The sequence below is a fragment of the Gavia stellata genome, chromosome 12 (assembly GCF_030936135.1).
Source record: "Gavia stellata isolate bGavSte3 chromosome 12, bGavSte3.hap2, whole genome shotgun sequence".
NCBI classification, from domain to species: domain Eukaryota; kingdom Metazoa; phylum Chordata; class Aves; order Gaviiformes; family Gaviidae; genus Gavia; species Gavia stellata.
Genome location: NC_082605.1, coordinates 13,635,200 through 13,757,095, shown reverse-complemented (window position 1 = coordinate 13,757,095; position 121,896 = coordinate 13,635,200). Strand labels below are relative to the sequence as shown.

General features: G+C 45.1%; 3 protein-coding genes across 5 annotated transcripts; 2 read left to right on the top strand and 1 right to left on the bottom strand.

The window, feature by feature from the left end:
• Positions 1-392: 392 nt before the first annotated feature.
• ZXDC (ZXD family zinc finger C) lies at positions 393-13,922 on the top strand. The gene is made up of 10 exons (XM_009813862.2): positions 393-1,479; positions 2,022-2,174; positions 3,146-3,224; positions 3,340-3,470; positions 4,417-4,587; positions 5,167-5,852; positions 6,589-6,673; positions 8,472-8,644; positions 9,906-10,007; positions 11,726-13,922. The coding sequence occupies exons 1-10, from the start codon at positions 393-395 to the stop codon at positions 11,810-11,812; spliced, it is 2,754 nt and encodes a 917-aa protein (XP_009812164.2). The 3' UTR covers positions 11,813-13,922.
• A 620-nt stretch (positions 13,923-14,542) lies between these two features.
• CFAP100 (cilia and flagella associated protein 100) lies at positions 14,543-27,070 on the bottom strand. The gene is made up of 14 exons (XM_059823369.1): positions 26,998-27,070; positions 26,512-26,598; positions 26,052-26,158; positions 24,473-24,665; positions 23,772-23,839; positions 22,958-23,121; positions 22,252-22,332; positions 21,211-21,633; positions 19,625-19,673; positions 18,897-19,048; positions 17,936-18,071; positions 17,276-17,478; positions 15,632-15,725; positions 14,543-14,653 (listed from the first exon to the last, which is right to left on the bottom strand). The coding sequence occupies exons 1-14, from the start codon at positions 27,068-27,070 to the stop codon at positions 14,543-14,545; spliced, it is 1,941 nt and encodes a 646-aa protein (XP_059679352.1).
• A 23,814-nt stretch (positions 27,071-50,884) lies between these two features.
• On the top strand, positions 50,885-64,657 carry KLF15 (KLF transcription factor 15). Of its 3 annotated transcripts, none has more exons than XM_059823197.1 (3): positions 50,885-51,031; positions 55,369-56,476; positions 62,679-64,657. In XM_059823197.1, the coding sequence occupies exons 2-3, from the start codon at positions 55,434-55,436 to the stop codon at positions 62,845-62,847; spliced, it is 1,212 nt and encodes a 403-aa protein (XP_059679180.1). In that variant the 5' UTR covers positions 50,885-51,031; positions 55,369-55,433; the 3' UTR covers positions 62,848-64,657. The 3 variants fall into 3 exon arrangements, with proteins under 3 accessions (XP_059679180.1, XP_059679181.1, XP_059679182.1); XM_059823198.1 differs by lacking the exon at positions 50,885-51,031 and adding an exon at positions 54,203-54,257; XM_059823199.1 differs by lacking the exon at positions 50,885-51,031 and adding an exon at positions 54,428-54,466.
• The last annotated feature ends 57,239 nt before the right edge of the window (positions 64,658-121,896 follow it).

The following is a 121,896-nucleotide window of genomic DNA, read 5'->3' as shown; positions in this document are numbered from 1 at the left end:
GAGCTTCTTCCTTGCTATTAACAGGAATAGAGAGATACCGGAATAATCCCCCAATACTGAATTCCAACTGTGCCACTTCGGCTGTCGAGTGGAATTAAAGGTAGAAGCTGCTGTGCAGCGGCTCGCTACGGTAGGACAGCCACCAGGGCAGCCTTCCCCGAGGAGAGGGGAGCCCGGCAGGGGCGAGCGGCCCGAGGCGGCCCCTGCCCGCCCGCGGGAGCCCCGCCGCTGTCCTGTCCCCGCTCCGCCCCGTCCGCGACTCCGCGCTCCGGGTTTCCCCGGCGCCTCCCGCGCCTCCCGCTCCGTGGCGCCACGCTCCGCGTTTCCCCGCTGGCCCGCGCCGGCCCCGCCCCGCGGCTCCGGTTTCAGCCGCTGCTACAGGGACCCCCAAGATGGAAACGCAGGGGCTGCCCGCCGCGGAGGCGGCCCGGGCCCGGCCCGGCGCCCAACATGGCGGCCCTGCCGCGCCGCCCGCCGCCCCGCACCGCCCGCCGCCGCCGCCCGACTGGGAGCCGGCGGCCGCCGCCGTCTCCTCCTCCTCCGCCGCCAGCACCGCCGCGTCGGGCCTCTACGTGAGCTTCCCGGTGCTGCTGGTGGAGGAGAAGCCGGAGTCCGGCGCCAGCCCGGCGCCCAGCCCCAGCGCGCTGCCGGCGGGGCCCGCGCCCGACAACGACGGGCTCCTGCTCGTCTTCAACGTGGTGCGCGGCGCGGCCGAGGCCGGCGGCGAAGCGGGGCGCGCCCAGCCCGGCCCGCCGCCCGCCGAGCCGCCGGAGGAGGCCCCCGGTTCGGCGCCGCCGCCGCCGCCTCCTCCCCCGCCGCCGCCGCTGCCCCCCACCAGCGGCGATGGCGGCGGCGGGGCGGAGGACGGCTCCTTCTCGGGGACCATCACCATCAACAACCAGAGCCTGGTGGTGCGCATCGAGAACGGCGTCCTGACGCTGGGGCCCGGCGCCGAGCAGGCCGCGGGCGCCGCGCCGCCGCCGCCCGCCCCGCCGCCGCCACCCGCTGCCGCCAGCCCCGCGGAGCCGCCGGGCGGGCCGCGGCCGCGCTCGCCGCCGGCCTTCCCCTGCCCGGAGCCGCGCTGCGGCGAGGCCTTCCCCCGCAAGCAGCAGCTGCGGCTGCACCGCCTCTCGGCGCACGGCGGCGGCGGCGGCGGGGAGGACGGCCGGGGGGCGGCGGCGGCGCGGCCCTTCGGCTGCCCGGTGCCGGGCTGCGCCTGGTCCTTCGCCACGGCCTACAAGCTGCGGCGGCACCTGCACTCGCACGACAAGCTGCGGCCCTTCGCCTGCGCGGCGCCGGGCTGCGCCAAGCGCTTCACCACCGTCTACAACCTGCGGGCCCACAGCCGCGCCCACGAGCAGGAGGCGGCGCACAAGTGCGAGGCGTGCGGGCAGCGCTTCCCCAGCGCCGCCCGCCTCGCCGCCCACCGCCGCCGCAGCCACCTGGAGCCCGAGCGGCCCTACCGCTGCGACTTCCCCGGTAAGCCGCCGCCGGGCCTCTGGGGCTTGGGTCCCTTCCCTTCCAAAAACAGGTCGCCCGGGTGAGGATGGGATCTCTTCCCGGAGCCTGTGCAGCGGCTCGGCTCGCTTTTCCTCCCCGCTGCCCCTCCTTCCCCTTCGGATCGCTCCCGAAGTCTTGAGGAAGGCCCCCGCTCCAGCCACCTCAGTTATCAAGAGGGGAACTTTGGGAGCTGGAGGATGCTGCGCCTTCGCTGGTCAGCTTATCTGTGGCTTTGTGCTGGTGTGGTGAAACGCCTTAAGTCACAGCACAAGTCTTCAGTGGTATGCCTTAAACCGGACTGTACGTGTTTTGATTGCCCGCTTTATCTAAATAATTGTAATCCCCGGAAGTAATGTAGTTTAGGATTACACCGTGTGGTTTTTCAGTGTGCCAGGGTGTGATATCCTGGAAAAAAGAGGATCGTGAAGGTCCCCCACTAAAAGTTGGGAGGGAGAAGAGAATGCGGTTTTCCTGATTCAGTTTTGTATCAAGCGGTTGCGCTGTTTCCCTTCTCTCCCCAGGCTGTGAAAGAACATTTATCACAGTGAGTGCATTGTTCTCCCATAATCGAGCCCACTTCAGAGAGCAAGAGCAGTTCTCCTGTTCGTTCCCTGGCTGTAACAAGCAGTATGACAAAGCCTGCCGACTGAAAATCCACATGAGGAGTCACACAGGTATTCTTGAGGGCAGCTTGTACCTGGGGAAGTACACAGAAGATAGTATGTGGAGAGTGGACTTTGGTTTGCTAGAAAAACTGAAAGTCATGAAGGGAGAAAGGGTGACATGAGTTATTTGGAGTCAGTGAAAACGTTTGAGTCTTGGCCTTCTGGGGGCTAGTAGTCCGCTGAATGAACTTGCCAAATGCGAAGTAGCTATGGATGTGCAAAGCTGTGGCTTTTGGCACGTGAACTCTGTTCAGAAAAATTATCCCAGCTCTATTCCCAAGTTCATAGATGTTCAAAACATTGTGTAAATTCCTAATCTTGGTCAAAACAGATGGCTGAAAAACTCTCAGAACATGTGAAATCTATGTACCAAGGTTTGGGAGAGCAAGAAGATAAATTTCAACTCAAGCAAGCACTCCTGACTTGCAAGGACCACTGCTAAGTTGAAATCCATCCTTTTAATGTTCTAAAGACAATTATGTGCACTCTCTACTGTTCTCTGTTTTCCTGGTTTCATGGCTTTACAGTGTGGGTTTTGGGTTTTGGTGTTTTTTTTAAAGTGTCACTTTTCTTAAGTGAAAGTTCATAGACGTGATGGAAACTAATTTCACATACCTCACTGTGTTGTAATCAATATATAATCACAGGTCATGAAAACAGAAAAAAACATTTCAGCTGTGTTTCTGTTTTGAATAATGCTGTTGCTGGTTATTGACGCACCTTCAAGATAGCTCAGATTAGTATGAGATGTGTTGATGTGTGCTCCCTGATGCATAGGGAAAGATGCGATGGCCTTGAGTTAAAGAAGACTCAGATTCTACGATGGGGAAGGGGCATCACAGTACTCTGCGGTGAATTGCAGGAGAGGGTGGTTGAGTCTTCATGTTTTAAATTAATTCAATTCAAGCAGCTCTTGAGATTTTCTAGTAGCAGTGTGTATTTCTGTATTAGATTATTAACGTAACCTTTCCTTGCTTAAGGTGAAAGGCCTTTCATCTGCGACTTTGAAGGTTGTGGCTGGTCTTTCACTAGTATGTCCAAGCTGCTGAGACATAAAAGGTAGCCTTTTCTGATTATACTGTCCTAAGTCACTTGCTGTTTGTTTGTTTTTTTTTTCCAGTACTTAAGCAGCAGTAGATTTAATCATGCCAATGGCAATTTCCTTCCCTTGTAGGAAACACGAAGATGACAGGAGATTTATGTGCCCAGTAGAAGGCTGTGGGAAGTCCTTCACAAGAGCAGAACACTTGAAAGGCCACAGTATTACTCACCTTGGTACAAAACCATTTGAGTGTCCAGTAGAAGGTATTGTTCAACTCTTGTATGTATTAACTGGTAATCAGTGTGTATATTGCCTAAAGATTGTGTGCCTTTTCCCCAAATGCAAGCGTATTACAGGATCAGAGCAATTTAGAGTAAGTCTTCTAACAGAGTTTGAAAAGGTAAAACTCAACAAAATACGTGTAACTGAATGAGTGATCATTCTCAAATTTATGGATTGTGGAGAAAACAGTGGCTCATGCTCTAGCTTGATTTTGTTCTTTATGATGAACAGAACTGCTTTATTCTGGAAAATCCTGCTTCTGATACTCAGTTTCTGCAGCTTAGCTTTTTCACTTGATTGGTGAGAAGTGGTGAAAAGTGGTCCAGTCTAACACCTTCAAAGCCATGTTCTGCTGTTGTGACATGTCATCTTGAGTGTTCAGTGGTTGCACTGTGGTAGTCTCTGCTGCTGGGATGGTGGATGGCCATGTGAATGGTATCTGTTTTTGTTGTACGGGAGCCTTGCTGATGCTCCGTGTGTTTCTTAGCACTACCTTCATCACTTCAGTAGCACTCCAGGAGCAAAAGATTTTGGGTCTGATCTGGAATATTCTGCTTCATAAAGTAAAGTAGCTCTACTTGGTGATTGTTTCTCCCTTTAATCGTTTTACCAGCAGTTGTCATGAAGAGTTTACATTTAAGATGACATAGCGGGGAAAGGTTGTGCATTACACTGAATGACTTAAGAGTTTCTTGTTGTCAGAAACAGGTTGTTGAACTATCTTACCCACTGAGATGTCCTTGATGTAAAATGAGGATATTATGTATATTTGGCTCTCTTCTGATTTCTCTGAATGTATGCACAGGGGCTGCAGAATAGCAAATAAGTGTTCTGCAGAGCTACTCTGATTTGTTTTGTTAAGATACTGAATATGAACATCAAATTGAAATTAGATGAAACTTTAAAACCTTATATATCTTCTTGCAGGCTGTTGTGCAAAATTTTCAGCACGAAGTAGTCTGTATATTCACTCCAAAAAACATCTTCAGGATGTAGATTCATTAAAGACTCGTTGCCCTGTATCGAGCTGTAATAAATTGTTCACTTCCAAACACAGTATGAAGACACACATGGTCAAACAGCATAACTTCAGCCCAGGTAAAGTATTTGTTTCAAACTGTAGGAGGGTGCAATGGAAAAACTATGTGTTTTATTAAGGAAAATGTGTATTTACTGATGTTGAAATCCAAGCCCCATTGATAATGAATGGCAGAATCTTCACCGAGACTGGAGTTGGTTTCTCCTCCCTAAAATTTTCAGTGGGACTTGTAACTGAGTGTCAGAAGGTGAGACTGGAGCTTGACCTGTGTGAAACTGTGAGAAATGGCAGCTTTTTTGTATGAAGTAGAGCTTGTCCTCCGTGCCATCTGTAAAATATGAGCAAGGACTAAAAGCATTTCTTTTTGCACTTATTTTTCCACTCCTCTACGACCTAACTTAGTCTGGACTGCCTTAGTGTTATCTTTTGGCAAGTGCTTTTGTAACTGAAATTTCTCAGTAAAGGAGTGAACTTAATTCAGTAAGCTGCTTTTCCTTAAATCTGCTTTCGGGGAAGTTGGAAAGCATTGTAGTAGGATGAGAATCTAGAGTTTTAAGCTTCCTCTTTTGATCATTCATATTTTTCCTCCCCTGTGTCTGATGGGAGGTCTGTCTTTTAACCAAACCATTCTCTTCCAGATCTCCTAACGCAGCTTGAAGCAACCAGCTCCCTCACACCCAGCAGTGAACTCACTAGTTCGGGACAGAGCGATCTCAGCAACATAGACCTTGTATCCCTGTTCTCCAACGTGTCTAGTAGCAATTCTGGAATTGCAACAGACATGGCTCTAGTGAACTCTGGAATTGTCACGATTGATGTTGCTTCAGTGGGCTCAACGCTCGGAGGAAACCTGCCTGTCAGTAACAATTCTTTAAGCCAGGCAGTTGATCCCTTGATACTGGTGGCTAGCAGCGATATGCCGCAGAGCCTGGACAGTTCTCTCTTGCTGGGAACCAGTGCAACAGTTCTACAGCAAAGCACTTTAAATTTGGATGATGTACAGACTGTCAATGCAGAAGCCTTGGGTTCGCTAGCATCTCTGTCAGTGAGGAATTCCAGTCAAGATGTGCATGGTTTGACGTCCAGCAATAATTTAACAATCGACACAGCCACTTTGACTCCTTCTAGTAGCCTCAGTGGTACCAGTGTGCCTGAGTTACTAACACCAACTAAAGCTGAACGGAATTTGCTTCCCAGCACGGATGTTGTTGGTCAACAAGAGGGCAGCAAAGTAGTGACGCAGTTTGTCTTCTCCAACCCTCCAGGGAGCTACAGTGCACAGAAAGAAATGGATCTTGGCACAGTGACTGGCAGCTCATTTTTGGTATGCAGTAACTGTATTCATTTTACCCCTAGATGACTGAGCCGCCCTGACTTTGGGGATATCCATTGCTACTTATACCTTATAGGGAGACCTTTTTCTCAGAGTTTGCAGATCATGCATTTTGGCTTTTTTTGATGAAGGATGTAAAACGTTACGTTGAATAGCGTGTTGTCAGAAGTAGATTCAGTGTGGTGATAAGTTCTCTTAAGCAATACTGGAATTCTGGTGGTGAGAGTAAAGGGAGAACCTTTCAAAATAAGGGATTAAAAAAAAAGCGGTCATCTGTCTGAGGATGAAATGGAATTTACAGGAATACCCAAGACTACATGGTATGTCTTCTGCATTTTGTTCCAGGGAAAGATTTGGGCTGGGAGAGTAACTGAAACATTTTCATCTCAGTCCTCATTCCTGTTTTAAGTACTCTTCCCTTTCTGCTTTACTATGTTACTGCAGACTTAACTGTTTATTTACATTACAAAGTAAATGTTTACCCTCCTAAAATCTGAACACTTATAAACGTGGAGCCAACTTCCTTTTGTGTTGAACTCCAGATATTAAGTACACACAGGGAATTTATTGAAACTCTAATCAGAAGAGCATGGAAGACTAGAATTCAGTGTTTGCAGTGTAAAAGATAACTGCAACAGAGAACTCATTAGTCTGTGTTCATTGTCTTGGTTTGTTCTTGCCTTCAAAAAACTTGACATCTCTTGGCTTTTTTTTTTTTTTTTACTAGGAGAGCAGTGGGTCTGCAAGAACAGACTACAGAGCCATTCAGCTGGCCAAGAAAAGAAAGCAAAAAGGGAATGGGAGCAGCACAGGTGAGAAGCTATTAATTTTGTTAAATATGCTAAATACAATTATTTAGTGGTTTTGGCAGTGAAATGGCAGCAGGTATCTGAGTACATTCTTAAACATCCCATCCGGTTTATTGCTAGTTAAAATAATTATGCATGTGGTGTACCATCTGTTACTTAGGATAATCACATTCTGTGGAATATCAAATTCACAGTAAGTTTACAAAGAAATCTGCACCATATCTTTCATGATTGTTAACAAGACACTATCCCTCCATCTCTTCATCTGCTTTTTGTTTCCTTATTAAAAAAAAATAATTAAGGGTCACTTTGCTTTCTGTTGTTTGCGCTTTTGGTCTTACCTAGTGGGTTCTCTTTTACTTAGTACAGACAATGAAAACATCAGCTGGATTTTGTTTTGCTTCTGCGTTTCACTTAGTAACAGTGTGTATGCAGTGTTAAGGAATTTATTTCCTAGTTATCTAGAAATAATGAAACCTCTCTCTTAGACTGTAGCCTTGTAGAGAGTTCTTGTGCAGGGTGGGGTTTGGGTCATGATTTCAGATGGGTCCTCTTAAACTGTAGTTTGACTCAAAGCTCTCTGATGTGAATTATACACTGTTACTTTGTCAGAGTGGAACATCATATATATATATATATATATACACACACACACACACACATACATATCTATATATATTTAAATAGCATAGTTCTTCCTTGCTGTCTCTTAATACCTTCCACCTCTGAAAATCAAGGTGATAATTTTTAAGGTGAGTTAAGAGACTAGTTCTGAATTGAGCATTGTCATGTTTCCGTATTTGCAAAAGGCATACCTGCATAAGTTCTGTCTGGTGCAGTGAATCATCACACAGAAGGATAACTGCTTTATGAAGCTAGTTCTAAGTGTGCTTGTGTTACCAAACATATGCATGTATCATCAAACATGTCTTTTGGACATTAGTTCAAAAAGATAATTGCACTTAATCTGTATGTCTCCTAAAATGGCCTCAGAAAATTCCTATTTCTGTTCCTACTCAAGACTCCCAATAGTCCACTTTTCACCAGCTGTTGCCTTAATGCTGCTATGTGCTTCTCAAAGTGGTCTAAAGAGTCTTGTATTTCTAATTGGTTTAACTAGGTTGAATAAACACTGTAGAGGGAAGTTCAGTGATTAAAAAGAAGTTATCCAAGCCTTTTTTTTAACTCTAGATTTAAAAAACAAAACAAAATAAAACCCCTGAAACAGCTGACAGGATTGTATCCTTACATTTATTTTGATTAGGTTTTTGGTTTTCAGCTTGTGACACAAGCAGCTGGTTTGTCTTGTTTTAAATTGAAAAATGCTTAAGGTTGTGTTAGTTGTACTTCTGTAGCCTGTTCTACCTAACAGTCCTTGAAATCTTTCTGGAAATAGATGAGCTTCACTATGCTCTTGTTACAGTGTGAAAAAATTATGTACATGACTTCTCAGGAAATGAGTTGCAAAATTAAAAATAGAAATGCAATTCTACTTCCTAATTCCATTCTATAACTCCACAAATACGCTGATACTTCTGTGCTACCACAGGGGTGAGCCCTGAGCTTACCAGTTTGTGATGTGGTGTTAATGGCATTCATGTAAAAAGATGCTCAGTCAGCAGCTGGAGTTCATCAGCTGATGGCTGTCTGGCCTTCTAGCAGTTATCAGATGGTGCTTAATTATATTGCACTGTTCCAGGCATTTGCTGTGTAGTGTAATTGCATAGAAGTGAAAAATACTAGCAGGAAACTTTGGCAAATTGCTTCTGACCGTCTAAATATTAAAATTGCTCTCTTTTAGGGGCATCTGGCTCTGGTCAGAGGAAAAGCAAGGGTGGTAAAGTAAGCCCTACCAACTTGCCATCATCCGGTCCTGGCAGTCGACTGGGTGGCAACATAGTTCTGCCAAACGGAGGGCTGACAATAAGGGACCCTGCCACTGGAGCCCAGTATGTGCAAATTCAGCTTCTTCAGGTAAGAGCTGAGGAGGAGAAACATGCTCATCTTCTCTGTTACCCAAACCGACACATTTATAGAAGAATCTGACTATCTGTGAACTCAGGTACTACTGCCCCTAGATGGGATCTTGAGATCTGCAGTATGTACCATGCCCATTAGGGCATTTGCCCACAAGAAGCACTTTCCTGGGAAGTTTATATGAAACTGGATTTAGAGAGTTCTAGAAATGCCTGAAAACAGAGGTGGTTCAATCATACAACTGCTGGGGGCCCAAACAGATGCATTGTGGAAATGGGTAAGATATTTTTATTTGGTTTAGTACTAATCTTCAGTCCAGCCTGGAACATATGGGCACTGTAACTGTAGGGAACATAGTGTTCAGCTGCTTAGGCTGGATACACTTGATGTGAGAAATGCTGTGGTGGAACTAAGAACTTTAGCAAACTTTTGTTTTGCATGTGAGAGTTGTGATCCTTCAAGGGCTTAGGATTTTCCCAGTTTGGACAGGCAGTTATGAGAGCAGCGAAACAGGTGCTACATTCCTGTCCCAAAATATGGGCTAATTGTTCTTCCAAAAGGAAAGGATTACTAGCATGCATTACCTTAGGGGATGCATGGGAGTACTTTTTTCTCCAGTCTTTGTTGACACCCCCCCAAATTCTTACATTACTCCACCTCTTTCTCATTTACAAGGTAAATGAAACTGACATGGAAAGATTCCTGCAAAATGAAGCTTCAGCCTAAACTGTTATTTTTCTAAGCTGTTGAAATAAAGCTTAAGATTTTATTTTCTGAAAATACCTCGTAAACCATGGGGGCTGATTAGAGAAGCATGGCAGGTAATATGTTTTTGGCCAGGTATAGTATAGTACCCAGAGAGAGAGTAAGTTCTTTCCACTTTGTTCCTGACAACATATGGTATGGAGGAAGCTATGGACAGAGTTCTTCCTCTATTTTTCTGATGGGTGTAAATGTTTAACTTTTATGTTAAGTATCAGCTTCACACAACGTGATGAAACTTTTCGCGTATTTCTGAGTGTTGTTTGTTGGAAGATGAATCGTTCCTTCTGTTTCGGATAATAGGTTGTACACTGAACTAGGTTCAGATTTAAGTGGTAGTTAGCTTTCCACATATCTTTGTGAATCTAGACCTAGACCTAGTACAGTGCAGTAGCTTTATCAGATTTTTATAAGATTGTGAGGCTGAGTGAAATTTGTCATATTGTGCTGAGATGCTTGGGTGTCTTGTAATCGCATCATGTTTCTGCATTCACAGGATGATTCCCCAGGAGAGGGAGATTTGCCCTTTCAGCTGAGTTCTCAGTCTTCCTCATCACATTCTCAGCTTACAGTGGATTTACCTGTTCACATACTTCAGGTACAGCATGTCAGAGTCATTCGGTTTTATTGCCTAGCTTCGCAGAATCACTAAGGTTGGAAAAGACCTGTAAGATCATCAAGTCCAACCATCAACCCAACACCCCCACGCCCGCTAAACCATGTCCCGAAGTGCCACGTCTACACGTTCCTTGAACACCTCCAGTGATGGTGACTCCACCACCTCCCTGGGCAGCCTCCTCCAATGTTTGACCACTCTCTCAGTAAAGAAATTTTTCCCGATATCCAGTCTAAACCTCCCCTCGCGCAACTTGTGGCCGTTTTCTCTTGTCCTGTTGCTAGTCACTTGGGAGAAGAGACCAACACCCACCTCACCGCAACCCCCTTTCAGGTAGTTGTAGAGAGCGATGAGGTCTCCCCTCCTCCTCCTCTTCTCCAGACTGAACAACCTCAGTTCCTTCAGCTGCTCCTCATAAGACTTGTGCTCCAGACCCTTCACCAGCTTCGTTGCCCTTCTCTGGACACGCCCCAGCACCTCAATATCCTTGTAGTGAGAGGCCCAAAATTGAACACAGCATTCGAGGTGTGGCCTCACCAGTGCCGAGTACAGGGGCACGATCACCTCCCTACTCCTGCTGGCCACACTGTTTCTGATACAGGCCAGGATATGCCATTGGCCTTTTTGGCCATGTGGGCACACTGCTGGCTCATATTCAGCCGGCTGTCAGTCAACACCCCCAGGTCCTTTGGAGAGTTTACTGTGAACACTCTGGTGTTCTGCCTAATGAAAATACCTTGTTTTCCACTGGGAGTTCAGTTTCACTTGCAAGAAGCAGTAAGTGGAGAGCTGCACTGCAGGATTTATCTTGTGTATGTTACCAACCTGTGATACGTCACAGGTGGGGTTTTTTCCTTCCTCTGTTGCCAAGTAATGAATAACTAAATGTTACTCATTTATTACTGAAGTGCCCCATCCTTGTTTTCCTGATCCCAATCTGCAGATACTAAGTGGATCAAGAAGGAAGATCAGAATTGGTGTGTAGCAGGCTACAGGAAGGGTGAGAAGGGGGAAATAAAACCTTGAGCCTAGATTTCAGGGCAGTGTCTATATGGGAATGGCAGTTGGATTAAAAAGCCTGCTCGCTTCTACAGTCTTCCATTTCACCACTTGCCCTTGTTAACTACTGAGTGTCAGTGTTGTTTGAATGCAGAAAGCTTCATATAGCTTCTTGCATAAACGTTCTGTTATCTGCTGTTCTGGTAAACTGCATATTAGTGAGTAGGAGCAGCTCAGAACCGAGCAGCAATGAATGAATAGCATGTACATAAACCACATTTGCTACTTGACCATGCAGGACTTCGGTTTTGATAAACTCTGCAATGCAGTTATTTTTACCAAGTGTGCTTCTCCTGGGTAGAAAACAAAGCTTTGGTGTTTGAGACAAGCACCTTAACTGTGATAAACCTAGAAATACAAGAAAAGTACTGGGATCATTGGCCACAGTAGAGAGAGGAAAAGCAAACAGTGATTTTTAAATTTATCTCCATTTGTAATGCTCATCTGAAGCATTCCAAACGAAATCTGGAGCGGCACTGTTTGAGTAGGTCCCCAAAGTAGGAAAGCTTTGGGTTTCCTCTAAACCATTCAAAGCATTTCTCTGGTCTTGGATAAATGTCAAGGTAATCTTACTGATCAGCGTTAAAAGCATCTAGAGGTGAAAGCACTGAACTCTTCATGCTGTCTGTTTGCTTTAACAGGAACCACACAATTCCACTGAAGAAGATGCAGGTTCTGATAACTCTCAGTTCACTGGAAGCACAATAAACTTACAGGATCTGGAATGACCATTATTAAGAAGAGTTACTTGAAAACAAATTGGGCAATCATGTCTTGACAGAGTGAGTTAACTGCATGGGTCTCTTTCCAAGGAAAATATGAAAACTAGGAGTACTGGATTACGGTTGCACTCTTCGCAATTTGCTAAGGACAGTTGCAGCTGAAAGATTTTCTTAAAAAATGTAAATCCCACTTGACGTGCCTGGGTAAGATACCCTGTCTGCCTGGTGGTTGGAGAGACTGAGGCAGACTGCTGTACAGTGTTGTTTCAGGGAGAAGTACTGTATTAAACTTCAAACTGAGGTAATATTTACTGTTTTCACAGGAAAGCAAGTATTCTACAGCTAACAAGTACAAATTTATAATCCTGCCTATGACAGTTAAAACTTTCCTTCCGTTGGTCTCCTGCTGGAGCCAGTGGCATCGAGGAATTAAGAGCTAAAATTTGCAAGTGTTTTCCACGCACAAAAAAATAATTGTTTTGGCCCCTGTGTTTTGGCGGAAAACTGGAATAAAGTGTCACATGTAACAAAATTAATGTCCTATGCCATGAAAATGAGATGATCTAAAATCTTTGTTTTAGAAAGCTAGATTCTAAATGTTAACTTAGCTGTGAATCAGTTTGTAGCTCATGTTGAGTTTCTCCCTTTCCTTGCTCCTGCATCCCAAGTACTTTGCTGAATTCTTCCAGCAAAACTTGAAAAAAAAAAAAAACCTGCAATAGAACTGTACTCACTGTAAGTGATTAGCTAAGAGTCCAACAGTATCTGAGAGAGGTTTGTTCTATCTTTGTGTTCCCTTTTTTGGGAGGAATGTTGACCGTCATATAAATTTAAGCACCTTGATTTTTATCTCATCTATAAACTGCTGCCAAGTTACCTGTAAACTGGCCACTCTCTTTTTATTTTGGGTTGTTTGTTTTTTTTTTTAATTGAACACTGTTAACACTTGTTCTTTATCGATATCCCAGAGTGTCACATGCACGTGGAGCTTCCGGCTGGTTTACAGAATATGCAGTTGTCAGAGTATTTTATGAATTGTTTCCTAGGAAGATTTGCCCCACTGAAAAACTGCAGTTTCTCTTGGGGGGCAGGGGGAGAGGTTGTATGTACTGTACTTATCTGGATTGCAGACACCTAAATAAGTATAGGGTTGTATAGGAAAAAAAAAAACAACAAACCCTTTGGTTACATTTTAAGGTAGTAATTTAAATGTTTCTTATGGTGATGTACTGAATGCCTATAAAATTATGTATAGGAGTTTGATAAAAGGGTGTATGTACTGTTTTTTATTCTCAATGAGGTATGTGTGTATGCACGTATGTGTATTTTTTTTACAAAATAAGATATGTCATGCAGGAGAACGTTGTGATCTTTCTGATCTTGCACATATTTATTTATTTTACAGTTATACTGATGTTGAATTCACACGAGGTCATTCAGAAATGCTTTTACTTCCTGTGCCTTTTGAACTATGTATGTGTCCAGATAAATCCATTTTTTAGGTTGAAGACTTGGGGAGAAAAAAAAGTCTACAAGTTACATTCAAGTTCAGATCCTGATTTGTAGGCAGTATTACATCCTTTGGTTGAACCAGTTTTATTTTTCTATCTTTAGCTTAATTGAACATTGAGGACTCTCTGTTCCTCTCATCTTGAGTTTACAGCTTATGTCCAGGGATTTTTTAACCCTCTTGGGTTGGGTTTCCAAACCAAACTAATTGGTAGATGAGATCTTCTACCTGGTGGCTGTGACTGCAGCATGGAGTCCACTCCTGAGAGGTAGAATGGTTGAGGAGGAATCATGCTGAAAGGACTACTGGGTCTTGCTCTAGTGGTCACCATGCTCACCCTGGAAGCTGAGACACCTCGAGCTCCCAATGCCTGCATTATTATGTTCTCAAGGACCATACCAGTTCTTAATCTATTAAAATGGCCAAGGAACACTCCATCTTTTTATGGGACTTGTAACCAAATCTTTCTACTTCTGAAAATGTACCTCACTCTGCTTTGTAAGTGAATGTAAAGTGCTAACCTCTTGGGGCTGAAAATTGGATCACTTGGCTTGAACTCCATTGCTGGCAATGGATACCTGAAGAACTGCTGGTGCAAAAGGGTTAATAAAGCTTTTTTTTTTTATGGTCAGTTTGTCACTGGGTATTGTTGTTTGTACAGATGCATCTGACATAAATCTAATTGTTAGCAGCTTGATTTCTGCAGAGCTTGTGTTTTTCCTTCACTTGTCTCTTCTCCACAGTACTGAGGCGGAGTCTATGATGAAACCCATCCTTTGGATTAAAGCATAGCCTTCTTTTTTTTATAGTCCTTCGACAGATATGTGATTATAATAAATGTCTGGCAGGTGCCTGGCTTAGTCGTGCCATAACAAAGATTGTTACTCAGGACTGCGATAAATCTCACTAGTCAGCTTCATAGGGATAGTGCTATTCGTGTCAAAAGCTGAATGAGAAAAGCATTGTTGCTAGCAGGAGCCTGAGAAGCAAAATGAGAGAAAATTTTAATTTATTTTCTTAGGCAGAAGATCAATGCGGGGCGGGGGGAATGGTTGCCTGACACAGCAACTTTCCCTGGAATCTTGGGGTAGGAGAAGGTAGGGAATTTCATGGGACCGTGAAGTTCATCAATTGAGCAAATGGCTTAGACTTATAACAGGCTGTAGATCTACGAAAAACCTTCGAGAGCAGTATCAGCCCTCCATGCTGTGGTTAAGGCTGTGCTGTCAAGTGAAATAATAGAGTTGCTCTTCCTTCTCCTTATCCATTTGTTCTTGGCTGTGCTTTTTCTCCTTCCTGGCAGGTGGATTGGAACAGAACACCAGCCTCCTGCCGCTCTGCGGAGGAAGAAGAGGCATGTGCATCAGTGCTGTGTTGGAGTAGCGTGTCTGAACTACGCAGCTAAAGCTGCTTCATGCTGCCAGGCTCTCCTGCTGCGAGGGGCTATGGCCCCTTGCTGTCTGTTTTCTAGGCAGGTTTCAGTGTGGCTGTTAAGTGTTTTTTCTATTAGAAAATGGGTGTCAAGCACCTGAAGGCTGTGCATGTGCTTGTGCTTCAGCTTCTATGATGTACTGTTGCACCTGCAACTGGTTTCTGACTAAAGCCTTATTTGTACTATCTCAAGAGGAAAGGAATTTGGACGTCCAAGGAAATATTTGAGGGAGCCTACAGAACCCTCTTATTTTATTTTGGGTAAAGGGGCAGGGACTCATGGTGCCTGTTCTCAGTCACCCATGCTGTCACCGGCTTGGCGTGTGACTGAGAACTGGGATGTCTTCACTGTTGTGTTGACCTGTTAAACATGCAGCAGGAGCCGTGGTCTGAAGCTCCATGCTGTGCCTCCTGAGGGGCCAAAGCTCAGTTTGGCGTAATGTGGAACGTGCTGAAAAAGGTATGGTTTGATGGTATGGCTGAGCTGACCTAGGGTGTTGCTGCCATTCTCAGGAGTGTCTTGCTGCCGCCCGGTTCCTCCATTGCTGATTTTAATGCTTTTTTTAATACTGCCAAGTTAACAAGTTGAAATGAGCTTACTGAAAAAATTGGCAAGTCATGGAGGGGGCCATGTGGTCAAGACAAGGGTAGGAGAAGGACGATGGAAGGACACTGAGCTGGAATAACAGTATCTGACTTCCCAGCAGTTGCTTAAGTTACATCAGTCCTGTAAATTGGGCTACACCTGAGTATGGGTGCCATCCCCACCCAGCTATGGAGGCCCCTAGTAACATTCTTCCCCTGAATGCCTGACATTCAAGTACCCCCAGCTTCTCTAAAGTGCGCTGTTGAGGCAAGGTGTTCCTGTGGATTACTGCACTTACCTTTTTTTTTGTAGCTGCCTGTGATCTTTCCAGGGCCCTTTGCAATCTTTCCTCCTGCTGCTGCTTCTGATGTCTCAGCTTTTCCTCTCTGAGCCTTTTGAAGGGAGCAAATAAAGGATGGGTTAAATGCGGTGTGCAGCTACACCGAATGTGCTTTTGATGCACAGCTTGTCTAATAGCGTAAGACCACCGGAGCACAGGGGTTTGGGTATAGCTGATGCTGAAGTTTGTTGTTGTGAAGGTGGTAAGAGGGAAACACTTGGTGCAGTTGATGCTGCTCTTTCTGGAGTGAGGGGAGGAAAAAGCATGTCAAGCTTTGCAAATGGAGATGTCTGGTGGTTCTGTTACAGACATGCTCTGTACCACCTTCGGCAGGTGATTTATGCCTCTACAGTTGACCAGGATGCTCACCAGCTTTGTGGGTGAGCGATGCTTATTGTGTCTTAAGTTCTCACCAGTGCAAGTCTGTAACATACAGATGGGAGTAGGAGGGTTTTATATCCATGGAGAGCTGCGCTTTGCCTAAATGGGCGGAGTGGAGGCTGGTAACTGTTAACTGGCTCTGAGTCCCTAGGGAAATGCAGCACTGGAGCAGAAAGGGGCTCAAGCTATTGAATGCTGCAGCAGAGAGAAAATGAATTCTTAACCTTGTGATCTTCAGGAAGTTTTTAAATGCTCTTTGAAGGTTTTTTTGGTTGGTTGGTTTTGCTTTTTACTGGGGGGGTGGGGAAGTGTCAGATTCCTACCTGAATTCTTTTCCTCCATCCTCAGAGTAGAATAAATGTGTGTCTTAATTCTTTGGTAAGTTAAGAGTGCAAAATCACTCACAGAACATAAGGAAGAAGCATCGCACCCTTTCTACTACAACGGTGAAGAAAGATGCAGAGAAAGAGAGTAGGTAGGAGGGAAATGTCACTGTTCTGGCTTTAAATCCTCACCCTATTTTTTTTTCCCCTCTGCTGGATCCAATTCACCTGGGGATGGCCAGATATAGTCAGCTGTCTGGTTGCATCTCTGCTGTTTGTGAGAAGAAATTTCATGTGTGTAACTGAGCAAAGAGGAATGTGTCTCATCTCAGAAGCTAATTTTATTGCATTAATTGGATACTATTTTAATTTAATAATACAAGTTAATGTTAGCAGTTTTGTAGAAGAAACATTTGAAAGCTGGCATTGCTGACAAGTGCCCTTATCTACCTATTGAAGGCTGACAAAATACCAGGGCATGTCAGACTTTGAGTGTGTTAAGTAACTACAGAGGAGCAAGTTTCTATTTAATCTGTTTATTGTTACTGCAAATTGTCTTCTGAAAATGATGATTCTCATAATTTAAGTTGCTCAGGGGATTTGTTCTTTTTTTTTTTTCTTCTTTTTTTCTTCTTCCAAATTTTACCCTTTTCTAATGTAACTTCCAGGTCTTTTCTAACGTAGCTGTGGACTACTGCTTGCTGATCGGGAGATGTGAGTACTATGAATGTGAAACTATTACAGAAGTAAAATGGGATGGATTGGTCACCTCGGCTTTGAAATGGCTGTTACAGTGTCCTGGGTTGATCTGAAAAATTTGGCTCTTTCAGTGGCTTTGCTTTTGGCTGTCAACATTTAAAAATCGAGCCCCCATTTCCAGAAGAGGGTCTTGTCTTACCTTATCCTCCGTTCCTTTTTTTTGGCTTTCTCAGCCTGTTCTATCTTTGCTGGTGGGATTCTCTCCAGGTTGTCCAGTAAATCATTGAGCTGTTTTTCAATGACCATTAGCATCTGCACTGTCTGCAGGTTTGCCTCATTTTCTCCAGTGCACTGGCAATAGACTTCCAGCACCTTCTTGTTCAGGCTCGTTAGCATTTTGTCCTAGTGATGGGAGGAGATATGGTAAGAAGCACGGCTGGGTTTGGCCCAGTAGAACCACAACATCCTTCCAAAAGCAAAGGAAATCAGTACACTTTAATTCCCTGAACAAGACTCAGTTGCTTGTTTACAGGTTTGCTTAGCACCGGTGGCTGGGATAGATGGCTCTGTTGAGCCCTCCTTCTTTTGGTCTCATCTTCCCAGCTTTGCAGCTGCCCGGTTGCCTCTGCGAGTCCTACTCCCACCTCATAGCAGCTGCATGGAACAGACACATTTGCCCCAGTTTGCTGCCTCAGCAGTGCCCCAAACCTGCCCTTGCTATAGCTCCATTGCTGAGAAACAGTGCTGATCCCTCCCCAGTGCAACCTGCTGTCTGCTTTTTTCCCGGGATGGATATGGCTGGTGGAGAGGAACCATTTATGTGTGTGCTAACCGCCCTTGCCTGGATGTCAGGATGTACCTGGTCATCAGCTTGGTATTCTCCAGAGGAAAAGAGGTGAACTTTGAGTTTCAGATCTGCTACTCTCTCTTCTTCCTTGGCGATGGAGGATTTGAGAGTGACTACCTGCTGTTTCAGCTCTGCTAACTTCTTCTCCCTAGGCCAGAAGAGAAAGGCGGTGTTTTGAGAGGGCATCTCCAAAACACATGACTCCTCTGCTGCTTTCCAGCCTGGGACCGTCCCTCCTGCTGCCGGCAGATGGGGGTGACACTTCATCCCGTTTCTGGGGAACTTGCACCCACAGCTCTGAGAGCAGAGGGAACTTGTGATTTTTTTCTGGAAGAAGAGTTACTGTGCTGGTGTGGGGGAGGGTGAAGTAGCATAGCTAAACATTCCAGATTTTTTAGTAAGTCAATGGGAGAAGTAGATTACCTTTAAAAACTTTCACAAGGGGATAAGCTATACTTAAAATGGGAATATGTGTGTCTACCTGCCATTGAAATGCTATATTGCAATTACACTTGGGTTCCCTGTTGGCTTCCTCTAGGAAGGGTTTGCATTGAGTCGGAATAGGTGCTGGTCTGGATCACTGCAGGACATGACTTGTTTCTTCCTTTGATCTTTCTTTATGAGAATTACATGATACTTTTGGCTTATGTCCATTCCAGGATGCTAAATGCGTCAGTTCCCCAGCCTGTGCCTTGAGGACTAAGGAACTAATCCTAAACTCAGGTCCTATTTCTTAAGTGATGTATATGGGACACTCTCCCAGGAGCTCACAAGATGATGAGTTGGATGGGCTGCAGCTGGGCTCTAGGGTATGAGAAAGAGACTCTTTGTTGTGTGCTCTGTGAACAGCATTACGTGTGGTCTGCAGCGTGCAGCCTGATAGCGAGGAGCTAGTGGGGGGAAGAGGAGGTCACTTATGTTTGAAAGCTGGGGCACAGGCACCCCTTCCCACCACTTGCAGGATCACACTTACATGCTTTCATGTGTGGTGATGAAAGTGTGTTGGACCTTGTCCAAACTTTCCTCGATCTCCTGGGAATTCTGGATGAAGGACAAGTTCTCTTCCTCCATCTCCGTGAAAATAGACAGCAGTTGTTGGGGATCAGTAAAATACAACTCCGGCTCCTGGAGTGGAAAACACATGGAATGAGTTTTTGTCCTCCTCTAGCTTCTTTTCCATTGAACTACATGGAGGTTGGTCTGCACCAGCCCTGACTGTTCAAATGCTCTCCCATGTAGAGAGGTCTGTGACTGTCCACGTACGAATGCCTCCCACCTTCCTGCCATGTGCATAGCTTTACGCTGCCTCAGTAGCTCACCCCCCAAACAAGTTGTATTTTGGGGAGTAAAAAGTGGCGCAAACATTTGTGAGTGGGAAAACTTCAATTTCAGGCATAAAAAAATAACTTACTAATTTAAAAATCTCCCATTATATGATGTCGTATCTTGTTGGGGGATGGCAAGCTTTGAGATGATAGTAGGTTTTTGGAAAGTGGAGGAGGAAAGTTAAACTAAGGTATTTATAATATGTGTTGCTAAAACATGAACATTTATGAATGTATAAACATATATTTATAATTAGTGGCTACAGTAACTCCTCGATACCATATTGAATGGTTAAAAGGTGAGAGAAATTGGTAACATCAATAAATGACACAGGACAAACAGAAAGTGTAAATATTTCAACACGAGACTTCTGACCTCATCTTCGTCCGAGCAGGTTTCGCTTTGTGCATCCTCCAATGAACTTCTGAAAAAGCATTTTGTGTATCAGGCTCTTAGAGAAGTGGTAGCTCACAGGAGACCTTGTTAGTGAATTATGAACATACTTCTTGTTTGCCGTAGCTGTTTGCTCCTTAACAGCCCTTTGCACATTCACACGTTTGGCGCCCATGGCTGTGGGCTATTTGGGGGTCAGTAGGAGCCAGGGACCACACAAACATGCATCGTGGGAGCTGTCTGCCCACAAGCAAGCTGCCTTTCGAGCTGCTCCAGGCTTTGCTGGCCAGCAGGGTCGGGGCATGACGCATGAGCCTGAACTGAGGGTGTTGATCCAAACACCTTTAAACTCGATGGGAGGCTTTGGCTCTTGGGCGATGAGAAGGCAGAGGTAAGAGCCTTATTAAAAAGGCTCAGACAGCAGCACAGCAAGTGTAGAGAAAGCCTTGTGCTCCGCGTGGGATGTGGTACTGCTCCTAAACAACATGGTGTAGCCACCATGGGAGTCTGCAGTTTTTACCTGCCCTGAGAGAAGGTTGTTGAGTGCTTCTTCCTCGGCACAGCCTACTACCGTTAACCAACAGTGCAGCCTCTTTCTTCCCTGCTCAGCCCCGGGGACCTGCCAGCACAAGAGGTGCCTGACTGATGTTGGCAGCAGAGCCTGCTCGTTGCCTTCACTTGCGCCTGTCACCCTGTGCCATGGAGGGGTGAAAAACCTCCATTCTCATCATCTTAGTGCCAGCCCCACTTGTGTCTGCATTGCTCCTGCCATGTGGCAGCAGCCCAGTAATTGCAGTGGCTTCACGAGGGGAGGCACACGGCAGCCCTGCTTGGGACAACCTGGCACCTGCAGTGCTCTGAGTGGAGACAGAGGAAATGGCCCTGCAAGCAATGACTTGCTTCAAACTCTATTGGTAGCCAGGTTTTTTGGCCTTAGGAGGCTCACCAGCCACTCACACTTTGCTTTCCCAGGCAATTGCTTTATTTGCCTCAAGAAGCTGGAGCTGGTCATACTTGTCTCATGCTCCCACCTGCCCCTCCTCTTCTCAGGCTGGCCCTGCCTACGTTACAGCAGTGTTACTCTGCTTGCATCCCAGCATATGCTGTCTGAAGGCTCTTGCTGAAAGTAAACAGTCAATGTGATGTGGGTCTACAGTGACCTTGGACCGTCATTAATGGCAAAACAACAGGCAGCTATTTGCATGGCGGCTGTGACCAACAGTGGGAACCAGTATCTCAGCCACAAATGGGCCACAGAGAAGCTTTGCTCCAGGACAAATGCCCAACGTCTATGATTCCTCCTGGGGTTACCTCAAGACCCAAATTCTTTGGGCAAGGCTCTCAGCACAGGATTTGAGGATGGAGCTCTGTTGGAGTAGGTACATAGGTACTGACTTGCACACCCGATGGCTTTCTACTGGTATTTTGATTTGTTCCAGTAAGACCCAGATGTCAGTATGTTCACATACTGAACAAGGTGAGGAGTAGGTTTCTGCTATACTGACTCCCAGTCAGTTCAGTGCTCTCTACAGTACTTAACGCTGTTGTTTGCGTTGTCTTGTACTTACAGTTTTCTTGTTGATAGAGGATTCAGGAAGTTTTTGAGCTGTGGCCTGATCTCATGTAATGTCCTGAAATCCAAACTCTTTGAAGACAGCAGGGAACTTGGCACATCTATATAACTGGTACTATAGGGACTGGCAGCGTTTGTCCTGGCTGTCAGACCCTGTCCTGGAGGCAAGAAGAGATGTACACTTAGAGCATGGGGCTGTCCCAGTGAGGGGTGGGCAGCTCTTCCCTGGCACTCACCCTGCTCTGTGGTGGTGGGAGGTGAGGGACTTTCTTCCTTAGCTTTGGATGCTGTTTTCAAATCCTTTTCCTTTGTGTGCTTTTTTCCATGTTCCTCCTGCCACTCTTTTGGAGATAGTTGATAGAGGAAGTCCCTGTACATCTTGTACTCCTGCAGAGTATTCTTGAATCTGGATATATCACTGGATTGAGAGAAGTGGACAAAGTTTGTTAGCCAGGGAGGAACCCCCTATTTGAACAGGTTCTTTCTAACTCTTGATATTCAGCTTCATCCAGAGAAGGGACAAGAGGGCACATATTTTCATGGACATGCAAAGACAAATGGGAACCTGCCCTACGTGCTCCATGTGGGTTCCTCGTGTGGAAGCTGTCTGGTCACATCGCTGTGGCCAGACCCTTGCTATGGCGCTGAGCTTGCTAATTGGGGAATTTTTACTTGGAAATGAATGGGAAACCTTGCCAGCTCAACTCATAATGGGAATTACAATTTTTTTTTCCTGTCTTTCCCCAGGTCACCATTAAAATGCATTTCTTAGTTTTATTTGGTTTTTAATCTGAGACTAGGCATTTAATTTTGGGTTTGGAATATTTATTCTTTTTAAAAATATCATTAAAAAACTAGTGGAGTTGTTTTAGAAACAAAGCCAGCATCTGGAAAACAAAAGCTGAAACATTTTGACTCTTCAGATTGAACATTTTTAGAAATCTTTTTCTCTGATTCCCTTTTTCCCTGAGGGCTGTGAGGGTATAGTGCTAGAGGGGCTGTTAAAGGCTAGGCAGGAATAGTGTGCAACCATTACCTTTGGAGGTTCTCTATTTGGGAAGTGATTGCCTGGATCTCCGTTATTTTCTTTGTCTTTGCTGCGGTTTCTTTTTCGGCACTAGGGAAGAATGCATAAACATAAGCCATAAAACAATTTAGCAGTAAGCGGGTAGTGAACTGGGGTGCATATAAAACAGAGAAAAAGATGTGGGGGGAGCTCTAGGAATCTTTCTTATAGATGTATCCCAGGTGATGCTTGGGTCCTGCCTGAAGGCCCTGCTTGTCTTGGCAAAGAGAGTATGGGGTCCCAGCGATGCTTCCAGGTTAAGACCTTCCTAATTTGGCTGCTGCTGAGTGTCGATTGCTGCTCTGCCCTTGTGATATCTGTAATGGGCCAAAGTGCTCAACTTGCTTCACTTAAGGGACTATTCCTGCTACGAGGGGTTGGGCAGAAGGATCCCCCTCTCGTAAGGGTGTTGTGAGCAGAATGGAAGTGGTGGGGTCAACAGCAGGTTCCTTGCTGCAGCCAAATCAAGGCTTTTGCAATGAGGGGACTCCCCAGCTATTGTTCTCCTTCCTCTCTTTCACTGAATGTGTGGGGAGAAAGTGCCACCAGGACTGTAACTCTGGGGAAACTCTGCCATAGAGCATTTGTTAGCCAAAACCCTGCAGGGAGGTCAAATAAAAGACCTCCTGTGTCCAGCGCAGAAGAGCACACAGGTGGTTCCCTCAACTGCCATTACATTTTCAGAGCTTGAACAGAGTTTTTATGGTTCTCCTTCAGAAACTCATCAAACATGGCAGCATCCTTCTCCAGGTAGTATTCAGCCTTTTCCAGTTTTCTTTCCTCGTTCTTTGCTACATTCTCCATCCTTTGAATCTCATCTCGCTTTACTGCCATGGCATACTGAAATGAACCCAAAAGGCAACACAGTCACATCAGTTGGTTGATTTTAAAGGTATGTTGGTTTAGCTTTGTTCTTGGTTACCTTATTACCTTATAGTTGTTGGCGAAGAGGGTAAGGATTTCAAACCAAGGTATGTGTCTTAGTGCAAACTAGGTACATAGAGGCCAGGAGATTTTTCAGAAGTAACATAGCAAATAAGCGGTGAAGTTAAAGACAGAATCCAGAAGTCCCAGCGCTACATTAACAAAGGTTGATTTAGTTGTGTTACAGCACAATAGCAGAGGTGAATAATGGGGATATTCCAGCACAGCTCCCTTATTTTGAGTTCAGAATGGCTCCCAGCTATAATTTATGTATAGGACAGCAGGAACCAAAAGGTCAGTATGTCTGTGCATCTCACAAATGAAATAGTTGCATGGCTGCTACTGGATAGTGCGAATGACCTATGTTCCTTTCTTTCTTGGTTGGGGATTGCTGGGCTATAGACTGTGAGTGTCTTTAACACAGGACTTGGACAATCAGTTCATGAGGTCTGATGTGTGCCTCCGTGGTATGATGTCTAGGGAATGGATGTCAGGGGAAAAAGCCCAAAACAAAGTAACACGGGGAAGAATAATGAACAGAAAGTAACATTCTTAAAGACAAGTACCTCAAGTAAAAATATCTCTCTTCTGTCATTTATATAGTCACGGAAAGTCTCCTTTTCTAATGGGTGATCTGAAATGAGGATATAAAGTTCGTCAGACTAGAGGGGGAAATATGGCCAAGGCAAAACACAGTGAATATGGAGGCTGCCGTGAACATGGATGTGGTTGGCATTGGAGCCAGCAATACTGATTATTTTATTACAGTTTTGATCTTTTTTAGGATCAGTTTCATATAGGCTTTTGTGGAGTAAAACCAGGTAGAACAGAGTGGAGAATCTGGTCCTTACAAAGGTTGATGTCCTCTAGACAATAACGACATGTTATGTCAGACATTTCATGTCAGAGACAGAAAATTTAGGCCCACATCCACTAAAATCCAACTTTAGGTCAGCTTAGTAGAAATGTCTGCATGACACAAGGTCCTGCAAACTCTCAGCTGACTCCCAGCTACTGCAGAGGCCGTAGGGGATGGTGGAATCCAGGCTACTGCAGTGGGGTGATACATGCTCCATATGTAAATGCATGAGATGGAGATGGCCCAGCTGCACAGAGGCTGGCAAGGTGCAGCACATAACTATTGTGTCTGCAAGAGTTCACCAAAGTCAGCTAGAGCTAACTGCTACTCCCATCCTCTCTTTGATTTTTACTTTAGGCCGTTACCCAGCTGAGCAGCACCACTACAAAGATAGTAACTGTTCCCTACCTTTTTTAATGGCGATCTTCCATGAAAGACTCTCCTGAAGACTTTTCAGTCTCTCTTCATTTGTTGCCTGTTTTCTGCCCTCCTCTTCTTCCTCCTTTTGCAGAGCCTTCCTGAACCCTTTTTGCTTTGCTTTTATTTTAGTGGAGTAAGTCATTTTCTCATGGATTTTCATGGTCTTCATCCTTTCTTGTTCCTATGAGGAGAAGTCAGTTATGTGGACAGTTTGATTATGTGCTTTGTTTGCTGTGGTTAGTCACAGTTTAGAAATTTGCAGGCTACTGATATCCTGCTGATACATGTTTGCCTGGTTTATCTGACTAATCCCAATGATATTCTCTCCTGAGGCAACTGAAACACTTCATTTCTTAGCATTTGTTCTCTGTAGTTTGTTGATTTGTATTCTGCATCTAGCCACTAGCTATGCCAGTTTGTACCTATTCAGCCTCCTCATTTTTCCTTCCTGGATTATTCCTGGGAGAGAATGGAAATTTTCAGAGATTCATCCTTCAAGTCCCCTAGTAAAGGGGAACAACAGGACAGCCCACACTCAATACCGACTCAGTCCAGCTTTCACAAAGGCATGTAAACCTCCAAGTTCAGATTGAAAGGATCTATTCAAACGCACTCCAGAGCTTTCTGGAGGGTAAAAGGTTGTTTGTGCTCAGTGCTTTCACATGGGCTGAAGTGTAATTCATTGCTCTTGCACAGTTGGGGCATGGGTTAGGCTGAGGACATCACTCAGCAGAGATCCTTAGTGCACTTCTTCCTAAGTCCTTCCCCATACTTACATAATGACCTTCAGCCCAAGCTAAAACCAGACTATCAGTCATCAGTGTGAGGTGAGACAGCTTGCTTAAGGTTGTTTGGAACCCTCCCTTTGTGATTAAGAAACAAAGACCGCTTTCTTCCACACTACCGCCTGGTTTCTGCAACCACACGCAACAATCAGACATCTTGGATGCAACAATCCCTCCATGACTTCCCATCCCCTTTGGATTGCATGCCCTAAGAGAAGTCCACTGCAGAAAGAAGGAAGAAAGGGACATTCCTGAGACCCAGCTCTCTGGTCTGGTGGGCTGTAATTCCTTATCTTATGGACAGAAAGCTAAGGCATGAAACCCATGTCATCCCTTCTTCCTAGGCATTCATTTCGTTGGCAGTTCAGAAGAAGGTCACATCAAATATTGGAATACAGCTTTCCAAGCAGAAAACCAAGCCTGTTGAAGAGGAAAGCAAGAGATCTTGCACTAAAGCTTTATGCAGAAATGAATGCTAACAGCACTGGCAGGTATCTTTTCCAGGAACATCAGTGAGTGGTAGATCTACCTTGAAGTAAGTAAACAAAGTGACAATATCCAGATTTTGCACTAGCAACCAGCAAGCCTGTGCTCAGGTCTGCTCTTGGTAAAGTCAATCTCTCATTATGGACTGCAGTGGACTTAAACCTCATCTGGGGGAATCTCAGCTGAATTTGGCAGCTATTATTTCTGTCATGCACTAAATTCTGGTATTATATTGGTTGGTTGCCTGCCCTCGTGAACTGCTTGTGTATACATTGGCCTAAAGCATATATACATACCGCCTTAGCCTTTTTTCTTTCCTTGTCCCTTATTGAGAAAATATCGATATCTGGAGGAATTGTAAATGGATTTTTCATTGGGTTTTCTTCATCCTCTTCTGGGATTTCTGCAAAAAATGGATGAGGATGTAGAAGACGCAGGGCAGAATATCAGGACACAGTGCAAAGGGACTCTGCTGCTTCACCCCTGAAGCTGTGCTCACAGCTGCAGATGTCTAATGATGCTGAATCAAGAGTGGGGAGCTGGATAATGCTTATAAGCAGCCAGTGATATAACTGAGACCTCTGTATGGTTTATGTCACTTGACCATATCTGCTGATCAACTCAAGATTTCAGCCTGGGATTTTTGTAAGTCTGGAGCTATTTTACCTGTCTCATCTGGTCATGGGCAGAGGATTTCTGAATACAGGCCTCTCTTTGACCTGACAACGAAAAGCTGCCAGAGCATCGTGACTTTACCTGACGGCACAAACTGGGTTTCCATTCCAGGTTTGGAAGAGAGACTTTTAGATGTTGACTCTGTATGTGGAGTTGGCATCTTCGACCCTGGCCCAAGGAAAACCATAAACAGATGAATCAACTGGGACCTGCCAATAACTGACACAGTAGGTTTTACAGCAGTGATGGGCCTAGGGGCTTTCTGGACCTTAACCACTGAGCCTTTTGTGTCCGTAGGAATTAACAAAAAGCTTCAGTAAACTGGAAAATATTTGTGTTCTGACCCCAAAAAGGGGATGTTCATTCCTGGCTTATGCAAAAGCTGTGTAAAACACAGTCCTCCTTACAGACACACTGATGGGAAAGCAAAGACAAAACAATTTAGACATAACAAGCAACTCAAGTCCCTCGCCTCTTGTTCCACCCACATCTCCAGTTCTGATCCACACCCATACTTTTTCATCCTCCCATCGCTGGTTTACAAGCAACATTTTTACTCCCTAAAGCTCTTACCAGTAATTGCTTCACCACTGTGGGTTTCTTGCGATAAGGTTGAATGATTGTTGGACAGCACAGACATGCTGTAGGGAACTCTGTCGTGTTTAATTTTAGGCTGGCAAACTGTTGAAGGTTAGGTTTCTGTTTCTCTGAATCGTCTCTTTTTGTAGTATTTGCTATGGGTCCTAGGGGAAAAGGCATGATTGTAATGATCTCACTTACAAAGAACAGATAAACCTTTGTTAAAGTCATCCTCTAATCAACGAAGGCAGCAAGCCGGGTCCCAGTGAGGTATTAGTTCCATTGATGCAATTCTGCTGCTGGGATCATTCCTGATCTGCACTGGTATAAGACACAGCAGAAAATATCCTCTTCCACTTGCACTAATTTTAAAGCTATTTTAGAGCATCATTTTTTGCTCTGAACAGCCTCCAGTTTTTATGTATTTTGAGCTAAACTCATCTGGCCTAATTTCCATGTACGTCCTTGGCGCTTTGTGTTTCCTATTGGTTGTGTTTCTGCAGCTGCCCAATTAGTATCTTATTCTTTGGAGGTGTCAGACTTTCACTGTTGATGAGACACAGAGGCTGAAGTAGAATTTAGGCTGTTTGAATACATCCCAGATGTTTTCCCTCTCCTTTTCAGCTCTTGAAGTACCTTTTCCAAAAGCCTCCTTGACTGGTTGCTTAGATTTCATGTCTCTCTGAACTTTGCATAACTTAATGGGATATTTTTCTCTAGGGGTCCCTCATCTACGTGGAACAACATAACCCCTGGCCTGATGAGTTTTGGAGAAAACCCCATCAGGGCAGGGGTAGGAAGGCAGTCAAACGCCTGCAGCGTTCAGTTGAATACACTTTGTGAAATATGCAGAGCAGTAGCAGCATGGATGTTTAGTCCTCTTAGTGCACACTTTGACTTCTGTAATCTAAAACCCTTCTCATAAAAACCTTCTCGTTCATGTGGTTGATTTAAATTCCTGCTAGGGAATGGGACTGAAAAGCAGGACTAGACAGAGGATACTGGCATATGGAAAATAATTGTCAGTGAAACTCTTGGATAAAAAGTGCTTCAGAATATAATTTTAGCAAAGTATAGGAATTTGTTTCTAAGATTAAATTATAAATCTTCATTTTATCAAGGTATTTATGGTTTGAGGTTGTTGGGGTTTTTTTAACAGATCGTTTGCACATCACTTTGGAAATAATGCCAAAAGCTACGAAAGTGTTAGTTGTGCTAATTATAATTATTAAGCTCAAGAATGCAAACAAATTGCTTTGTTGCTAGAATCATTTGGCATATATTTCACTGCCTCTGACATTTTTATGTTTCAGTAGCTACGTATTAATCGCCAGTAGTATGTCAATCTATAGATAAGGCATTCATAGTTTTAATTTACTGAAACATTTATTCAGTGCTTTTCCCCAGCATCAAGCTGCTGCACAGAAAAAAATATGCCAAAGTAAACATGCAAACAGTTCTAAAAAATAATACAATAAAATCCATCCGCCATGTTCCCAGAGCACTGGATGAGCATATGTTTTATACAGTCAAATGGTTGAAATGATACCATCGCTCGCAGACAAGGCTCATTATGCTTGCTGGGAAACCCCTCCAAGTTTTGAGCTACAGAGCAACTCTCCCAGGGACGGATGTGTCCCATTTCCCAATAGATACGCCCCACTCACCCACGGAAAAGGAGATGGTTAGTGCGTGTGATTTCCTGGTGACACACGCCAGCACCTCCACTTGTCTGAGTGAGACCCTGTATTTGATGTCGAAAACAGAAAAGAAATTGCTGTGATTGCCCTCACCCCTTTATTTTTTGGTTTCTCACCCAAAGGAGAGCTCCTCCAGGCTCCTCTCCGCCGGTGGGGCCACGGTCAGATGACGAGGACGTGGCCGCGGTGCAGCTCGGCTCTCTGGGCTTTCCTCTCTTGTTTGCCCTGCCATGGAAACCTGCGCTCCCGTTGCCAGGCGGCACCCAACCCGCCGGCACGGGAGGGATGCATCGCTGCCTTCTGGCATTAGGCCTGGGTCCCCTGCGCCGGGACAAGTGCCCCTACCCCGATGGAGCGGGGCTGAGCCAGGTGGGTCCCCCCAAGCCCGTCCGCCATGGGAGGCTTCGCAAAATCGCTCGCCTGCCTGCCTGCAGTGTAGGCACATCAGTAGGTCTCCCGAGCAGGCAGCTCGCTGAAGTTCAAACCAGCCGTCGGCATGGAAAAGGAAGAAAACATCTGTGGTGTAGGAGGTCTCCCTGGCTTGCTGGGTTCTTTATTCGATATTTCAGTCCCCATGGCCTGGGAATCAGGTATTTAACCCCATTTCTGCAAGCAAAGCAGTGGGTTGAGGAAATGGGAGCTGTGGAAATGACTGTGATTTATCATTTCATAGCCTCTGCCTTGGTCTTTCTGTTTGTAAAGTCTGAACAGTCACAGTTTGGAGACTATGTGTGGTATGGGTGAATGAACTGTCATTTACTGGAGGTTGCCCAAGTCAATAGTGCTATAGAAACCGAAATACCACCTTCCAAAATATCATATAATTCTAAAGATGATTTGATAAAATATCAGTTGAAAAAAGTAATAGATTTTAGTGGAGGAAAAGACCCTTAAATCCCCATATTTATTCTTTCCTGTTTCTGAGAAGACCAAATCAGTTCCAAACAGATCGTGTTCTTCTCTAGACTATTTAGACTCTCTGTTAATACAGTTTCAGCTTTCTGAAACAGCAGTTTCTTTCATTTACCGATAGGTTTCCAAACAGCTTTCTCCATCTGAATGACTAACGCAATAAATAGCATGATTTTCTGTAAGTGCAAGCTCCCATTTGATGGTTATAGTCCTTTTTTGTAATTGCTGATTATTAAGAGACTGGATTCAGGCAACAGAAGGAAAATGTTCATACAGAAATAAATTTCTTTTTATTCTGCACATGAATGCTTTGATTTTTAGCAGTGATGCAGAAAACCATAGTGCTATCTTTAGTATGTTTTGGGAAATTTCCCAAATGTATTGGGGAGTACACATGAAAAATGAGACTATAGAATAACTTCCATTACCAAAAAAATAATTCAGTCATAAATGGTACTTAAGATGCATTTTCTAAAGGCATAATATCAAATAGTCTTTGTTCAGAAATACCAGTTTATTACAGAGTTATGAATTTGCCGCAGTGATAACATCACAGAAACAGATAACAGAAAACTAAGACATTTGAACAGCTGTGGCTCTGTCTGGCATAATCTCTGTATCAATGAATGATACATTTATAGATCCGTTGCTCTGTTCTGTGCTCTCCTAGCTAAACACTTATTTCCCCAAACTGGAACAGAGATTATTTAAAAGCAGAGATGTATTTTGTGATTTCTTGGAAATGTGCAACCTCTTCATAGCTTTGGTTCATTGTTTGTGTCCCATACATGCCATAAGCCACTTAGGCTTTGCATTTCCTTGAGGGCAAAGAAGTTTTTAAGGCCAGGACATCTGGGGTCTATTCTTAGCCACCATTAACTTGGTTAATGAATGGAATAAATAGCATGTGCAACATCATGGGAAAACGTGCCTGGTGGCATAGGCTGTGCAGCTGACCAGTGCTGCAGCTCGTTAGGGATTTCTGGGTTGTGTAATGTTGCTTCAGGGCACCATGGTTTTGGGGCTTATTAAATGTCCAGACAGTGCTTCCTCGGTGCACAGCTGAGAAAGACAGGCAGTTTGCATGGTAAGAACGGCCGGTTGCTGCTTAAGTTTCCAACAGGATGTCTGCAGATTTGGGGCTTGTGGGGGGTGGTTTTGTTAGGACATGGGATTGGGATTTCAGGATATCATTATTTCTTTGTTCCTTCATTTCTTTCTTGAGGGGGTTACTTGTCTTCTCCAATCCTTGGTCACCCAGTTTGTGATGTGAGAGTGTTACTTGTCTTCTCCATTCAGTCACCCCCTTTGTGACGTGGGGATGCCGATCCCTACCACAGAGGGGCTGCAAGGGTTAATTAGTGTTGGCAAAACATTTTGAAATGGCTGATTGAGAAACGCTGCCAGAGATGAAAGCTGAATAAGTATCTAGATAAATAAATATTCCTTTGTAGTCTTATCATTACGGGAAACTCCCTGTGTACTCAGGATGCTGCACAGGTCACTGAGCTGTCATCTCTCCATTGCCTGGAGTCTTCTTGAGGGGACTAATTTATTAAGTATTTCACTTTTCACTTTACTTTCTGCGACGTGAGCCACAGTATTTACCACACAAAGAGAAAAGCCTGGCAGTAACCAGCAAACACTGAGGAAATGCCAAATGCATTGGCATTTTTTTTTTTCTCTCTGGGACTGTTGTTCCCGTGTTTCCCTGTGAATTGTGTGGCTGCAGAACCCAGAGCACCCCAGGAGGGAGAAGGGAAGATTGGAGCCTATTCCCAGGGTTAGACACAAGGAAGGAGGAGGGATCCTCAAGCTAGTGTCTGCAAGACGCTGCCTACAGGAGCTCTGCTGAAGGCAGTGCAGCCAGCTCTCTGCTTCAGTATGTCTCTGGTGAGCTGTCAGGAGAAGTTTTTCTGCTGGTGGGTCTCCTTGGGACACTGTTCTCCTGCCTTTCTCCTGCCTGGGGGGAAGCAGCTTCAAGATGGTTATGGAGATCCCATGGGGAATATATGGCTGCTCACACACTTCTTGCAAGGTCTGTGCACGCTGCTGAGCTCCGTAGAGAGACTGAAAGGAGGAGAAACAGTGGCCATGTGGCCCTCCTCCATTTGTACTTTATTCGCAGCACAAGTCCCTGCATCAGGACCACAGCTCAATGAAAGATGCCAAAAGCAACAGTACGGGAGACCATATCCATCCCATCTAATCCCAGCATGTCTCTCTTCCCCTGCAGATCTCCCTTCCCAGCACCAGACCGTCATGAAGGCCAGGATGGATGGCCACATGCATTGACTGCTGCATATGCACAGGAAATCCAGGGCCTCTCAACAGCAACAGGGATGTCTCCTTAGGTTATAGGGCACAAAGAAGTGATGATCTGACAGAAAGAGGGTTACTATGGCTTGGGGTGGAGCCATCCCAAAAAGGGGCGAGCAGCTAGCGCAGAAGGTAAGCAGGAGACCTCCTGCGAACAGCAAAGCTGTGATCCCCAAGTGCCATGGCCCCATGGGGTCTAACCACTGGCACTGCTGTTTACCCCTGCTCCCTCCTGCTTACTTCCAGGAAAGATTTTACCTCAATGCAAAACTTTCCAGCTGCAGAAATGTCTCCTGTAACCTTTGCATGGCCAGAGCCAGCCACGAGATGGCAGCAGTCCTGTACTGCCGGGGCTGGGGACATGGCTCAGTCCCCACATTCCCCACTCTTCCCTCTCCATGCCCTTTTTACCTTATAGGTGAGGTCTCCAGGCCTGCGAGCGCCAAGAAACCCTGGCCCATCCTCTGGGTTGAAGGAGAAGTGTCCCCAGAGAGGGGGTCTGCAAGAAGACCTGTGAGCTCAACTCTTTTATCTTTGCAAACAGGCTGATGGATCCGGACCCGCTCAGGTCTGTGTGTCCTACCACTGATCCTCAGCCCCCAGTGTGTTCCTGGACTGTCTCATCCAAAATGAATTCGTGGTATTCTTTCAACTGATCTGATTTCAATCTAGTGGATGAAAGCTGCTAAAATCTCTGATGGGCCACGGGGAAATGGTAAGACGGACCCTGTCATCTGTCCTTTCACTGCAGGTCCACGTGAGTGCTGTGTAATGACTTGGACAAAAAGCAGCAAGTGCTCAGTGATTCGTATTTCACACTCGTTCTTGCTGAGAATGCAGACTCCTTCCTGCTGAGAAGAAGATAAAATGTTCTGCAATCTTCATCTTGGAATCCTTGCCAGATCCGAGCCAGTTTGTTTTGCAATGCAAAGCTTATTCTAGTGCAAGCTGTGGTGGCAAGGAGTCTTTCTTGTAGTGACTGTCAGCAGTGCTCTCCTCAAACAACTCCACATAGATAAGCTTTGTGCTTTGCTCTAGCTCCTGAGCTAACACAGCCAACACCATGAAGAGTTGGTGGACTCAGGCTCCCTGACTTCTGGATCTGTCAATGTGGGGACCGCTTGTTGATCGGTCGAGTAGAGGTGGTATAGCAAAGCCTGATGCAAATGCAGCGGAAGATGTCAGAATCACAGAATTTGGGAGGGACCTCTGGAGGTCTCTAGTCCAATCTCCTGCTCAAAGCAGGGCTAACTTCAAAGTCATATCAGGCTGCTCAAGACCTTGCCCAGCTGTTTTGAAAACCTCTCAGGATGGAGATTCCACAAACTCTCCAGATGATGGAGGGTGAGATCTGGGAGGCTGAGCTTGGGCACAGTAGGGTGGCCCCACTGGTTTGCTCTGGTAAGGATATAAATAAATGATACGGTTGCAATTTCAAGGCTGGTTCTGAATAAGCATTTAGACCTGATCCCAAACTGAAAAGTGTAACTAGTTCCAGACTTCCCTCAGAGCTCAGTGCTTTTGGGACCTAGGAGTTTGCATTTGGCCCATTGTAAAGAGAGACACAAAGCTGCAGCCAAGGAGACTTTCCTAACCAAGGCTATAAATCCAGGCTATTTGCAGGGACAAATGACCCAGGAATCTGAGGTTGCAACTTCATGATTTTGCATTAAGCTCTTAAGGCACAGTTCCAGCATTTTTCCTGGCCCTTGCTTTGTGGCAAAACTACAGCTGCTGTGACTGCATGGGAACTGATCCAGCTGAAAAATACCCTGCCTGAGGAAAAGATCCTTTTTATTATGATCACTGTAACGGCTTGAGGAAGAGGGACACATGGGCTGCGGGAAGCTAGAATTGTCCCTTTCAGTGACAGGCTGTGCTTTGATTGTCTTAGGGAAATAATGAAACTGCAGCTTCGTGGTGGTAAAACAGGCTGATCCTGCAAGACCTGCACACAAATTTCCTTTGACTGGGGTGTATGGAGCAGACTAAAAAGGATTCGTAAAGTAAAGTTGTGGGTCATGCTGGTTTCTAAGAGCTGCAAAAGGAAGTACATGCTCCATTGCTCCAAACTCTTCCTGCTCATGTGGAATGGATTAAAGATAAAACCAGCCCTGTTATTCACTTTGCTTCTGAGCTGTTTCAGTCCTATCTTCTTCTCCAGAGCAGCTTGTACAGGAACTATTATCTGTGATACAAAACTGTGGCTCATATCCCCAGGGTAGCTCACGGGATCCACTTCCCCTTGCCAGGGAATGAGGCATCACTGGGTACCAGCTGCAACAGTTAGGAACGTTTGGTGCCAGCCTGGCTGTTTTCTTGCAGGATCTGCCTATTTGCATCTCTAGTTTAAGTGTGGACTACTGGGGCACAGAGAAGCAAAGTGACTCCACCGATGCTGTGTGTTGGGTCTTTGGTGGGACAAGCCCCAAATCCACATCTTGTATCTAGCCGCAATCATGGACAGCACAAATATGCTCCTCATGCAATGACGGCTTTATTACTTGCAAATGCTAGAAAGTTTCCACATCCCATTCTTATTCCTTTCCCGCACCTGTGTGAATGCCCGCTGTTCTCCCCACCAGGATGTCAGCAGATCCTGTAGCTTGTTTTCCACTGAAATATCTCTTCTTAGGTAAATATTACATTTGGGGTTGCTTTGCCAGTGGCTTTCCTACCTGGAGTTTGTACAACAGGTCAATGCCCTGCTCAGAGATAAGAGGAATACTTGCTGTGAGTGCTGTTTGCGGCTGTGATATGCCACCCTGCTCTTCCCTCATCAGCTTCTCCTTTAAAGGTTTGTGAATGCTGCTTAAGCCATGGAGGTTTTAGCAAAGTGAGGGAAATTTAAGACAAGCAGTCGAGTGCTTGGACAGAGCCGAAGGTCTTGTTTATTGCAACAGCCGTGACTTGTAAATTATTCATCTGTGTGTAATTGAAACACGAAGATCCTCAAAGGTCTGGTTACAAAGAGTGAGGTGAAGGATCAGCGAGCTTCGAGCAAAACAGGAAGGTTAACAGGTCTTAGGGAACCTTTCCCCATCCACCTGCATCTGCTCATGATAATGCCCGTTTGCAGAAGAATATTGAGTTGCCGATAAGTGAAGCAATGCACAGATATGTGTCTGTGGACGGGAGAGGACATCTGTAAAATATTTTCCTGTGCGAGTTTTCCCTCCAGTGGGAAACACAGATTTGAAGCCTGTTGCAGTGAATCGTATACACAGCCTGTGGGCACGTACCGAGTATCAATGCACAATAGGTTCTGGCCTCTGTGAAACAGAGAAGTTTCCAAAGACCAAGAGAGATCAGAGTAGCCGGCTAAGCAGAAAAGAAGCCAGCACACTTCTCAGCAGTTCTGCCTCCAGACAAAACCAGACTTCAAATAATTAAAAAGAGCAGATGCTAGCTGGAACATTAATTGGAACAACTATAATCTTTTGTCTGTGCTTAAATCTGTATTCTAGCTCTCTCGTAGTAGGTTTGGGGAGAGAAAGAGTTAACCCTTCAGCTATCTTATTATTTTGTTAGGCAATTACAAGAGAGCATAATAAAACATCTATGAATAGGTTTGGATCCTTTTTTTTCAGGAGCAAACAATTCTGTCTAATAATGCAGAACCATCATCACAACCAGCATTCTCAACCCTTCCTTCTCACAGTGTTGTCAGTAAAGTGATCTTGCTCAGCTTTCAGAGGCCTTGCAAGTAGTGCTGGGCACAGGGCCAGCTGCTGTTCTTCCCTGTATGTATTGTATTGAGAGGATACCTCTTCTTTAACCTGTGCTCATTTGTTCCCCTCAGCCTGTGTTCCTTCTCATTAGACTTGATGTATGATCTACAGAAAGTGCAAAGAGCTCAGCTGACATCTGATATGCTTATAAATAGCCTGTCTGCCCTGCTACGGTTCTGTAGCTATCCCAACATGAGCAAACACTCGATGTATTGCATTCTTCCTGGAACTGGGATGCTATCGAAGATTTTCCTCTAAAGCATCCAAATTTGGCCTCCGCGGGAAGCCGGGTACTTGACTGCAGGCACCACTGGTCTGTTCCAGATTGGCAGTTCCTCAGTCTCGTCCTAGTCTCTGATTCTTCCCTAAGAGATCAGGCAAAGGCCTCATTCGAGTAATGAGGCTCTTCCACTGTTCCCTGCCCTCCCTGCTCCAGTCCCCTGTCACAGGCAGAGGGTTCCTTGGCACAACTACAAGCCGGGGTCCTTTCCTACCACTTTGCTCACACACCACCCCAGGGTCCTGTTACTTCCTTCAATCCTGCACCCCCAGTTTTCTCCCTCTCCATCAGGGCCCGATCCTGATTCCTCGATGGGCTCACCAAGTCCATCACGAGTCTGGCAATCCTTGTTGAGATTTGCCCTGTGATGCCTTCTTGAGCACCAGTGCTCCTTTCTAAACACAACGTGCTCTGGCTGCCGGTGGACCAAGAGCAGCAAAGACAGCAGCCCCTGCTGCAAACTCCTCTCTGCTTCCTTGGTACATAGCCCTTAACGGCGTTCTCTTTTGCCGACCTCCTTGAGTGATAACTACTGTCATTTCTCACCCCCTACTTGCACTGAATGAGCCTCAAATTCTGCTCCCAAAGAGATTGCCAGAGAGAGATTAATTTAGGCAGGAGATCTATGGAAGCTTAGGGGGCTGATTGGGATATTTAAGATTATCCCTGACCCATTTTCTTGCAAATCTGATGCAAGAAGTGAGTCAGATCCCTCCAACACAGTTTGACCTGATGGATGTGGCCGGCAGACAGCCGAGCAGCAGTGTGTGGAGCTCATGTTGTTTTGCAAATGGAATAAAGTTCATTTAACACAGCAGGCAGCTGCTTATACCTGCCACTAACTCAAAGGCCTCTCACCTGAAAACAACCTGCAGATCACTTACCCCATCACCGCTCGCAGGTGGAATTAGCTCCTGAGAGCTGCCAACCATGGAGGAGGCGGGTATTTCTGAGAGGCAACTCTCTTGCCCAAGACAGGGCAAAGGTCCCCTTCCTGCGATGCTGAGCTCGTCATGCTTGAAATGCTCACAGTCCCCAGCCCCTTTTGGGCAGCCAGGACCCTGCCTGAAAAACTCTCTCCCTCCTCTGGGCTTTCCCTCTTAGCAATGCTGCCAATACTAGTCTTAATGTAATTTTGCTTTTTTTTTGGCTGCTTTCTTTTCATAGGTATGAATGCTGTCATTACTGAATGACACCTGTTTCCCATGGGTCCCTTCAGCCTGTAGGAAAATCCTTCTTTCCCCCCAGCTCAGCTGCAGGCAGGTGTCTCCTGAGGCTGGTGGCTTAGGTAAGTCACTTCTTGGGACTCAGTTCTCTTTGCGCTGAGCTCTCAATGCCTGTCTTCCTTCTGGATGAGTCGTGTTGACTACTTACAGCCACAGGTGAGTTGCTCACATGCTGATAGACATCTGATTTTTTGGACATTTAGAGGTTAGGAGATGAAGTTCATGGAAACTTGTCTTCTAATATTTACCTCCTGTATTCTGCCTCCCATCTCCCCTCATCAGCAACCCCCCCAGTTTCACTGCCCTCCAAGTCTCCACGGCAGTCTGCTGCCTGTCCTGTTTTCCCTCTCAGCCAGGTTCTGGTTCAGACTCTGCCCATTTTCTTTCAACAGGAGATGAAAGCTGCTCCTGCATCCCTGCAGCCCATCCCCACCTCCGCAGGGCAGCCCCCCCATCTTGGGTACAGTGCTCCCCTGGGGCAGCCATTCCCTTGCAGTCCCCCGAGAGCAGTGTTTGCAGCTGAGCTGTCTGGAGAGAGCATCAGCGTTGCTGCATATGGGCTGGAGGCAGGTTTTATGATTGCTTCGTGAGTTGTTCTTTGTGGTTGCTAACTCTACCTGTACACCCCAGAGATATAAGGTATATCCCAACCCCAGACTTTTCCCTGTGGAAAACAGGGGCAGAGGTGCTTAGAGCCTCTGATGGGAGTTTCTTTTGGGCATGGCAGCAACCTCACTCTGCTGTATGCAGACTTGTGCCAGGTTAAGCCATCACCCTTGAATGCCTTCTCTGTTCTTGTTCCAACGCAGCTTCTAAATTAGAAACCCTACTACCTGTGTATAAGCAGGGATTTTGTAATACCGGGAAGCTGAGTCAGGCGTAGGGACAAGAGCCATTTCTGCTGCTGAAAGGCTCAGTTGCATTCAGGTGCCCACTGCAATGGTTTCCCTTCTCGCCCCGTCTCCCCCGGGGTTGTGCACTATTAGCAAACCCGCTGGTCAGCCCGGGGTTGGAGGAGCAGCCGTCCCAGCACTAGCAGCTCTGTGGGGCCCCGGGCACTGGCTGGCTTGGCAGGGACTCTGCTCGCTGCCTGCTCATGGCTTTTCCCCCTGTCAGCAACAGCATGTCTAAGGTAAATTACCTCCTTTTGGAATGGCTTTAGTCTGAGCTCAGACTGGCAGCCTCTGTCTTACTGTGAACCTTTTTGATAGAGCAGCAGGACACCATGTGGGTATGGAAAACAGGCTGAAAACGTTTGCCATACTGTACCCTCTCCAATGGCCCACCACATGTGTGTGCTATAGGGATGAAAATTTACTGCTCCCAATTTCTCCAGATAGAGCCCTACAGGGAAAGCAATCTAATGCCTGTCCTTCAGATCCAGCCCCTTTTGCCAGTTCCCATGTCCTAGATAAAATCTAATGGAACTTGTTAAGGCTGTTCGGATCGGCAGTGGCTGTGGGAAAGGGTCTTGTAAAATAAGAGTGTTTGGATTTCTGTTATCCTCATATTTAGTTTCCTGTGGACATTTCAGTGCTCTCTGAGCCTAGCCTATGGCTAAACCATTCTGAAGGACTAGTTAAAAGACTCATTTATTCAACTGATACTTTTTCTAGCATCTTGTAAACCATCTTCTGCCTTTGGCACTGTTAAACGGTGAAGCAAGGAGTTTTACCACTACAATATATCTATGTTTTGTTACAGCAGAAGGAACAGAGCCCAGTTCCTAACTGAAGATATCTTAAGTTGTTCTAAGTTTCCCTGTCTGAATACACAGCATTGCTTTGGGATAAGCCCAGTGAAACCTCCAGCAGTTTTCCTAATTTACCTTCCACTCCCTGTACACCATGCTAGGCCTGGGACTTTGTGCTATGCTCATCCTGGGTCACAGCTTGATCTCTTTTTCAGAGGGCAAATCCTGCAGCTCCATCAATGCTGCTCGAGACGGCCCCTTGAAGCAGACCGTGCGGCTCCTCAGCAGGCACATGGACTTGAAGGCAGCCAAAGGTGGCTCCTGGCACACTTTCATCTCAGAAGTGGGGATGAAGGAGGAGGAGGCTGCAATAATTGAGCGGACAAAATTTTCATCTCCTTTCTGGGTCCCAGTGGGCTCCGAAGAGAGTCGACAAGTGCCAAGTCCTCGGGCTGGCCCTGTCCCACGCGGAGGCTGCCTTCCAGTGTGGCTCAGGAGCCTCTGCTCAAGGTGATTTTTCGGCATTTTTATTCCATTCTGCACCTCTTGTTCTGGGCTGCTGAAGCTTTTCTGCTGGCTTATATTTTTATGAGGACTTGTCTCACCCATTGAGCTCTGACTGGGCCACCTTCCCATCCCCATTTCCAGAAAAGCCATGCTGCAGCTGAGCCTCACCCGGGATGCCTGGACACGGTCCGGCTCTGCCCCGGCAGGCCACAGCTCCACTGGCAGCTCAGCTCAGCCCTTTCTGGGAAACCTTTTGCAGACTCTCATTCCCTTTTTGCAAAGCCTCCACCTCTCTCAATTCTTTGGTCCATCTTTGAGCCCAGTGGTCCCTCTTGTTCATTTTCTCTTGGCTCGACAGAAATGCTAGCCCTCAGCATTCTCCTTGGAGGTGACACCCCATGCCTGAGTCCAGCATTGAACCATTTGCCCCAAGCAGCCAGTGGAGCTGCCGGCATGTTTTCGCTGTTCCTGCTTGTGTCCAGCTCCTTTGGCTGCCTCAGAGCCTCTTTGCATCATATGCTCTGATTTCTCTCCCTCCCATCACCCCCAAAAACATCACTGTCTTTTGGCTTCCCCAGGAACCTTCCTCGATTCTCTTACCCCAAAGAAGACCTAAACATCTCCATGCACTCATGCTGACCGAGTCATGTCTTGTCCAAGCACATTTGTACTAGGCAGTGCCCAAACAAAACGAAAAAATCCAAGGATTGTTCAAACCCTCTCCTTCAGCCCATGCAAACAGCCCCGTTTGTGAGGGCAAACAGACCTTTTGTCCATCATTTTCCTGCTGCACAGTGATCTCCCCTCTACTTTAAAATGTTTTTGCCTGACAGCAAATTACTAAACAGCTTTTTGAGCAGGCTTGCACCGACTTCATTGCCAAACTCTTGCTGTTTCTACACACTGAAGGCCTGATCCTGGCGGTGCTGAGCCAATTTGCTGAGAGGCACGGTTATGCCCGATTCCTCAGTAAAGTCTGTTTCAGCATTGCACAACACGTCTGTTCTCTGGGGGGGCCGTGCGCAATCTGTGATCGGGACAGACGTCTGAGCTTGATCCCGCTGGAATGACGTTAAAGGTTGCAATATTGTACCTCTTCCCGGCGCTGGCAGAGCCCGACCTGGCGATGTGCCGCTGCAGCGGCTGCAGCTGCGCTCGAAGCCGCGTGGCTGCTGCCGCCTGTTCAATCCACGCGGCGCAATTAATAGGTTACCAAATGGCAGCACAGGTGGCCCGTGTTGCTTTGCACAGTGGAGATCTGCTTACACGCCTGGCTCTTCCCTGCAAATTCCTGCTGCTCCAGAAACCTCTGACTGAAAGCAAATGGACACTGCTTTTAAAAAGAACATCCTCCAATGTTGACCTGTGAGCAGATAAAACGCCAGTGAAGTCGCAGCCTTTCCCATGCTTGGGACTCGGGCTGGCACAAGCAAATGCCATTTAGCACGGAGCTGCGGCAGGCTGCACAACGGAGGGTGCCAGCAAATCACTGGCTGTGGTTTCACACTCATCTCTGTGGCACTGATTAAGAGAATAAGAGTACATCATCTAAAAGCAGCTATTTTGAACGCTTGCTGCTAAGGTCTGCTGAAGGCAACAGCGACAGTCAAAGCAGCAGCCTCAGCTTGTACCCAACCAGCCACGGTGAGATAAGGATGACAGGTACACTGCTACACCTGACTGTTTGCAACAGGGAACGTTTCCTAGTGCTGCAGGGAAGGAAGAGACTGGCACGTTTTTGGGGCAGCACAGACTGACTTCCCTGCGCCCCGAGGCACCCCAGCCTGCTGCACTCCCCAGAGGCTACGGCAGGGCAGGAGAGTTGTGAAACGGTGTTGTGCTGCTCAGCAGGACGTGATTCACAGCGACTGCTTGGCATCGTTACAAGCACTGCCTGCACCTCACCGGCCCTTCGCCGGACCTACCCGCTGGTAAGGCGGCTGCTGACATTTCACATCTGCCAGACCCAGTTTGAAGTCGGCCGATTCCAGCCCTAGACTGGTGAAATGATGTTTCTGATTCGGTCGGCTGTGCACTGGCCCAAGCTATGGTCTGTTTTGAGAGCTCTGCACATAGGTTGGGGGAAGGAGGGAGTGTTTGACAGTTTCAATTTTTATATGAATGCCCAGGCAGTTCTTGGGTTCTTCTTAAGAAGGTGCTGACAGATTAAGAACAGCTCCCAAGTTTTGATTTTGGAAATACTGGGATTTTCCAAGTTGTAAATCCAGCAGGAGGAGTTCCAGCGTGCCTGTGGCTGTGCACAGCGTCCTCTCCTTTAGGCAGCTCGGTGCTGTTTGGTGGTAGCTGCTCCCTGGGTGCTGCCACTCGGGGCGAGTGCCCTGGGAAAGCAACAGGGGGAAATGGGCAAACAGCAAAAAGATGAGCTGAAATGTTAGCAGAGGCATTTATGATGGCTCATTAAGTGAAGAAACTGTAAGATGTATAAAACTGTATTAAAAAAAGAAAAGAACCAAACTTGCTATGTTTGAAAAAAATGTGAGAGATTGGTTTTTAACATGTAGGAGCAGAGGTAAGGTATCTTTAAAAAATTTGTAATTTTGAGCTGGAAATAGGACTGAGACAAATCTTGAAAGTAAATATTTGATTAACAGATCAATTTTGATAAAGACCCAGAGTTTGCAATTGATTTCTTTAGCCTCTGCTGAGCCCACCAGTGAAACTCCTGGTTAGTACTGGTGTCGCTGTGGGTCCCATCAGCAAATAACTTACGCTTGTGATTATGATTGATTTTGCACACTGAAAGTGAAAAATGTGATATCCCAGAACCAGCATCCTTTCTGGCTTCTCTGATAGTGCTAACTATCTTATTTCTGGGCATAAAAGCAAGATTAGTTTTCTTCACTGGTCACCCTAGTGAGGTTGTGAGGGGCTGGTACTACAATACTTTGCTCTTTGCAGGGCAGAAATTAGCCAGTATTTACCTTACGGGCTGTGATATTTAGATAAGAATTCCAAAGAGTATTACAATAATGAACTTCAGCTAACCCTGACAAGTTTGCGTGATCAATGCTTAATTGTAGTAAGAGAGTTGATGCTTGTTGATTGACAGAAGCCACAGTGCTATCTAGAGAAGCCCCACTGCCTGCATTAGATCAGAAATAAATGCAAGCTTAAGAAAAAAAAAAAAAACCACAAAAATCCAAAAAACAGTTCAGATCCAAATGTTGCCCAAGCATTGGGGCAAATCAGCTTTAGAGCCAAGGGCGGTTGCTGCGCCATACCTCTGCAGTGGACAGATCCCAAGTCCACTTGGTCAAATACTGGGTGACATGCAGAGGTTTAGAGCTATCTTCTCTCTAGGAAAAAATGACGCAGCACGTAATTAAGTAGTGGTTATGGAAGAGTGAAATGGCTAAATAAGATTACAGGTGATTACAGGTTCTTCTCATAGAAGCTCCCATATTCCCTGTGCCATTGGCATAACTCAGATGTCCTTAAAAAAAGAGTTTGTCATCATCTTTTTTTCTGTATATTCTTCACCAGATAATCGAAGTGCATCTTATGAACATCAGTCTATTCAGTAATGTACGATGTCAAGATTATTATCCTTAGGGAACAGGTGGAGAAACCAATAAGCAAGGAGATGAGGTGAGTCACTTCTGGCCGTATAGACAATTAAATAGTAGCAGAATTGGGGAAGGACATGGTTTCCTCTCAAGCAGTGTTTATGGGGAAAAAATATATGCCAGTAACCTGAATTTAGCTGTCCGTTATTTCTTCTGACACTAGCAGGGGTGAATATTTTGCTCCCAAACACCTACAGAATAAGAAAACATGCATCTTTAGATCACAGGATGTATGACTAAATTTCCCCCAAACGTTTTGACAAGTCCAAGGTTGATGTGAATGAAAACATTTGCTATGATCACATCTGTATTTTGAGAAAGAATAATCCAGGTCTGAATCAGTGTTTTCTTCATTGCTTACATTGCTACTAAGGATTCATTAGATGAGAAAATAGAAGATTACATCACAATGGATAATTTTTTAAAATGAGCAATCAATTTTTTGGGGTTTTTTTGTTTGTTTATTTGTTTTTAATTATTCTGTTGAGACTATCTGCCCTGTGACAAGCAAAGCAGTCAGCTCTCAACAGCAGTGAAATAAATCTCAGTCCAGGGCAATGCAAATTGGGAAGAAGCTCCAGAGAGTGGTGCTATTTGAAATAAATTGATGAATTATTTTGAAAGCTTGCATGGAAGAACAGAGTTTTGCCAACTATTACAATTGGACTTCAGAGCAACTGCTGAGTGGGTAATTAGTCCCTCAGGAACACGGGAGTCTGGACAAATGTAAGACAGAACAAGAGGGGGAAAAAAAGTGTATGAAGAATTAACTTTAGAAAACAAGCTAGAACATTAGTCACAGGAGGGATATAACTCAACTTCCATTTAATGTTTATTTCTGTGATGAACAGAAACATTCTTAACCCCTGTGCTGAAGCAGGAAATAGAAGTCCTCTCTTTTTAAGGCAGCTGGAACTGCTTTATTGAAGTTCATCTCTTCGATAAGAGGGCGAAGGGGAGGGTAAAGAAATGCGCTGAACATACTGGAAACCCAGCAAACGGGACTTATACTCAGGTGGAGCAGTGAAAGAAACCAGTTGTTGAACCAGTTGAGTATTACTTACTGTCTGTTGTGGTCTTCAGCGACTCCCCCATCATGAAGACAAAGCAATTAGCCAAGGTTTAAAAGATAATGCACACCCAACGTTTGCTCACACTGTGTCTACAACTCATGGTCTCATTTTCTCCTGTGCTGAGCAGCACCCCAGCTGCAAGGAGGTGATTCACCTGTCCAACATGTTGGAAGATCTTGGCACGCCTCTTTGAGTTTACAAAGACTTGATGAAATACAACTGCAAAGAAAACTCGAAGCATGTGAGACGCTTTTGAGGTTATACAGTGCACATGTGGTTGGTCCTGCCCTTCCAGAACTCCTGATTCATGGTCCTGTGCTGTAACTATTGAACTATAGACTTATTTGTAGAGTTCCTACACTTAGCTTTTGTGGTTCATTGCTCCCATTATTATCTCAACAGCAGCAATTTGCTAATCAGTGGTCTTTGTAGAACAGGACTAGTATTGCTTCGAATATTTGGTGTTCAGAAAAAAGAAGAATGTAATTCATGTGACTCTGGAGAAGAAGGAAGCTTCGCAAAAACACCTAACATACTCAGGTGTGAAACTATGTAAATGGGTCATATTCACTGAACTGTGTTTCTGGAGGGTTAACAGTAACAAACATCACAGCTGAAGGTTCAGGACCAGACCCCCAGACCTGGGTCTTCCCAATTTTGAGGGCTTTGTACTTTGGTGCTGTCTCTAATCTACAACCTCCAAAGAGATTGAGTCAACCTCCCTGCTGGGCTCTCACCATATCGTTGACCAAGTGATGGAGTCCCACTTGCCCGTTCTGCACCAGTACCCCCAGGAGCACTGTCTGTTGGTGCTGCTGTGTTGCATTTCTGATCTGGCGATGCTATGCTGTGACCTGAGCGAAGGTTACCGGTGTTTTCATGTAGGCTCTGTGTTTACTATTTAAGGTGAGTGGATTCCATCAGTTGGGTCATCCTCTCTGTTTCCCAATTCAATGCAAACAGCCAGATGGGCAGGCAGCTCTTCCTTGAAAACATTCACATTCTCTTGAGGGGTGTGCCAGTTTCTGGCAAACATGGTGTTGGCAACACATGATGGACCCAACACAGTCATAGTTGTTCGTTCCTGTAAACATTGTCTTCAAAATCACCATCTCCTCTCACCACCTTGAGCCACTTCCCTGGAGTGCTCAGCAGAAGGATCCTGCACAAACACACCCAGCTCTGGCGTATTCCTTCCAGGAGAGGGCAGGGGAATACAGTTTATTGCAGATCCACTTCTGAACTGGAGCCAACATTCGTCATGTCCCAGATCTTCCTGTACATCTTCCAGTCTATTTTGCTTTCCTAAACTTGGATGAACAGAGGTAGGTGCTGAATCTCCTCGAAGTGAGTCAGTGGGTTTTGTCACATTTACAGACCTGCCTGTCCCTGAGTCATCTTCAGGAGGGATAGCTTGGACTAGGCTGTTCCCCTTGCTCTTGAACCCCTCACAATGAGCCTTGTGTCACGTTGAAGGCATTGGCTTCTGTGCAGCTTCAGAACCAGGGTTTAAACAGCCGAGCCCCAGCTCTTCTGCTTCATCTCACCATCAAGCCAGGGGAGGCAGTGCTGGGACAACTTGTCTGTCACACACTCGGCACACCCTTACCCCTGCAGAAGGTGGTCTGATTCCCTTGGCTGTTGATAACGTTAGCAGGTGCAGTTCTGCTCATGGGTGCTTTTGCCAATAGATTAAAATGCAGGGGCTGTGCCTGCAAACCTGAGGTTGGAGCTGGACCTGGTTAGAGATGGCCTAAAGAAGTACCAGCTGGAAAGTCAGCTGATGTTTTCTCTTTTAGTATCTTAATGAACAGAAAGTTTGGGAGAAAATCAGAAACTCTGCCCAGCTCCCCACTCTCTTTAATAGGCCAAAGGATATTAACATAAAAAATCCTAAAATTAGTTTTTTCCAACTTATCTCCCCCTAGACCTATGACTCTGACTTGAAAAGACAACATAATTTCCAAACTAGTGAAGGAAAGCAAAAGAAATAAAATCAATAAACTGTTGGCCCTGCAGCACAGATGCCCTTGCAAGGCCAAAGAAATTAAGTCCTGAGATTGCTGTTGCCATTTCCACCTTGTACTGCAGAACCACAGTCAGGGATAAACATATTCTTTGTGTCAACATTTCTGTAGTACCGAGAGAACTTGCAGTCCTTATCTGTGAGTGTCAAGGACTGCTAAGTTAAAGTGATCATAACATCACTGGAGAGTTTGACAGGCTTTTTTTGTTCCCCCTGTGTCTGTGTAACTGTTCTGGTGCTGAAAGCTGCAGCCCAGCGGAGCTTGGCCGGACACGGCCATTGGCTTTGTGGCACACGGAAGGGATCCGTCTGCAGGAGGCTAATTCAAAAAAAAAAAAAAAAATCCCAAAATAGAATTTGAACTTCCTTTTATTTTTTTCTTTGCCTGATTATTTTTGCTTCTCTCATTGGAAAAGAGCAGCCTTGATTTGTAAATCACATGGAAATGTGCAAGTAATCAATTCAGCCTGACTAACCCGTGTTTTGCCAAGTGGCCGGTTGGCTCATTGAATTACTAATAGTTTGCTGCTGCAGTAAATGGGGAATAGCAGGGACTGGGGCAGAAATACCACAGGTGACCTCTAAAGACAGCAAAGCACTTAGCCTGTGCAGCACAATCCCTTTTTTTGCCCATCCATGAAGTTCAAACACCTTCCCTTCCGGTCCCCTCAAAAACGAGAAGTCATTTGTAACACAGAGCTGTGCAAACAATGCGCAGAAGATGGGAAAACCTGGGGCAGGAAGAATCAGCCTCCGTACAGCCACATATGGAAAGACAAAGTGTAGGCAGAGCCAAACAATTCTTAGGTTTTAAACTGCTGAGTGCGGAGCGGACGAGCCTTTTGCTGCCTTTCCCACCTTTAATGGGTCTGTGCTACGTGGCATCAGGAACAACTTCAGCCAATGATTTCTTTTTAACTGTATAATGCAGTGCTATTATTATCTCGAGGAAAATTTTAAAAGGCTTGAATGTCGAGGTTTGTTTGCCTTCCCTGACTGGATCTTTAACACACAGCCACTAGACAAAAGCCAATGAAAAGGACCTTAACTTTACATTAGCCCCGGTATTTGACTGGGCTGTAGGAACCAGTTTGACTGAAGTTCTCTCCTGAAAGGTAACAAAAGAGAGAATGGAAAATCCCCACGCAAGACCAAGGGACAAAGGTAATACTAGATTTTAAAAGGACTTGGTGAAAAGATGAACAGTGGGAAGGAAGGAAATCTCTTAGTGATGCACAAAAAGGGTGGGTCAGGGGAAAAGACAAATGTACTTTATAGCAGGGAGCAGGGGCTCAGTTTTGCTGCAGTACCAAATGAAGGATGCTGATGTGAAACGTCAGTCGCAACTGCACAAAAAGTCATCCCCAAAAGCCCAGCCCAGCCCAACAGTTATTTCTGGTTCTTATGAAAAGTTGGCAGCCAAAACTGATCAGAAGTCATCGTATTTGTCTAGATCTGTGCATTTCTCCTGCTGTTAATACAGGCTTGTAGTGTTTCCAAAACCTTGAGCAAAACTTATATGTGTCTTGATTTGCTTTCACTATCATGGGGCTCCGAAGAATTAATCAGTAAATGAGCTGACAGCTTGAGAAGTGCATTCAGATATCCCCGAAGGGTGGAGAAGTGGCTGAGTCAGCCCAGAGGCTGGCACCTGCCACTGTAGCTTGTAATTCTCAATTTTGGGTTTAAGCCCCAAAGTGCTTCCGTGGACCCCAAAACCAGGACTGTGGTTGGAGGCCCTCACAGCAGACTCATGGGTAAAACAATGCCATCATCCTGGGAAAGAAAATTTGGCAGGTAAAATCTCTGCTCAGAAAAGGTGCTGTGGAGGATGAACCAGTGGATGTGTTTCACCAAGGATGACCCCAGATCCAGGCTCCAAGTGTCAGTGACTTTTGCGTGTTTTCTCATTATTCTCTTGTTGTACAATGACGGGTTGATGCAGAAGTGAAATTCTTTACCCTAAAGTGAAATATCAGAACTTGTGATATCGTATATCCTGTTTGTTTGTTTTTAACGTGTCCTTTGTCTCTGTCTAGAAATTTTGTCTGGGCAGAAAAAGAGGACTTTGGATATTTGTCCAGGGTGTCCTGATGTCCAATAGCCTGGTCAGGGCAGTCATTTCTACAGGAGTGCTGGTCACCCAGAAATGCCTAAGACACAGTCAAGGGCTTTGCTGAAGTTTCGCGGCGCAGCTGATCCTACGTGCATGGCAAGGGAGATCTGGACATATGCAAAAAGTTTGTTGCATCCAGAACTTGTCACGTAGTGTGTGAGTGAGCTCAGGTCAGGGGTTCATCCCAGATGCTCTGGACTTGCTTCCCAAGCACTGTGTGCTGCCTGCCTGCATTTTTGATATTTTTTTTTAGGGAAATCTCAGGGAGAAACACAGAAGCCTTAGTTACAATCGCCTGATTATTTCCATTGCATTTCACCTCCCAGTGATCACTGTTGCCTTATATTGAATGGGTAAGATGCTCTGTAGGGTTCTTCACAGCAGCTGAAGTTACTCATCCCTGAGCTGTCCAAAGTGACCGTGAACTGAAATTGTGCTTTTTCATCTCATGGGTGTCCTTGGACTCAGACTCACAAGCTTTTTACCTGATTTAAGAAGTTACTACCTGTTTGTCGAAGTCATTGATCCATTGCAGATGTGAAAAAGCATCTGATCCCTCCTCCATCGCAGTGTGCAGCCTCACAAGGGCTGGCAAGTGGCTGGGCATCTCCTCCGGCAGCAGCGCATGTTTGGATCTGCTTAAGCCCACTGGAAACATCACACCTTCATATCACTGGCTTCAGCAACAGGTAACGGTGCAGTCCTGTAGCTGTGTAGCGGGCAATGCACCCAGCCTTGAGTCGTACTTTTAGGGAAGTGGAAGGGCTGTGGGCCCAGAGAAATGGATGAAACTTGAGAAGCAGAACTGGGACACACACCATTTTTTTCCATCTAAGGTAGGTATGGGATTTCACTGCCTCTCCAGCAATTTAGAGAAAGTCAGGAACTGCTGTAGCTAAAATATAAAGAAATTGTCTTTTGCAAGTGGAAAAACAAAAGTTAGAGAAACCTCTAATATGTCCCAATGCATATGTAAGTTATAATAATAATAAAATTAAGATTGTAACTTTTGGTTGTTTTCACAGTAATAAACATCGTTAAGGGAATTTCATTTCTGTACAGCTGACAATTCATATTCCATTTAAGCCCAGCCTTGAGGGCTTGGGATTTTAGCTGTATCTAAATCTCGTGCCCTCTGCATTGCATCAAGCTGAACTTCACCTACTCAGGGAACAGGGTTCTTAACTGAGAGAAAACAGTAAAGCAAAGTTTGCCAAAAATCTATTTTGGGTAAAAATATTTAAGGCCAGCGTTTTTACCGATGTAATGCTTTTTACATCAGTGCAGTTACAGTAATGCAGAATTTGGCCCTGGTGTTTTTGTATAAATACATTATCTAGGAATTTGATGAGCATGTATTTATGCATTATTCACTGAGACAACATGGAGAGGAAGAACGAGGTCTGTGCATGACAGCAGAGCCCGGAGCACCCCCGGGTCCTTTGGTGATACCCATCAGGGTGAGGCAGCACCTGTGGGGTGACCTCTGCGCTGCTGCTGGGCTGCGTCTGCCATGACTTGTCGAGGCTGAACATCCTCTTGGGAAGAGACTGGTCTATGTTTGCCAAACTGAAACACGTTACTGGCAATTCTGAAGCAATGCAGGCAAAGGATATTTTTGCCAGTTTAAGGCCCCAGGCTGGAGATGAAAAGAGAAGAAACTGAGGCTTGGTTCTGCCACAGACATTTTGTTCAACCCTCTGTGTCTCAGTTTCCCCATAAAGTCATAAAATGAGGATAATACCTCATTTTTCCTGCAGGACAGCGAGGCCTACAGTCCCTCAGTGGGAGAGCAGGGATGGTGCTCTGTCCCAAGTAGCCCTCAACAAGGTGCACAGACCTGTTGTCACAAGACTGGATTCTGGTATCCTGGACTGCACCTTCCCAAGGATCTGAAAAATGAAAACCTGAGTTTGAAAAAACACTGATTGAGCGGAAAAACTCACTGCTGCTGCAGCTGGCACCCCTGCAAGCTTCCTCAGCTGGGCCTCACTGCCGCAGGAGTTAAACACGGATCCTGATGCATGCTGAACATTGCATAACTACAGTGTGTGTATATATATATATAAATAATATAGGTATTTATATAAAAAAATGGTAATGACTGTAATAACACTGGGGTGGTACCCCAAAACCCAGTACTTCCCAGCATGCTGGAAACCACCCCATCAAGCTCCAGCAGGCGCAGGCATGAGGCCGCGGGGCAGGAGAGAGGAGAAGGGACCTGCTGATCTCCAGGGACCTGCACCCCTCCAGGAGCCTCTACGGCTCCAGGGGCTCGCACCCTTCCAGGGGTGTGCACCCCTCCAGGGGTCTGCGCGCCCCCGGGGTCCCGCACGGCCCCGGGCGCTCGCCCATGTGCCGGCCCTCCCGGGCACCGCCCCGGGGGCCGGGCCGGGCGGTGCCGCGGCTCCCATTGAGGCCGGTCGCGGGCCGGCCCCCGCCGCGGCGGGGCCAATGGGGGCGGCGGACGCGGTCGAGCCTCTCCCCGGCCTCCCCCGCCGCCGCCGGGCGCCCGTCATGTGAGGGGGATATAGTACTACGGGAGCGGGGCCGCGCTCCGCAGCCGCGCACCCGCCTCCCGGGGGAGCTGCGCCCGCCTTCCGCCGCTCCGCGCTCCCCTGCTCGCCGCCGGGGCTTGGTCTGGTTATCGTGGGGTCTTCTGCGTTTTGTGGTTGGTTTTTTTAATTTTGCATTTTTATTGCTTTTTAATTTCTCTAATTATTTTTGCTTTTTAGTCTTATTTTTGTGGTTTGTTTCTGGCTTTTTCCGTCATTTTCATTGTTGTTTTTGCGTTCTTCTGATCGTTCGTGGCGTTTTCTCCCCTCTCCCCGGCTTGCGGAGGAGTTCAGGTAAGGGTGTGCGAGGGGCGCGGAGGTCTGCGCGGGTGCGCGTCCCGCCAGCGGTGCCCCCGCACCCCGTTGCCGCAGCACCAGTAGCCGGGGGCGGGGCTGGAGGTGTTTGTGCCGCTGCTGCCCGGTCACGGGGGGGGTGGAAGGTTAAATCCCCCCCTCGGCGGTGCAGCAGGGGGGTGCCGGGCCGCGGCCAGGGCGGGGGGCTGCGTTCAGGCTGGAGCTGTGCCGTGCCATGGTGTGACAGGCGGGGGGGGGGGGGGGTTACTCCCGGTCATCGCGACCAGGGGACCACGCCGGGCGGGGGGGGGGGCGCGGGCCCCCCAAGCCTCCTCAAAAGGGATGGAGGGAGCAGGAAAACAATTAAAATAAAGAACAATAAAAAAACCCCAAACAAAACAAAACACAAACCAAGAAACAAACAAGCAAATGCGTTGCAGCCGTGGAAACCTCCCTGTGCTTGTGCTGGGGTGGGAATTGTGCCCCCCCCCCCGGCCCCACTGCCCGAGCGGCCGATGCCGCGCGTTATTTCGGGGCACCGCTGGCTGCCGGCCGGTCCGCCCGGGGTGCGCTCGGGGCGGGGGGGGTCAGCGCCCGCTGCAGATGAAGTGCTTCCTCTTGTGGAAGTCAAAGTTTGGGGGTGGAGGGGGGGTAGTTTCCAGAAAATAAGGCTTTGGGAATGTTTCTGCAGCTTCCCAGAGGCAGTGGGGTTGGAAAGAAACTGGGAGACCCTAAACACCCCTCCCTCTTCCCCCCTGTGTCTGGGGAGCAGCAGGGCCACTTTGCAGAAGGGGTGAGGGCAAACGGGTTTCCTGGCTCTTGGCTTCTTTTTTTTATTTTATTATTATTATTTTTCCCCCCATGCATTTCTATTTTAATTTCTTAGAAACACGGGGCCTGGTTCACTGCCTGGTTTATGGCTCTGTTGGTGGAGCAGGAGTCAGCCCGAACAGATGTAAAATCTTCTAGGGAACAAGGGAAAGTCCTAAAGAGATTAGTCCTAAACTGGAAAGAGCTGTAGCAGTGTACAGGGGAGTGATTGCCAGCGTATCTGAGCCCATATACCGCTGTGTGATCGGTTGTGCTGGACTGACCGTCCAGAAATGACAGGCTGGGAAATACGTCCCCGTGTTTCAGCAGGTTCCCAGGACTTTACATTTCAACGTTACTCTTGAGTCAGAATATGCCTTCTCTGTTTTGGGGGGTTTTTTTGGTCATTATTTTTTTTTTAGCTGGCGATTAGATGGACAGGTTTTAAACAGAACAATACGTTTCTGGCAGAAAGGACATCATAACAACCCAGGGAACTCTTAAAAGTTGGAGACCATCGTGCTGCCGTGTGCTGTTGAACAGCTGCTGTATTTCACTCCAGAAGTGGCTGTTTTCAGCGGCTCAGGCACTGAGGTCCCTCTGTAGGTGCTTACATTTCTAATGTGTTTTCAGGGCTCCTAGAGATGAAAGTGCTTTATGTAAACAGCATCATTAGTTTTCATAGCTTGTCCAGCCCTGGCTTTTTTTTTGGTTTTGTTTTTTAATCTTCTGGTTTTGGCTGTGTCTTCAGGCAAAGTAGGGATGAAAGCCTTTTGGTTGTTAGTCTGGCCTTTAGGATAAAATATAGCCCGGGCCCGATCCTGCATTCCAGGCATTCCCCAAAATCTTCTCAGCTGCTCTGCAAGTTTTGAGAGGGCACAGAAAGCAGATCTGGCCGGTAATGTGCCTGGATCTGTTTGCCTCTGACAGTCCCTTGTCTTCTTAAAATGACTGTGGTTACACCAGGTGACATTGCTCCTTGTCAAAAGAGATGGGGAAATAAGCGTGCTGGATGTTTTCTGCTGAGGTACGTTGCTCACAGCAGTTGCTAGGAGTTTGTTCGGGTTTTTTTCCCCTCCTTTCAGCCCTTATTCAAATTAGGGTTTAGTTCTATTCCCAGTTAAATATACAGATATTTTGGTAAGTGGCTTCCTAGTTCTCGTAGGCATTTAAAGAAAACTTGAACTTTTTTTTTTAAAAAAAAAAGAACTTTACCAACCGCTTTTGGCGCACGCTGTTTCCCTGCACGTACAGAGCACACCAAGTTTTCTTAGAAAAAAAACCCAAACACGTTGCAGTCCAGATTTCATTCACAGCGCCATTCTTCAGAAGTTCAAGCTGGAACAATGCAGACATAGGAGGGAGGATCAGAAACCATCTGGGGGCAAGTCCTCCTTTCTGCCCCACATTTCACAAGGCAGTCACCAGTTTTTGGTGCAAGGTAGAAACAAGCTGTTTGGGTGAATTCTTACTGGAAGCCAATACAGACTTCTCAGAAGCAGTTTGTGTTTTCTGTTTCAAAACTGGGAATAGCTCAGCTCTGGGATTTCTGCTGGAGGAACTTCCCGTCAATGCAGAGATTTAAAAAAAAAAAAAGTCCCACGTGTTAGAAGTAGTTCGGATCTTCTGACTCTTCACTTTTACTATAAGAAATGATTATAGACTAAGGTCACAAAACAGAGCCACTAACCTCTGTTTGAACTTCCTTGTGTTCGGCACATGTGGGTATTTCATTATCGGTTCAGAGGCATAGCTGACTGACAGGCCATGCACACCAGGAAAATGTACAATCTTACTTCTAAGTTTTTTTTCAACCTGCCCCTACTTCCTCCATGTGCATGTGAAGGAGGAAGCTGTATCTTTAAGAAATAGGTTTTTTCCCCCTGTTTCCTGTGAAATATTAATAGATGCTGCCAATGGAGTAGAGCTCTTTAAGGGTGTTGTGTAAAAACATCTCGCGCTGCGTTCGCTGCAGCACTGAGCACAGAGATGCCTTTTGATTTTTCTCCAGCAAAGACGGGGCAAATTTTGGAGATCAGGCAGCAAGGATGCTCTGCAACAGCAGTAACAACCATCCCCTTCCCTGCACAAAACTGGGAGCTATTGACTATTCATGGCAAAGCATCCAAAGTGCAGCGGCAGAGCCTGTGGAAAATGACAGCGTGTAACAAGATTGACTGGCATTTCCTTCGCGCTGGGTCACATGCCTCCTAATTCACACACACACAAAACCTCATAGGCTGATCAAATGACTTCTATCTCTGCAGTCCACATACCTTCCACAGAAAGAGTTGTTTTATTATGCACATATACAGCTCTGTTTTCCATCAGTCACCTTGAGCGAACGACTGAGGGCCAGTGTTTGCTCCGTCTGGAGGTCTCTGCGTTTGCTCTCTAAGAGGCATAGTCTCTGTCCGTAAGCAATTTTTTTTTTCTCTGCCATGGTGGGGGGGAAGAAAACAAATACGCCTTCCCCTCCTCAGAAACCTTTCTAGGAAGTTTGCTTATCTTAACTGGGAAAGCGCAGGACGGTCGCCGCTGTCGGCGAGCATTGTGGTGGGCTGCGCTAGAAGGATGGATTTTGCCCTCGTGCCTCCGTGGGGCTGCAGCGGGATTATGGCTCATGTGAGTAGGGGCTTGCGGGATGCTGCCCGCTCGCCGCCTCGACACGGGGGGGAAACTGGGAGCGCAGCTGCCTGCCGTGGGTCAGGGCAGATTGAGATGCTGGGGGTCTCTACAAGCCCTCCCAGTTTAGCAGCTGGCAGGAGGTTCAAATCGCCTCGAGCTCCGTACCCGGAGAGAGAGAGGAGCATGGAGTGATGAGGTGAAACCAGCCACCAGCTGGCTTGCCAGGACATGGTAATTAGCTCAGCGCAGTGCCAGCCTTATTAAGGGCAGTGCAGGTGATGATGACGTTGGCACACTGATTCATTACATCTGGAGGGGAAAATCCGCCTAGTAAATGCTGAAGCACAGTAAATATTTTTGGCTCCTGACAGATTGATCCTTGCATTATGCTGATTAGCCTATATTTGTGGAACTGAGGAAGTTAAAAATAAGGTTGGTGGAAAGCTACAAGATAAGGAAAGGATTTGCATTTTATAGCCACCAGCAATAAACTTCTTTTTTTATTTGTTTTTTGGGTGGTAAAAATTTCAACACTTTACTTTTTCTCTCCATTCCCTTCTTTGGCTCTAGGTTTCACTGTTAGGTGAAAGCCCATAATTTATTTTCTCTGGCCAGTAATATTCTGGAAGGGAGCTGTAAATCTAGAGCACACACAGTTGGGAAATGATTTCTGAAAGAATTCTTTTGCAAATACGTGGTGCAATCCTGCGAAACGCTTCAGCCCTGACAGCCCTTAGAGGGGGGTACAGACGTATCAAAGCGTGTAGCAGCATGCGTACTCAGCGAGGCTGGATGCTTAGGACTTTCCTGTGAGCTAGAGGGCTTTACGAGCTTTAGTTCATGGAGATAAATGATTAAACCGGCTTCTGACTGTTGCTGTTTTCTTTTCCTACACTCAGGCTCTCACCTGAACTTTCGCTGCCTGGTATATGCTGTTGGGATATCCATAAGAGATCGCCCAGGAATGGTGGATCACTTGCTGCCTACTGATGAATCCTTTTCATCTACAAGATCTTCTCTTGGATACTTTGGGGACATGACAGCAGGGGTGAGGTCCTACCAAATGCTGCCCTCTCCCCTGTCGGAAGATGACAGTGACTCGTCCAGCTTTTGTTCTTGTTCCAGCCCTGACTCCCAGGTTCTCAGCTCCAGCTATGGAAGCACGTCCAGTGCGGAAAGTCAGGACAGTATCTTAGACTACTTGTTGTCCCAGGCATCTTTGGGGAACACTGCTGCATCATGGTGGGACAAAAGGAGACTTCAGCCGATAGTGAAAGAGGAGTACTTTAGGTTGCCTGAATTTGCCGTGGATATGGAAGACTCTGGACCATTTCAGCCCACGCTTGAGGAAATTGAGGAATTTCTGGAGGAGAACATGGAGTTGGAGCTCAAAGAAAGACCTAAAAGTGAGACCAAGGACTTGAGAGCTTGCAGCCAAGTTTCTGTTGCTTCGCTACAGCAAAAAGACCATATGTTACCCAGCGCTAGTTTAAAAGAGAGTAAAAATGAACAGTTGAGCAGCTCAACAGAATGTGGCCAAGCTTCAAATGGAGGAATGTCCCTGGAGAATGGGATACCGGTTATGCTCCAAATTCAGCCTGTACAGATCAAACAGGAGTCCAACACGAGCCCCAGTTCCCAAGGACCAGCACAAGAGAACATTAAAATTGCACAGCTCCTAGTCAACATTCAAGGACAGACATTTGCCCTTGTGCCTCAGATAGTTCAGTCGTCCAATTTGAACTTGTCCTCTAAATTTGTCCGCATTGCTCCCGTCCCCATCGCTGCCAAGCCAATTGGGCCAGGAGGCATGATCCAGGGTCAGACGGGAATCATCATGGGTCAGAAATTTCAAAAGAACCCTGCAGCAGAACTCATTAAAATGCACAAATGTTCTTTTCCTGGTTGTACCAAGATGTACACGAAAAGCAGCCATTTGAAAGCCCACCTGAGGAGGCATACAGGAGAAAAGCCTTTTGCATGCACGTGGCCGGGTTGCGGATGGAGGTTAGTATTGGGGTGCAGCACTGTCTAATCCCCCCTTCCCCTCTTTTGCTCACTCAACCTGACTTGCCGAGCGAGTAGGTTTGCACTCTGATTTATAAACTGTTTCTGTTTGCAAAACTTGTCCAGTTGGTTTGGGAATTAAGACTTTTTTTCTTCCTGTTAGGTAATCCAGGGGCTTTGATAAATTAAATAGCAGAGCGAGCATCACCTGCTGGCATCAGCTGTTTAAGTGTCTTAAAAAAATAAAAGTAGTCCATCGTAATTTGTATTTTGTTCCAAGAGGGTCAGACTAAGCTTGTTCCTGCAGGCAGTACCTTGTGTTCACATCGGTCTGGTTGCAACACACCAGCTGCAGCAGATGCTCGGCTGGTACCAGCTGAGGGCTGTAAGTGAACTGGATGGTGTAGGGCAGAATCGCTGTGCGTGGCTCTGTGTGGCTCCAACTGCATGGGGCTAAACGTGATCACTGAAGTGCTGTGATAAGTGAGTGTGGTTAAGAAGAGCAGTATTCTGTGCAGTTTCATAGAAAATGCACTCCATCCCACTCCTTCTGGAAATGCTGGCAATGACACTCTGGCATGCTCTGGTTTTATTCTCCGCGTTGATTCAGAAAAATGCGTGGGTGCCACTCAAAGTTGCAAAAAGGTGTCAAATGTAACAACATAACCAGAAGGCTGAGGTGGAGTTAAGCATTGCTTGAATGGAAGATTGCAGGTTTGATTGAGCAAAATGTTTCGCAGAGAGTATCTCTTGATTTTTTTTTTTTGTTGTTTTTTATTTTTAATACTAGTTGAAAAATTAAAAGTTTAAAAAAAAAATCAACTTTTTATTTTAAGGAAACTTTGGCGGACGCCTTCCTCTGTCTTTCCAATTAGCTGTCTTACTAGCCTGCCTGCTGGCAAGTGTTAATATACAGCGCCACAAATTACGATGGGAGAAAACAAAATCCTAACTGCCTTGTATTAAATTAAACTGGATTTCTTTCAAAGAATATTCCGCAGAGCTTCAGCGAGCAATGTCTAATGAGGAAATGGGTTGTGATCATGGGGAACAGGCGAGGTAAAAAATAACAGGAGAGGGTTGTGTAAAAATGCAAGTATGTGAGACATGCGGCAGTTAGAGATGGCTGGATTGGTTTGAGGGAAAAGGTCAGAACGGGGCTGAATCCTCTGCTCCCCAACTGGATCAGTTTGAAGTATGCCTTTCAGAAGGACTGAGGAGATGAATGCAATTCATTTCTTTGGTGATTTTTCTTTCCTGTTTCAGTTTATGGTGGCTCGACAAACTGGTGGTGGTTTTCTTTCCTTTTCTATTGGTGGCACTTCTCATGAGCTGGGCTCAGTGGCTTGCTGCTCAGGATGCACTGAAATTAAAGCCATGTTATTCAGCTGATTGGTCCCATAAGCCGCAGGCTGGTTTGCTCCTGACCTGCGGTAGAGGCACTCGCTCCTTTTTACTTGGTTGCCAGAGTACGTGCGCACAGGCAGCAGATGTGCCTCCTGCCTGTGAACGTGCCTGTGGGTGTCGCGTTGGCTTTCCTTGCGCTGCGATGTGAGCAAAACTCTGATTTATTTTTTTTGGTGGCAAATGCATGTGGCACGTGAGGGTTTGTCTGATCCGCACTGAGATTTATACCAGCGCTCCCAGGGACTCTTGTGACTCAAGATCAGGAGCCTGAAGTGTTGGCTGTGGGTGACTCTGTCTTACTACAGCGCTGGTGTGTCCCAGGCTGCAAAACCAAGGAGAACATTGGGGAAAAATATTAAGTGGTAAGGGATGGAGACTGAATTTACACCAGGGTGCCTGCCTTCTCCCAGCGTTACAGCGAATGGTATGATCAAAAGCAGGATGCAGGTTTAAGGTGGGCCAAGAGAAGTGCAGGTCCCGCAACTGGGAGCACCCTGAACTCTCACTCTCAGCCAGCCACAACTTTTTAAAGATGAGGAGCCCAACAGGGATGAGAAATTAATCACCTTAGCTATGAGGAATGTGTGTCTTGTCCACAAACAGGTGCTGGAAGGTGCTTTCCAAACTGTCTGTTGCTGTTTGTCTTGTTGCATTTCACAGCCCAGGCTGGTGCCCCAGTCCCCAACACCCCCAAACTTTGGAAGGGCTCTGGTCTGAGGGGAGAGGTTTATAGCCAGCAGGAGAGGCAGCGCTTGGGGAGCTGCTTCCTGCGCTCACAGCAATTCTTAGCACCAGCCTGAGATTCCTGCACATCCCCTACGTGCTGCTCCCACATCAAAGGCCAGACCCAATTGAGCACTGAATTACTCAGTCCCCTTTCATCAATAAAGCATGTTTACCTTTTCCAGAAGTTCAGCGAGAGCTGTGATCTCACATGACTTAAGTCAAATGCGTCTGGACTCTCTGTTTGCTCCCAGTTTTATATCATGCCAAATGAATTTAAGCACTAAAACACTGCTGGGCTTTGCTTCCCCCCTCCTTTCCCTGCATTCTTGTGCTTGCGTATTTATTTTTTTCAGCAAAAACACTTAAGATCTGACCTCACTGAAGATAGATAGTAATTTCAAAAACAAAACGAAGTGTTGCCTAGCACAAAGTGGCTGAGCTGTGGGGGGGGGGGTTAAAGCTTTCTCAGCTCTCTGGGCAGCCCTGCTATGGTGAAGTTGCATGCTTTAAATGCACCAGGTAGGGGTGTGCACAGCAAACCCTTGCTAACCCCCAGGCATCTCCCTGGAGGAGGCTGAACCCTGCTTGCTTGTGCCCTTCCTCGGCACGGGGCAAGAGCTGTTTTCAGCAGGCTGCAGAGAGGCGTTCGTAAGTGGCTGGTGACCCGTTGCGTTCGATACCCCGCTGTACCGGTCGTCGCGCTGATCCGTGTCATGCCAGCTTATACCTTTGGCACACAGCAGCCTCTGGTTAGCGCTGCTCCTGAGACAGCCCCGACCAAAAAGCTGAGCTGCAGCGTGGGCTGGTCCCCAGCAGCCGTGTTATGGCGTGGAGCAGGAGAAGCTCTTGTTTTCCCTCCGCTGGCGCAGCAGCGTACAAAGCTGCAGTTGTAAGGCCTGGGGGATTAGGCAATCGCGTTCAAATGCCCTGCTGCATCTTCTGGCTGGAGGCGCTTCCCCGCAGCCGGCTCCGCAGGTGACAGCGTGCAATACAAGCTCTGCCTGGTTTAGTAGGGCGGGTTTAAAGGCTTGTAATGCGTGTGGCCAGGAGTGTGTATGGGACTGGGTGAGCGTGGGGAAGACCACAGGTGGGACAGGTCAGGGCAGGCATCTCGTATGGGCCTTTTTTGCTGGTGCTGTGCAAAGGGGTGTGCAGGAGGTGTGCTGGTTTACCATAGCAGTGCTTTGGGGATAGGCAGGATGAACCTAGAGCCTCCCCTCCACTGCCCAGGAGAGGTACAGCCTGAGTCAGTCTCAATGGCTGGTAGCTGTGGTAGGGACCATGGAGTACCAGGCTGAAGCTATTGACCTTTCCTGCCCTGTGAGCCACACAGCAATGTCCTCGTATGGCTGGGAGACACAGGACACGTCCTACACATCAGGGAACTCTAGGATTTGTCTTCAAGGGAGAAGTAGTTACAGGTCCTTTGGGGTCCCACCAGATGGAAGGATGAAGGAGACTCTTCTAGTTGCTGTGGGATTGCCCAGATGCCTCCACCTTTCTTTTGAAGGAGGAATCCTTCTGGAAATGGCAGTGACTTGGGGTAGTTAGGTGGTCCTTGGGGGTACCTTTCTTTTTGTTTGAATTTGGCATTCTACTGGGGTTTATTTGCAGTTCTCTTGGGGTGATCTCAGTGCCAGAATGTGGTTGCAGATATCATTTCACTGCAGAGCCGGGCCACCAGATCCTCCCGGCTTCCTTGTCCTAAGCTTTGTGTTGTTTTTTTGTAAACACACTGACAGCTCGAGGTTTATTTCTGTGGGCTCTGTAAGTTGATCTTTCCGTGACTGCTGGGGAACAGTATTGCAACATTCCTGCCTCTCCAGCTAAGGACATCGTTATGAGGCAGAGTGTATTTTTATCGGATGAACTCATCCGAGCTCCCAGGGTATGAGCGGAGCTGCTCGTTCCTGACATGCACCTCTTCATCCCCCACCATCCATGCAATTCCCATCAAAATGTGCTTGTGGAGCTCTTGTGCAGGATTAGCCATGTGCTACTGCACTTCTGTTTCAAATGGTGACCTTAATGGCCAAGGACATGGGACAAGGCAACCCGGCCACATCTGGTTTTACTCCTTTGGGTGATAAGCCTGTATACAAGAGGACGGCTCTTTGCAAAGGTGCTTTTTCCCTTCTGCTCCCTCTTTTCCCTGGACATGGCTGCCACCACTGGCACCAGGTCCATTCCTTGTCCAGCACTGAGTCCTGCTGAGGCAGTCTGCACAGGAAACATCCTGCCCTCTGCTGAAAGATGCGTAGTCCCACTCATCCGTAGCTTTACAAGAGCATCCCTCCAGGTATGTGGCACTGGAACTAGCTCACTGCTAAGGACTCAGGGGAAATCCCTGGCCCTGCTGCTCCCAGGTCCAGACCGTGGTTTTGGGAAGCCATAGCTGGAAGGAGCAGGGGTGCTAGAGAAAGCAAGCATGCAATTACTAGGGGTGAAGAGAAATCTCTGTCATAGCCTTTATGAAGAAGACACATCGCAGACAAGGAGCAAGTTGATGGGTCCATTAGGACATCTGCCTATTGCTCGTAATGGTGAATTTGACTCTTTCACCATGGGGATACCAAAGCAAGGAAAGGGAGAAAAGCAAGGTAATGGGTGAAGCAATCTCCCCTAGAAATGCCCTTGGGAGAGATATGTCCACACCATGCCTTACCCACGGCGAGTATCTGCATTTGCTTTGTGCTGGCAGAGTGCTCTCTGGGTAGCATCACTGGACTGAAGAGCTGCGGGAACTGAGGAAACCGTTCCCAGCTTTCCCAGTGTCTGCACCCTGTTCCTCAACTGGTGGCAGGAGACCAGAGCTAATTAAAACCTTTATGTGGAAACTTATTTTTCTTGCATGAAGGACTTATTCATAGGAGCCCAGCAGTCCTGTTTTCCCCCTTTCATAATAATAGCGTAGTCACTCTGTTGGTGATGTGATATTTTGCTCCAGAAGGGCACATTTTTCTACATGTTCTTTCCCCCATTTATTCAGCTAGTGCCCATGACTTCATTTATTTATTGTAAATAAACAGCTGATACCATTTCTTGCAAGCTCTCTTTCTGTGCCGCTCTTTGTTACTGCTCTGGCAACAAAACACTTAATTGCTTTTTGTCAGGCAGCAAATTTTTTGTACCCATCTGGAGAGGGCTGTTTTAGTGTGACATTATTAATTAACCCTGTGGCTCCCAGTCACGTCCAGGCTGGAAATAGAGCCAGCCCCGCTGTTAAGACAAAAGGATTAGCTGATTTGAGTTCAGTACAGCCTGTGGCATTCATGGTGGCTATTTGGGGATTTTTCTGTGGAGGTGGAAGGTGAGAAATATCTAAAATTGAAATGACTCTGGGAGACAATTTTGGTAATTAAAGGCTCAGTCTTGATTTCAATTTACCCATGAAGTAAGTGTGCTAATGGCCATTGGGGCCCACCTGGATTTCAGCTGTTACCATGTTGAGCATCTCTGGTACCGAGATGTTAATGACTCTTTATTTAGTTTGCAGGAGCACATACAAAAGCCCATTTTTCAGCTGGATCTGATAAGCCATGTAGCTTCTGGGTAGCTATGTCTGGCTGTTATCTGGTCCATCTCAAACTCGGTGCAATTACGGGATGTTCATTGTGCTCGTATCAGTGGGAGCTCGGAGCAGACCTCACCTGCAGGGACGATGGTTGTTACCTCTTCTCAAGAAGGGTCCATGCTTGGATTTGCAGGAGAGAGGTTGTGGGACAGGCTTTGAAGGGGACTGGCAGAGGGATCAAGAGCAGTACCGTTTTTTGTTGAGCTGTACCCATTTGGGCTTAGGGCAAGGTTGGTACAAACGTTGCCTCTGTGCATTGCTCTGAGTCCAGAGTTGACATGGGATGAGGTTGATAACTGTGTGTTTCCATCACTGCTGCCAACTGCCGGTTGGGACCAGACCGGCCCTGTTGTGTGTCCCTTTCAGTTCGTGTGTTTGGGGGCTTTGCCACAAGCAGAGTCTCCCAGTGGCCTGAGGGGACTTTTTTTTCCGCTATGAGAGGCTTAGCAATGTAAAAAAACCCATTTATCTGAAAAGGCTTCTCTTCTCTTGCAGGTTCTCCAGGTCAGATGAGCTGTCCCGGCACAGGCGCTCCCACTCGGGGGTGAAACCCTATCAGTGTCCCGTCTGCGAGAAGAAGTTTGCTCGAAGCGACCACTTGTCCAAACATGTCAAGGTGCATCGGTTCCCACGAAGCAACCGCTCCGTCCGCTCCGTGAACTGATTGGTCCTGCTTTCCCCTTCCCGCCCAGCCATCCTACAACAGCCGATGACAGCACTTTGCTCACTATATTTCTAGTGATAATTTATTTGTCTCCACAGAACAGTCAATGCTGTTACTCGATACCACCATGTCTCAGTGTCCCATGTCCTTCAAAGATGCTATGAGAATGAAGTTCTTTTTGGGTCAGGGGAGGGGGGTGCTTCTTTCTGTTTGTCTTTTTTTTTTTTCTTTAAGGATGTTGTTTTCCTTTCCTTCTATCTTTCCCTCCTTTGCTGCTGCTTCTTTTAGAAATTACAGTGTTTTATTTTTAGCTGTTTTCTGCTGCACAGGAAAAATGTAAGAGTTGCTTGCTGCTAGTTAATTATAGCCCTGGCATTCCTGAGGGCTTTGCTCATGTACAGGCCATTCATTGTGAGTTTTTATTAAGCTGCTCTATTTGTCCAGTTTGGAAACAGCAAATTCCTTTTGAAATGAAAACAACTCCTTTGTTTTTGGGTCGCCTGAGCCAAGGATTTGTAGGGGCTGGCCATAGGAGGAGGAACAGTGGGAGTCGGGGATGGGGGGGCAAGGCATGGAGAGCGCTGGAATGTGCCTCCGCGCCTCTCTGATTTCTCCCGCTCACATCTACCTTTTCCTTGGCTAGGTTTATATATAAATATTTATGTATATATATTCATACATACATACATATATATATTTAAGCGAAGGCATATCCCAAGCAAACCTGGAAGCTCAGGCTGGATGAAATGGCTTTGAGTGGAGCCTTTTGGTGTGGCTGAGCACGTACTGTGTGCATGCTTCTCCTGTCCTGTGCTGCCGTGGGGGTGAAAGAATGCTCACGTGTCGAAGGAAACGCTGCTTTCCTTTGACTCTGGTTTGCAGCATCTGCTCTCTTTAGCAGAAGAGCTGTTGTCTAGCACATAAGGCAGCAGGAAGCCGTTTGTGAGAACGGCTGAGCTCTGTTCTGTCTCTGCTCCTGTCCTCTTGTGTGATCTTGGGGGAGAAACCAGAGCGCCAGCCCCAGAAGTGCCGCGTGGTCCTGGTGAGCTCCAGGCATCCTGAGCATCCACTGCGAGTCAACGCCTCGCTGGTTGGAGCTAAGTGTCCGTTTGTCCGCTGGCCGGCAGGGTCTTGTAGGATGTACCTGTAGCCAGGGGAGGGTGGGAGGCATCGTGGCCTGGTGGGACGGCACTGTGAGATCTTCTGTCCAAGGGTGACCTTCAGTGCTAATCCTCTCCTTACCGACAGCCATGTCAGAGCTCCATGCAGCTGGGGTGGGCGAATGGGTGAGAACAGTAGCCAAAAGAAACAAATTTGTGTGGTAGCTGGCTAAGAAGGGAATTTAAACAAATAATCAGATGGTAGCAGGCAAGTGATTTTGTTTGTGTTTCTTCTTGTTTTGTTTTTCCTTTTGAACTCTGGTGATTGTAAGAAGCTTTAGAAGAAAATAGAATTCCGTAATTAGGAACGATTTTATAATGGATGTTGCATTTCCTTTCCATTCGCAGACAGCATCTGTTTGTCTTTTTGTTGGCAAAATGGGAAATAGGAAACTGCGATTCTAGCACTAGGCAGAGCAGGAGCCCGCGCTGTGCAAGAACAGCAGGTCTAGCTAAAGCGAATGCATTCCTTTTGTCCTCTAGAAATTAACATAAATGAACTATCATCTATTGACTGGTTTATATCACATCCTATGAATGTATGTAAATAAAACTGTACATAGATTCATATCTATATAAAATATCTTTTAATAACATATCAAAATTTGTGTAAATTGGAAACAAAAATACCTATAAAGCCAGTGTACATAAGTTACAATTCTGTATATTTTCTTTTGTTCTTCATAAAAATATATTTACTTTGACAATAAAATGAAAATGGAAATTTTAAATCCCTTCTTGAAATTATTATTCATTAATTTCCTTTGTAGCCAGCTCTGTAATCAGGACAATAGCATTTGAAATTTTGATTCACCTGGATGTAACTTTTCAGGTGCTGGGTAATAGGGAGATGATGGAACAAATCTGAAGTTGTTGTCACAAGTTTTTCTCATCTCAGAAAGTTCTTGGGAGGTGCGAGATGTTTCAGCTCTCCCTTCGCCGGAGCCTTCACGCCTCGCCTGGCAGCCACGCTGGGACCCGAATGCCTTCTGTGGTTTCTAACCGCTGTGGAACAGGTCTGCAGCTGCAGTAAAACTGTGGTTAATAAATGAGAGCAAGCAGGTTTTGAGGAAATTCAAGCTCTAGTGGTTAGTGTGAAGGAGGAATGGCTTCAGAGTCTGCTTGTGACTGTGACGGTGACTCACTGTGTGACCCAGGACAAAGGACTCGATTGCCATGTGCCACAGTTCCCTTTCTTGTAAAATGGCGATAATAATGCATCATAGTGACACTGTGGGACTTAATTTACGTTTGTGTGATCCTTGGATGGAAGGAGCAAGCAATAAGACCAGTAGTCACAGGATTAGATTGTGAAAGAAAGGCTCGGCACAGCGGAGGTCTTGGTGCCAAGGCGCTTCAGTTGGCTCTTCTGTAAATCCTGCGTCTGAAAGAGTGATGTGAAGGACCTGTGGTGTGAAGCATGCCTCAGGCCTGAGGAGAAGACGCCCTGTTCTGCAACAACCATTGCTTCCCATTTGTAGCAACAGGGGCATGAACATGATGCTCTTGTTATCTGCAAGCAGGGACATCTCTTGCACTGTGCTTTTGCTTGCTTGGCCTCCACTGGAAGAAGAAACCAGCAACATTACTGGTGTTAAAATCCTTCTGAGTCTCCATGGAAGCAATGGTGCAGTGGGTCCAGATCTTCTCCCAGCAAGAATCACTCAAAGACTAATGGGCACTTAGGGATTAAAGTCTCTCCCTGAAGAACAGCCACCAAAAAACGCCAGCTGATGAGCCAGGGCTCTCCAGACCCCTGATTATTTTTCCCGGAGAAGCCCTATGAGTCTGGCAAGAGGACTGAGGGATGAGGCAGTCTAAGTTCTGTTCACTCCAGGTTGTTGTTGCCTCCAGAGATGTAGCCTGAAGACCAGAGTCCTAAGGACAGCTGTTTTAAGAGAGCTAGTCACGTACACGCTTTAATTAGCAAGCCTGCACCAAGAGGATCTCCGATTCCCTTCTGTTCTCACCCTATTGACATCATGCATTAAACCAGCTGCTTTATTTTAGCCAGTGTCTCAGTCTCCTCCCCTTCTCATCTGGAGTTCTGATATTGCTGTAACGTTGGGCAATTCACCCTGCAAGACACTTGGGGCAGAAGTTGTTATTTTTCTGCAAGAGGCAATACTTAAAGCTGAAGTGGAGTAATGCAAAATAACTGCTGGTAGAGCACAGCAGTGCAGAAATTTAAGATCTAAGCTATGTTTTAGCCTGGAATATTTTCCATGAAACACTTACTTTCTCTTTCTTTTTTTTTTCCTTTTTTCTTTTCTGTTTTAGGTGCAGTTTCTGAGTGTAGATTGTGTGTGGGTTTTCTTCAAATACCTGTAAGGAAATTTATGTAAAAGTTGCAGCATTTGCTCAAAAGAGTAGGGCCATGTTTGCTGTGAAAGGAGAGTTAGTTCTGCATGAAAATTAATGATGTTTTCAGAGGTTTGTCACAAAAAAGTAGAAATTCCCAAAAGAGATTTTGATGTTTGTTTTATGTGGAATTACTGGCCTGCCTGGGCCTTGCTGATTCATGAGAAAAATGTGGCCTTGCCTTAAGCCTAATTACTCTTCACCCACCTGAAGATAAATATATATATAAGTGCTTTGATGCCACAATTGTAGATAAGTTTATTACGTCCCTGCTTCAGCAACTCTGCACGGCAAAGCACAGCATGGCATCATTATATATATGCCTGTTGACTTAAAACATCTATAATTGGGTTTCTGAGGTGTGAATGGACACATGCAGTGTTAGAGCCTTCACATAATGATCGTGATCTGGTTTCTAACACTTGCGAGATCTCTGTATGTTTCTAAAAGGTTTTCCTGGCAATTTTTGGCTGTTTATAATCTCTTCATCAGAGCTAGTGGTGAAGGAATAGCGTTATGAGAGGTGAGGAGCCGTCAGCTGGGAACGTTGTACTTGAGGTAAGGATTAAGCATAAGGAGTAAGAGTAAAGTGATATTTCTGTAAGGTGACCTGACTTCTGTGACCCATGGCTAAACACAGAGCTGTGGCGTGATATGTCCGAGACCAGAGCAACACAGAGGGGAAATGGGAACAGAACCAAGAAGTCCCAAATCTCCTTTGCCCCAGACAGTGGCACAGACCACACGTCAATAACACACAGCGGATTATAAAAGGCAAAGAGTAATAGGACATGTAAGTGAGGCATCAGATAAGCAAAGAAAGGTAAAGACAGCACATGAAATAAAGTCAGGCTGTACTGATAACATCTACTTTTGGAAAGGATGCCAAGGAGAGAGGAATGAGAACTAGCTTGCTGGTGTGTTGCACTTGGGAGTCACCAAAGTAAAACTCCCTGAGAAGGGTCCTGCTCCCCTGACCTGTGTTATGTGGCGGCTTTTTCCCCTGGCAGTTTGGAGGGGAGCTCAGGGAGCTGCACCCCTATGGAAAGCAAACTAGCCCATCAAGCAGGGTGGTGTGATGAAAGGTGGCAAATCTGGCTCCCTGGAGGGGTGCTTGGGTTTAGACCCTGCGATGTTTGCAACAGTCCCCTGCTTCCCGCCCTCCCTGGGGGGTTGTTTCCACTTAAATCCTTGTGCTGGGAGCCTTCTCCTCATCTAAATGACCACCATACATTTAATCCAAAAAAACAGGTGACTCCAGCACAAAGCCGGTGGCAATAAGCCAGCGTTAATGATTACCCTGGGCCCCTTGGGTTATGTAAGCCTGGATGTGCTGTACCGTGGGCTCTCGGCTTGGACCTGCCCTCCCCGTCTGGGAGAAATACCAAGGACCTGCCAACACACATAGAAAGCTGTTTGCAGCCAGCTGGGATTTTCCTTCTCCCCTTTTGACAGCACCTATGAAACCTGTTATTCACTCAGTTCAGCGATTGCCATGCTTTGCTTGCTTGTTATTCAGAGACATTGCTTTTAAAGAATGAGTTGCGCTAAGCTCCCACTGACTTCAGCACAAGCCAAGGACAGTGACTGCCATGGCTTATCCGGGGAAAAAATTTCCCAGCTAAGGCGGGGACCACAGATCCTGGTGGGTCCTTGGCTTGCCTTGCTTGTTTCTTCTGGGACATCTGTGTTTTTGTGGCTTTCAATCTCTCATCCCACAGGTTTTAGTTCTGTTCTTGCTGGTCTTTTTGGGGGGGAGTGGGGGTGTTTGAAGGTGTGCAGTGTGTGAAAAATAGATACTGTGAATCTTCTAGACTTAACAGTTAGTGTGTGTTTGCATACAGCTGGAGGGATGGAACTTAATGACTCTTCTGGTCAAATGATCCTATATCATGAGGTTTGTAGCTCCTCAGTGCTTAGCATTTTACAGGTCAGCTTCAATCTGCTCTGCCAGCTCAGTGCAGGTCTTTCTCCAGCTGGAGCTGGAGCACATCCTTCATCTCTTGCCGAGTTCCCTACCCAAGTATCACTTTTCTAATGGTTTTGTGATTAGGCTGACTCAAACCCCATGTAAGTACTTGATCTACAGAGCTAAGGCTGGATTAACTTCTTAGCCCTTGGAGAAGTCTGCTGTGGAGAGCTTTCATCAGCTCACCTATCCTGCCCCATGGAGTGTGTATGCCTTGGCCAGCATCTTGCTGAGCCCCAGCTTGCTATTTAAGTGTCCTGCACTTTAGAGCAACATCTGACAAGGCTCTGGCCGTCACGAGCAGAGGGCAGTGTTTGCACCTCTGCCGAGTGCAGCAAGCCAAGGTGTTAGGTAAAATGGGAGAGAAATACATGAATGACAAGTAACTGTTGGGAAAGCCAGCTCTCCTCTTGCTCATACTGGTGCATGTCTGGTAACTCTTCTCCTGCTCTTGTTGGAGTCATAACCATCCTGAAAGGGAAAGAAAATTGAGATGAATGTGGCCTCTAGTTTTCTGGAAGGGAGCAGAGTAAGGAAAATAGAAACTGAAGCAAATTGTGGCATAACAGGCACTGTTCTGACTTTTCCAGCACAAATAGAGCGACAGGCTCCTTTTGCAGAAAAGGCCCTGCTTGTTGGGCAGGAGGAGGGTGGTCTGCGCTAGCAGCCAGCATCAGAGCAGCTGGTCTACAGTGGTCTGGGGCAACAGCAGCTTTATGGCAGGGGCCTTAGTGAACGATAGTCATAGTTTGTGCCTTGGACAGTTGGCAGACATGAAGAGAAGGGGCTGGGATTGCTCACTGTTGGTCCTCAGGTCCCTTTCCTTGTATAAGGATACTGCTTTTCTCCTGCTGACTCTGTAGCTGATTCTTGGAGTGGCCTCGGGTGAGTCTTAGCACTCACCAAAGCAGAAATATTATTTATCCATATGACCTAGGTACCGGGAACCTCAATAATTTTAAGGCACTCTGAGATCTTTAGTGGAAACATCTATCCAGGAATTGTTTTGCATGTGACCAAGGGTGGACTCCAGCAACCCACAAAAAGAAAGGTACAAAGAATTACTGTTCTGTACCTAAAAAAGCCTTTGGCATCTGCCTCTCCTATTGAGTCCAGCGGGCACCAGCTTAAGTCCTGCTAGGTATTCCAACATTATGGTTGCAAAAACAGGGATCGGGCTATTGGGCTGAAAAGTGTCCAGGCATTTAGTAAACTCGCCTTCCATAAGTGAAGGAGTGACGTGAATGTTCGAGTTTGGCTGTTGACTGCTGACTTTTTCTGAGAAGTCTATAAACGGCAGCCAGGTAGTCTCTCACTTTTTGTTTCTGGTGTGCGTTGTTTTTCCATGGACAACATGTCCTGAACCTGAGAGAGTTGGCTGGAGCTAGATTCATTCAGACCGTGTGTCCCTAGTGGCAGATAATGCATCAGGGAGGGCAAAGGGCTTGGAAATTTCTTTGTGTAAGAACGGCCATCCTGCAGCCAGAGCGGCTGGAAAAACACCCGGGCTGCGCTGATGGCAGCAGTGCCGTAGCAAGCGGTCTCATGGACCGGCGCCTGTGCTGGACCTCGGCTCTGCTGTGCCGGGTCTCAGGTCTGACAAGAACACTGTGGCATGGCAGAGCCGAGACGCGGATGTGGGCATCCCGGGGCAGGGCTGATGTGGGGTGCCCCTTGCTGTAAATGAGAGCTCTATGCCTTGCTTGATGTGGAAATGGCCTCTGGTACGGGCTCGTCCCTTCTGGAAGTGCCAGATGCTATTGGGGAAGGTCAGCTTTGGCTGGAAGTGGAGCGCTAGGTGACGAGCAATCTGTCCTCTCTCAGAAAATCAAGTTAGTTACAGCTGACAAGTTTGCTGGTAAACTCTCCCTCTTGCTCCCTAGGAATTAATGGCACAACTGGAGGGTGTTCATTTACCTGCCACCCGGGACCTTTAGTCTCCTCACAGGCTATTCCAATAACTGATAAATAAACACACATTAGTAACACATTTCCCTTCAAGAAAGCATGGATTTTCTTTGGCACCAAAGCTTGCAACAGCCCTCTCGTGCACTGCCCAGTTGCCTGAGTGCTTACCCCTCACTCAGTATCACTGGCGCTGCCTTGTAGATAATCCAGGCTTGTGCATGAGATCAGTGACACCCATGAAAGTTTAATGCAAATCAATCCGTGTCATGCCTAAAGGAATGATTAGCAAATTAGAATTGGTCCTGATGACTTCATGTGAGTTACCTGATACCCTGTGACAAATCCCTGGTGGGTGGACAACCATGAATGCAGGGACAGCTGGAGCCACCTTCCTTGCTTTGCTCCTGCTTTTTCATGCTAACCTCAGTGAAACAAATTAGCCGTGCTAAATTAATAATAATATTTGGCGCTTCTCTAGCATCTTCCAGCTGAGGAGCAGAACATGCTTCCCAGTGGGGAATTAAGCCTTTCAACTTCCCTGAAGAGTAGTTGTCACCTTCATTATGCAAAGTCAGAAAAAAGGGATTTAAATGATTTGACCAATAGTTCTTGGGGAGCTAGTGGCAGAGCTGTAGAGCAAACCCAATGTACCAATTCCTTCTCAGATCCGGGCCTGAATCACAGCTTTATCGCTTGATGTGATTTTGGGATGCATACACACTGATGTATAGATGCAATTAATTGAAGCACACTGGGAGAGAAGTGGGGCTGCATTTTAGACCTCTGGATAGGCTTAAGACCTGCATGAGGTCAAGCCCAAGGAATGACAAACGTGTTCATTTTGCTGATGCAGCATGCGTGATGTTGGCGCAGGTGTGCTGTGGCCCTCTCAGCTGCTGCAGGACCAGGAGAGCAGTAGGGGAACAACTTGGCTGTATCTGCTTGTGACTTTTTGAGTCCTTGCAATGGCCCTCGGTGACCTCTGCAGATGGGTTCATGTTCTTGGTCTTCTGTGGGGACCATGTTGGCTCCCACAGTAAATAGCAAGAAGTTCAGCTTGATATTTTTTCCTGATTTATCATCCCATAAAGCACTTCCATGCTGCTTAAGACTTCACCCTTATGATGTGATTAAAAGGAGGCTGATTAGCACCCTTAGAGGTTTCCTTGCGCTAAAATCCAGCTTGCACCTTGCAGTACCTTCCTATACATCTATCTACAATCTTTCCTTCCTTAACTTTGATACTTTTCGCTTATCAGGACCCTTCTCAAACATATTTGTTTTAAAGAAAATGACTGGCTGCTGATGCACTGTATGTGAGCTCTCTATCTAGCTGTTATCTATTAACACAAACATTTTAAATTGCATAAGAGTGCCCATTTTGAAAGTTAGTACAGAGGATCTAGTCCAATGTAATCTCTGCTGTTTATTCTCATCTTTTACTCAACTTCTGCAACTAGATAATTTGCACTGGATTTAATAAACTCTGCTCTTTGTTGTGATAAGTTCTAATTATTACTTTCAAGGCAGTTTATTGGATCAACAAATAACTAGTCACTAGCTAGAGTGATGTGCTGTTGAGAGAGAGGTTTCTACCTGTCTTATTCATAATGACTAGGTAGGTATATGTAACCCACAGAGAAACCTCACAAATAGAGTCTCTGTGTCATAGATGCAGTATATGTGCAGAGCAAGAGAGAGCCCGAGTCAGCTGGCAGTCTAACAAGATGCGCAGGAGAGAGAAAGCACATTTGGGGCTGCCCAGAAAAAAATAATTCCTTTTCATTAGAAAAAAAATGAGAGTGTTCATCAGAAGATGTGAGAGAGCAAGGGAGCAAGACAGAGAGCAGGATTGCTAGTGTGGTGGCAGGCAGTCACCAGGGATGCCAGCTGTGCTGGTTCAGTTCCCAGAGCTGCTGGATTGGTCCCTCAGTGCGGCTATGCCATGCCTGGACCTGTCAGTGTTGGGTGTTTTGAAGTGATGCTCCTTCCTCGTTTTCTTTCCACTGAGGCTCCCCTTGGGAACTGAGGATGTTGTGACTTTACCAGAAAGACCCTATTGATGAGCTAATGATAAAGACAAAGTTTCTAGTGCAAAATGTCACAGCTGGATGGGGCTTTATTTAAGTGAGGTGCTGTTCGGGGACTTGCTGTCGTCACACAGCTATGCAGAGAGAACGAGGAGTGGAATCTTCTCTCAGTTTGTCCTTGAGGACACCTCATGAGGCCTCGTCTGTATCTACGTTAATGGAGGAGCCCTGGGAGAACAGGGTGCAAAGGCAGTGGAGGGCTCTCTGTAACCCACTTGTCTCTGCTGTTGGCACCTCCTCTCTCCTTCCTGTTCAAGGTCTTCCAATGGTCAAAACTTTTCTGTCAAATGAATTTCAGGTTTTTTTAGTTTTTGTAGAAGATCTTTATGCTTTTCTTTTTGTCAAATGTGAATTTCAAGGAGAATTGTGTTTTTGTTCAAACCTCAGCAGTTCTCTTTGAAGTCGACTTTTCCTTCACTTTTCAGCAACCCCAGAAATGCGATTTTTATGACCAAAGCATGAACAGCTGACTGGAACAGATTTCTTTCATGTTTGTAGACATTTTTCATGAGATGAAGTCCACTGTTTCCTGCTTGCCTTTGGAAAATATCCACCTCAGAGTCCCATGGCTGCAACCTCTAAATGCAACCATATGATAAAAGCCATTTGCGGTTCCCCTTGCCTGGCATCAGCACACAGACTCCACCCATGAAGACCATCTCAAGGCCATGTTTGTACTCCAGGGGAAGTGCAACACTGAAGAGAAGTGAAGACTCAACCAAAGTCTTTAGAGCCTTGAAGTGGAGGCAGCAGCAACAGAATATTTCTGACTAGTGTTGCAATGTGACAGCAACCCTCGTGAGGGAAAAGAGAGAAAAATTCTAACAGAGAAAAGATGTTTCAAACTTCAAGGTCATATTCTCAGTCATTCCTAAGCTCAGTCATTCTTCACAGTGCTTTGCTTTCTCTGGTCAGTGGTACTGTTGAGGCAATGCAGAGCTCTTAGCTCCCCTAACTTTTCAGACGGGCACAGGGACAGAGGTGGACCTCCTTAGCAGAGGTGGAAACATGATTTGCAACTTTTGACATCCTGCCTCATGTTCAGTCTGTGAGCCTGTGGCTGCCAGGTTGATAAGCAGCACATGGATTTGGAGCCTCTCTTGTTTGGGCTCTGGGTGCAGAGATCAAGACAAAAAAAGGACTCTCGCCCAGGTGAAGACTCAGCTCTGTCAGTGAAGGCTAAAGTCTTGCTGAAGTTGTCAGAGATGGGCCTTCACTGTCAGTTCGTACTCAAGCAGCCTTCCTGCTCAGGGTTAATGACTTTGCTTGCTGGGTTGATCTGAGAGGTAAATGGTATTCTCACCCAGGTCTGGGGCTAATCAGAGGTCTCAGCTGAGGGCATCTCCAGGCTCCCATAGGAGGAGGAGCTTGGGTGGGTGGGGTGGTAATGGGGTGCTTATGGTTTGGGTGTAGACCTCTCCATAGTGTAATCAAGGAAGGAGACGGCAGTGAAGAGTAGCTGGCCTGTGCAGGGAGCTGCTCTGAGGAATAAACCTTCAGCAGGTACTGTGTTAGGGAGGCTGTGATTGACATGGTTGAAGATCTTGGTTTGTTGGTTTTTTTTTTTTTTGAGGAAAGAGGCTACCTGCAGGAGTGAAAGAGGCTTGAGGCTGGTGGGTAAAGACTGTTTGCTGGTGTTTAAGCCCAGGTGGTGATGAATTGTGCTTGGCTGGGAAGAAGCTGATGTGCTCCCTAACCAAGGCGCCTGAGCCTGGCGTCTTGGTTGTGTTTGGTCTTGCTTAGTAAGATCGATTCCTGGTTCAGTTCAGGTGGCTGGGCCTAGGCTGTGCCACAAAGTGTGACTCAGGAGATCGTGCTCCTTTCTGGACCTGTTCCTCTTCTTCTCCTCCTGGCATAGGACAGAGGGCTTCTTCCTGTCCCAGTGCCCTATTGTAAAAACAAACCTCTAGTCAATTCTTTATTTTCCTCTTCTCTGGATAAAAGAGCCTGTGCTCTGAACCATAAAGGCAAGCATACAGGCTGTTTTTTGGGAGGCAAGGAGGAGCACACACAGTTTAGCCTCTGAGCTAAAGCGTTTCCTAGTACAGGGCACAGTCCAGATTTTTCCACATGTGGGCTTGAGCCCAGACATCACCCTGACAACATGTGGGAACATAAATACAAACAAAAATAATTTCCAGATGAGGGATGTATGCAATGTTTTCTTTTACTGGCATTTATGCTTGCTTATTTGGCTGAAGTTGACAATCAACGCTGCTTATTGCAACAGGGTAGCAGAGGATGCTAGGAACAGCAAAAGTGCCTGTTCAGCTGTGTCTGCATCCCGAGAGGGGTATGAAAACCATGGCAGCCACCTCGGGGAGGTCCTGTGCAATTTTCAGTGGGAGACAGGGCCCAGGAACCAGCAAGAACAGTCCTGTCACAGGGTACCCTGACTGACCCGTAACTGTTGAGGAGCTCTTGCTTTGTGGTCCATCTCGTGAGCTGCCCCTTGTCTGGCTGTGCTGTGTTAGGTCCCCTCCTTGTGGGGTGCCCTCATGGATCTGGGTAGGACTGCATCCTCAGGAAGTGAAAGCAGTCCCCTGAGGAAGGGAGGTTTTGCATTTTGTCTTCTTTCACTTGCGAATGATATTACTGGGTTTTTTTAAGGTAATTTTTGGCTGGGAGAATCCCTAAGCAGTCCCATCTCAGTGGGATCAGGGTTGGTTTGGGCTGCATGCCCAGCATGTCGCAGGTTTCCTGTGGGGGAAGAAGAGGAGATACCGGGGCTGTAGCCCCTTGTCGTACATAGGCATCAACTTCTCATTCCCTTCTGCATTGTGTCCCCCAATCATGGGGCTACGCAGTCTGTTTCTGATATCCCCTGAAGCTGCGGGTATGAAAGCAGTATCTCAAGCTCCTTTTTTTTATATCAGAAGATAAAAACATGATTTCTTATGCGTGTGCATGTGTGTGTATGTATGTTCCCATAGACAGAACAGTGTCTTTTTGTACTATCAGGATGCTTATGCATGATTCTGTACTGCAGCCCTTAGTGTCCAGGTAGACCAGGCCCCCCTCTGAATTTCTTGCTGACTTATCTCCAGGGCAGCATCATGGAAGACAACAATGACACCAGCTTAGAACTGGTAAACTGGGTGCCCTTATAGCTACGTAGCCTCTTTTTTCTCTCTGGAAAAATCAGTCCGTGCATGTAGCTTCGTTGTATCACAATAGGCAGTCCCTGATGTTGCTGCTTTGAGTCTGTATGTTTAACAGGTCTAAAAATAACTAAATAAATCACTCAAATGAGGCAGTAAGAAAATAGATTTGCCCACCTGTTTATTAATAAACACATGCACATGAACCTATATTTCTATATTAGAACATGGCTCTGTGTCTCCTGTGGGTATAAAAAGAAAAACACCTGGCAAAGAGCGAGGGCAGTAATGCAAGTACAAAGTTTCCACAGTAAACATATTTGTGTTTGCTGAGCAAGTGTTGCCTTAGGAAGGCAGGCAAGGCAAGCAGCTACCGCTCGCTTGCAGAGCCTCAGATTACCACGCACAGGGAGGGCCGACTCTGACAGCTGCAGATTGCAGTTTGATCATAGGGGGAAAGTACTTGAGAGAAGGGACATGCCGGCATCCTTCCCAGCCTCTCTCCATGATGACCGTATGTGTGTGAAGTCCAAGTGCACTTCCTCCTTGGAGTTTGGCTTCAGAAAGCAGCCAGGAGATAGCACAACAGCAAAGCTGAGCTTTGGTGTGGGTTTTTTGTTTTCTTTTTTTCTGGGGTTTATTGCTTGGAGGGTTGTTCCTCAGGATGGCTCAGTGCATTCTCTAATCCTTACCCTTGTAGAAATATCTCTACTGAACTGTAGAGTTGTCCTTTCACAGCATCCGTGTAAAGGTGATTCAAGGCAAACCTTTCCTGGTTGGATTCATGGTCATTTACTGGCAGAGCTGTAATATGGGGGTGAAGGATGAAGGAGGCACAGGAGAAAGCTGTGGGAAGAGTGTGCCCACTGCAATCCCGGGTCTGGCATAGGGTCTGTGGGAAGGGAAGATCAGGGTATTCCGATGACAAATGACATTTGTGTGCTCTGAGGTGAGGGTAGCTAAAAAAAACCTGAAGTGGATGCATCAATCGTGATGGCTCCTTTTCTTGCCTTCCCATTCCTGTTTGCAAGCTGTGGTGTACAGGTACCTGCAATGCTACTATTTCTGCTCCCTCACAGGGTCAGCTGAAACATGCTGAACAACAGGCAAAAGGATAACAAAAAAAAATCCACGCAAGGTACTGTCTAACTGGGACATGTTAAAATGTGTGGCCAAATCTGGGGCTGTGTGGGTGGGTGTCTCCGCTTTTTCTACGCTGTTTTCTAGCTCTGCAAGAGACCCAACAGTTCAATTAAGGATGATACCTTTTTATAATTAAACAAATAGTCTTGCATTGGAGTAAGACAAAGCCTCTGATCTAACTGCCTCCAGCTGTAGTGGTGCAAAGGAGATGGCAGGTTCACACCAAAAATGATCTGAGCCCATGACAGACAGTTGCACCTATGCCTGGGTCCTCTAACATATTTATAAAGCTTTGGGTCCCCCAATTCCATCAGCAGTGACAATGAAGATTGTTGTTGTGATGCTGTTGGATAACATAATCATGCTTCACAGCTTTATTTTACATGGTGATTTTGCTGATCATTAATGTGCAAAACCTAAATGTTTTAATTACTGGTGTGGTCTTAACTCTGGGTTTGATATCTAGGGGAAGGAGGATCAGAAGCATTAGAAAGTGCTATGATTCAGTGACGTATATGTCACTGCACTTGGCTGCATGACCTGCATTTTCTGCCTGGGATCTGCTGTTGTTTAATCAGAATCACAAAATGATGTTTAATTAGGTCAAAAATGGCAGTTAACTGTCATTTCTTCTCTGTGTTAAAAGCCTTGAATAGCCTGGAGAAATCCTGTGAAATAGACTTGACATACCCCATCCCTCCTAGAGAAAACTCTGCCTTTGTGTTAGGACAGGACAGACTTGACAAATTACTATCCTAGTAGTTTCTGGTTGCATCCAAATATTTTGTGTCAGCAGCTACTACCTGCAATGAGATCTCCCAAAAAGAAGCTGTAGGCAGAGGTATATTTCCAGGGCAGACAGAACCCTTCTTTGAGCCAGGATTGGTAGTAGGAAGTAGAGAGGCATTTTCATTAAAAGCTATGTTCAGTTGGGATGGATGTTGTTAGAGACACGTGGGACCTAGTCTGGCCATATCATAGCCACAGGAGATTGCTGAAAGCAATGGTCTACCAAGGTCCTTTTTGCATCCATGTACTGAAGAAGATATGTTACTAAAGTAGAAGCTGACCAAGCGAAGTCTGTCCTTAATGTGTCCTTGTTCTGCTGGTGGACAAGCATAAAGTAGCCCCAGTTAATAGGTCCCTCCTGGCTGTCTACAGATGCTATTTCATTGATGAAAAATAGCAGTTAATATTGAAAGCTGTGCAAAGAGTGGTCTGCCAGACACTTGAAACAGCAGTGAGGGAGGCTAGACATGTTTAAGCAATAGTAGGGGATGGGTCATATAGTTTTGCTGCAGCAATCTATTTCCATTTGGTTCTGCCTGCTGGGCCCAAGGCAAAGCATAATTCACCCCTGGAATGGTTGTCCAAAGGACGGAAACTAATGAGGCTAAAAATGGATCATGCTCATTCTCCTTAGCTCTTGAAATAAAATAATGTCTAATGCTATTAGATTGTGGAAATCATTAAAAATGGCATGCTTAGATACGTGCATATTAAGTGATTGTCAGATGCAAAAGATCAGAGGAAATGGCTCTCTACCTAAGTATGTTGTTGCACGATTTCTGGTAGGAGGCAGTTGTCAGAGCCTCCTCTGTTGAGGAACTGGACGTTATTTGGGACATGTATGAAAATTTCAAGGGTCTCATGGTTCTACAGCTATTTCTGAAGTAGTTCCACAGGGCAACTGCTAATAGAAAGTGAGCTGCATGTTTTTAAACAAATAAGAGGATTTAGGTTAAATATTAACTTTTGGTCATTTCAACTCTGATAGCTTTGGCCTTCAGGTTGATCATTTAATGAGCTCCTTCCTGTTGCTACAGCAACTGCAGCCCTGTAAGACCTTGATGTTCAAGTCAGCAAAAAAAAAAAAAAAAAAAAAAAAATTCAAATTAAGCTTGTCCTGAAATTTGCTTAGGCTTCTATTGATAAGTGTCTGTGCTCAGAGTCAATTGTTCAGACAAACAAGGCTTGGAAATGTACCATCGGGTTTAATGCAATCCTTGCGCAACCCCATCCCAATCCATCAGCTCTTACACACTTTTAAAAAAATAAATAAAAAAAACCCCCAACAAACCTTAAATTTTGTGCCCTCCTCTGACATGCACTAAGCCATTCAGTGATTTGTTTTAAGAAAGCAGACTCTTGTTCTTGCTAAGTTATCGTTGTACACGATGTAATTCTGACCCACGAACGTGCGTGCCCTCAATGTGCTGTGTACCAGTGCAGCGTCTGAGCTGTGATATAAGCTGACTTTTGGAAGGACAGTGTTCATCTGTGTCCCCCCCTCCTGCTGTCTCCAGCATGTGCTTGTACACAGCACCGTGCCAGATCTCAGCCACTTCTTTTCTGTCCCTTTCAAATACAACTTCTGGCTAGAAGGTCCGTTCTTCTTGGACTTGTCCCAGACTTAAAGCATTCAAAATTTCCCTGAATGCTGGTCCTATTTTACAAACTCTTTCTGGGATGACTTCTTAGCTGGTGAAAATCAGTATCATCTTGTTGAATTTACTGCAGGTCTGACACATCTAACACATGTTAGATGAGGTTTTGGACAGTTGTTTTTGCAGCAATAGAAACCTCCTCAGTTCTGTATACTTCTCTGAATGTTAATCTTAACTGTTGTTAGTTTTCAAGGACAAGAATTCTTTCTATGTCTGGGCAATTGCATCTCCATCTCCGATATAAGCAGAGGTCCAGAATGAGTGTGAGCACTATGCACATTTTCCTTTCTAGGTAGAATGCTCACTCTTTCTCTTTATAGAGGTATAAATATTTTGATGAAATGTGGGGATATAAACGTATAGCTGAGCGCTCATCGAAGCTGATGGCAAAGCTGCTGTTGCCTTCAGTGTGCAGCCCTGAAGGCATCTTGTTTTGAGTCATGTTTCACAATTGTTTTTAAACATAAAGCTTTATGGCCCGATTTAAAGTACAGCTGGCAGGAAATGTTTTTTCCTATCCTGAAGAACACTTGAAACCTTCAAAAATAGTCCTGCTCCATGCTGAGATGGACTGACAGCTCCCGAACTGGAGAGCTGAAGCAGCCCGTTGAAACCGGTTAAAGTCCCAGTAATTCGGATGATCTTGGAGAAGCGGAGATGTGTTTAAATCCACAGTCTGAACCTGACTCGGAGTCAGAGTGGATGGCCAGGCCAACAGTACTTTGCTACTTTGTTTTCTCTTCCTGCTCTGGTTCTGAAAAGTACATCGTGGACCTGAGATAACAGCGTTTTTACTGAGCTGTCACTGTGAAAGCTATTCCCAGGAACTGTTTCAATTTTGGTGAGTCTGCATTTTCTGTCAAAATACCATTCTGTCAAAAACCTCCAGACTGTTTCTCATCCAAAGCCTGCTGAAGTCAATGAAAGACATTCCTCTTCAAGAGAATTTTAATTACTATTAAAAATACCAGAATAAAAGCATAATCACATTAGGAATTTGCTCTCTTAATGGAGGTCTGTATTGATCTTTGGTTTTTTCTGCACTAATGAAGACTAGGAATGGGGCTATTGCAGAAAGATCTGGACTTCCCCTTGGTTTGAGAAATGGGGTACAAGACTAGTTCATGGCTGCCAGAAAGCATGTGTTTCTTTGATTGCTGGAATAGTCTAGCAAGGGATAGGCTGCCAGAAAGGACAGGCATGACCACATAGTGATACCCTGGTCAGATGTGTGTTAATACAAATTCACTCTGATGTATTTGTTTTGCTTTTAAAAAAAAGTAAACCCTCAACCAGCAACACAGCCCTTTCTTCCTCCCTTGAAACTTTTGGCTGATAGAGCATCATAGATTTCAAAGATGACTGGAAGAAATTCAAGAGGTAAGAGTTGCAACATCATAGGTTTTTTGTTTGTTTTAAAAAGTATATAGTTAAGAATGAACGACAATAAAAGACAAATGAAATCACCTCTCCACTTCACTTCTTCCATAGGAATGCATGCATGTGCGCGCACACACACAAATATCTTGGTGAGCTATTAGCCTGGAAGTTACTCAAGTCTTAGAGTGATCCAATTCTCTTGGGAAGAAGAAGAAAGTAGAGCTGCCAACTTCATGCATCAAGTGGAACAATAATCCTGAACTAAGAAAAGCTTCCAAGTCTTCAGATGGTGAATTATTTATCTGCTGACATAGAACAATACACACTTTGTAGTTGATGTATGAGATTCCCTATGTGCGTCGCATTAGAAAGCAAGGGGGTGTGGAGTTATGCTTTTTTTATGGGGGAAATACTCACTCCCTGCACAGCTTTAAAATCTATAATCAGCCACAAGGGAATGCAAATGTCTCCAGCAGCCCCTTTTGAGGTGTTTGATTATTACATTACTAGGACCAAAGGATGCTGCTGGCAAAAGTATTTGGTGTCAAAGCCCTGGGATTATCTGTCAGTTCCCCAGGACAACTCCAGCAGGGTATCCCAAAGGACCCCAATCAGTGCGCTCCAGTTGCTTTATAATTTTTTCCCTTTTTCTACTCTTGTGTTCTCTTATTTCTCTGGCTTTTTATTTTGACTGCAAGCCCTCATCACAGGGGTCTTGTCTCCAAGACTGCCTGTAAAACACCTTTTACCACTGTGCTGTTGTGAGGATAGCAGAAACATGGCTTGCTTCTCAACAGGGAAAAGACATCTTTGAAAGCAAGTCTTTGTCCCAGCATTGCCAAGGCTTGGCCCTAAAGCTGAGATCACAAGCCAGAGGCCTGGCTGAAGGCAACTGCTTTTGGGCTTTCATTGCCTGAAGCCCTGTCTAAGGAGAGCTGGGCTCATTTCAACTGGGAACTACCTGAGCAGCTATTGTGACTTTGCAACATCATCATAAAATAAAACCTGTATAATTAGCACCAGTTATCTAGAGGCAGAAAGACTTTGTATCTCATCACCGAACCTTTGAGTCAGCTTTTAATTGCTTTAACCTTTATTGAAGTTAAGGTTTTCTGTGGACTAGTTGCGTCATTGTCTGTGATCAGAAAACTGGTATTGCTCTCTCCAGCATCCCTGGAGCTGGCAAGATGCTGCTGCATGAATTGCCAGAGGTAGGCCCTAATACCTTCTATAAAAAGCACCCACCCCGCAGACTTCCTCTGTAGGTTGTAATGCCAGGTTACAAGCCATAAAAAAAAAAAAAAAAATACTGCAGAGATGTTTAGCAGCGTTAAACATGACTCTCTCCCGATAGGAATAAGTGTGCATACCCAGCAGACAAATGTCCTCTACCTGGTCATCAGACCAGTGACATTACCTGCCCTCTGTGCTGACTTTCTCAATGGGGAGGCCCAGTGCTCAAGAGAGAGTGGCTACCCCTGCAGCCAGTCCTGCAGGTTCAGGGCCAGGGCACATTGCATTGCTGTTGCCTGTTAGGGAGATCAATATAGGACTTCAGTCTCCGCCGGTTCAGCACCTTTCATTGGAACAATCCTCACATGCATTTAACATGTGAAAAAAAAATCTTGGCGCATCCCATGTTCCCATTCAGGGCTGTGTCTGTTTTGCCCAGGTTGCTTGCGTGTAGTGATTCCTGTCTGGATGCATTGCCTCTGCTCCTGGAAACTATGGCTTTTGGTGCATATCCCTCAAAGTAGAAGAGCAGTGTGGGAAAACAAACAAACGAAACCCCATGCATGGGGGAATAAAGGAAGATCAAGGATGCAATGGTCCTATCTCGCATTCTAGTGTCAACTAACTTAACATATCAGTTTCCAGAGAGCTCAGTTGAGAAGCACAAGGCATTTTTTTAACTGAAATACTTTGGACAGGAGGAAGCCACTGTCAGCTCTTGCAGTGTTATTCAGAACAGGAGAAAGCTTTGTGGAAGTGCAAGACAAATGTGGTTTGGTGTTGTTTCCTGGCCCCGATCTAATGAGAAGGCTAGTTCTCATGATCAGTCTGGGGGTTTACAGGTGGTGAGCTGGCAAGGCTTTCTTGTGTTAAACAAGATAGCAGACCAGTTCCAGTTATACTAGTCAGGCTAAATGTCAGTGAAGCTAATTAAATCCATTCCCTCCGGCTCAGCTCCCTTCCTTGGCTGTTGTTTTGCAAAGGAGCATTGATTACAGTGAGTGCTGACTACCATTTTTTTGATAAAGGTATTATAAACCACAATTGTATCTTGTGGTATCAGCTCCAGCAAAGGGAGAAACCGCAGACACAAAACTACACTGTTTGCTACATTTAGTCAACCAGCTTGATGCAATAAAAGAGCTCACACATATCTCCATTCAGAGCCTTTGCTTCCTTGTTTCAGGATTGCAAACACCTGCAAAACCCTCTGCAAATATCTAATCACCACCTGTAATGTGACTGAACGGCAGGATCATTCTCAGCCTTCATCACCTTCACTGTCCTGGGCAGGGATTGCCAAAGTTGCTCTTTGCCTTCACTTTCTTTGAGCTTACATAATTTTGCTGTTAAGCACGTTGCAGAACAGCCTGGTGATTGATGAAATACCTTGCAGCGATGACAGGACACAGTGTAGATCTTCACACTGCACTCTCACAGGAGAGAGCTGCATGTTGCAATGGGTCAGGGTCTATCAGAAAGCTTCAGACTTTTTGACTGATATATTCATGTTACAAATTATGTCATGATCTGGTATTTTGAAAAGAAAAATTCCTCTGACTTCGCACTGAATTCAGGTTTGCATCCAGAACAGTTGTTCATTCAAGCCCTGGAATTTTTTATCTTAAGACCTTTCCATCCTATAAATTTGGGATCCCACCACTGCAGAGGCATTTTGTGGCATGTGTTCAGAGTAACGATCAGCTCACAAAGCATATGTTAGGACTGGAGGTAATGTGAGGGCATTTGGCTTGCTGGCACCATGGAAGACCTCTTGCCCCTGTAAAGCTTCGTACGGCCGGGTCTCCTTTGTTCAAAATGAGAACGTTGGCACATGCCCATGCTTGTGTTGCATTGGTAGGACTGGCTCTGCAGCAGGCTGTCAGCAAGAGAGGTGTATGCAGGAGCTCAGCAGAAGATTGACTCTGTAGCATTCTGTGATCATACTACTTCTTACACCCTGCCTCATCTGGGCCCTTTTGTAGGTGCTACAGTGGGGAAAGCAGCATTTCACCTCCTTGGTGATATGTGTCTTGGGGACTAAGAAGGGAACTGCGTCAGGAACAGGGGTTTGTAGAAAGGGCTGAGATGCTTCTCTGGCTATGCTCCAACCTCATCCAGTTGGTGACATTTCCACACAGGGAAAGTGGACACGGAAGTAGCTGAACCTGATATTTTCTGTTGTGTTGGTCTCACTGTTGCTGCAGGTCACTGTTTTATAAATACTTCATCTCTAGGAGAAGGGGTTTGTTCTCATCCCAGCTGCAGGTTACAGCATGTTGGAAGATGATCATGCAGGAGCTTTGCCCTCAGTAAAAGAGGGACAGGGGTTGTATACTTTGTCCCAGGTGCTTGTTTTCAAACATTTTTAAAGAGATACTCTGTTCTGTATTAATTTAAAATATGGCTAAATTGTTGGCAATGAAACAGTTCAGTGCTTGCTGCAAGATACGTATATGTATGTATATATATGTAAAGCAACACAGGTAACTGCCTGATGCACACCCTAAGTTGCCTTTTTTTATATTCAAGTGGTATGAGTGCATAGATACCCAATTCCTAAAAGGTCAGAGAGACTGAAAAAGAGAGGAAAGATTTTCTCTTTGCCTTGGATTCTTTCCTTCATCGCTTCCCTTTCCAATAATCTCAGTCCCTTCCTGACGTCCTTGCTGCCAGTTTCCTCTGTGCCAAAAAACAGTGATGCAGAGGGAGCAATGCAGCCTGGCATCACGTCAGTGCCTGATCCCCCTGCGCAGAAACGAGCCACCAAAAGCAGTGACTGCACCTGCCAGCATGGCTCTCTGCTGGGAGAGGCGTGTGGCTCTTCCAGGAGCCACTTGGGTCGTGGTATCGAGTTGACTTGTTGCAGGTGCCATGGCAATGCCAGGCATTGTCAAATCCAGATAAACTCGCTTCTCTGAACTTGGAGGAGAGTGCGTGCTTTCCTAGGCTGAGGTCTGGTAGAAATCTGATTCCCAATCAGCATAAAAGCAAACGGATTTTGGAAATCTCAGCCTTTAATTCTTGTTGGTGTGTGTGGATGGCAAGTCTGTTCTCCTGAGTGAGGCAGTGCCCTGGGACAGCTGACAGGGTTCACTGAACTGGAAACTTGACCTTCTGTAACGCTTTTTGGACCCTGTAACTGCTTAGCAAGTCTTCCATTTTAACCAGTGTACTCATGTCGCACAGTTTTAATCCTTCACTGCTTCTGAAGAACGGTCATTTAAAGTGAAATTCTGGCCTTGGAGGAGTTGGTGGGAATTTTGAACTGACTTCAGCCAGGGCCACTGCTCCACCTCTCACGTCCCCACACAGGCACTGAGCAAGCAGAGGGGAGAGCGCTCGCATGTATCAAGTGCAAAATAAAGCAGGGGGGTCAGGAGGAGGAAGTAAGGGCGCTGAACTGTGCATTAAGCTGCTGCTGCTGCCAAGGGACTCCTGCCAAGGAGGGCAATATACATGCCCCATAAGCACAGTCTCTCTCCGCTCAGCATCAAGGCCACGACATACCAAGCACTTTTGTGAGAAAGCAAAATACGCAAGTAAATAGCAGCAGCCTTTAGCTCCAAACATGTCTTGGTTGGTTGCTCCTGTTTTCTTGTCAGAGGAGTGGTTCAGCTAAGGGAAAGGTGATTGAACCGTTACCAGAGGAGGAAAAACACCTATTAAAAGTCAAATAATTCAAAATACTGAAAACAGATCCCTTGTGTGAGAGCGACTGTTTGCCTTGGCCGCTGATCTGTCCTTAGCAATCCTTCCCCTTCACCTTCCCCTTCCCCTGGCAAAACCATGTTCAAGAGCTGTAGGGCGATTCCTGACCTGGAAGGAAGCAGAGCTGGGGAAATGTCCTTGTCCATACCAATACATGGGTTAGCTGGGAGAAACAGTGAACAATGACAGGACGTTTGAACCAGCTGCAAATATCTGGAGGCTGTGAACACTGAAGAAAGGAAGGGAAGGGAATGGGATGCTAACTCAAATTTGAGCATTAGGAGTAAAAAGCTAAAATTGACGAATGGAAACTGTAGGTTTAAATGTCAGGATATATTTCCTAGCAGTGATTTCTGTCAAGTTGTTGGATAATCCCAAAGGGTAGTGGTGGAAATCTTATACGTAGAGATATTTCTCAAATTAGGTTTGGGTGAAGGCAGCAGAGAATACATACTTGCAAAAAACAGTTGAACTAGATAATCTAGGAGTATTTTCCCATCTCTAAAGTGTGATTTATGCTATAAACGCTGCCAGACCCTGCAAACTAATCTGTTGTACTAAAAGTGACTCAAACACGATTGCTTGTATTTTTATACCCCTCATGATGTTAAACATTTGGTTTGCCAGGATGAGTTGGAGTATCCAGGACACACTTTACTGTGAATGGATTTCATGAACTGTAATTACTAGGCAATAAATCCATACAAGTGGGAAACGTCTCAGGTCTTGTGCTGGATAACAGGAAAGGACAGGAACTGACTGTTTTGGGGGGTTACATTTTTGTGTGAACTTGGAAGAAATTAAAACACCAATGCTGCTTTTGAAGGACCAGTTAGGGCAGAGGCCACAAAATTGTTCTTTACATTAACAGTAAAAAATGTATTTGCGCAGCTATTTCTTGGATGGAAGCTAGCACAGAGACAGCTGGTTTTAATTACGCAAACAGATGCAATAGCTGAGCAATTACAACTTGATCATGAGCCCATTCAAGGCGAGGGGATCTTTAACAGTCTGTGCTTAAACTGCTTGTGTAGGGTCACATCAGACCCACAGACGAGAAACCTTGCACTCACCGCAGCAGTCCTAGGATGCTGCTGGGAGTAAGACTTTTTCACATGGCAGGTTCCATTTGTGCACCAGCACACCTCGATCTGATTTGGTGGTGGATACAGGTCTTGGGGAACAACAAACTCAACTGTGGTTCATTGGCTTTGTTGGCATTTCTTCCTGCTTCCAAGAGGGTAAACAACACGAGAATATGACTAGGTGTATCTCTGGGCAATTCCCTGCCACCACCCCCAAAGGGGACACTGCAGTTGTTTCTTATGTGTTGCCAGAGGAGTTTGCTACTGATCATCACAGTAATTGCTATCGGTGGTAACGGATTTATTATAATGTTCAAAAGGGGTTTCATATTACTACAGACACACTGAAAAGATAATTTCTTGCCCAAAAGAGCTTCAAATCCAACCCTGGATATGGATTTATCAATCTGTGACTGTTTTAGGCACAGATCACAGTACCAAAGCATGACCAGGCTTACCACCCCACTGAAGGCAACAGGACTTTGGTTGTTGGTGGCAATATGAGTAGGGTTAAGTCCCTACAATCTGTGTCTCTTTATTCAGTGTCTTTAAGTATTATTTTCGTCTGTTTCTTAAAGAGGATGTACAGGGTATCAACAGGCGAGCCACAGCTTCATCTGCATATATATACATACATACATATATGTGTATGTGTGTGTATACACACACACATATATACTGTACAGACTTTAAAAGAAGTAATTATAAGATTCCAGCTGCCCAAACTCAGCATTATCTTATTATCATCAGTTATGGGTCTGCAGTGGAACAACGATCTAGCACTGCTGAGAAGGACAAATATGAACTCACGGAGGAAAGACGTGGACTTGTGCATTCAAGGAATTGTGCAAAACCCCAGCCTTTAACTGCTTGTCATAAAAAGCCACGGCTTCCGCAGGGGGTTCCTGTCACCCCCTCACCTCCTCTGCCCCAGGGCAGAGTCTGTTCACTGTATCCAACTGAACTGAGAGAAAGTCTTGTCCTAAGTCAGAGTCCAGCCCTCAGGCTCTTGGTCTGACCCTGAAAATAGCAGCTCCAACCCATATGAGGTCGGGCCTTCTTGCCTTCTCACTCTGCTGAATATCACTGACAACTCTGTGTAGGAGGATTGTTTCTGGCATGTACAAGAGTGGTCATGAAGCATTGCTCTGCTGATTAAAACATGTGCAAAACAAACTGTGTCAGGTCCTGCCCCCTCCCTCCCTCAGGGAAGTCTGCCCAGCCAGGACGGCCAGCTGAGACCCTCTGTGAGCCTTTACTAGAGAGAAGTGAGAGTGGGAGATTTCGGAAAGCAGCCACTGTCCTGTGGCTTTTAAGGCCACTTTGTAAAAGACTGACTGAAACTGCTCCCCCATCAACATGAGCATGACTGTGTGGCCATCCCAAAGCTCCCTGATCTGGCAGTATCTATGCCTCCACGACAGCAAATCATGCTGAAGTGGAGCTTCTTGGTGCAGGGTGAGAAAAGAAAAGGTGACCTAGCTGTTGGAGGAAAACATACAGGCTCAGGCTGGGCATTGAGCCTGCTATCTGGTTGTTAAAATTATAGCTGGGTCCCAAGTTGGCAATGTTCCCTTCTTCCCCCAGCTGGACCTGACTCTGGGGGACATGCTGTCTGCATCTGGCTTACAAGTGTCTCTCTCTCCTTTTCCTTCCCCTGTCTCCTCTAGTTCAGATCCCCAAATCCCTCCCTGTGTGGTAAAGAAGGGGATGTGGGGATCTCCCAGGCCTCCCCTTCAGAGATGGTTGATATTGTTTTGACAGTCCTTCTCATTCCAGTCTTGTTTCTTTCTGTACCCCCAGCTCCATGTTTCTCTTAGACTGCTCCCTCTACTTCTCCTGGGAACAAAACACAGCAGGTATTCAGTCTTCTCTTCCTTGTTGTACTCCTGTTTAAAATTTTCCCCTTATCACAAGTTCTTCCTCTGCTGGTGTCCTCACAAATTACGCTTGAACTACTGTTCTAAGCAAGGAGAAAGTGCCCTTATCTGTTTGGTAATGACTTCTGGCCATCCCAGACCAGCTCCAAGAGCTTTCTTGAAGAACTTGAGGATGCTCAGAAGTGTATAAACAGGAGCTGCTGAACACCATATAAGATTAGACCTGGTACGAAATGGTATCATATGGAGGAATGACTAGGCTCCACATTCACTTAGTTCTCTGCCATATGGCATTGGGCAGATCCTTAACCTTCATTCCTACCTTTGTGATGGGAATAATATGCAGCCCACTTCAAATTAGAGTGGGGACCTCTTAATTCCTTCCAGAACTACACCCTTGCTATGCAAAGTTTGAGTTTTTATTACAGATCCTAGACCAACCTTTATCTCATAGTGTTTGATCACTGAATTTGTTCTTTGGCTAGATGCTTTTTCATTGCAACTCCTGCTGTGACTTTCCCAACACTGCCCTTTTTGTCAGTCTATATATTTTTCTGGTTGGAACCGTAGATCTCTGGATAAGCAGTATCAAGTATTGCTTTGAATATTGAGCAATTAGATGACAGAAAACTCTTCCACAAAGCCAATAAAATGGTCTCTGGTGCACATACAGTTATCAACAGTGCTTTGGTGCTCTGTTCCCTTTTGCTTTATTAACCCTGGCCCTGTGGGCATTGAGCAATGATCCAAATGATATCTCTGCTGCACGTACAGTGCATTCTGCTGGTCACTTCTACGTAGCAAGACAACAGAAGAGATTTCTGAAGCTGAGTACTTACACTTGCAAACACATTTGCGACATTGGCATAAGTTAGCTTATGCTTGCAAACATCCATGGTGCATGCATGACTATTTAGCGAAGAAATGGGCATGCACTCACACTAACCTAATAGGAACAATTTGCCTCTCTACAGTAGCTGTAGCCACATCATGAATATTCTGCACCCTCCCTAAAAACTTTTATCTGCAATTAGGTTTTTAGTCATTCATAAAGTGACTCCAAGTGAGACATCATGCTTCCTTCAAGTGAAATCTAGGGGATTTGTGCTTTCTTTTTGTGCAAGTAAGCAGGATGTTTTCCAAAAAGGGACTGAGAGAATGGTATAGAAAAGAGCTGTCTGACGGGGTAGGGCACATGCTCTCATGCAGAGAAGCTTATTTCAGTATCACGCAATGGGCTTTATTTTTACTTCTGATGGCGTCTTTGGGGCTTTGTTGGCCACATGACAGCAACATGCGAACAATAGGTTACTCATCAAAAGCTACCTGGCACGACTACCTCAAAAAAGAATAGAGCAGCGAATAAGTACAGCACAGAGGGAAGTGACGACAGCAGCCACATTTCAAATAAGTTAATCTTTGTTTAAATGGTGTTTTGATGAAGAAAGATTAAATGATGTGCTGGAAGTGGTGCAGTATGACTAATGAGAGAATTCACAGTTAGAAGTGATAGGAGAGGAAATATCAGAAGGGATATAAACCATCAGGCATCCACACACTGGTGGATTGTCAGGAAAAAATTTTGCTGATTGGCAAAAGATATCACTGTTGGCTGGTTTTTTTAATCTTCCTCTGAGATGTTTCAGCCCATTAGAACTATTTCCAGAGGATCCAGAGATGAAAACTTGGGCCTAGAAGTGTCTTGCAGCAGCTCCAGGCTATGGCTGCATGAATGACTTGGCCTGAGATAAATTGGGGCTGATTTCTGGCTTGTCTGTTCCTCCCCAGGAACAGCCCAGCTGCCCACTACCACACTGCAGAGGATAGAAAGCAGCTTGCCACGTTTTCATGGCCAAGGAAGCACCCTGACATTTATCCAAGGGTACACCCAACTGCAGACAGGCAGCTTCTTGCAGGATGGCAAAGTCACAGCGAGTTGTTTGGGTAGCTGTACTCAGGCAGGAGGAACAGCAGGAACATCATAGCACCATTGATTTGGTGCAGGGGAGCTGAAGTTTTCAATTATATGATGAGTATTAACATTGTGTTGCAACTTTATGCGTATTTCCTCATGAATTTTCCAGTATTTATTAGGCCTCTTAAGCTGGGTGCAAGTCATATTAGTGACATATAATAATTAGTTCTACTTTACATAAAGCAACGCTGTAGCAGAAAAATGATCTGGCAGGTGCTTAGCTCAGGGCTAGAACAAAATGAGTCCCCAGCAGCTCTATAACCAAGAAGCTATGCTGCCATAGTCCTTGAGATGAGTGAGGTTTTTTCTTTCCAATAGTTTCAGTATTTACGCCACTCCACTATTTTGGTCTTGGTGCTTTCTGGGCTAAACCAGTGCATAACAATGGAGAGGATCGAGGAAAGATTCTGTGAATGGTTCTGGACAGTGGCTCCACATGCAACATTAGAAAACAGTTTTGTTATGAGAAGTTGTTCGGCTAAACACCCTGAGGTTGCCATCCACATCAACCAGTAAAGCTCAGCCCATTTCAGTGTGATATGGCAAAATTTGCAGTAAGGCTCCTTCCTTACTCCGTGGGATTGTGCTATACCCGTGTCACTGTGCAGTACTGTTATTCACAGTCGTGTTGGTATTGCAAGACCTTGGAGATAGATACCACAGCACTATGAAGACAGGGAGACAGTGCCCGGCAGCTCAAGCCAAGCCCTAGCACTAATGCTGCAGGGACCACACACAAAACAAACCTTTTCTTTCTGGCAGAGATTTTGATCATTGATTGCTATGGCATTGGACACACAAAGGAAAACACTAATAACAGGAAAAATCCAGCAAGAGAGGGAAGAGATCTCTATGCACTTTTCAGTTCAATTGCTGCATTTCAAGCCTTATCTAAAATCTAATGGATCAATGGGAATCCCTCCAGTAACTTCAGTTGGGGTTTTATAAGGCTTTAATTCATGGACTTGTTGCTATGATTGTGCATTTACCTCTCACAGTATCACTGAGGGTTGTGCCTCTGAAAAAGAATTAGGCAAACAGGGCTCCTTGATCAACATTTTGCAAATGGCAACAAATTAACTCACTTGGGAAGGATTTGTCTCCAACTGTCTAGAAGTTTTCTGTTATAAATGGAGGAAGAAAAAGCCATTTTTGACCCCGTTTATGGCTGAGTTCCAGCTGTATTAGGTTTAAGGCTAATTTTCTGATAAGATGTAAATGTTTAACATTAAGACTAAAAATGTCTTAGGATTACGGAGCTCTTTGGAGTTAATGTGAGTGTTTGGCATAGGACTGCAAACTGCATCTGACTGGGACAAGAAAGAGCATGCTCTAGTGTAAAGGTTCAGGCTTCTCCTGTGGTTATCTTTTTCCCTTTGGGCAAGGGTACCACAGCTGTGGTGTACCAATCCAGCTGCTACCCCTGATTCTCCAAGTTTCTTTGTTTTCCTTGTGCCTTTTGAGGAATCTGTCCCATCTCTTTTTTTAACCATGCTGCTTATTTGCTCAAAAAATCCTCCCTTTGCTCTCCAGCACCAGCCCCATGTCTCATCCCCAGCAGCACAGTATCAGCTATATTTCTTAAAAGCCAGACCAGGTTTTAATAACCAGCCAGCCAAGAGAGGCTGGTACTGAGTGGCAGCTTGTGAGTGCTCATGTACCTGCTTGCATGCACAAACAAGGCCCTGCAATCCCTGCCTTGTGCCAGAAAAGAACTGTTTTTGAAACCACAGAGCTGCAGACACAAAGACAGGGCTGTGGTCAGGACTGGGCTAAAAGAGCAGTGCCTGTCCTGGAGAACGTCATTTTGTTTATGACTGACTCCCTCTGGGCTGCTTTTAGTGATACGGGATAAAAAATGATAGTATGTACTCTGTAGCGGTGTATATGTATGTGTACACCCAGAGACAGGCACATTTATAAACAAACCACGGAACACATTGCAATGCTTGAACACGCTCCAGTGTGTCTATGGACATCTTGTTCTCTCTCTCTCCTTCTGTCCTTTAGGTATCAGGTTTCCTTGTTTACAGTCTGCCTCATTCAGGATCTGGAATTCCTAAAGAGCAGCAAAACACTATCATGTGACCAAAGACTTATTTCCAGGAAAAGCGGAAGAGGTTCTGGGAAAGGTCAGTCCTCACGTTCTCACTTGCTCCTGTCAAGAATACAGAATGAAGGAGATTAAGCCAATGTGAAGTCACTGATCCTTTGTCTCTCTTTGGCCTGGGATGAGATCTAAAGGAAAATCTAATGCTTGATGCAGAGTTCCTTCCGCTCATATTTTTCTCCCTCTTTAATGGTTTATTGACATGGGATATTTCACACAGAAGCAGGATTCCTGCCTCCTGGTATGTCAGTCCTTCCAGTGGCTTCCTTACCTTCTGAAGGGTTATTTTGGCTAATTTAGGTTGGAAGGAGCCTTTGGAGGTCATCTAGTCCAACCAACTGCTCAAAGCAGGTCCAGTTAGACCAGATTGTCCAGGGCCATGTTCAGGCAGGTTTTGAGTAACTCCTAGGATGGAGATTACACACAACCTCTCTGGACTCCTGTCCCAGTGTTTGACCATCCTTGGTATAAAGAATTTTTTTCTTGTATCTAATCAGAATTTTCCTTCTTGTAACTTCGGTCTGTTGCTTCTCATCCTTTTGCTCTGCATCTCTGAGAAGGATCTGGCTCTGTCTTCTTGAAAAATCCACTATGTAAATGAAGACAGCAATACTCTGTTAGTTGTCTTATCTCCAGGCTGACTAAACCCAGCTCTCAGCCTGGTAATGTGCTGTCACAAGTGGTCGTCACCCTTCCTCTAATATCACTAACAAGACCATGGGACAGATCCAGGCAACAGTACATGTAGGGAGGACTACATTAACGTAGTAACGGAAAACAAATAAAGAAGAAAACACAAACAAACCCTATAGCTCCCAGGTCCCATATGCCAAAAGCATCAATGAGAGCACTTCTAAAGCTCTTCTCATGGGGCAAGAGCAGAACTAGTGAACCTTGATTATATGGGGTTATCTGCATGTGTGGCATCTGGGTCCCTGGCCTTGTGCTATAGCTTTCAAAGACCCTGCACTATTGCAAGTCTGCAGTGCCTCTTCTGGCTGTGCCCCACAGGTCCCAGGAGCCTAGCATCTCTCTCCATGTGATGGGGCCATTTTGACCTCCTCAAGGACGAGGAGTCCTCAAGGACTTTGCCTTTTTAGACACTGCAGTCATGGTTCCTGGCACTTTCAAGGTGTTCCTGGTCCTGGATGAGATGGAGTATGAAGGATGAACAAGGCTGAAACCTGCTGCTGACATACCTTGTCCAGCAAAGAAGATGATGGGTGTGATGGAACGAAGTGCTAGAAAATGTATTGGAAATGCCAAGTTACCTATCCAATGGAAGACTGGAAGACATTGCTCACAGGGTTGCTTGCTTTTGGTATGAGCAAGGTAGACAGTTTCCTACAGTGGCTGGCTGATGGCTGCCCTGCCCTGCAAGGCCATGTTGGCTATTGTTGCTACGAGGAAGGGACATGGTGTGTGGGACACTGGCTAGGGAGCTGCTGCTGAATCTCTTCTAGAGGTTGCAGCCACTGATTCCATCCCTCTGACCTTGCTGGCAGCAGCAGGACAACCCTTAGGTGATGATAGATATTGAATCTTGTTCTGATAACATTGTGGTCAACAGCAAAAATGCCCATTGTCTAGATCTTTGCCCTGCAGCTGTGTGTGTTTGTGCTTTGAGGTGCTGAGTTTTCTGGTCTAGCTCCAACAAGAGCACGTATAAGCATGCTTGAGTTTTAGCAAGAATCCTGCAAAAAGACTCACATGCTTAAGCCCTTTCTTAGATCCAGGCTCAAACACTCAGCCCTAGGCAGGACCAAGCCGTAATGATTCTCTATTTCTGCACAAATCTGCTGGAAAATACATTTCTCTGGAGGCCTGCAGCAGGCCGAGGGTTTAGAGCATTCCCCAGGCATCCTCCACTTGTGCAACCTACTTGCACATCTATACAGGCCACCTGCACAAAGTCCCATTGCAGTGAGTCAGTATTGCTAGGGTCATTGGTGAAGTTGCAGGGGGAAAAATATCAACAAATATGCAGTGAACACACTGCAGCTCTATTGCCATGAAATGAGAGCAGTGGGTGCTCTAGGGTCCATTGACTATTCCAACACAAATTGATGTTGGATTATGGAGCAAATCCAAAATTTGGAGAAGCAATAATGAAAATCAGTAATGTCTGCGCAGTCTTCATTCCTGAGGCACACTGACTATAAATCACAGGTGCCTATAAAATCTGGCACACGTTGCTATGTTATGAAAAGAAAACTCATGGCTGCAGCATAATAAATACCTACAGCACCTTGTGTGGAAGCTCAGTAATTTCAGGAGATTCTGATTCACTGGCTGAAGTCTAGACTGTAACATAAAATTAGCCATACTGCCTGACATGAGGGCCTTACCTCCTGTCACTGATAGTGGCCAGCGGTGGTTACTTGCAAAAAGAGAAAAACAAATCGGTATAGCTAGTCTGTCCTTCCAGTTAGAGCTAGCAGCAACTTGGGGACTTTCTAAGCCAAAAGTTCCTTGTGGGTCTTCAGGTTAATATTGGAGATCAGCCATGGGCTGATCCTCTTTTTAACACAGTTGTGCCTTTGGACTCATAACATCCTGCAGCAACCAGATTCATGGGTCCACGAGGCTTAGTCTGAGATATATTTGTGTGGTTGTTTTAAATGTACGTACTAGTATACTGTAGTATGTAGCATTTCTGCGCATTCTCCCTTGCCCATGTGACAACATCAGGCAACTGTTCCCCAGGTTCAAGTCCCTTGTATCAATCAGGCAGTGCAGAGGTATGCTCTGGTTCCTGTCAACATGCAGTCGTCTGGCCTTGGTTACTCTGAGTAAAGGTGTGACTCTGAAGAGAAAGTCCTGGACCAGAAAAGCCCTAGCCCAGAAGATGCCTGCTTTACTGTACTGTGTCAGAGTTTGTACTAAGTGAAGTCTTGGGCCATGTGGTCTGTTTGCCAACCAGAAGACTTATGTGCTGCCAGGCTGCAATTCCATGTCAGTTTAAAAGTCAAACTTGTTGATTCATTTTCCTGAGATCTCATCTGAGCTGCTATCAGCTTGGATCCAACCTGGTGGATCAATGAAAGTTATGACGCTGTACAGATTTGTTTTTCAGTGGCATTGATAAACCAGTGTTGCAAGATCCTCAGCTCAGACTCAGAGTCTGGCTAACTGAAGGTTGTGAAATTTCCAAAGGCGACAAGGGGGGGAAAAAGCAAAAAACCACTCTCTCTTGTGTTGCAACTCTGAGTGCAATCAGTTGCAAACAATAATTCTCTCACTGGACACTCAGATTCACTTTAGTTGGGTCCATGGAAAGTAATTTCTATTTATATCAACTAGATGTCTGACCTGAGGGTTAAACCAAAGAAATCTTGCAGAAAAGTTGCAAATGCAAAATTCTGGCATGGCATTCCAAGTTCTGCCCTCAACTAAAAGTTTGTCTCAAAATTGTGACCATGCTGAGCAATTGTACGGGGGAAGAGAAGAACTTAACCATTCTGAAGAACATCTGTAAGCTAAAAACCAAGCAATGAGAACCACCAGAAATGAAAATATTTGATTAATAAGCAACACCTCAACAGGCCTGTCTTCATGACCTTTCACGTGCGTGCGAGGAGCTAAGATGATTCACCATATGAATCTGAAAGAGCAAGTGTAAGAGTAGGCCAAAGCCCTTCATGCTTTTTAATGTAGTAAATAATGTTGCATATGCAGTGTAGCAACTACGGAGAGCAGTGCTTAACACCTCAGGTAGTTTTCCATTTTTCCTTGATTAGTATCTTGATCATCAGATTTCTGTATTTGTAACTGATGTTACATTGCACTTTGAATATAAAGACTAATGACAAGAGAAAGTGGCAGTAACTTCTGACTCAACATTTTCATCAATAAAAAAAAAATCCTAAAATGACTGACACTGCATTGGCTAGGGCAAGAGTCTGATGCCTTTGTACTTTAGATACTGCTTTGAACCATAAAAACAAATGAGGTCATGTATATAGCAAGGTACACGAGCAAAGGTATCACAATCTGACACGTGTCTTTGGTGAAGTGCATTGAAGGCTTCCAAAGGGAGGTGCAATAGAAGGGTGAAGTGTTAATAGCTCCTTTGACTTTTTACGAGTCCTGTTTTGCAAACAGTGATCATGTGCTGTTGTTTTGAACTTCATTCATGTTTGTTCTGTTTCCTAGATCTGTCTTTGTGATGGCCACTCCCAGAGTAATCAACCCTGAGGAAATTCATGTCTGGACTGATGAAGCTCAGTTTTATTCTTAGCTGCTCGCTGAGAACATGGAAGTTTTTCTTCTACCTGCATTTTTTCCAAAGCCTTCCTAATTTAAAGATCAGTAGATTAGTTCTGGCTGCTTTGGTGTCAGCTCTTCTATGTCATCTGCACACATGGATCCCAAAACCACACGTGAAATGTGCCAGGTAGACTTTCTGTTGCCTGGCATTTCCTTTACAGGGGTACACAGGGGCTGTGTTTAAATTCTGACCAGGTGTACCAAGCCTGGATTTCAGCGAACCAAGAAGTAGTGATGACACCCTAGGTATGCACTATAGCAAAAAAATATTTGAGCCAGCAAGAGCTGAATCCGCAGCACCTGGTGGTGTTGAGACCAAGGCACTAATCTCTGACACTGGGTTTGCTTTTTTAAGTGGGTAGAATACTAGGTCAGTGTCAGGCTACTGCAGATGTCTTGTGTCCACACAGTGTGAGTAGCTCTGTATTATACCTCCCTACATTTCCCATTTTGTGTGCAAAAATGTCTTGGGATGCTCTTCTTCTTGTTGAGGGGTACCCAAGGGATTCTGCTGAGTTCAGCCTGGTTTCTCTTCTCTCTTCCTTAATGAATGGTCACAGAATGATATTTTAGTTCCAGAAAGAGAATCCTTTAAACTCCACTCTACTCAACTGTAGACTGTGCCTTGCACAGAGCAAAGAGTCTCAGGCAGACAGGAGGAGGTCTAGGCTTATGAAAATGGCCACTGAACACCATGGACCTCAAGAAAGCTCTGCGTTCCTACAGAGACAGAGCTAACCTGCCTCCACACCAAAGCACTTGAAGGCTGGCAGGGGCAGGAGCAGCCCATGTTTGGATGCATGAAGACTCCACATTATGAAAACCTCCCAAAAACAATACAGAGGGAAAAATAAAATGTTTCAAAATTTAAGCCCAAAGGAAAAGCAAATTCACATCTAACAAAAGACTGATTTTCTTCTCCTGTAGAGAGGTGTCTGCCACTTACTCGAGCTGGCAAGGCAGTGTCTCAAAGGGCAATTTAACCAAGTTGCATAAGGCCTTGGCTGGGTGGCTGTAGAAATATAGGGCCTCTTATCTGAATGCTGGCCACAGCTCTTACAGATCTTGAAGGAATTATCTCTGTGCCTGTCAAACATCTGCTTTTGTAAGCAAACAAAGAGGCTGAAACACTAGTGGTGCATATGACACACTGCAGCTCATGGGGCAGGGCCAGGAGGTAGCAAATGGGAGCTTTTTTCCCTGGCATCAGAAACCTGATGTCCCATGAGTGACTCCGACGGATGGATAGGCCCTAATCTCTCTGTGTTATATAGACCTGTGCCTTGTCATAGAGCCAATGTGGTCCAAGCACTGATCTCAGTGTCTTTGGTAAGCTATAAATCATCTACAGCTCTCATGAATACTCTGGCATATAGCCTACAGAACTACATTTATTTTCTCTCTCACCACCCAAGAATTGTTCCATATAAATGTGGGTAGACCCAAAAGGGCTGATGTTAAAAATCAGGATGTGCATTGGAGCCCTTTGACATTAAATATCTTCTTCCTTTTCTGTCTTCCCTCCTGTAGTCAGCACTATACTTTTCCTCTACAATACAGTCACAGTGCTTCCTCTGTGAACCAAGCTAGCTGCCTTTCCATATCTCTGGTAGTGTCTCCATTACCAACACTCCTACACCACATAATAAATACCCTTTGAGAGCCTGGCCACAGGGAGTGCAGGATGCCTGTGTATTGGGTAACCAGAATACTTTGTGTTCTCTTGTGTGTGTTTTTATGCTACCACCAGTCCCATAAAACCCCTTGGTAACTGCCCATTGCTGTGACTCTTTGCACATAAGTGCGTGGGTCCAGATCTGGTCCCTGTGCAACATGAACCTTCACTCTCCCAAAATGTAGATGCTGTGGGAGAATCTAGTCTAAATATGAGGGCTGGCCACCATATGAGGATGCTGATTTTGTGTTTTGTCCATTCAAGACTTTCCTTTGTGCTCTGTCAAAAACCACTGGCACTGAAGAGGAGAATGGTGATGATATGAATGGGTGAACAACCAGATGAATGAATGTAAAGGGTTGTCTTGAGGTCTCTCTCATCTGTTTTTCCCTGGCAGAGACCTCTAGGTGTTCCTGCAGTGTGTTCCTGAGCTGTTTATCCACATCTTTTTGAAAATATCTTAGTTCAAAGTGACACAGCTTCACATATTCTTTATATGTATAACCAAATGCAAACAATTAAGATTGCCTAACTGAACTCTGTGCCAACAGGTAACTACAGTTCAAAGGACCTTTTACTCAGTTAACAGGTTGGACAGCATTTCCTCCACACCCTTCAAACAAAGTTATGGTGTAACATCTAACAGAACTTTCCTGTCAAAATCTCCAGTTCTAGGGTGAGCTCTCAGGCCAACTGCCTGAGGCCCCAGGTTGTGAAGGACACCTCTGGGCTGAGTAGAAAATCAATGCATGACATTCAACGTTCAACTGAAAAAGCGGGAATGCATCCATTTCAGGCTCCATGCAAGACCACAAGCCTATTGCCAGTTCTGTGTGTGTCAGCTGGAAACTAACAAAGCAGTATCGCCTTGCAATGAAGACAATCTTATCGAGGACTACAGACTAATTTCCATTCCAGTTATGTTGCTGCAATTTTTATCTCGTTATTCTCAATGACACCGGGCAGAGGAGGTGTTAATATAAAGGAAGATTGTGTTTCTAGTTACAGCTTAACACTATAAAGCAGAGAGAGTGGGTTTTGTTCCAAGCTTTGCCATAGATCTGGGTTGCTTAACATACCTTTGCCTCAGGGCTTCTAATCTGCAACGTGGTGTGAGCAGTTACACTTAGCTGTGAATCTAAAATCACTATTATATTTAATATGCTTTTTCTGGAAGATAGTGCTGGTGCATAAATATCATTGCAGTGCAGGTGGCTTGGCTATACTTGTCATAGGAGAGATCACCTCCAAGTGTTTGCTCCGATGCTGTATTTTGGAGATTCACATGGTTAAGTTTGTGCTCATCATTCATGTAGATAGCTGGATTTAGTTTAGCTAGGGCTGGAGGTGGTATTTGACTAGACAGGTGTCTCATTGTCTGAATGAAATCTGAATCTTCAAAGAAAGGAGAGCAGCAGGGAATGGACTCATCCAAGGACTGGCTGTGAGAGATGAGGCTCTTCAACTCCCAGGTTTAAATCCAATAAAGTTAATAGAAATCACATGGCTTTCTTGCCATCTGGCAGCCAGTTGGGAGCTTGTGTGTGTTGTATTGGTGAATTTTACTATCAAGTTACAGGACAAGTGACTTCATCAGCTCTAAGGACAAGCTGGGAACAGTGAAGAAAACTGAATAAACTGTATCAACCTACAGCAGTGGTTTGATACTTTAAAGGAGTGATGTGTGAGAGGAATGAATTAAGTCTTAGTCTTATAGGTCCCTTTTTTGACAGAGGAGGATAGACTTTACAGCGGATGAACACCAAGGCTTCTTCCTGGGAAACTGAGTAGGTCAAAATCTTCTATCATCAGCTCTGTGGTCCTTTCCATGAAACTGGATGATAATTCTGATGTGTCAGGAAAACTCGCAGTTCTAACCACACGTTTTCTTTGGTATATTTGAGATGACAGGTTAACCTCCCTTTTTGCAAAAGGTTTCCTTTGTCTTCATACTCACAGAAAAGGTGGATGTCAATACAAGGGAGAGGTAGAGGGATGGTTTGTCAGCATGGCCAGGGCACCTGCAGGAGGTAAAATTGTCCAGTGACTCATGGATGTGCAGTGATACTATAAAGACTGCACTAACCACGTGCAGGCTTCAGAATGGTTTTTACCCCTGAAGAACCTGAACTGGAATCCTGACGCCATTCAGCTCTGGCCTGGCATCACCTCATGGTTTTCAGGCTGGTGGCCATTTTACAGTAGCCCATGGCTTCTTGTGTACTTCTAAAATATAAGCCCAGTGATTTCTGAACTACCCTGCTAATTTGAAAACAGATCCCAGGGCACATTGCAGTCTACCAGGAGGAGAAAGGGGTTTCTGAATTTCTGCCCACCGCAGTCTCATTCCTGGGGAGAGCTCTCATTTCTACACAGGCTCCAGAGCCTGCTTGTAAAAAGTGAGGAGGGACCAGTGTGCTTCTCTCAGCGGGGAGTTAATTAACAGCCCTGGGTGAAACGCTGGGAGGAAGGTGGCTATTTTCTAGCAATTTCTCATTTTCCCTCATCCCTCAGCACAGCAGAGGACCCCCCGAAGGATGTCGCGCGGCAAGGAGGCTGCAGTGGCCAGGGACTGTGATTGGCTGAAAGCACCCCATGTGACCAGGGAAGCCATCTTAGCTGATGGGGCTTGAGGTTATCTGGAGGTTTGTATGTCCTCTGGTCAGCAGTGGAGTGTGGGTTCAGTTTGCAGGTGTGTATGTTAAGAGCAGCTGTGTTAAATAGTATTTCCTGTAGGAGCGAGTGGTCTGGCTGCTCTGGAGGTGGGAGAAGTGAAGTTCTGGCCTTGTCTCCTCATCCCAAAAGGTACTGGAGGAGAGCCCTGTCCAGGTGGAGCCTGCAGGGTCTGGTGGGGAAGTGTCCAAGGCAAGAGGTAAGGCTCTGTGTGCCTTTTGGGTTTATTTATTTGCATATTGTTAGCTTGCTGGTGCAAAAATTGGTCACAGCATGTGTGGGGGAGCATATGCTTGCTTCACCCTTCAGGTGTATTTAGAGAACTGGATTGGGCCATCTGTGTTTGGTGCTACTGGCATGTATTTCTGTGATGCTTGGTTGCTTTCTTTCAACTATACTTGTTTTATCCATCTTACTTTCCTGTTTGTCTCCGCTTACCTGGAAGCATGTAGTGCCTCTTTCTGTTGTTGCAACAACTCGTTTTAGGTAAGGGGGTGCATTTGCATTGTTGTCTATCTGGAACTGAAGTATTGAGAGGTCGGCTAATGTAGTGATGTCAATAGAAAGGCCTAGCTACAATGTGCATGTGTTTTGTAATGCCTAGGCACGGTCCTGGAGCTGCTTTTGTTTCTCCATATTGGGTTTATGCATCTCTTTACATTTCACTTTGAGTTTGTGGTCATAGAAGCAGAACTTGGCCAATGCAGCTGGTGTGGTTCTTCCCTATGAAAATTCAGGGTGGAGAGAGAATTTCTGGGCATTTTCGGGTGGAACTGGATGTCCTAAGCTGAGGTTGGAGGTCCTGGAGTTGTGAAAAAGAAGTCAGAGCTTTGGCACGAAACCAAGCAGTAAATCATGGGCAATGTGTTAGATTAAAGCAAGAAAAGAGGCCCCCAAAACCACTGTTATCACATTCCATTAGTGTTAGCAAATAAGAATTAAACTCATGATTGTTTAAGTGGGGAAACTGAGGCAGGGAGTGGCCAACACCATACATGAAATCATTGAAAGAGCTTGGAGTGTCATTTAAGGATTCTGGGTGTGACTTCTGGTTACAACTGATGATTTTGGATGTCTCAGTGTGAGAGCTTTAATAGAGCCTGGTGTGTGTGTGTTTTTCTGTTTAGGGTTGTGTTTTTTTTTTGTCATCCCTGTCTGTGTCCCTGCCATCCTGCTCCCTCTCCCCACCCTAGATGTTCACTCCTATCTATGAAATATAAGGTACCTTTCCAGTGCACAATTTTGGGTGCTGTAGAAGTGAATTGTCTGGAATAATACGTGGTTTTGAAAAATGCTTACCTTGCATCCACCTTCTTTCTTGAGTAAGAAAGACTATCTATGGGAAATAGTTCCACCTACGCGTACCCCGAAGCTAGAGCCTAATGCAGAGAAACCTACTTAGCTTCTGTCTGCTGTAGTGCACAGGTGAGAATGGGCTTCCAAGTACATGACTTACCATTTCTAAAATATGAAAGGTTTATGCAAGAAACAGTAGATGTAGCTACAAACCTGCCAGAATGTATTTTTCTCTGTGTGACTGGTGCATGTTGTGGAAACTGGGGTCTCACTTTAAGGAAATAGCAGATGGGACTGTGAGAGGGACAAAGAGAAGTTAAACCTTAGTGTGTTTGGCATGTTAATGCAGCTCTGAGAGCTCTAAAGGGACTATCCCAGAGGCATGTGTTGGTTAGCAGTTTTGGCTTACCACAGGTAATAGGAGGCTGCACTCAGGAAGAACTAAATGTACAAGTTTATTAAAACAGCAGTAGCCTGTTGTCTTTCTTGTTTCCTTTCATCACACTTTATAGAGCATGTTGAGACACAACTGAGAACCCTCTGCTGTTCTTCTTCGGAAGAAGGGAGTGTTCCTGTGAATGGGAAAGCTCCATTTGGATTAATCATGGGTGATTAGGCATCTAATGGTCTCTGCTGCTCTTTAGATCTGAGGTCCACAGCAATAGCCAATGCAAAAATAGTGTGAGTGTGTGACAGTGAGCAAGAACTAACGTGCAAGGGCATGTGTACAGCCCTGTCTGTAGGCATGTACAGGAGTTCTGTTTTCCCAGCCTTGCAATTTCATACTTTGACCAGGTTATGTCTCTCTGCTGTCTGCGTGATCACTTATTCTTGTCCTCAAAAACAGGGTTAGTCAGCATTTTCTAAGCTTTTTTGGGAATTGCGAGGAACTACAGAGTAGTCAGGAGTGTGTGTGTGTAGAAGTAATACCAGTAAAATCATCACCCAAAAGGGAAGATTGAAACTCACAGATTTTTTTTTTCGTGCTTGGTTTTATGAGCAAAAAATGGATGCATTAAAAAAATTAACCAGACAGCAGTGGGAATATGATAAGTGAAATATGTGTTTGCTCTGTGTGTGTATGTATTTACGTGCGTGATTTTAAGTGATGGGAGGAGAAAACACATTGAACCATCCCTTTTTAGAAGTGTCCCAATGCTTGTTTCAGATCCAGGCCTGCTTACTGATCTATTCAATCCTTCCTCTGGGGAGTTTCATGGAAGGTCTTCATTTCTGCAGGCCATCTCTCTTTATGCTGCTCCATGTACTTCTTGTGAGGGAGAAAGATCTTGTTGTCAGATGTCTAAAAATCTATTTCAAAGTGGAGTAAAAAGCATGAGATGTTTTTTTGTTCTGCATTTGTACAGCTTCTGCTTGGCAGGACTGCTCATGACTGAGAACCTTCATCTCTGTATCGATACAGAAAACTAGTAAAATAAGCTGCTACCTGGCACAGGCCAAATTCCTAAATCTGACCAATGCAAAAAAGCAAGGCTTTTAAAATGCCAAATAGACCATCTGTCAACATGTTATGCCAGGTTTCTGGAAGACCAGCAATACAACTCAAATTGTGAAACTGTCTAAAACGTTGCATAGATAATAGTTTGTGATATGAAACATGTACGTTGTGATGAAGCCACAAAAAATCCTGCTGTGTAAGTCATGCTGTCCAGGAAGGGAGCAATTGGACAATAGCAGTTCAACTGACTTCCTGAACTAGCCTACTAATGATGCTTGACATATCGAAGGGCCAGGCACTTGAGGTGAGACTGATGCATTTCAGAAGCCTACGTAGGCTAGTATGTTGCAGTGAACTGTTTCATTCATGTTCTTGGAAGGTACCCTTTCACAACAGTATCTTTACTGAGACTCACTTTAACATGGTGAGTCCCTGTTGTAATGATTCATACAAAGGAAGGTGTAGATCCTTGATCCCCTCTGAATGCTTTTTTGCATCCTGATGACTTTTAAGAATGAATAGACTCTGGGGTGATCTAAGTTTAGCAGAGGCTGAGTGGGGTGGAGGAAGGATATTTTGCTAAATGAATGCTATGCTATTAATTGCTGAGCAGATGCCTCCCAGATTGTAAAAACAGTCTTTTTGCAAGGCTGCCTCTGGGAGGCAAGATGCAGCTGAATAGATTCCAGCCTGACAACAGTGAGAAGGTGGCCACAGCACTTGCTTGAAGCTGCTGCTCCAATACCTGAGCTGAGATTAGGTATGCTCTAGGCTTGTGTTCTCCTTATGAATGCTTGTCCTTCCCTAGTTCCCATTTGTGTGATTAGGGGCTTAACCCTTTGGCTTTTTTGTGATATGTACTATTTTATACCAACACTTGTTCAAGTGCCCAAGCTTGATGCAGGTAGGAATGGAAAGCTCTTCAGACTGCAGTTTTTCCCTGAAGTAGAGAATCAAATTAAACTGCTCTTGCAGATCCATCCAGTGTGGCATTGCCCTTTACCAACAGTTTTTTTCTTGCAGTTTCTACTCCAATTGTGTGACCTTATTCTGCTGACTTCCATCTTGTGGAGGGAGATACTTCCCAGCCTACACGCCAGTGAGAGGCCACAGCCTTCGGCCCTGATTCTGCAGATGGTAGTGTCCTTACCCTAGTTTCCATGAGTGTGCTACAGAAACCTGCTGGTTTCTGTACTAAAATTAAGTACAGGCATGTGTGTTTGTGGAATTGAGGCCTGAGAGAACAGAAGCAGAATGTCCCAGAGTGTGCGCTTTTCACTTTTAACCCTGTGATGTGTATGTGCTTTGAATTTGTTCTTGAATGCATTCACTTTGCTGTATCTGCTTGGGAGTCCTTTTGCAAGGAAGAAAAGGAAGGAGAACAGAAATGTTTAATCTTAAGTTGTGATAGTTTCTTTTGACAGGGGATGGGATCAGTTTCTAATTTGACAAGGTAATCGTCTCTGTCTTACAGGGTTTTGTCCAAGTATCTCTTGGTGTGTAAGGGATTTATGGGCACAGATATTCAATGTCAGCAAAATAGTGGGTCTCTTGGGGACACCTTGGATGGCTAAGGAAGGGGCCTCCCAAGTCCTGTCTGAAGCAAATTTATGAAGGCATGGAGCCAGTGTCATTCTGCAGTGTGAGAGCTTTTGAAAAATACATATGTGGCTGTCTTCTGTGGCTGACAAATGGATTTCATGTGTGTAGAGAGACTGTGTGCTCAGGGTCTACACCTCAAAATGTTTCTGGAGCTGCAAAAATGACTGAAGGAAAGCTTAGGGATCTGGGATGAAGCTCTGAAATGAGAGACTGGCTTTCAGTACAGTTTTGTAGATTATAAAGTGTATAGGGTTGTGCTGATCATGCCCTGGTTTTTGTAGTGCCCTTTGTGTCTTTTTCACACCGAGAGTCATGCCTCAAAAAAGCCAGAAAATCTAAAAATGGATGTTTTCCTTTATTTTTGTGCATTTTCATTCTTTCCTTTGATTTTGCAATTTCCAAGTGACTGAAGTCTGCGTTACTACTGTTGCAAGGATGATAATCGTCACTGCTAGCTACGGGAATCAGGTCTCTGTTACTCATCAGGTCTTCCTTGATTCGTTGGTGAAGGCTAACTGTGTACCTTCAGGGTGATTCAGCCTGTAATAAGACTTTTGGTGAAATAATATCTGGATGTGCTTGCTACCTCTGTAGGCAATGGGGAACAGTTATCACAATTCCTGAGTTAGGAGCATGTGGTAGAGATCAGACCATACCCCATGAAGATCCATCTTCTCATCAATGCTCATTACTAGTGGGCACCTTTTCAGTGGGAACACCCTGGTGTTGCGGTGTCCAAGCCTTTTTTGAAGTGCTGGTTTCCTACAATTCCTGTTCCAGCTCTGATCTTCAACCTTGTCCTGTGTCGAGCAAGGTTCTTGAGACTAACTGTACTCTGTGCTGACTAATGGGTAGAGGGGTGATTACAGACGTAAACTGACAGTATCCTTGAGCTGTGGGAAATGCTCTTTAATGTAGTGTCATGCTGAAGTGTGACACTTGTGTGATAGAATATAGTATAACTCTTTTTGGTGTCTGACTGGATTTGTTTGCTGCTTGCTTCCAGTGATACTGGACAAATTGTGTTTTCTTGGATTTTAGAGGAAGTAAGTGCCTATGGAAGGCATTGACGCTGTGGAGACTTGAAGACAGACTTGCATTGCAAACTTCAGCACTCCCTGTCAGTCAAAAAGGTGACAAAGCTAGCCCAGACAACACTGGGAAAGGGGAGTGACTGTGATGCTTAGATCTGCTTGCAAATATTTCTTTCCCCAAATTTGGGGATTTAGATCCAGTTCAGATTGAGCTACAGCAGCTCACAGAAAAGAGACAGTACGCTTCCCTGCACCAGAAGCATCCATCGCTCCTCCTTCGAGCCTGGCAGAAAGTGTCATTATGCTGCGCCAATCCCAGGCATTAGCACTGAGGACAAGGAGACAAATACCAAGAAAAGAGGGAGCTTTCAGTTACTTTCATGTTAAATTGTTTCCTGTGGTGTTTTTAACATATGGTGTTAATGGCAGAAACCTGTGACCTAGAGATAGGAGACACCTAATTCAGAGCCCACATTGTGTCACTGCTGTTCAGGATGCAGCAGGGTCACCTGGCTGGGCAAGAACGTGTGCTGAACTCTTCTCCCCATCTCCTGCAGTTACGTGCGTGTGTGCCTGTGGGCATTCATGCTGCAGAAGCAGCCAGAGGCCCTTCCCACTGCAGAGCATCTGTCATCATGTGTTTAAAATAAACTGAAGCTAAAATGGGAGCATTCACTTTCTCTTCCTCTCCAGCCGGAGCCCAGAACAGGCAGCAGAGTCTGCTTTGAAGACTCGCAAGTAAATTGTGCAAGATCTTGGCAATGAAAGCATGTGGCATGTGTCTCTACAGCTGGGGAGATGTTGCAGGAAGGGGTCGGGGATCCTATGCAGGACTGTGAAAGATGCCAACACAAAAGCCCAGCCTGCATTGCCAGATTACAGCTCCTGGGGTGGGTGATGGAAGGGAATACTTGTAGGAGGACTGACCTTTGAATCTGCTTTCCTTATAATGTGTTATGTCCAACCACAAGTCTTCAAATTATGTAGAGGAGTAATTTTCCCAAACAGTACAATTCAGGTGTTCAAGGAATGTGTGGACGAGGCATTGTGGGATATGGCTTAATGGGCATGGTGGTGTTGGTTGATGGTTGGACTTGATCTTACAGGTCTTTTCCATGTGTAGTGACTCTGTGATTCTGTAATTCTGTTTTCCAGTGATGCATAAAAGCAAGGTAAATGGTAAGAAATAAAACATGCTTAATTTAATGGGGACAACAGTAAGACACATGGTTGGTGGTGGATCACTTACTGCAGGCCTGAGAATGCCAGCTTCTGGGTAGAGATGAGCACTGAGAAAGTACTCAATTGATCTCACTGGAGGTCAGTGACCTGCTTGTGCTCACACTCACTTGTGAGCTGCTGTGGGAACTCAGCTGTGTTTGTGAATGTGTTGTCTCTGAGCATACCTGTGCAAGAGTAATGGTTCTTCATATAAACACCTTCCCTCTCAGGCAAACAAAGCAATTTGTGCTCAGACAGGTATTTGCAGTTCTCCTATTTTGTAATTCATTTTTCAAAAACCATTGTCATTCAGCTGTGGAGAAGAAATAATGCTATCCACCCACAAATAAAGGGCAGCAAACAGTCCGTGATCTCTTCAGGCTAAAAACTGTTTGTTTAAAAGGTTTGGCAGCTACTTTCAAATAACAAAGTTCTTCACAAAAGCGTGGACTGGGTGATGATTGGTGTGGGCTGTTTGGGGTGGTTTTTTTTTTTTTTTCAGCCTGCTTTCTTTTTACCCCTTAACCTGCATGCATGCTGTACCCTGCCCTTTATGTGCATGTCTCTCAAACATAGGGCTATTGCACATAAACGGCATGTGCTTAAGTGGCTGGGACAAGTAAGGGTAATGATTTCTTTTAAGGCAGGGAGAGAGCTGGTAGGAGTTGCCCTTGATCTGTCCCCCTTGTACCAGTGGAGATGAAATTTTGTTTCCTCCTGGATATGGCACTGGGAGAAGGACTCATCAGATACCTATATTATTTTACTTGGGCTATGTATAGTGCAAGACAGCAACACCAGCATGACAAGATAGTCCAAGAAAGCTGATCATAGATCAGTAAGGGGATAGCACAGACTGTCATCTATATGCTGCAGTCTACACCATTGCAGCTAGCACATGTCTTATCTGAATTCCTGTGTACAGATCTGCAGGTGGAGTACCTCCCAGTATGGTCTGCCTTCCAGTGCACCCATTCTTTCTAGTCACCTTATGTATATAATCAAATAGCTCGTCTCTTGCTGCATTTTTTCCTAAATAAAATGACGAAATTTCCTGTTAATTGTAGCAAAGTCCAGCAAGATCTTCCCAAAACTGTCTTTCTCCTTGGCTTTTATCTATAGTATTTCTAATGTGTCTACAGAGAATTGTTAACTGAGTTGGATCCTAATTCATTAGCTGCAACCCTTTGTATTGCTACTTGCTACTGAAGTCTTTGCACTGCTTAGAAGTCTAGGCCTGTTTTGAATGATGGAAGATTTTGAGATGGGCTTAGTATAGGAGCAAATTTCACATAGAGATGGGAGGGGAATATATTGTATGATTTTTGTACTTCAGAAGCAAAATGACCACATACAACTTGAAGGTGATTTAACCTGGGTTTGCAAGAACTGTATTGTCTTGGGTGGGAGCCAGGATTTCAGCAAGGAACTCAATAGACTATAGCTGTTCAGTTCACCTGAGAGGTGTTGTAGGAATTTGGGTTTAGTTGGCGAAGCTAGGCCAAGTAATGCCTGCTTCTCTCCCATAGCGCTCTTGCTGGGTTGTGACAATTTGTAGGGCTGCAGTGTAAATCTGATTATTGAAATGAACCAAGCTAAGAAAGCCCATCTTGGGGGGGGGAAAAAGGCATTAGACATGAAGGGCAAGACTGTCTTTGGCAGCAAAGACAGTTTGTGAAAGCGTTTGCAGAACTTAGTGGCACCTGGAGTGGTGGTACGTCACCTCATTCTGAAAATTTAGGGTGTTTTATTCCATACAAAAAGGTAATAAAGCAAATTCTTGTAGTAGAGTCTAGGAAATTGGTGAAAGCACCTCAGAGTTTGGCAGCACCAATGACTCTAGACTTCTGATTCAAGACCCTACTCTTTTTTAGTTGCAGTTTATCCTGTGTCGTAGCCTGCTGCAAGGGACAGATTGCTAGCCAAAGAGTTATTGGCTAGACTTGACTCCGGGAGTGGATTCAACCCACACTGGTCCCTTCTCAAAGGTGACAGACACCCACTGATAGACACAAGCCCATCCAGGAGAGACTTTTATCCTTGCTGTCTCCCAAGGGAGATATGTATATGCTACCTACTCCCTACTTAGCACAACTGATGGGAACTTATGCAGGGGTTTCTGCTAATTTTGCTTATCTAAAGACCTTCCTGCTCTGCTGCAAAGGAAGAATAGATTGGTGACAAGAGCAGTATATCCTATACTGCAAAGGCCTCCTTGCAGAATCTGAGTCAGCTAAGGAATAACAGCTCCATGGCCAGATGAGGGGTGGGATTCCTCATGGTGCTGGCACTCTGCTCAGAGCAAAGGCTTTCCCTTAAAGCTAGGGCAAGCAGACAAGTTTATGCAGAACTTCAGCATGCATCAGAAGGTATAATTCTCTTTTAGGTGATGTGCTTTCATAGTTAATTCTTCTGGGCTCTTCCTTAAGCTGTTGCACTCACTGACTTTGGGTAAAGGATGATATTTCAGGCTCTAATACCCACAAAATAGCCACAACAGTAAAGCTTTGGCATGTCTGAAGCACAGGAATGCTAATTTATCTCTTCTACCTCAGCACAAGGAATCAGCCAAGGGGGAATGAGATATGAGACACTTTAAAGACCAAAAAAAGGCAGCTGAAATAGGAAGAATTATGGCCCATACATCTTTTCCCTGTCTCCCCCCCACTTCTTAAGGTTGAAACTGTGACCTCCTTGAAGGCAAGAAGGCTTTAACACCAGAACTGAATTCTTAATCTGGGGAGAGTTATATTCTGAGGAATACTTTGTATGCACAATTACAAGACCAAATCTTTGCTGGTATAAATTAACACAACTCCACTAACTGGTCATGATCCAGTTCAGGCTTGCTTGCGTCTCCCCTCTCCTCCTTTTACACATTGCTGCATCTCAGTCTTACCAGATCTGTCACTACCCAGTGACAGAGAGAAAGAAGTCAAAGGACAGAGGGATGTTTCTTTAGTGGCCATTTGAGTGCTGAACATCAGAAGCTTCTCTGACCATTTCAAAATCAAAGGAACTTACTTTGTAGCATCTGTCACTGATTATGCAACGTGTTCTTTGCAGCCCTTAAAATGTAAGGTCTACTGGACACAGTAATTTATTGCCTGTACTAAGAATTACATAGCAAACTGCTGCTGGGATTTAAGTGGAGTTCTGTGTACTGTGTAGTACTATGGAGTACTGTGTACTATACAATAGATCACTTAATACTCTTGTTTAGCAATACCTGATTGAGCAATAAGATACAAAGCAGCAAATTATGAGATCACTTTACATATGGTTTTAAAACCTCTAAAGCTATAAGACAAAGTGGGTATCTCATATTTAGAGTGACCTGAGTCATCCTAAATAATGCGGACTACCCACATACCAGAACTTAGTCATATTATAGAGGTTACTGAATCAGGACTTGCCTGTGGATACCCTTGTCTGTGTGAGTAATTGCGCTGAAGTTAATAACACTTTTTAATAAAGGACAACTTCTGGGAATTGGGTCAGATCAGGCCTTGGTATCTTATTGTAGGATGTATTGTACCATAACATACTGTTCCATTAAACATAGGCTTGTACTGATAGCTTTCAGTGCTGTAATAGCTGTGATTAGCGGCAGCTCTTCTCCTATATAAACATCTGTCTCTCCCTTGTAGATTTTCTGGATAATTCTTCTGTTGGCTCTTTTCAGAGTGTCTCATGTGAGAGATGTTCTGCCACTTCTGAGCCAGGCAGATGTGGGAAAACATGCTGAAACAGTACCTTTATGTTAACACAGTAGGAAAGCGTCTCTGCATATGATACAAAGGTCAAAACTTTAAAGATTTAGACTTAATGAACTGAGATGTTAATAACCAACCAAAAAGTGGTAAAGTCTGATAGGAGAAAGTATAGTACAGGTGATGTTAGAAGCAAATAAAATATTTGTTCATATGCATAAAGCTCCGCTCTTAAGTTTTTAATGCTGCAATCGCCAGCAGCAGAATGAAGTTGCACAACTAGTCTAGTCCTGCTCAGGTATGCATGCCTTGGATGAGGTACCAACCACCCTGATGTCCCGCTGACTTCAGGGTGTCTTGGCTCAGAACCCTCCATCCCTCATTCTGTTTGGTGAAGGTTCAGCCCTGCAGAAAGAGATGCCAAAGTGCCTCTTCAGTGCAGAGAGGTTTGGGGTCCTTCTCAAACTCTGGAGAAATGGTTGTGCTAGGGGGTGAAACAGGAAGGTTTTTGTTATGTTGTTTTGCCATGTGTTAGTTAACTGTTGTCACGAGTTACACAATTGTAACCCTGCTGGATTTCTGCTGAAATGTGTGGTTGGATCTCAGTTTGCCTCATGTGTCTCTGCATGTTCCAGCTTCTCTTGATGAAAGTAGGCTCCAAGAACGCTCATTGCCTGAGTCTTGCATTCAGTCAGATGCAGGTGTATTTTAAAAGCCTGAGGCCAGATTCTGCTTCCATGTGAAGCTCTGTAGCTCAGAATAGCTCAGCTGATTATCAAAGTGGCTGAGACCAAAGCTTTTGTGCATAGCACAGTGAGCGAAGGGGTTAGAGGAGCAACCAGCTTCTCCGAGAGGGCCAGATGTCATTGTGACCTTGCTTGATCCCCATTGTATATAAGTGGCTTTTGTCAGGCAAATTAATTCAAACACTGACCTATAACCAACAGCTGAGAAATCACACCCAGTGTTTGCTTAACCTGTTGCTTTGGGGGTCTGCCGCAAACAGAGTTGTCTCAGTCTTCTGAAATGAATAGTGTTAAGGTCAGATTGTTTAGCTCCTGGTTCCTGCTCAGTAATTTTGATCTGTTGGCAGTTGTCATGAGGCTTGCTCCAGTGCTCCTTTGAATTTCTTGATAACCAAAGTGAGATGTATGCATCGCATACAGAAGAGGCAGGGAAACTGTAAAGATTATAGAAATTGATGTGAGAGCATATTAAGGGAGGAAGCGGATGATTTTCTGTTGCACATGCAACTTCCTGAGGTTACCCTGCTTAGAGCAGTGCAAGGGAGGAGGAAGAAGTGCTGGACTGGGTCATAAAGGTTGCTTAGTTCTTGAGCCTGCATTACGGCTGATGTTCAGATTCTTGCAGTGTGCAGAGCCTTTGTAGCCACTGAGAAGTAGGGCTTGCCCTGCTGAACTACTGTGTGCAAAGCACTTCAGAGACACAAAATTCTCTATAATTGTCTATAGTAATAGCTTGTGTACTGTGACATTTGTTTGCTGCTCCTCTTTCTGATTTTTTTCCTTTGATTCTTGTCCTGTAGTTTAAAAAGCTCAACAAATTTACCTTCCTAACTTCTTCCAATTGAAATTGGTGAGGCAAAATTGCTGCCATACACAAATCTAGTCTTCCTACTGCATTCATTACTCTCCATTCCCATGGCTTGACCCCTTCTACTAAACATGTTCCTCTATTTCTCCATAGAGCCTTGATGCTTTCTAGCCTGCTTTCCTCCTTAGCAGGTGCTGAACAGATAAAGCTAGAATCTTGCCTTAACCTGATCAGGGAGATGGTGAAATGTTTAATAGCCATTTACAGACTCTCTGAAATTCATTAGCATCCAGACAGAGGAAAAGGATTGTTCAAGGAGCAGCCAAGATCAAGGCTATAACTTGGAGGAGTTAGTTAAAAATAAATTGAGCAATGGAAAATGAAGGATGTACATCTAGAAGAAAGTTTCCTGGCAGTTAACTCCTTGAGATTGTTAGCGTTTCCCAGGGGATAGTATGGACTTGGTTAAACTAGATGCGTTACCTAGGACCAGGCTGTAAAGCTAGGATCCAAGAATGAGGTTTTCCAGACTCTTAAGTGCTTGAGTCTAGGACATTGGCTTAGATCTTTCTCTTAAACACTGGACATGATTTTTTTTTTTTTTCCCCCAAAGAAGCACATTCCCAGTGCCATGTTACTGTTGCAGTGGGCTGAATGACAGAGGAAGGAGGCTGTTCTGTTGAATTTCTACCTTCTCTCTCTTTTATCAAACCTGATGCAATCCTAAAATGAGAGATCTCAAAGGGACCGGATGGTAATGAGTGCTTAAACAGCTTCTCCATAGACTTGAGACTATTGTTGATATGCCTCCTTTCTTGAGTAACAAAGGCACGTCAGTTTTTCCAAGATGAAAATCTGATGTAAACTTTCCAGCCAAACTAACTCAATGATAAACCATACCTGGTCCTTGCTGTATTTTTATATTTGCAATTGGTACTGTAACAGCATGACAGTTACCCAGAAGTTTAAAAAAATGCGGCCTTTTCTGTAGTAAAGACAGGAATCTATAGGCAGAAATTGCCTGATTTCTCTGGAGGCTGCTGCATTAGGTTGTATTTTGTGGTTTCTTGGAGAAATAGTGGGATGGGAGGGAATTTGAGCCAAGACAGGACGGTAGTCTCCTTCAAATGGTCAACTGTCAGCTCAAGTGTCAGCAAAATCATCTGCTTGTTACTGAGGAGATGTATCAGTGTGCATTTCCCCTGTAGCCAGTGTTGTTATCTCTGATGCCCAGCTCAGAGGTTCTATTTTTGTACATGATATGATTTCACAGTGGTCTCCCTTGGAACTGCAACCAGCCAAGAGGAAACAAAGACTGACCATCTTTTCTAGTGATGGGAGATGCTGATTAGTCCCTCTAGGATGTGACCTTAGAAAGGGAAGCCAGCTAAGATAAGAACAAAGAATTGGATTCCTCGGTTCTCAAACCAAACTTGAAGCTGGAACTGTCTTCCCCAGTGTTTGACGTTTGCAAACGCATATTTTGAGAACTGGCCTCAAACTGTGTCTGTGGGCTGGCAGGGCTCACTGGAGGCTGCTATGGTGGGGACTAGATGTCCCTCGGTCTATAAACCTCTGCTCAGCTGCCACCAGTGACACCTCATCTGTGTGTGATGGCATGTCTTGATTGTTTTCAGCATTTACTCGTAAACCAGCAGGCCCACCACTGCTTGTGATGTCACTGTTTGCTGGTTTGCTTCTCCCATGTCTCTCTAGGCCAGGCCAGCCTGATTCTCAGTATCAGTGTGGGTTTGGGTGTGAGAACAGAGTGTAAAGGAAAAGACTGAAGTCATGGAGCAAGCTGAGAAACATTGGGTACCCAGTGACTAGCCAGGTGATCCCAGTGGACCTAAGCAGTTAGCTTCTCTTCCTGCTCTGTCTTTTGAGACTGGAGTCAGTGTGTGTTTCTGCAAACACGTGATCAGTAATCACGTCCCCGGTCTCTTGATGGGGTGCTTATTCCAGGCATCACTGTCATTTGAGGTGGCTAGCTCCCTGTTGCTTAGTTGGTGGAGCCTAGCTAATGGCGCAGATACTCCACTGGAAGGTAAGACTTCCTGTTACCTGCCAGGGCAATGAAAAAGCAGGCGGATTTACAGCAAATGCAGTCAGTAGAAGGGAAGGTGTTATGAGCTATCACAATTATGTGTTGTTCTTTAAATATATTTTACAGCATCTGCTCCTGTCATTCCCAAATCATGTGCCAGGCTTGGATGTGCCTTAAGGTGTGATCATTTGAACATAATAAATCTGGGCTTCCTTCTGTTTTCTCTTGATAATGCTCAGGCTGACAACTTTAAGAGGCTGTATGTAAGTGTGAGCTGTGTGGCACCTTTCATGTGATATGGGGCATGAGTCAACTGGGGTTAATAGGCTAAGCTCCCACTGTGAAATACCCACAGTCCCTGTCTTACCACCTCCTGCTTCTACACCTAGTAAACTGATCTCCTGGAAAGCGCATAAGAGTTGAGGGATGAGGAAGAAATGAGGGTATGAACCTCTTCCGCTAGACTTGGAAGCGGATGTATGTATAGGGCAGAAGAGGTTATATACTAGGTTGAATTTTCTCTCTTGGCTTATTGCCCCTTAACATGAGGGTTGTAACCTTTCAAGATTGTCGCTGTTCAGGCGATAATAGCTGGTTGGATTCTTATTGAGAGTGTAAAATGGAGTAATAATGGTCAATCAGGGAAAAAGTCAAAAGAGTTAAATGGTGAAGATCCACGTTGGCATTTAGTAAAACTGCACACCGTGTTCAGCAGTTCTGATGTTGTCCAGGGAATAGACAGACAGGGAACAGACATGATTGACCTCTTGTGCATTTAGCAGAGCTATTGTTTTGGTGGTAAAGATACTGTTTGAGGTGCTTTTTCTCTTCCCTTATGTCCCCACCCCCTCAATGCTACAAAGCTAGCTGTTGAGCTAGAGCATCCCTTCCTTCTCTGTTCAGTTTTTATGCAATGGCAGATATTTATCTTCAGGCAGGAAGTGACAGGGTTAGTCCCTGCTGAGCTGTCAGATTAACAGAAGCTATTCAGGAGAAATCTGACTTATGCAGGAGTACCCGTAAAAAGGAATGGGGGCAGAGAAGGGAAGGATGATTCAGCCTGGGATAAGATGCAGCTACAGGGCTAAACAAAAAGGGGCAAAAATAGAGAGAGGCAAGCATAGAGTGGTAAGAAATACTTCTTGCCCCTTTAAACTGCAGAAGTTAAACTCTTCATTTCTGTCTTGGTCTGATAAAAGCTATCTCAAGAGGAAATTGATGCTACATAAGAGGTTTAGAAGGACAGACCTTGCTTGCTTTAGTATTGACAGGCAAACTGTAACTTTTGGAGCAGTAAAATTGCAGTCTGAGGAAGATTTTTTTTTTCCCCCCTCCTCCCTCCTTTTAAAAAAAACCACACAAACACAAAAAACTGGGAAACTCTTATGCAGACCCCCAAGAATGGTAAACTCAGGCACCCGGAGAACATGTTTTAAGGGGCAAAGTAGAGAGGCTACAGCATTGTCTGCCACTGCCACATGCATGTTCGTGCTGGCAGATGGTACCTTTGGCTCTAGCTCGGAGGGAAGAGTTGGAATGATTTCTGGGTATGGAGTTTGGTGAAGGGAATAAAAAAATATGGGAGCAGTGGAAACAAAGCGATGGCATGTTTTCTGACATGAGGTGTACCTGAGGATGCTGTATCAAATGCAGCCCTTCCACAAAAAAAGACTTGTGGAGAAAAGCAGGAAGAACATCCTGTAGATAGAACAGCCAGGGGCTTGATGTTCCTGCTCAGATCCCTTCTTCTAAGCAGCTAGAGCACTAGTGTGCTCAGGGAGCCTTCCTGGCTCCTGGTTAATTCCTGTACTGTGCTGTACCTGGAGGCTTCAGGACACAATCTTCCTTGTACTTGGCCTGGGTAAACAACAGGACCCACAATACCAGGGATAGGCAGAGCAGTTGTATTTTAAAAAAAAAAGTTAGCTATATAGTGCATGTCCTCCCCAGCTGATAAATTAATGCACTCAATGCCTGATTTAGGGTGTGGAGTCCTACAGAGTTGTTTTCTCCTGGATACAGATTGCCTGCTATGGCTGTTCTGTTTAGACTGGTTCACTTTGCTCAGCAGCTTGGGAAGTGTGAAGAAGTCATGGTGATGCTTGTGGATCCCCCTCACCTGATTGATCTTGATGGGCCATAGGTATGGCAGCAGATCCTGGGGAAGTGGAGCAAACAACTGTGGTGGAGGGAAGGTGTGGTGGAAGTGTCTGTGGAACCACAGCTTGAGTCTGACCTCTTGTTTTGAAGTTTCTGATAATATGAATGCAAAACTGAACTAAACCAAAACACTATTATATGATTTGAATAACAGTTTGACTAGAACCTGATGTTCTTTGGGAAGGACTGCTGGTTGCTGAGAGGGGGCCCATGTTCTATTTTCCAGTAAACTGGCTGGAAGTCATGGAACCCATAAGCAGATGCCTTTTTAACCTGCTTCTTACCCATAAAATAATTGTTTTACCAGAACTATACAGGACAGTTTTACTGGGAACTGAAGCTGAATCAGAACTATGCTGAAAGAGCAACCATTCAGCTTCTTGTTATGGATTTATTCTGTGACTAAATATAAAGCACCTCCATAGGCCTCACATTACAACAAGGGCTGATGGAGGGAGGTCTTGGGTCTTGCCATGGCTGCTAGGTTCAACTGCTCAGGCTTTTAAGGAGGGGATTATTTGACTGTCACCATCTCTTCAGGAGATTCAACTCACCTGCCCCCTTTCTGGGAGCAAGATCAGTGCTTCTGGCAGACCAGAGCTTTGGAGAACGTTGTATGAAATGAGAATCTCTTCTCTCCTGTTAATTCAACTGCAGATGGTTGAAAACTCTACTTCAAGGAAGGTGGAGGTGCAGCAACATTGAACTTGAGGGAAGGCTTGCAGATGGCAGAAGGAAGACTTTGATGGTGGGTGATTTGGGGACACTTAGTGTAGCCTGTAGGGCTAGAGTGCTCTCTGCTGTTGCATTGCAGCTCAGAATAGCTATAAAGAAAGAGCTGGTTGAGTTTCAATCCTGGTAGCCTTATCCTGGACAGTACATCTAACACAAAGGAAGTAGTGGAGCTTAAAAGGAGAATTATCTGGTGCAAAACCGAGCAAAACCATTATGACATCAGACAGCTGCATTCCTTTCACACTAGGCCATGAGTAAGAAAAAAAGGAAATTACCATATTGTTTGGAGCAATAAAGCTGTTCACTCCTCTCACCTTTCACCACAGCTGCATTTCTTTAGAGATGGCATGGGGCTACTTTTAAAGTGACAGCGATACTCTTTTGAACCCTCCTTTCCCTTTCTTCTGTTCTTTCATGTTTAAGGGGCCTTCTCACCACTTCTAGCGTCACTGCTAAAGCAGAGTTAGTTACCTTAGAGCTTCCTTGTCTCAAGGGGTTGGAATTAATTATATTGGCTACCTCAAAATGACTGTTCACTTGGCCATTCACTCATTACAGGATGTGGAAAGAAAGATGGTTCTGTCCTGAGGAGAAGTTGGGGAGAATATTTTGAGGACCTTGAAAGCTGCTGGATGTGATACTGGACAGTCCAATACTCGTGTTTCCTTCCGGGTTGTAACAGTGGAATTTCCAGTAGACTCCACAGGAACTGTTTATGTAAAGGCTGTATTGAGAGTTTTGAAATAAGCATGCATTTTGGCTATGACCTCATTATGTTGGGGTTTTTTTTAGGGCAAGATCTTAAGGGAGGTGGGAGGAATTGCAATGATGAGATCAGCAGATAGAGAGTTGGAGATTTGTAGCTCTCTCCCTATTTCTAATCCCAGACCCCTGGCCAGATTGTAATTTGCGTAATCCCATTTTTACTTCCCCTCTGTGTTTTCAGCTGTTGGAGTACTCTTTGCTTTCTGGTAATGATCTGCTCTTTATTGCTTTAAAGGTGGAAGAGGAATCTCTGCATGGGGGAGGCTTGCAAAACCACTTTACAAAAATGTAATGGCATAGATGCATACAAACTATTATTGAAAGCATAAAGCTTTTCAACTGATCTGTGCTGTATAAATCTGTCAGTTTTGTACAACATTTAACTGAGTCATCACCTGAACTAGTTTGGAGACCAGACTACTTGTTGCCAATGTCTAATATCTAATTTGCTTCATGTATGTATTTTTATCAGGCCTGGAATTCTAGCTTTATCTGGACCTGTTCAGAATTTGATTTTTTCCAGTCTAATTTAGTACAATACAGTTAAAAAAAGTTCATTGTTCTCAGGGTTTTATACACTGTTAGTGTTCCCATGTATCACTTCTGGTACTAAACTGAATCTGAATTACTGAACTCTACAAGATGGACTTCAGACTGGAAGCAGCTGGAGGGAATTCTCTTAATTCTGTCAGTTCGGGTTTTTTTAAAGGGAAAGAAGAATTAATTTTATCCTTTCTGCCTCTTAAGCTTCAAACAGTGACAATTTGGAACATATGGTAAGTGTAAGGCTCTAGTCACTTTTGCTGAAGTGTTGTAGAGAGAATTGTATTAAGGTGTGTAAGGCTGAATCGTGCAAAGAATCAAAAAGTCAGATTTTTAATTATTGTCTAGAAGAATATTGGATCTTCAAAACCATGGGTATAAATGAAAAGAGAATTTCTAAGTCTGTGATCTCAAAGCAGAGGAAGCCCAATCATTATGCTGCTCAAGGCTGCTCCTGTCATTCCTGGTCAGTAAAATCCACAGTGATAGATTTGCTTGATTAAGAGTAAGTCCATCCCAATAACTGTAAGTATAGTTTGTAATGAAGGTTTGAGTTTAAAGCATCAGAAATGGGAAGGAAATAAATGCCACTTGACACATCAGCCTGTCTTTTTTTAATCTGCAGGATGCCACTTTTCATAAAGGAACAACTTACTTTCTAAAAGTTACAGTTTCTAGGTACTATGAGATCTTAAATTAAGACTTCCTTATAAATGCTAACTTTTGTGGCACTGAGTTACATAGTGACGGTTGCAAAATTGAAAATGCATCAGTCTGTTATTCTCCTGTAGATGGAAGAGCAGTAGTTAAAATTTTTAAATATCATTTTAAGTCCGTAAATACTGCTGGCTGTAACTATCGGAACACTGAGTAATGAAAAACCATGGAGGAGCTGTAAGAAAAAAATCTAAATTAGCAAAAGCAATTCTGGATTCCGAAAGCTATTTCAAAACGTGTTTTCTAACACCAGTTATTTGAGGAGATACGTTTTCCACAAAGCATGAAAAGCAATAATAAAGGATTTTAACCCCAAAATACAGTGAAAATAAGTCTTTTTCCCACAAAGGGTTAAACGTTGCATCCTGTGGCTTAGTGTTTGAACCATTTGGGATTTAAGGGTACTGTAGGATTATGCTGTTCTCTATGGACAGTGAAACTAGACTTTTTAAAGTGAAAGCTGGAACTTTTTGGTAATCACAAGACTGAGAGCTGATCACAAGCTCCCAGATGAAATAATGAGATTTGCAATGCTGTGAAGGCAGACTTTTTCCCTTCTTTGACAGTAGGATTCAAGTGTTTGATCTGCACCCATATGAGATCAAGGACTTTCCAGAATGTGACATAGCTTTATATGATTCATAGTCCATGGTAAAGATCCCAGTTTGTAATCTCTGAAAGGGGAGAAATGATAAATAACTGAATGAGTCTTCCTCATGGTGACAGTCCTCTAAAATCAAAAGGCAAACACTTGGGTTGTGCCAACCTTATGCTCCATATATCGGTCTTCTTTCATGCTTGCGTGCGATGCTTAATCTGGACATAATGACAAGGACGATGCAATTAATATGCTGATGTATAATATGCTGATTTAGAATAAATGTAAGACTTAAATCATAAATCTCAGGGACTGGTTTAAGAATAATATGGCAACCCAAGAAGAAGTTTAAATATTACTGGTAATGGTTTATCTGTGAGAAATGGATGTGATCACAAGATAGTACTTTCGATGGGAGCAGTTTAGGAGGGGAAGGAGATACTATTGGTATCCAGAGGTGTGTGTCCCTGCAGTTTCTTAATGCTATTCTACTTCCCCAGTAATTATGCTGACTGACAAATCAGCAGTTATGGGAAGAAATTGGACATAAAGAAGCTCTGAGCAGGGACAATTGTATCACTTATCAAGCAGGTCATAGTCGAGCCTCTCTTGTGTTTTCTGTATTGAAAACATTAAATGTATGTCCCTTGGTGGGAAGTTAATTTTGTTTGCTTAAGCAGTATTTCTCAACAGAAAGTGCGACTATACAAAAGAAACTTTCCTTCTTTGTTTTAGATGGAAGTAAGTGGGAAGCTGTGTCTTGTAGACTTTCATTGTTTTCTTTCTAACTATAATTTCTCATTTTGTTCTAAACATCTCATCCCCTGAGAAAAGTATTTCCAGAGAAATAAGATCTCTTTCCATCCAGAGTTAAGATATTATTGCTGCAATGAGTTTTGAAATTTTTCCATTGGGGAGGAGGAAATTCTGTCTTCTGTCAAAAAATGAAAAACGATTACTTTTTAGTCTTGGATCCAGAAGCTTCCTCTTTTTTTAAAAAAAAAAGTAATCTTTAATGAGCAACTCTTTAACACAAAAGTTGATTTAGAGACCCTGTTTCTCATTGAAAACAGTTGGGAGAAGAAAGAGGCAGCTTGCCTTAATTATGTGATGAGCAAGGTTGTCATGAAATACCAAATTCCTTTGTTAAAAATAAACTGGAAATTAACCAGAAAAATAGAAACGGAACCAACTGATTGAAATAGTTTAGAAATGAAACTTTTGACATATAGAAGATTTTTCACAATTCTTAAAGATGCAAAAATGTGTACACTCTTCCTGGTACATTGTTTTGGACAGGCACCCTGTGGTATTAAGAGCAAACAAAAACAGAAATCCATTCCTAGGGGACATCAGAGTCTGTTCAGCAGACACTAGTCCCAGTGTTAATATATGGCTTGCTAAATATTCTGTAAGCCATAATGCTAGTAATTGT

What these genes read in the sequence shown, in the direction of transcription:
- CFAP100 (XM_059823369.1), bottom strand. Translation starts at nt 27,070, where the DNA reads ATGTCTGTGCTGTCCAACAATCATTCAACCTTATCGCAAGAAACCCAC. An exon ending in TGAAGCAATTACTGGTAAGA is followed by an intron (nt 26,599 to 26,997) that starts GCTTTAGGGAGT and finishes TCCTTGGGCCAG; the next exon opens with GGTCGAAGATGCCAACTCCA. An exon ending in AATACCAAGCTGATGACCAG is followed by an intron (nt 17,479 to 17,935) that starts GTACATCCTGAC and finishes TCCCATCACTAG; the next exon opens with GACAAAATGCTAACGAGCCT.
- ZXDC (XM_009813862.2), top strand. Translation starts at nt 393, where the DNA reads ATGGAAACGCAGGGGCTGCCCGCCGCGGAGGCGGCCCGGGCCCGGCCC. An exon ending in ATTTGAGTGTCCAGTAGAAG is followed by an intron (nt 3,471 to 4,416) that starts GTATTGTTCAAC and finishes ATCTTCTTGCAG; the next exon opens with GCTGTTGTGCAAAATTTTCA. An exon ending in TACCTGTTCACATACTTCAG is followed by an intron (nt 10,008 to 11,725) that starts GTACAGCATGTC and finishes TTGCTTTAACAG; the next exon opens with GAACCACACAATTCCACTGA.
- KLF15 (XM_059823197.1), top strand. Translation starts at nt 55,434, where the DNA reads ATGGTGGATCACTTGCTGCCTACTGATGAATCCTTTTCATCTACAAGA. An exon ending in TGGCCGGGTTGCGGATGGAG is followed by an intron (nt 56,477 to 62,678) that starts GTTAGTATTGGG and finishes CTTCTCTTGCAG; the next exon opens with GTTCTCCAGGTCAGATGAGC.